We start from the raw sequence: 144,179 nt of genomic DNA on the forward strand, positions 1-144,179 counted from the left end.
CTGGAGGTGTTTAAGAGCAGGCTGGATGAGGCTCTGTCCAGCCTGATCTAGTGTGGGGTGTCCCTGCCCATGGCAGGGGGGTTGGAACTAGATGATCCTTGTGGTCCCTTCCAACCCTGAATGAAACTATGAAACTATGACCACCTGTATTTAAGGGTAAAGGAAATATTTAACCTCCTGGTTCCAAAAAAATGGGTGCTGCATTAGTGGAAAGAGAATGAAGCAAGCATGGATATTTGTAATCCTGGGTGTACTGACAATCCACTCCAGGCTGTGTACCTGCAAAACTCAAATGATTTCTAGTTGACTTACCTCCCAAGGTTTGAGTGAGCAAAGATATAGGCTCAGCTGTGGCTAGAGCCAGCAAGTCTTTGCCTGAGGAAAAGGGAGCTTCAGGACTTGGCTCTGAACACAAAGCATTCTGAAAGCACATTTACATCAACTGCAGGCTTTTCAATTCATCCTAAACACCACAATTGTACTTGAGTTTCCTGACAGCCCTGCTCCAATATAGCTGCATTAACGACCATTCAGTTTTCAAGAGCTCTAAAGAGCCCCCTCAGAACTCTGGTCCTTCACATGTGTGATTCTCCTGGCCTTCCTTAGAGGTGCAGCAGTAAGTCAGAGCAGCACTTCAGAACAGCAGGTTTAAATACTAGTGCATAAGTGAGTACATCTTCTTTGTGCTCTATTGAGTACATGAGACAAATAGGTTCTACACCCAGACTTTCAAGATCCCTCTTTTCACAAAAGCCTACATCTACTTATGAGGGTCACCACCCACCCACATAGGCTGGTCTCAAGCAGGGCACAGCAAGCATTAAGGAGCCAGGAAGAGGGTATGAAAGAACTTAGGGCAGAAAGAGAGACCTCATGCCAAAAGGAAACAGCCAAGACTGACAAAAAGCAGAATATTTAACATAAAAAAAAGCAGAATGTTTAGCCTAATGAACACACCAGGAGCTTTGCTTTTGAATTCAGATGAGCACTCAAAGGGGAATTTAGCCAGGTTGGTGACCTGACACCAGAAGCATGCAATAAGTGAAGTTTTAGATTGCTGGCACATGTGAAAATAGGGCTGGGGTTTCATTTGGTAACAAACCAAAAGGGTTAGTGTTCAAAAGCAGTTAAAAACGAAAAAGGCCATCCTAAAGAAGGTAATTTTAAAGAGAGCTGAATTGTTTTCATACTGACATGGACTGTGGTTTTAATTCATTCTTCCTCCTCACTGCCCTCCACTAAAGAAATGACTTTATTACATGTTCAGTTATTTCTTGTTCAGAAATGTTCTCCTAGTTCTAATTGAATTAACCAGCAAATAACTGCTCTCCCAGAACTGGACAAGTCTTGGCTTCCACAAACACAACAGCCCTTTCCCAATACCTTGCTGGGGACAGGATGAACCCTGGTGCAGGTCTAGTGTCTACCAGCAGTGCTATGAGAAGGAGAATCAACTCAATAAATCAGAAACCTAAATGGCTTCCTGTGGTAAGGCAATTTTACAGATGCCCAGTGGAGAGTTTCATCAATACCTGTTCATTTTTAACAGCCTTTGCTTAGCAGGAAAGGATGCACAGACTTCAGCTAGCTCAGCCTAGCTTCCCCAGTGCCTTGCCTGCAGGCCAGGAGCCAACCATTAGCAGAGATCCTTCAGACACTGTACAAAAGGCAAGAAACACTATTCCCCAAAGAAGGGGTGGGGCACACCCCATGTGTGGGACCTCAGTGGTGTCTGAGCAATGTTCCTTGAAGGTCAGGTCTGAAGAGGAGTACAGAAAAGGTATCACAGTACATTATAGGTTGGAAAGGACCTTCAGAGATCATCCAGTCCAACCCCCTGCCAGAGCAGGATCACCCAAGATAGTCTGCACAGGAATGTATTCAGATGGGTTTTGAATGTGTCCAGAGAGGGAGGCTCCACAACCTCTCTGGGCAGCCTGTTCCAGTGTTCTATCATCCTCACTGTAAAGAAGTTTCTCCTCATGTTGAGGTGAAATCTTCTGTAGAAAGAACAGAACAGAACAGAACAGAACAGAACAGAGCAGAATAGAATAGAATAGAATAGAATAGAATAGAATAGAATAGAATAGAATAGAATAGAATAGAATAGAATAGAATAGAATAGAATAGACCAGACTAGGTTGGAAGAGACCTTTGAGATCATCAAGTCCAACCTATCATCCCTATGTTCAAGCTTGTACCTGTTGTTTCTTGTCTTATCATTGGGCACCACTGAAAAGAGATCAGCCCCCGCCACTTGACACCCACCCCTCAGATATATATAGACGTGTGCCCAGGAAAGATCAGGCTTGGTTTTACTTTCTTACCCCAGGTGCCAACATGCCAAAGCACAGAGAAGACCACAGAAGACTCATTTCTTTCTCAGTTTCCTTGTGTCCTCTTTGGAAAGAGCCCTGGCAGTAGAACAAGAGGACACAGTCTCAAGCTGCACCAGGGGAGGTTTAGGCTGGATGTTAGGAGGAAGTTCTTCCCAGAAAGAGAGATTGGCCATTGGAATGTGCTGCCCAGGGAGGTGGTGGAGTCACCATCATTGGAGGTGTTTAGGAAGAGACTGGATGTGGTGCTGGGTGCCATGGTTTAGTTGATTAGATGGTGTTGGGTGATAGGTTGGACTTGATAAGCTCAAAGGTCTTTTCCAACCTGGCTTTATTCTATTCTATTCTATTCTATTCTATTCTATTCTATTCTATTCTATTCTATTCTATTCTATTCTATTCTATTCTATTCTATTCTATTCTATTCCATTCCATTCCATTCCATTCCATTCCACTCTATTCTAGTCCAGTCCAGCCTGTTCTAGTCTATTCTACTCTACCTCCGCAACCACAACCTACTGAATATTTCCTAGACAAGCATAAAACATATTTTAACTGCTGTACTTTTCACTGCTGTACCATAACTCTCTTCTTTTAATTAGAAAGTGGGCTAAATACTTGTGTCCTTGGGGATTCTGTCTGAACTAGTCAGGTTTCTGATCATGGAAGTTTCGCGTTAATGAGACTTTTAGTTTGACTTACAAAAGCTCTTACATTTACCCAGCAAGGCTTTTAACTTCAAAGTCCTTGAGAATTGTTGCTGTGCATCTGCCTTGTCTGGGGCCTTAATTCACAGCTCTGGTCTCTGTTTATTATATAGGGAATGTTTTGTTTAGTGTTTATAGATATATATTTACAGCATTTAGGGATATTAGAGCTCATACTAAGCTCCATTACTATAAACACTGATCAAAGGGAGAGTTAAGTGAAGCTGAAGCACTGGAGGAAAATATCTCTGCAGTCAGGATGGGAAGGAGCAACTGGGAGAAGAGAGGAAGCTGCCTGCCTGCTTATACCACTTCCAAACCCTCCAGCTCCTCTCTCTGCATTCCTACCTGCAAACCACTAACCCCAGATGCATTTTGACAGAGCAGGGAAAGCACCTCAGCTCCTGCAAAGATTAGCTACTGTGCAATTGCTTGGTGCTATCTGTACTCAGGCACATTCAGTGGTGGTCAAGCTCCAGAAAGCCTGCAAATGCCAGGCAAGAGGCAGGGCTGAAGTTTCTGGGTTTATTATGTTTCCTGTTTCCATTTTTTTTCCTGTGGGAGACAGAAGAGGGAATTGTTTTGGTGACCATTTAAGTCAGTGCAGACCCATAAATACTTTTCCGCTGTGTTTATTTTTCTTATGTGGCTATGAATGTTTTTCTGGAGTCACACTAATGCCCTTGCAAGTCATATGTCACATCCATCTCCTCATCAATTTTCTTTTTAAACCCTGTCACTTCAGGGAAAATCAGAGAAGTCAACTGCAGCCTGAGCATTATCTGCTTTTGGGCAGTTCACTTTCCAGTTTTCTCAGGGATTTGGAGTGCAGATGCTCAGTTACTGTGGTGCTGAAGTACTGCAGCTCTACGTCACCTGCATACCATTGCACACCTCCTGTCACCCTTGCTCTGTGGATTTCCAGGTGCTCACTGTATCTCTGCTGTGCTGAGGTCCCAGTTCAAGCAGCTCCCCCAACACACACTAATTAATATTAGATACCAAGCTCTGAGCGTGGATATGACCTGTATTGAATGGCTCCAGACAAAACCCAGGAATGTTGATGATTTAGCACTCTAAACTGACTCTGAAGAAGCTAACCTCAGATGTGAGTTGTGATCACTTGACAATCCATCCCTGAGGCCTTGTAGGAGAACATCAGGCTCAGATGGTAGCCACAGGGATCAGCAAGGAAGCAATACTTCCCTAGGTGTTTGCCGTGCACCCTGGAGCTCCCCAAAATGGGGACAAACAGGTACAAAGGTGAGAGAAGATGAAGAGTCATGAACACACTGAGGAAACTGGAATGGACTGCTCAGGGAGGTGGTGAAGTTGTCAGCACTGGAAGTCTTTAAGAAAAGTTTGGATGTGGCACCTGGTGGCATGGTTTAGCTGATGTGGTGGTGGTAGGTTGTAGGCTGGACTTGATGATCTCAGAGAGATCTTTTCCAGCTTCAATGATTCTGTGAAAGGCCCCAAGGAAAGCTGGGGTGATGTATGGGAGCACAAACCCACCCCTCACTTTCACTGACTTGCAGAAAAGCACAATCCTGCTGCTAGCAAAGCAGTCACTGGGGGTTGGCAGGCCTTCCCAGTCTTTCCCCAAGCATGAACTGCAGAAAGCAACATGTTCACCTGGAAGCAGGAGCCCTGCAGTGAGGAGGAATAAGCAGTGCTTGGTGCATTCATAATATAGATATTATTTGGCAGACTAGTTAAACAAATTGTTTCCTTTCAGGATCCTAGTGATGTGTGTGGTTGGCAAGTCTTCCTCCCTGCTGCTCAGCCACCTGCTCTCCCTACTGCTAAGTTAGCTCCAGCCCCAGCTGCCTGCTGCTCTGGCTGCAGCCCTGCAAGAGGCTGCCTTCACTCCAACCAGTGGCACTGTACATCCATGGGGCAAAGGTGTATTTCTGGCATGTCATGGGCATCTTTCAAATAATCCATTACAGACTGGGCAATGTTTGCTGCCTCTCTCTCTGAAATCCTTGTTTGTATGGATAGGCTGGTGTAGGCACCACACCAGAATGGTCAATGCTGGTGAGATCAGTAGAGATGAACCAGCCACTGAACTGCTTCACCAACATCTTGACTATGCTGAGGGTTAAGGGCAGCCACAGCTCACACTGAGCTGGAAGTGGGGAGGCTCAGACAGAGCATCTGACACAGAAAAGCTCCAAGGGCAGAGTGAACATCTCCTGCTGGTAAAAACCTTCCTCTCAAACCATTTCCCACCCTCTGTTGTATCTGTTGGACCATCATTCTTCCTTGTTTCCTGAAATGACAATGTTATCTGAAGACCTTTGCAAACAAGACAGCACAGACCCTATACTGAGATATGCTGTGTGCATAGCAAGACTGGAACACAGGGGTCTGAAAAACAGGGACTCTGATCTGCTGCCAGAAGAAGTTCCACTGCCTTGTAGTTGGAGGTTAAATTAAATCTCTTACCAGATAAAACTTCCTCACCAAGTGCATCTTTGTCCCCCTCCTGTGGCTGGATCTGATCACACAAGTGTTGGGTGTGGTGGCCAGAGTTGGGTGGACCCTTGGCAATGAAGACAGTAAATACTTGTCCTTGAAACTAACAGCATTTGAGGGATGCTTCTGACCTGCCTGTCTTCTTCTCCAGGGAGCACAGACCTGAAGAACTGGAGTGGGTGATTTCTGTTGTGAAAAAAATGTTGCTCTTCCCTAAATACTAACTTCAGTCTCTTTGGCTCTCTCAGCCCTTTGCTTCCCTTCAGGAGCAACCAAAAAGAGTCCAGTTCAGCCCTGCTGTGCTGGCTTCTGCACTGGACTTGCAGTAAATGCAGTCAGCCTGCTGCCCACATATGCTGCTCTAAAATAATCCTTCTGCCACCTCCCCAGAGGAGGTCATCCTTGAAAATCAAGTTAGAGCTGGCTGCCTGGAGAAATGATTACAGCCACATTAGGAAATTCTTCTACAGTGGCTCTGGAGTTTGGGGAAATAAATAAATAACTGGCCTGCCAGGATGCATCTGCTCAGGGCTCCCACCATTCCCTTGCTGCAGCCACTGTGTGAACTCTTCTCTAACAGGACAGGAACAGAGACATCCCAGGAGGATTTACCCTGACCCTGCCGCTGCCCTCCCTGCCCCACCTTTGCCCTGAGAAGAGAGTGTGGCAGGCAGTGCTTGAAAAACAGCCTTTTATGTTCTTACTTCCCCCCTCTTTTATTAATTTGCAGTCATAACCATGGCTATTTGATCCATGCAGCCAAAACTGTCCAGCTTTGTTATAGTCAGTCTGTTTGCAGCTGAAACAGAGCAGGAGGCCAAGCCTAGACACACACACAAGCTCTGCAGACCACTAGGCAAGACACAATGCTTGAAGTTTAACCACCATGTGCCTTAGGATGTTTTGTACCTTTTGCAAGTGTTTTTTTGGGGTCTTTTTTGTTTGCTTGGTGTTTTTTTGAGTCTCTGTGTCATTTTGCTGAACTTCACTTCCTGAAGGTTTTTATTATGCCAGGTTTTCATAGAATCAATAAGGTTGGAAAAGACCTCAAAGATCATCAAGTCCAACCTGTCACCCAACACCTCATGACTACTAAACCATGGCACCAAGTACCATGTCCAATTCTTGAGCACCTCCAGGGATGGTGACTCTACCACCTCCCTGGGCAGCACATTCCAATGGCTAACAACTCTCTCTGGGAAGAACTTTCTCCTCACCTCCATCCTAAACTTCCCCTGGCACAGCTTGAGACTGTGTCCTCTTGTTCTGGTGCTGATTGCCTGGGAGAAGAGACCAACCCCTTCCTGGCTACAACCTCCCTTCAGGTCATTGTAGAGAGCAACAATATCTCCCTGAGCCTCCTCTTTTCCAGGCTAAACAACCCCAACTCCCTCAGCCTCTCCTCAGCCTCATTGCCCTTCAGTGGACACATTCAAGTGTCTCAATGTCCTTCTTAAATTGAGGAGCCCAGAACTGGACACAGGACTCAAGATGTGGCCTAACCAGTGCTGAGTACAGGGGCAGAATGACTTCCCTGTCCCTGCTGGCCACACTGTTCCTGATTCAGGCCTGATGAAGCCAGTGTAAGGTTAGGGATTTAAGCCTGTCTCTCCCAAATCCAGATCGGTATCACCACCTTTGGCTCACATCCTTGCCTCATTTGTCTAGCAAAGAGCACTGTGCAAAGGTACATAAGAATGTATTATACCCCAAGGTCAGGAGCATCAGATGAAAAGGATGAATATATACAAGCCCATGTCCTAGAAATGTGCTCTGTACCCTCCATGGGTTTGCAAATAGCACTACTTAGCAGCAGAAATTAAATCCACAGCCTTTCAGCAAAGCAGGAGCAGCACGTTGCTACCGCTGCCGTTCTATCAACCTCAGAGGGTAACACATCCAACATCCCCGCCCGCGCTAGGAGGGATGTGTTAGCTCCCTGAATATCCCTGATTAACACAGCTTTATCCCAGCCTTTGGTGTCATCGACACACGCACTGCAACAAGGCTTGTGCAGGCTAATAATATCCTGTACCCACACGGCAGCAGCTTCAATAGTCACTAATTCCAGTGGCTCTGCTGCCAGGCAGCACGTGGAGACCCCCAGCAGCCCCTGCGCTTTGTGCCCCAGCCAAGCCAGGAAGGAGACCCTGCACCGCACCTTGCAGCCCCTCTTGGGGATCCGCCGGGACCCTGCAGACCCCAAGCAGGGTTTTGGACACTAGTTTTAATAGACCACAGTTCCTGTTGAGCACTTCTGTAACCCCCTGGCACAGAGAGGATTTTCTGAGGTTGAATGCAGGCTCCCCACCTAGCCTAAAAATAAAGGATGTGCTGCACAATCTTTCCTCTTTGAACAATGGCTGAAACTATAGGTATTACACAGGTTGCTCAGCAGTGCTGTGGGTACCACTTGCTTTTATTTGCCTACACACCTTCCTGGCTTAACCTCATCCTCCCAGGACACCAACCTCCTTCTTAAACAATCCATCCTTGCTCTACCATGCAGGCAATTCTTTGTACTGCAGACAAAGCCCATGCTCCCTGTCCATGCAGGAGTAAAGCCCCAGGTTGCTCACCTGAATCACCAACTCAGAGTTCAAAACTAATGGCCCAGCAGGATAACAGACCCAGCCCTGCAGCTTGCTGCTGGCTTGGCTGCTCCTCTCCTCCCTTGGCAGAGTCCAGCCCTGCAGGCAACCTTGCTGAGAAGCCTCCCTCCAGCTCTGCTGTAAGGGCTTGTTCCTCATCTCCATGCTACAGCTATAAATGGCATCAAACCCCTCTTCTTTCAGGAGTTTTAGATGTTTCTCGTTGAGTAGGCTCCATGAGCATTAATTAATCACTGCGTGGGAGGTTTGCTGGGTCCGCAGCAATGAGTCAGTGCAAGGAGTGCTCAGCCTGAAGAAAGAGCCAACAAACCATCCCAGGATGGAGGGCTTGAGCATCTTAATGCTCTGGATGGTATAGGGACAACTGAGATTTGTGGTTGCTCCTAACTTCTTCCCTTTGTGTTTGAACTCAGATCAGAAACCAGCTGTGCTGCCAAGGGGGTTATTCCAGCATGTGACACCTGGACGTTCATGACAGATGAGAACAAGGCATTTTACACTGAATAGGTGTGTGTAAGGTTGATGTCCCTGCACTGACTTTGCCAGCTCATGGCTCCACCGTTGCCTGAGCAGGGCAAGCAAGAGAAAGAAGAGCCGAGTGGAGAGCACAGAAGGTCAGGGGGTGAAAATGACTTGTGAGATGCCTACAGCCCATGGGCTCCTTCTGAAAAGTTGCAGCACAGACTATGGGGTTTGTTGAAAGACATGCCCCACCAGCACTGTTGTGCTTGTTCCCTGGTTTTTCACTCCTTGGGGAGGAAACCAGCATCTCATGTTTGCTTTTGACTTGGTAGTAGTGACCTGGGAGAAGGCTGAGTGGGGAGGATAGGATAGGATAGGATAGGATAGGATAGGATAGGATAGGATAGGATAGGATAGGATAGGATAGGATAGGATAGGATAGGATAGGATAGGATAGGATAGGATAGGATAGGATGGGATAGGATAGGATAGAATAGAATAGAATAGACCAGGTTGAAAAATGCCTTTGAGATCATCAAGTCCAACCTATAACCCAACACCATCTAATCAACTAAACCATGGTACCAAGTGCCTCATCCAGGCTCTTCCTAAACACCTCCAATGATGGTGACTCCATCACCTCCTGAGCAGCGCATTCCAATGGCCAATCTCTCTTTCTGGGAAGAACTTCTTCCTACTATCCAGCCTAAACCTCCCTTGGCACAGCTTGAGACTGTGTCCTCTTGTTCTGGCTGCCTGGGAGATGAGACCAACCCCCCCTACAACCTCCCTTCAGGTAGTTGTAGAGAGCAATAAGGTCTCCTCTGAGCCTCCTCTTCTCCAGGATAAACAATCCCAGCTCCCTCAGCCTCTCCTCATGGGGTTTGTGCTCCAAACCCCTCACCAGCTTTGTTGTCCTTTAGTAGTACAAAGAGAAACAGGAAGCAAATTAAAAACATTGACAAAGCAGAATTGAAGGAGTCTGAGAGAACTTATGGGGGGTTTCAAAAGGCCTCAGCATCAGATTCTCTCCCACCTGCAATCAAGGGGTGTTTTACCACTGACTCTGGCAGCAGCAGCAGTACAGAAAGCCTCTGAGCCATGCTGGTCCTAACCCACTTTGCACAGTCTCACATCTTCCATTTCCCCTCTTGCTGCTAGGAGTGAGGAGCACTTGCTGCAACGTGATCCCTTCCCCACACTGTACCATGCTCCATTATACTGGGAAGCTGCCTCAACATTGCTCTCCATAACTGAATCAAGCAATTCTCCTGCATGCAGAATGAGAGCTCAAACCCCTCCTTTGTGCCACTGCTACTCTTCCCACCCTACCTCCTCTGGAAAATCACTTCCATGCTGGGCACTGTGTGTTAGAGAAGATCTGCTTTTCTGCAAAATGTTATTAACCTCCTTTTTGTGAGCCTGATACTTCCAGAATCCTTCCTTTAGCATTAGCTGTTTGCTTCTCCCTGCAGCACTCCCTCTGCCTAGTGCTGGCATTTGGTGTCAGCAGGAATGAAGCAGGAAAAAACCCAAACTGAAACCATATTTGTGTTTCAAAGTGTGGCACAACATACGGCCCTGGGGAGGAGCATTTGGTTCACTTAGCTTGATCCTGAGGGTTGGGAATGTGAACATGGTTTAACATAAAGGCCATCAGATAAGAAGCATAGTCCCTCTCCACCTTCTTTTGCTCTAAAGTCTGCTATGCAGTGTGAAAGACATTGCACTCCTGGCACATGCTAACAAGCTGCTTCTTGCTGACACTCTTGCCCTGAGAAATAGCAATCTCCAAGCACAGGGCTGGGCAGAAACAAAGTGTGTGCCTCCTGGTTTACAGGAGATCCTCAGCCTGGAACTTAACTCTGCATAACGCTGGAACACAAGTCTGCAGAACACTGGTACACAACACTTGGCAAACAGCATGATTTCTGACAAGCTTCTTTAAAAAGTCTGGTTTGAGAAGTACAGGAACACCAAGCATCCTGAGACCTGCTAATGTATCCATGCTCTGTTTGAGAACAGTAGGGTTCTCTCTCCTCTTCCCAAGCTCATCTGACCCATGATGGTCTCATCACTGCAGTGCTGAGGTTTCTGAAGTTCCTGAACTCCTCCAGCTTTGGAAAAAGTTCAGGATATCCTATCCCATGTCATGGAAAGACTACCTACTGAATTCAGGATCAGAAGAAGGGCAGCAGTGTCCTCCCTAATCTAGTCATGAGGTCTGTGGTGACAGGTTGGACGCGATGATCTTTGAGGTCCCTTCCAACCTTAGGAATACTGAAGAAGAGAATCCTACTCAAGATTCAATGCCAGAATATAAAGTTCAATATAGCACTAAAAAAATAATTGTCCAACTGTGTTAATGTCTTTGTTTGGACTATGATATCACTGCTTCTGATAGACAAAGAAGGAGCTCAGCCCATTCAAGACAGATTTCATTCAACAGAGAGCACCTGAGTTGTCTGCCACTGGGAGCAGTTCAGCCTGGCTTGCCTTGGAGAACATCAAGGAGCTGCTATCAACATTGCTTTAAAAGAGACATCCCTCTCATTCAGAAAGCATCACTATCACTCAGAAAACCTGGGTTTCATTTAGCTTAGTTAAACCTGCTCTGTTATGTTGTACTGCAATCATTTAAAACAAAGGAGTTCATCAACACTTTAATTCTGCAGGTCTCTGCATCACAGTGCCTGGGAATGGGGATAAGCCAGGAGTGCTTTTTCTTTTTCTTTCTTTAAACACCAAAAGGGTGTCAGAAAAGATTAAGTGAATTTGTAGAGAGGAAGGTGCTCACGGATGCAAGTGTCAGCTGGGCTGATGCTGTTTGCCACTATAACAAATGAACAATGGCACCTATCCGTGCCCTCAACTTGCCACAGTCAAAACCCAACTGCTGCAGCAGGGACAGGGTGTTCTGATGTGCCTCCACAGAGCAGGCTAAGACAAGCAAGCAGAAAAGAGACAATTTGAGAGCAAAAAGAGAGCCAGTGCAGACAGAAGCATTACCCATGGTTTAGCAAATTCTCAGCCACAGCACAAGAGGTTCTCTGAGGTTGCAATTACCAAGAGGGTAGTAGCAAGCATGGCAACAAACCAAAAGCCTGGACCAGTCCACCACTGGACCAGGGAAACTTCTACAGCTCAGTCTGAGATTTCCACACTGGTGAAGTACCAAGTGGTTGCTTCCAGCACACAGCACATCAGCTGCAAAGATATACATGAGTTTCTTCGCTGAACAGACAAAAGCATCTCTTTCCTTCCACTACCATACAGTTCAGATACTGCCACTCACACTTGTCTTGACTGCCCTGTGCCACTACGATCTTCCTATCTCAAAGAAGGAGATTAATGGAAGCAGAAAGGACACTAAGAAAGGCTGCAAGGATGGTGAAAAGTGTAGGTCAACATTGCAAAAGAAGCACTATCAGGGACACAAATGCACAGATGCAGAAACAACCTCCAGTTCGCCTCCAGAAACGACCTCTAGGAACCTGCTCAACCTCCTTCCTGCAAGCCAAGAGGGTGAAGCTGGGAAAGGTTGCTCTGTACATGTGTTCTTTGTGCCCTTTTCCTTTGTGCAATGGACCACTGCCACAGATAGGTCCTGGTTGCCATGGAACCTAAACTAAATGGAATTACTCATATGGTGTTATGCCATGTGGAAGGGCAACAAGGCTGGTGAGGGGTCTGGAGCACAAGCCCTGTGAGGAGCAGCTGGGGTTGTTTAGCCTGGAGAAGGGGAGGCTAAGGGGAGACCTTATCGCTGTCTATAACTACCTGAAGGGAGGTTGTAACCAGGAGGGGGTTGGTCTCTTCTTGCAGGCAAGCAGCACCACAACAAGAGGACACAGTCTCAAGATGCACCAGAGAAGGTTTAGGAAGAAATTCTTCACAGAAAGAGTGATTGGCCATTGGAATGTGCTGCCCAGAGAGGTGGTGGAGTCACCATCCCTGGAGGTGTTTAAGAGGGGACTGGATGAGGCCCTTGGTGCCATGGTTTAGTTGATTAGATGGCATTGGGTGATAGGTTGGACTTGATGATCTCAAAGGTCTTTTCCAACCTTATTGATTCTATTCTAGTCTAGTCTAGTCTAGTCTAGTCTAATCTATCTTGTGCCATGCCAGATACAGTGCCTGTAAGTCTGCTTCTGATTTATTTCTCTGTTTTGGTTGGACTTGATAATCTCAACGGTGTTTTCCAACCTGGTTAATTCTGTATTCTTTCCCTTATAGGCACAACTCACTTTCCTGATCCTCATGCAAAGAGTGGCTGTATTTCAGCCCAGTCCTCAGGACCTAGGGATGAGAAGCTTAAAAACACCTAACTGAACTGAGATTCAAGCCCCCAAACACCTCTGAGTATTTGTGTCAAGTTGTTTTCATGTGCTGCTAAAAGCTCTATCACGTTCAGGGGAAATATGAAGGCTGCTGCAGCACAATCAGACTTGCGGTGCCACTTGGGCAGAGCTGAGGCATTCTTCAAAGCTTGTCATGTTATATTCCACTCAGAGAACAAACCAGGGCCCTTTCAGATTTTAATTTGTCACTTTCCACGTCAATTAAACGCTGTACATTTGCACCAGTGAATTCAGCCAGCGCTGAGAGCAAATCTGCTGCTTGGATTTCTAAACAGACATTCCCCACGCTGCCTGTGCTTCCCTGCCTGAGCTGTTTCATTTTAGCTTTCCGTGCTTGTCTCTTTGAGACTGCCCAAGAGAGTTTGTGGGGGAAAAGGAGGGCTGAGAAAAAGAAAAAAAAGCATGAGAAAAAAAAAGAATGAGAAATGATTGTTAGTCTTACTCAGCAGGATGGCTGGAAGACGTCTTCTGTGTGTCTCACAGGCGGAACTAGGGCAGCGCTTAAAGTGAAGTGCACACTTATGACAGAATACTCAAACCTATCTCCAAATCCCTCAACCTGGTCCAAAGCCCAGCCAGCTGAACATGAGCCAAAAGTGTGCCCAGGTGGCCAAGAAGGCCAATGGCATCCTGGCATGCATCAGGAACAGTGTGGCCAGCAGGAGCAGGGAAGACATTGTGGCCCTGTACTCCACAGTGGTTCGGCCATACCTTGAATACTGTGTCCAGTTCTGGGCCTCTCAGTTTAAGAAGGACATTGAGACGCTTGAACATGTCCAGAGAAGGGCAACAAGGCTGGGGAGAGGCCTCAAGTACAGCCCTGTGAGGAGAGGCTGAGGGAGCTGGGTTTAGCCTGGAGAAGAGGAGGCTCAGAGGAGATCTTCTTGCTGTCTACAACTACCTGCAGGGAGGTTGTAGCCAGGAGGGTGTTGGTCTCTTCTCCCAGGCAACCAGCACCAGAACAAGAGGACACATTCTCAAGCTGTGCCAAGGGAGGTTTAGACTGGAGATGAGGAGAAAGTTCTTCACTGAGAGAGTCATTGGCTATTGGAATGTGCTGCCCAGGGAGGTGGCAGAGTCACCATCCCTGGAGGTGTTCAAGAGGGGATTGGACATGACACTTGGTGCCATGGTTTAGTCATGAGGTCTGTGGTGACAGATTGGACTTGATGATCTTTGAGGTCTCTTCCAACCTTGATGATTCTGTGTGATGCTGTAAAAGAGCTGAAGTGCCCCAAACATCAGCTGAGATCCCTCTGTTAGAACCACAGCCGTCCTGCAGCCAGAGAGTGATTCCAGTTAGTCCCCTGGAAACCAGGAGATGAAAAGTTAAGTATGTTGACATTTCCTTTCAAGAGCAAAGGAACTGGGAAAATCAAGCAGCCATCAGGAAATGATGCATTTCAGGAACCTAGAAAGACAATATTCCTCTCTTGCCTCTCCTCTTTGTCCCAGGGTTCTGTTGTTATTACGCTGGGCTCTAAGCCACTTGGAAAGCTCAGCGGCTAAAGCTGCAGGAATTACAGCAGAAGGAGCCTGGCTGGGTTGTAACCTGTAATGTATTACTGATTTTTTATTCTAATTGCAAGCAGTCTCTGAAACATTATAGAGCATATAGTGCTAGTCACAGCAGAAGTAATTAAAGTGAGAGGGCCACATGCAGTCAGCAGTAAAACACCAAATGCAGGCAGCTTGGGAAAAATGTCATTGATTCAGCATCAGAGAGGCCGGGAGGAGAAGAGGCGGGATTGAGACTGTCAACAACAGATCAGACTCCAAATGCAGCAGCAAGTGCTACAGCCCTTCCCAGCAAAAGCAGCTGAGGGGTGGTATTGTTGTAGAGCTGCAAACGTCTCCAGCAGGGATGGTGACGTCAGCTCCTGAAGGTGGTTTCAAAGAAAGAAGCTCAGCCTGAACGAGCTGCTCTTCTCCCAGCTCTGCAAGCAAGAATCTGGGTCAAGATTTGTCCCACAGGAAAAATGAAATGCTTTCACACCATATTAAAAATAGTAATAATTAACTAAGGGAGGTAGAAAAAGAACCCCGTGGCTGTTCGTTCGAGCTGGATGGAAAGCAACACGAGTGCAGTTCAGCCCCAAACAAGGCCAGAGTGCTCGCTTGAGGTGAGCAAGGAGCTGGTGTTTTCTTCAGCTTGCTTTGCCCAATGCCTCTCCTAAGACAGAGGCAGTGTGGAAAATTATTTCAAAGCATCCCCATGTCCACATTCCCGCACACCCCAGCTGGGTGTCACCCTGACTCATGTTAAATGGCATTGACCGTTCTGAATGTAATTGGCTACAGCAAAGGTTAATGATCATTTCTACCTTTAAATAGTTTATGAAGATGTTTGATGCCTTCTAACAAGGCAGCTATTGGAACTTGCTGCGCTTTCCACTGGCTTGCATATCATTGATCTTTCTTCTTGAAATGATTATCCCCAGGCAACCTATAAATCTCACTTACTCTGGCTCAAAAATGTTGGACAATATAATGAACTGTTATGAGGGCAAAGAGAGTGGACAGGGTCACCTCTTATTAGCTGGCAGCATATGTGCTTAGGCTGTGTGCTTGGACCCGAGCAGCTTTACATACATCTCAGGGAAGCAAAGAAGCAATCAGAAACCTTAAGGCAGATTTGGTAATTAAAGAGCATGCATTAAATCCAAGTGTATCACCATATGACAGCTTTACATGCTGCTAAATATGATGCACTTGGTAGCAGTCTGGGGGATAACCTCACCCTGACGTATCTCATTCACAAATCCTTGAGCTCCAAACCTGAGGCAGGTTTGCCTTTGGAAGTTTGAACTGCAAAGTCCAAGATGGAAGCTACCCAAATGCTATTAGCACCAGATAAACAGCAGAACACAGGCTTAACCTTTTCCCTTAACTCCTTTGAAAAAGAAGAAAATGAGCAGGGAACAGGCAAAAAACCTGCCCTAACATCAGGTTGGTCTCATCTCCCAGGCAATCAGCACCAGAACAAGAGGACACAGTTTCAAGCTGTGCCAGGGGAACTTTAGGCTGAAGGTGAGGACAAAGTTCTTCACAGAGAGAGTTGTTAGCCATTGGAATGTGCTGCCCACGGAGGTGGTGGAGTCCCCATCTCTGGAGGTGTTCAAGAGGGGACTGGATGTGGCACTTGGTGCCATGGTTTAGTAGTCATGAGGTGTTGGGTGACAGGTTGGACTTGATGATCTCTGAGGTCTTTTCCAACCTCATTGATTCTATGATTCTGTGAAAGACAGAATGGAGGGAGGTGGAGGCAATGGGAAGCTCTGTGAATAAAGCTGTTTATTTCTGCTGCCCATGCTGACAGGAGTTAGATAAGCAGTTTGTTGTTCCCAGGGCTCCCCAGTTGTTGGGTAGATCATCACCGAGCCACAGGACAGTGGGGACAGCACTGCTGCAGAGCCACAATCAACAGCAAGTCCTGTGCAGGGCTCCTCCAACTGAACTGCATCCTCACCCCTGTGCTGAGGAGGGAGCAGAGCTGCTCAGTATCACAGTATCACAGTATCGCTTAGGTTGGAAAGGACCTCGAGGATCATCGAGTCCAACCTATCAACACAGACCCCATGACTAGACCGTGGCACCAAGTGCCACGTCTAATCCCCTCTTGAACGCCTCCAGGGTCGATGACTCAACCACCTCCCTGGGCAACCCGTTCCAATGCCGAATGACTCGCTCGGTGAAGAACTTCCTCCTCACCTCGAGTCTAAACCTCCCCTGGCACAGCTTGAGACTGTGTCCCCTTGTTCTGGTGCCTGGGAGAAGAGACCAACCCCTTCCTGGCTACAACCATCTTTCAGGTAGTTGTAGAGGGCAATGAGGTCACCCCTGAGCCTCCTCTTCTCCAGGCTAAACAATCCCAGCTCCCTCAGCCTCTTCTCATAGGGCTTGTGCTCAAGGCCTCTCACCAGCCTTGTTGCCCTTCTCTGCTTCACCTCCTCCTGCCAGGCTCCAGCAGAGTTCATAAGGAAAGACGAACTTTCAGATTTGTCCACTCTGTCACTTTTAATGGGTCCAAAAAGAACAAAGATGGGAAGTTCTTAAACCCTAGACAGTGAACACCAATATAAACCTTCCTAGGCAAACCAGGGTAGAGTCCTGATGCACTTTACAAGCTGTAAATGCTGCTTTTATTAGCCATTTATGGGGCACTTTTCCCAACGCAGCTTTAATATTAAACAATAAAGCTCACAGCACACTTAGAAAGAAAAACAGACTCTATTTACTCCTGAATTAAAAGTGTGGCATCTCCAAAGCACGTGAAACCTCCAGAAATTAGGGTGGTTTTTTATTCCCAATTTAGGCTGCATATCTTTCATGCTTGATGCCCCACACGGTGTACAGTGTGCAGGGAAAAAGTGGAAAAAGAAAACATTTATAAGCCACTGGAAAGAGCTGCAATGTGTCCAGTTCTGGGCCCTTCAAGTTAAGAAGGACACTGAGACTGAATGTGTCCAGAGAAGGGCGACGAGGCTGGGGAGAGGCCTCGAGCGCAGCCCTGTGAGGAGAGGCTGAGGGAGCTGGGGTTGTTTAGCCTGGAGAAGAGGAGGTTCAGGGGAGACCTTCTTGCTCTCTACAACTACCTGAAGGGAGGTTGTAGCCAGGTGGGGGTTGGTCTCTTCTTCCAGGCAACCAGCACCAGAACAAGAGGACACAGTCTCAAGCTGCACCAGGGGAGGTTTAGGCTGGATGTCAGGAAGAAGTTCTTCATAGAAAGAGAGATTAGCCATTGGAATGTGCTGCCCAGGGAGGTGGTGGAGTCACCATCCCTGGAGGTGTTGAAGAGGGGATTGGATGTGGCACTTGGTGCTATGGTTCAGTAGTCACGTGGTCTGTGGTGACAGGTTGGACTTGATGATCCTTGAGGTCTTTTCCAAGCTTATTGATTCTATGAACTTTTGGAAGGTGCTGAGGAGCCCTGCTACCCACATCTGTATGCACACAGACTTCAAGGAAACCTGTCCTTGTGGTTAGGGGTATTTATCATTTATAATCTGATACATCAGATGTCTCGTGTAAGATAAGGCCTGGCTTTAACAGGGACTGCATGCAAAATATGTGCACTTCATTTGCAAAATAACAGTGACTTCTTCTTTTTTATTTTTTTTCCCTCCATCTATTTTGAGTCAGAATAGGGAAAGGAAGTAGTGCTAATCCTACCTATAAATAGAAAACAGGCTCAGGGGTGAAGTGATTTGGCCAAGACTACACAGGAACCAGAGAGAGAGTGAACATCAGCATCTCATCCATTGAAAATCTGTGCAAAACACATTCTGTCCCTTGGTGGAGCTGATGTGAAGGTCACTTTGTGCCCCCAAAGGCTTCCAACACCTGGCCAGTGTGAGGAATAGAATAGAATAGAATAGAATAGAATAGAATAGAATAGAATAGAATAGAATAGAATAGAATAGAATAGAATAGAATAGACCAGATTGGAAGAGACCTTCAAGATCATCGTGTCCAACCTATCATCCAACACCACCTAATCAACTAACCCATGTAACCAAGCACCCTGTCAAGTCTCCTCCTGAACACCTCCAGTGATGGCGACTCCACCACCTCCCCGGGCAGAATAGTGGGTCTGGTTGTGTGACACCCAAATCATGCCTGCCCAGGCTTTCAGCTGCAAGCAAGAGGATTTGTAATCCAGTGTGTGCTGCTTTATCCCTTCACAGGCCCTGATCTGCTCAAGCTTGGCTTTAAGAAGGCCAAAGAATATCCAAGTGTTCCATTTCTCTTTTTCAGCTGGCAGCCAGGCAGACACACGTACATTTGGCCAGCCTTCCATCCAAACACTGCCAGGCTTGTAAAAAAAAAAGCTTATCTTAGGGTTTATAAAACAAATCTTAAACCAGATGAGCCAAGTCTCCCTGCATCCGGTACCTGCTAGAGATGGCTCAGTTAGCCAAAGCAGAAGGCCTGAGATTCCCTTGCTGAGCAGACAGCTGCTGAAGCAAAACCAAGCTCCCAAATGAGCTTACCCACCATGCTGCTGTGCACAGGCACAAGTTTTAGTGTTGACAGGGTCTGTTCCTCTGGCTGGAGGAGAACACAGAATTACCATGTTGAAGATTTGATCTATGGAGACAGCTGCACTATAGGGACACTCTATAGTGTCCTGCAAGTCTAGCACCCACGTCTCCAAATCCCAGCTCACCCAGCTTGTGCTTCAACTGCTCTCATCTCAGCCCTTCGGATCTCCACAAGGAGGGCTTCCTTGCCTCATTAAACAAGTCAGTTGCTCCTTAAGATGTTTGAAGAACATCTCTGTCTGGAGAACAGACTGACCAGTGGTTTCTAAATTAATTTGAGCTCCTTTAACACAAAATTACAACAGATGCAAATGTAATGACAGAAAACAAGCCTCAGAGTGCTGATCCAAGTCTTACCAAACACAGCAGCGATCATGATGCTGTCCATGGCCCACAGCCTGGGTCTGGTGAGCTCCATGAGCAGGTTAAGCAATGCCAAAGCTCAGGCAAGAGCAGAGTTTTTCCTAATTACCCATTTGGTTGGTTTGGTTTTATGGACCAAATGACAGCAACACTGATTGCTATGGAAAACTCTCATGACTGTATGGTGTGATACTGTGAATCTGTTCTGTGAGAAATCCTAAAGGTCAGGTTTGGAAGGGAGAACACAAACTGGGCAAAGCCCCAGTTTTCCTGTGTTGATACTCACACACTCAACAACTGCTCTTGTACCACCCTGCACAAACTGCAGAAGTAACAATCAAGTCAGATTCATTTACAGTGCACATTCCTGAAGCACTCTGCCATGAAGAAGTCCCTTTTGCCCAGGATGTCTCTAAAACACTTTTACTTTCCACTTAGCTGGCTGGGTCCAGATTGAGTTACCCACCTCTCACAGAACATTATCTCAGTGAATACTTGCTCCCAGCACTCTGCATATCTCTACCCAAGATCCAAAGCCAGAGAGGTGGTACAAGCCCCATCCATCTCTTAGCATCCCTTACTTTAACAAGAGCAGTGGGATCTGACAATATACCCTCAGTACTTAGAAGCATAGAATCAATAAGGTTGGAAAAGACCTCAAAGATCATCAAGTCCAACCTGTCACCCAACACCTCATGACTACTAAACCATGGCACCAAGTGCCACGTCCAATCCCTTCTTGAACACCTCCAGGGACAGTGACTCCACCACCTCCCTGGGCAGCACATCCCAATGGCCAATCACTCTTTCCATGAAGAACTTCTTCCTAACATCCAGCCTAAATCTCCCCTGGCACAGCTTGAGACTGTGTCCTCTTGTCCTGGTGCTGGTTGCCTGGGAGAAGAGACCAGCCCCCTCCTGGCTACAACCTCCCTTCAGGTAGCTGTAGAGAGCAAGAAGGTCTCCTCTGAGCCTCCTCTTCTCCAGGCTAAACAATCCCAGCTCTCTCAGACTCTCCTCACAGGGTATCCTCACAGCTGAGGGTACCCCTGCATGGCAGGCACAGCTATGTCCCTTTTGCATGGTGTCACCAAACAGTTCCTGTGCTGGGGCCATGCACCCAGGAGGTTTGTGCTACCTTTTATGACCAGAGAACAGAGACTGCTGTTTTCTTAATGGAGTGAGTGTGGAAAGCAGATTGTTTTACATGGATTAAGCAATTATTGACACTGTCACAGAAAAGAGAGTTTGGACTCCATCTGCTACAGGAACAATTGAGCGAAGGGATCATTTTATTTTCCCCCCTCTTGAGCTCTCAGAATTGTTAGTAAATGTTGGTTATTAAAAGGGTCTAGAAAACTGGGGGGGGGGGGGGGGGAGGGATCATGCAATTAAAGTGGTGTTGTTCCTAAATTTAGCCACAAATCAGTGATGAGGGAAAGAGGAAACTTGGCATCGACAGACAAATTGCTCCTCTTTAGTTAAGCCTAGGAGCTCAAAGCAGCAATAGAACAAGGAATATGACCCTTGAAAATATAAACACATTTTAATTACTGTTGGCATAGTTGAGGCTGATGCTGAGGATTGTCATCAGATGGAAAAACTCTTCTGCCCTTATGGACACAAATGCTCAGTGGAAATGACTCTACCCATACAGGCTCCAGCCTGCTTCGATACTGGCTTTGTGCTTGGAAAGAAAACCTTAAGCTGTGATATTTGGATAACAAGCCACTGCCAATTGAGCAAGACCTCTTCAAGACATAGCAGGGGATGGTAAACTTTAACAGCTATTAGTAGATAGGTCAAGCCTGACCATGCTGGGATGACAGACTCCCTTCAGCTCTGCTCCTCCACTCCATAACCCCAGCCCTGCCAGCAGCAACCTCTGCAGAATGGGGACTTTGCCCTCCAGAGCAGATGCTGCTGGGCACTGGATTTGCCACAGGCAGAGGGGCCAGGTCCCGAGATGGGAGGGGTTAGCTGGAGCAGTGCCACAGACAAGGAAGGGGACATTGTGGGGCAGCAACCTGTCTTTCCCATTCCTGCTCTATCAAAGCTGCAGGGTTACAAAGCCAGGACTTCCCCTTCCCAAGGGATACAAGGGGCTCTCACTCTGCTTTTCCATTTGTTTGACATTACTGAGGAGAAAGATGCAGCTGTAGGGGCTAAAACATCATACCTGCTTTCTAGGGGTTGTGCTTTCTGAGCACTCACATTCCATGGCAAACACTGACTTCTGTATCCAGTTTTGGGCTCCCCAGTTCCAGAAGGACAGGAAACTGCTTGTGAGGGAACAGTAAAGGGAAACAAAGATGATAAAGGAACTAGAACATGAAGAAGGGCTGAAGGACTTGGGACGTTTTAGCCAGGAGAAGAGAAGACTGAGGGGGGAACTTATGAATGCTTCTACCACCCAAGGGTGGGAGTCAGAAGGATGGGGCCAGTCTTTTTCAGTGGTGCTCAGTGACAGGAAAGAGGTGAGAGGCACAAAGTTGAATGTAAGAAGACAAATGCAAGCATTCATGGAGGAAGAGGCAACTACCAGACAGTGCACTTTGAAAACAGTCCCAAACTGAAGATTCCAGCTTCTGAAATAAGGATCCAGCTTCTGATTCTCTCATTCCCTGCTCTTTCCAGCTCCCTTCAAGCTTGGAAAGGGGATAATGCTGGGGGAAAATGGGTCTTATGTGATGTTTTACAAAAACAAAACTGGAATTTCTATGAGCTGACTTATAAAAACTGTTCATTGAGCCAGAGAATGTAAAACACCAACCAAATGTCTTCTTCAAATAGGAGGTGGATCTGGAAGACAAATTTCTTGTTTAAAGGTTGAAGGAACTGAAACAAAGCAGCAGCATCTCCCTTCATCTTAAAACCTGCACAAAAGAAGTAAAGGGCTTTGATATTGATAACAGTGTGAGAGAAGCATGTGCTGTCAGTGAGCTCATCCTCCTGACCCAGAAGACAGCTTGCCTGCTTTTAGGCTCTGTCTCTGGGCAGTGCACCTGAGATCTAACACAAAGTCACTGTCAGCTCATTGTGACTCTGACTGGATACCCCAGTGCTGAGGAGGGAAATCTGCTGGGCTTTGATGTAGAGATTTTGGCAGTGTGTATGCCTTCCCAACTTGGAACACACTCATTTGATGTATTGTTGAGTAAGGTGTTTGTTATCTTCTCCAAGAACATGCGTGTAGCCTGGTAAATCTATTCCCTGACTGCCTTCTAAGATGGATAGTACAAGGGTTTTTCTGAGGCATCAGTTTATCTGATACAGGGAACAAGGCTGGAGACAAATGTAGAGACCTCCAAAGTGTTGGTATTACTTTGTCAGACTGAGGTCCTCCTGCCTTCTCCCTGTGCTAGAAAGCAGGTTGCCTTCACCTATACTATACTGCAGTCCCACTGCTGCCAGCACACCAGGGGCTTTAGGACACAGTCTCTCCTGGGTCAGAAACACATACTGGAGGCAGAAGGAATGGCAGTCTGCCTCCAGGACCCACACACTGCCCATCACTCCAGACTGATACACTCCATACTGGGATGGTCTTCTAATTGCCCATGCCCCAGCATGCTCCAATCTAGTCATTACAGGCAGGTTATTCTTCCACCAGCATTCAATTGATAGGCATTTCTCAGCCTCTGCTGGGCTCCCCCTTTGTGATTTCCTTCTGTAACTGCTGGAAGCTGAGCCTCTCAATAGCTATTTTGGGGACACTGCCATGAGCCTCTTAAGCAGAATGAAGGCCACCTGGCTGAGCAGCATGCAGCACAGCAGTGTGGGCACATCAGTACCAGGGGGAAGTGGCAGGTCCTCTCCACACTGTGACTGCATTTCTGTACGTTTCTACACATGCCAGAGAGACATCAGTAGTTTTTGCAATAAGCTGTTATGACTCTGCACCACATGCCTTGGGGAAAACTAACCTTAGGGCATTTCTCTGTAAGAGGGAAGGGTACCAACACACCTGGCCTGGCCTAGGGTAACCAGCACAATCTTCACTGCTGGCCCCTTCTTTGCTGCTGGGGCTCTAACCTCATCCTTTTATGCAGGATTGCTGTGAGGTTGTAATTCCCTGGGTCATCCCTTTATCTCTTTTGAATTATCCTGGCAAGCCTCTAATCTTTTACTACTATTATTACTACTACTATTATTATTTTCTCAGGATTTGATTTACTGTTTCACCCCCCCAGAGTTCCCTTTTCATTGGTGCAAGGTTTTTCTGGGTGTTTCTTGTTGCTGTTCCACTGAAGTTTTAGAAACACCTTTCTCTCTTCTGAGGTGCTTTTGACATTTGTGTCACACAGGTATCTCTACCTCACCTCATCATGTAAGAATGCTGTATTAATGAGCAGCTAAGAATGAAACATGAGAAGCCCAAGCTATTTCATGAAGGTTGGCGAACAGTTTAACCACTCATATATGTTTATAATTACAGCCATTATACAAATGGAAACTGAGATCCTGAGAAACTGTGACACCTTCTTGCTGAAAGAGCAACTCACAGGCATCACATGTGACCAAAAATGTCCTTTCCCAGGAAATGATACAGTCACCAATATCCACAATGTGATCAACTCCTGCTTGCAACAGACCTGGGCTTGCAGCACGCCCAGAAACAACCAGCCTGGCCTTGCCAGGAGATAAGCAGCTCTTACCAAGGTACAAAGAATGGAATGGAATGGAATGGAATGGAATGGAATGGAATGGAATGGAATGGAATGGAATGGAATGGAATGGAATGGAATGGAATGGAATGGAATGGAAAATAGGAATAGGAATAGGAATAGGAATAGGAATAGGAATAGGAATAGAATAGAACAGAATTAACCAGGTTAGAAGAGACCTTTAAGATCGAGTCCAACCTATCATCCAACACCATCTAATCAACTCAACCATGGCACCAAGCACCCCATCCAGTCTCTTCCTAAACACCTCCAGCAATGGCAACTTCACCACCTCCCTGGGCAGCACATTCCAATGGCCAATCTCTCTTTCTATGAAGAACTTCCTAACCTCCAGCCTAAACCTCCCCTGGTGCAGCTTGAGAATGTGTCCTCTTGTTCTGGTGCTGGTTGCCTGGGAGAAGAGACCAACCCCCACCTGGCTACAACCTCCCTTCAGGTAGTTGTAGACAGCAAGAAGGTCTCCCCTGAGCCTCCTCTTCTCCAGGCTAAGCAACCCCAGCTCCCTCAAGAGAGCCAAGCATGATACTCTGTTTAACATCTTGCTGGATCAGCCTCACAGTGTGCTTAAAACAATGGAAGAAGCGAGCATGTGTTCCTTTCAGCACAATCTGCACCTTCTAATCGAGTCGAAATGTTCACAACCCGCTCGGATCCTAATGAGGAGAATGACTTAACTGGCAGAATGTTCTGCTCTTTCCACAGGTTTACAGAAAAGAAATTAAACATAGGGCTTTCTATTACAAAACAATAGGCAAATTGAAGACCAATTATGCAAACCCATCAGAGAACCTGGTGAACTGTGGAGAATTTTGCATTTCTGAGGCGGAACGACTTTTTAGATGGGAAAAAAAACAACCAACAACCAACCCCAAACCCTCTACTCCAAGAAATTGTGAACATCTGTGCCATCAAAGAAAGAATGCAGTGAATAATTGGACAATCATAGACAGGCAGCCATTTGAATATGAAGCTGTTAGTAATGTGGCGGTGGAAGGGAAATTGCAGAATGCCAGAGCTGCTTGGCTGTCAAACGCCTGAGCTTTTCCCTTTGTGCCTATTCTGGCATCTTGTGTGCTCACTTTACAAGAGTCTGCAGGGTCGGCAGCAGGGTCTCCAGGGTTATCTGCTTCCATTATTTTGCACATCAGGCACATAATGAAAAAGGAGCAGGCAGAGAGGTCCTTGAGCATTTGCTTCCTCCAGCGTCCAAGTTTAAGTACACCTTTAACCTCTCCCTGACAGACAGCTCAACCTGCAGCCATCCCCCAGACAGCTGACAGGCACTGCAGAGCAAATATCCTCTCTGTCAGCTGACAAACTTCTGTGACCCCATGCCTGGAGCTATGATATTATCCTTGTTTCCAGCAGGCAAATCCCACGAGGACATTCCTGAAGGGGGGGACTCGCTAAACCACCTTGCAGCCTGCAACCTCACAGACTGACAGCCCCTCTGCAGAAGTGACCTGCAGAAAATTCTTCATTGCACCATTAATGGCATCTAACCATAGGCTGAACTGCTCTGAAACACAGGCACAGGGGGCCAGGAGATGTGAGCAACACTTGAGTCCACAGTTTATCATGCAGCATCCAAAATAATCAGTTGTCTCTAGGAAGAAGAGACTAAACTGGGCATATATATAGAATCATAGTATTGTTTGGTTGCAAAAGATCTCAAAGATCACAGAGTCCAGCCATCAACCTAAGACCACCATGGCCATTAAACCATGTCCCAAAGTGCCATGTCCATGTTTCTTCAAGACCTACAGGGACAGGGACTCCACAACATCCCTGAGCGGCCTGTTCCAATGCCTGACCACTCTTTCAGTAATGAAATGTTCCCTAATATCCAATCTAAACCTTCCCTGGCACAATTTCAGGCCATTTCCTCTGTTTTCCAGGAACATTTACCTCTGCACCAGTTCCACACTGCTCCTCAGCACGCTTTGCAGCGACGCGAACCATAGCCTCGCAAGATGCGGCAGCACAACACGAGGGCAAACGTTTGAGGACGTCCTCCAGGCCAAAAAAAACCCCAAACCTGAGGAAAATAAAAAGTGATCAACTTGGCTGTGATTTCATGGCTAGCTGCACAGATATTCACATGTTACTTTGTGCAGTCAGTCTAATAACCAGCTTTCAGAAGGACAGACAGCGTAATGAATGGGTTGTAAAACACGCTCATAAAAACATTATAGCACGTCTCAGAGCATTTGTTAGCTGTTTGTGATTTACTGGGCCCCCCCTGTTCTGCATTTCCTTCTAATTTGCACATTTCCTATGGAAAATAAGAAAAAGCATTCCACATTCATGCAATTTCTTTTCCCTTCCCTCCCTCCTCACAAGATGCAACTTCTACAGCCTCGCGGGAGCGGCGACGCTGTCGTCACGAGGTTCGTTATGCAGTAATTAATACATGTTAAGTATCCTGTAAATATTATGTTATAATGGCTTTAAGTAAATACATACTGTACATTAGCAGCACCTATTAAGTCAGAGCCACTTAAAATGAAATGTGACTAATTAATCTGTTTAAAAAGTCTAATGTCAACTTGGATATCCTTTTAAAATTACAGCGCAGCGTTGCGAGCGCGAGAGGGGAGTCAGTCAGCATTTAATTATGGAACTTTGACATTAATGGTTACTTTCCTGGCTTCTTTAAATGGATTGGACACACAGGCCAGCACTAAAGGAATGAGAGGGGTAGAAGGAAGGTTTCATTGTTAGGAGAAGCTAAAAAGCCCAAATAATATATCCCGTTATTGTTACCGTGAATGGCTGCAAACTTGCACAGGGATTATTACCGCCGCGGCTCGCTGCAAAAGGCCCAGCCTGTCAGCACCTGATAACCTGCTCCACACAGACAATGCAGCCACAGTAATGCTGCCTTCAGGAGGAACTCTTGGACAAAAACACAGTGGAGTCCCATTTTAGGCATTATATCACTTTATTAAGGGATGGTGCCTGGTGCAGCCGTGTAGTAACAGAAGTGGAGGCTTTGTTCTCTTCTCAGCTAGAGGTTTAGACTCTGCCTTTGTCCAGCACAATGTTTTCCTTCTCTTCATGAAAGACAGCCCCTCACTAGACTGTCAGCCTTTTAGCAATTTCAGTCATTCTCCACTGTCCTAAATACACAAAAGAAAAGAAAATTCGCCCAATTCCTTCTTTTATTTATTTTTCCCCCCTTCTGCCACAAAGCACATGCAAGGGAAGGTGAAACATGCTGAATGAGTGGCCCAGGAAAGGTCAGCTTTTCTTTCACCTATGCACTCAGCAAGAATAGACAGCTGAAGGTAAAAATCTTTTCCCGTGCATCTCAAATGTATTCATTTTCCACAGAAACCTTCATCTTATGATGCAAGACCAAATGAATGCCTATCAGTTCAGACTTCCCCTTAACAGCTAGGTGTGTAGAGGTGGCTGTCTCCAGTTTTATAGAAGCCCAAACAAGCATTAAAAATGCAGCTCTGTTGATTGCAGCCTCAATCTTTACCAAATGCTGAGGTGCAGACCTTTCATAAACCCACACTGTCTGTTGCAGAGCAAGTGAGCAGATCCAGCTCTCCCAAGTCCCTCACTGACACCTCTAGCCCCAAACAGATTTTTGCTCTCCAAAGGTAACTCCACTGAAACACAGCTAACTTAATGGAGTTCCATCACAAATTAAAGCAGTTTAAGATGCTTGCTTTGCACTAATGGAAACTGGTAAAAAAAAATAACCCCTCTTCCAGATATTCAAACATATCCCCAGGACCACAGAGGCAAGAGATCTTAGACTCTTTCCCACTTTTCCATATTCATTTCCTTCAGGTTATGTCATCAAACAAAGCCTGGATTAGCTTTCCTTGGAAGCCAAATCTCTCCAAACACCTATGTAGTCTGTTGCTTGAGATAACAGTTTTAGTGACATGTTTTATGGGGTAATAACATCCCTGCACAGCGATGGCTGGAACTGGCTATCTCCCTGGGTGGTCAGGAAAGCAGCACCAAGACAGACCTCTGAATGCTGGAGCCATTTCCAGATGATGGGGATAAATGACAAGAGCTCAGAAAAAGTCAGAAATGTACATGTAAATGCAAAACTCTGGTCCAGAAGCTGTGGTCTGGCTAAGAAACACTGAACTAGACCAAAGACAAGAAAGTGAGGTTTGAATTATATTTTCTTTCCTTTCCTCCTGAGGCCAGCAGCCACTGTCTGGTCTGTAGCAAATCAAGGCAGTGTGAAACCATCCTAACTTATTTCCATCTGATACAGCCCAGAGTGCCATTTGGACAGCTGGGTATCATCTGGCTGTACTATCTTCTGGGCAAGCCCTTTCCCCAGGCAATTAACCATCAAAAGAGATTACTTCAGGTGTGAAGCAGAGCCTCCAGCTTTCTGGCTGCTCTGCAGTGAGAAAGTAGCTGGGACAGCTCGAAAACCTGGCTCCTTTCTGGTAGAGAAGCCCCTGAAGTTTTGCATCTTATTTAATGCTTCAGCATTGGCTTCAGGAATAGGGAGAATAGAGCATTCCATGGCATGCTGGCAAATACAAGTGCATGGATAAACAGCATACCAAAGAGGCCGATCTAGAGGCTGGAGGTGGGAGATTTACAACCCATGATGGGACCTCCTATAGCTTTCTTCAAAGGTAAATCACTTAACAACCCTGTGCCTCAGTCTCCCTACTGCTAAATCACTATAATGTTTGGCTACCTCCTAAGAGGCTGCTGGGTTTATCCAATCAATATTCACAAGGAGTCCAGGGATAAAGCAGTTTCACACATTTATTGTATGGCTTGTAATCTTTTGAGGTTGCCATGCAAAGGAGACATCACAAAGCATGGGAATACCCTGGTAAAGAGCTCTGAGTCTGCCTTTCACTTCCAAGAGCTCTGTTCTTGCAGTGACCCCTTCTTTTCGCAGCCCATTCACCTTGGCCTCTCACGAGTGGGAGCGACGCGCAGCACGCCTGCTACAAGCCTCCACAAGCCATGAAAACCTGCTGTTATGACCAGAGAGGAGTAGCCAGCACTATTATTTGTATCATTTGCTGAGGTTTGTAACCTAGAATTAATTTTCAAATGGAGTCCAAACGCTGCCTCTTTCACAAATATCTGGGTAGCAGACAAGAGCCCTTTCAGCAACAGAAGCAAACAGAGCTACAATCAAGCAGCTCAAGACACAACCCTCTAATAGTTCAGTAATCAGTAATAATCAGCCCTCCTCTTTATGTTCAGGGAGACCTAATAGAAGCCAGCTACTCTGCAGTGAATACATTTTCATTTATGAGACTAAATACAAACATACGTTATCTACTTAATTAAAATCTAAATTCTCTAACTAACCATTTGTTGTTTCTCCTGGGTGCACGCTACATGCATTACTGGTGTGCTCCTGAAACCCATTGCTAATGGATTAAAATAACTCAATGAAATGTTTCCTTTGCTGCAGGTGGTTATGAAAGCGCATAAAAATCCTCTGAGGCTGCCTGTGTAGGGAATTCCTCTCCACCGTTATCCCAGGACAGTAGCTCCCACTCCGCTCTGCTAGGAACCCCAACCCTTCCCCTGGGTTTCTCTTGGTTTTGAGGGCAGGGAAGTCATGACCCTCCCAAAAAAACAGTGCAGCTGCTCTGACTGGAAATTCAGCCTGTACACACTTGCTCAGAAAAGGTTTCAGGAAACTTAGAGTCATAGAATCACAGAATCACCAAGGGTGGAAGAGACCTCAAAGATCATCAAGTCCAACCTGTCACCACAGACCTCATGACTAAACCATGGCACCAAGTGCCAAGTCCAATCCCCTCTCGAGCATGAAAAGACCTCAGAGATCATCAAGTCCAACCTATTACCTAATACCTAACACCTCCTGACAACTAAACCATGGCTCCAAGTGCCACATCCAATCCTTTTCTGAACACCTCCAGGGACGGGGACTCCACCATCTCCCTGGGCAGCACATTCCAATGGCCAATGGCTCTTTCTGGGAGGAACTATCTCCTCTCCTTGAGTCTAAACTTCCTGTGGTGCAGCTTGAGATTGTGTCCTCTTGTTCTGTTGCTGGTTGCCTGGGAGAAGAGACCAACCCTCACCGGGCTACAACCTCCTTCCATGGTGCAGACCTGATGGGATCACAAAGTCACAAGAGCTAACTAAAGTGAGGAGAGAAATGATTAGCTATACAAGGAGAGAGACTGGAGATCCTAAATGTACAAATCTACTGTCAGGTTTGACAGGCATGACACAGACCCTGGAGGGAGCTTCACCATCCGAAGCAACAGCTGAGATTTAGGCAAGACCTGGCAGTGCATCTTTAATGGCATTAGATAGCCATCTTCAGTCTACAGAAGGGCTCCCAAGTGTTCAGTTGCCCTACAAGAGAGAGAGACTTTGAGTATGGGAGTCCTCTCTGAATCTGCCAGATCTGGGGAAGAAGACAGTGGAAATTAATTACCTGCCATCATTTACATAGAAAAGAGGATTCCTATCACTTGTCCTTAGTTGCTTCTCTTTCTGTGACTCAATGCCCTTCTTATGACCTTTTTGATCAGGGCTGTGTGGCCATGTTGAATCAGTTCAGTTTATGTGCTCATGGCACTGGTAATCTCTGGCCAGCACATTGATGTTGTGGCCCTCAGTACCTCTTTCTGCACTCTCACAGCCCAAAAAGGAATCCCTTGATATTTAAGGGCTAAATCTTCCCCAGAAAGCTCAAACCTCTCCTGTGAGGATTTGAATGTCATTGCATCAGTGCTGGTGTAACATTTGTTTCCATGCTCAGAAACTGGGACATTTTCCTGCCTGTTTTTTCACAGGTGAGCAGAGAACTCCTATCCACTCTCTGAGGGGGGACAGCTGCCTCCTTATCCAGTGAATGGCTGTGCTTTGTGTGCAGATTACAGCTGTCTTCAAAGGGTCACAATCCTGCCCACTGCTGTTAAACCTGGCTTGTTCTCTGGCTCTCAGAGGTTACATTTTCTTGTTCCTGCATCTCCTTTGCCTAAGCTTGTTTTGAGTGTCATGAAGAATCTCCTCCATAGGAAAGCAGGCTGGGGGGAGAAGAGTGGCACAGGTGAGGCAGTATTAAATTAAGACTGATGGCTACTGCTCCTGAGTGGAAGGAACCACCTGACAACCTCACATCATTACTGCAAATCACAATATTTATAGAGATGCCACCAGGAATTCTGCTTTGCTTCCAGCAGACACAAAGTAAAAGGGCACCTCCTTCAAGCCATTCATTCTCTTCTGCATTGTAATTAAAAACAATTTCTATCCTCAATAGGGTTTTGATTCAGGTAACTCATTACTTCCAGGAGCCATTTGTGAGACTAAATTGCAAATGCAAATTAATGCCAACTTTAATAACAATGCTTCTCTCTTTTTTTTCCTCCTCCTTTCTGCCTCTTTTGCTAACTTCCATTTGGGGAAATTTTCTTGCCTTTGATATCAAGCAGGTGTCCAGAGTAGATTTGCCAGCATACAAAGAGGGTTTTGTGCCTCTCTTCTTATGAGATGCTCTTTCATGCTGCAATGCTGGCGTGTCAGGCAATCCCACCACAGTGCTGTGGCTTCAGGCAGAGACACAGAGGGACCTTCCTCACCTCAGCTGCAGCTCTGTGTCAGGGCTCTGCTCTCTGACAGCTGAGACAGTGCAGTTACTTGCTGTGGGTACAGGCAGGGATTCCCCCAAAACTCTAATGATGGAGAATCTGCTCTGGCTCCACCTGTACATGGCATGGTTTCCTCTCCAACAGCCATCTTTTTATTTTCCCATGTGATTCTGGGCCCCTCAATTTAAGAAGGACATTGAGACTCTTGAATGTGTCCAGAGAAGGGCAGTGAGGCTGGGGAGGGGTCTGGAACACAGCCCTGTGAGGAGAGGCTGAGGGAGCTGGGGTTGCTTAGCCTGGAGAAGAGGAGGCTCAGGGGAGACCTTCTTGCTCTCTACAGCTACCTGAAGGGAGGTTGTAGCCAGGAGGGGGTTGGTCTCTTCTCCCAGGCACCCAGCACCAGAACAAGAGGACACAGACTCAAGCTGTGCCAGAGGAGGTTTAGGTTGGATGTTAAGAAGAAGTTCTTCATGGAAAGAGTGATTGGCCCAGGGAGATGGTGGAGTCACCGTTCCTGGAGGTGTTCAGAAAAGGATTGGATGTGGCACTTGGATCCATGGTTTAGTTGTCAGGAGGTGTTAGGTATTAGGTAGTAGGTTGGACTTGATGATCTCTGAGGTCTTTTCGTGCTCAAGAGGGGATTGGGTGTGGCACTTGGTGCCATGGTTTAGTCATGAGGTCTGTGGTGACAGGTTGGACTTGGTGATCTTTGAGGTCTTTTCCAACCTTATTGATTCTATGATTGTATTATAGTTGCTGTGCATGCCTTTCTCTATAGCCAGCCTGATGCTGCCTCAAACCAGGCTCAGCTGAAGGACACCCACTATCCTTCACAAAGAGCAGAGCAGTAAATCCAGGAACTGAAAAGCTTTGCTTCTGTCCCTTGCTCAGACAGTATGTGACCACTGTAGCAGCATGGAGTGGCCCAAGTTTTTGGATTTGTTTTAAAAGGGCAGGAGTGTGTGCACAGTGATGCTGCATTGATCAAACACAGCTTACCCACACGCTCACATCAAAAGGAGATTAGGAGTCCTCTGTGTTTCCCATCAAACACACAGGAAAGGCCAAGCAGGTAAACCTGACCAAATAATTATTGCTAAAATCTGGAAGGGAGCCAGAAATCCTGAGCCCAGGGGATGTCTGAAATGCAGAGCCACTTGCTGCTGCTGCTGGTCCCTGCTGGTGTCATAACAAAAAGCAAAGTTGTTATTTATTGCCCTTTATTACTGCAGCATTTGATGTCTTTAAAGCAGCCTACACACAGGAGTGTGATGAAGTGCTCTTACTTCCATTCCACATATGAGGAAAGAGAGACATAGCCTCATATTCTCAAAAGGCACTTGAGCACCTAATGCCCTTGGAAAGCAGTTGTAGTGGAGCTCTGAAATACCTCAGATAAACACACAAGCCTGAGGGTCTCATCCAGACTACCTGAGACTGAGTTGCATGCTGCCAGCTCATTGAGAGCCCTGAGAAGTAACAACTGAACATCCTGGCAGCTGTACCTGCCAAGAGGAAAGAGAAGCTCTCAAGGTGGTCTCTGCTATCATGGTATCCACAGGCACAGCTGGCTCTGCCCAGGGAGCCAGCAAGGATGCCTTACTGAAGAAAAGCTGCATCTCAAGCATGTAGAGCACCAGTGTGCTCACAATCACAGCACCAAGGCTCAGGGACTTCTTTCAGAGCATCCTTTCTCCATGGTGCAGGTTCATTGAACACAACAACCCCATGCAATGCTACAGGCTGGGGTCAGAGTGGCTGCAGAGAGGCCAGGCAGAAAGGGACCTGGGGGTACTGGTTGATAGTAGGCTGAACATGAGCCTGCAGTGTGCCCAGGGGACCAAGAAGACCAGTGGCATCCTGCTTTGCATCAGGAACAGTGTGGCCAGCAGGAGCAGGGAAGTCATTCTGCTCTGTGCTCACACCTTGAGTCCTGTGTCCAGCTCTGGGCTCCTCAGTTTAGGAAAGATGTTGAGATGCTGGAAGGTGTCCAGAGAAGGGCAACAAAACTGGGGAGGGGTTTGGAGCACAGCCCTGTGAGGAGAGACTGAGGGAGCTGGGATTGCTTAGTCTGGAGAAGAGGAGGCTCAGGGGAGACCTTCTTGCTGTCTACAACTACCTGAAGGGAGGTTGTAGCCAGGAGGGGGTTGGTCTCTTCTCCCAGGCAGCCAGCACCAGAACAAGAGGACACAGTCTTAAGCTGCACCAGGAAAGGTTTAGGCTGGATGTTAGGAAGAAGTTCTTCATAGGAAGAGAGATTAGCCATTAGAATGTGCTGCCCAGGGAGATGGTGGAGTCACCATCACTGGAGGTGTTTAAGAAGAGACTGGATGGGGTGCTTGGTGCCATGGTTTACTTGATTGGATGGTGTTGGATGATAGGTCTTTTCCAACCTGGTTAATTCTATTCTATTCTATTCAGCAGAGATCCCAGGCAATATTCCTGTTTTACAGCAAGTGAGGTCCCTCTGACTCCTGTGCAGGAATCCCAGCTCTTCTCCTGACTTTTCCATGGCCTTCAGCACATTATTCTTCATCTTTCTGTGTCCCCATCTGGAAAAGTCTGCTACTGGTGTTAGCCTCAGATTTGATGGATTAACTTGTTCCTAATTCCATCGTGTTTGACAAGAGCTGAGTATCTCTTACTAATCAGCAGAAACTTATTAATTCTCATTATGAGTGCTTCTCATGTCCTTTCTGATAAAGCTCACTGGGAGAGACAATAGTTCTCCAGAAGAGAGGCACAATCCCTTGGAAAATCAGCAGGAAAAAAACAATCAGTCTATTTCTTTGCAACAAAAGAAAAGCATAACTGCATCTCATTATGGGAATTTGCCCCATATTAGATTTCCAGAGGAATGTTCCACATGCTCAGCTTCTTAATATGAGAGCTTTTTCCCCACAGAGAAACTGCCTTTTTAACCCACATTTTCTGGGTAATTGGACTGGAAATGGGTTTTTCATGGCAGAGGATGGAGTTGGCTCCTGCACAGTTGCCAGCCCACACCCCGGAGGCTCTTCATTTTGTCCCCTGAACATGAAGCTGACACCAGTCTCCCCAGTGGGAAGCCACATGCAGATATTGATGCTCCTCATCACTCCATTCTCTCCAAGGACAAAGTTCCAGGAAGGATCCTACAAAGCAGAGCTCATTAGGAAGTTCTTGGTTGCAGGGCAACAGAGCTGCACAGCTGTTTGCCCTTGGGATGAAGGGAAGCATTGCCCACTTGTGAAGGTTACTCACCCCAGCTACAAAACACCCCAGCTACAAAATACCCCAGCTACAAAACACCCCATACACAAGGCTAGATGAACAAGGTGACCTCTCAATTGGCAAAGGCAAATGTCCAAGTCTTTATGAACCCAAATGTACTGTTGGAGACAGTCTCCTTGCAATGGCATTTGCAGGGTGCAGGCTGGGATGCAGATGGTGACATTAATCACATAAAGTGCTTCCACCACAAGTCAGGGCTGGTCTCTACCAAGTAGACCTGCAAGTACTGTCCTCTCATGAATGCAAGTTTCTGCTCCCTCTCTGTGCTGCCTTTGGCAAGAGCTGTGGCAGGGGGAAAGGGGGCTGGTGTTATTGTTAGTTTTAGACTCACAGAATCAACCAGGTTGGAAAAGACCTCAGAGATCATCAAGTCCAGTCTATTACCTAATGCCTCATACCTCATGACAACAAAACCATGGCTTCAAGGGTCATGTCCAATCCCTTTCTGAACACCTCCAGGGATGGGGACTCCACCACCTCCCTGGGCAGCACATTCTATTGGCGAATTACTCTTTCTGGGAAGAACTTTCTCCTCACCTCCAGCCTAAACTTCCCCTGGAGCAGCTTGAGACTGTGTCCTCTTGCTCTGGTGCTGGTTGCCTGGGAGAAGAGACCAATCCCCACCTGGTTACAACCTCCTTTCAGGTAGATGTAGACAGCAATAAGGTCTCCCCTTATTGTTGTTGGGATCTGTTGGATTTTGTTGTGCTGCTGTTTTTCACCTTTTCTCTTTCCCTCCCTGCTCCTCCCCACCCCCAAACCTGGCTGACATTCTGACATTGACTATGAAGTCATGGAACAGCTACATCTCTTGCTATGCATATTCATGATAACCATCAGCCTTGCTGACACAACAGTCACCTTTGGAGCTAAAATAATGAACCACAACAACTTCTGATAGCATCAGGCTCCCACCCCCTATCTGCTGAGGCACCAGAACAGGCAATTTCAAAGCCAAGAGGGCACTTTTCCCTAGGAGGGATTGAGTTTTCACAGTTTGACTCTCAAAAAACAAAAGGAGAAGCAAGAAAATGGCCTTACACATTTCTTGATCTTCTGGTGGAAGAACTAACTGCACTGTGCTTTTTTTGGTAAAGCAAAGAGGTCATCAGGAGGAGTACTGCAATTCTTTACCTCCTTGAACAGAAAACCACCCCACCATTAAGCCTTCAAAACCTATTTATAGGAAAAGCCTCTTTCTCTCAATTGGTCTCCTTGAAATTCCACATGCAAATTCAGCTATCAGATTCAAACATTCTGAGCCCCATCTGTAGGCAAAGCTCTCTTCCTTTTTGCATGCAACTGCAACTGGCAAAGCAGTAAACTCCATCTCAAAGAGCGAGAGAACAGCCAGAACTCCTCATGCCTTGAGAAGAAAATTTAGCAGCAAGTCTCCAGGCAATATCACGCATCAGGATGTGTCAGAGGTGGCTTCAAGTAGTTCAACCCTTGCAACCCTCTTTGTACCTGTATATACCTGTATAGTCTCTCCTGTATAATGCTATATATGTAGTTGTCCCTCTTATCCTTTCTTGACCCCTTACTCTGTGACCTCTAATTCTGTACTGGTCATCCTCCCAGTGTGTCCTTCTCCTTATCAAATTCCCTTCTCCAAATGAAAGGCTCCAGCAGATCATTAACAGGCAGATGCTCCCTCCTCAGACAGTACTCAACAAAATAATGAGAAAACACCCTCCAGATGTTTTCTTATCAAGTGAGTAAGCTGTGTGCACACCTGATACGAGCAGTGAATGCCGAGACTGAGAAGTGGAATGGCTTAGCAGGATAGAAGGAGATCTCAACATGAGAAGATCATAGAATCATAGCATGTATCAGGGTAGAAGACACCTTTAAAGGTCACCTGCTGTAAGCAGGGACATCCCCAACTAGAGGAGGTTGCTCAGAGCCCCAAGAAGCCTGACCTTGAATGTCTCCAGGGATGGGGCCTCCACTACATGCCTGAGCAACCTGTTCCACCACTCTCATAGTAAAGAACTTCTTTCTAGTTTGCAACCATCACCCCAGGTCCTATTGCTACCATACCCTTGTGAACTGTCCCTCCCCATTTTGTAGGCCTCCTTCAGGTACTGGAAAGCCACTATAAGGTCTCCCTGGAACCTTCTCTTCTCCAGGCTGAACAACCCCTTCCTCATAGGAGAGGTGCCCCACTCCTATGATCATTGTTGTGGCCCTCCTCTAGACCTGCTCCATCAGTTCCACACCCTTCTTTGGTGGAGGGCACAAGCTGATGACCGCTCTCACTGCCTCCAGGCTGTGCAGAGCGCTGCTGTTTCAGGAGCTGCCTGGAGGTGGAGTCTCCCCCAAAACACAAACCATTTCCAAATCACCTTCCCGTACCTGGGTGGGCTGTTTTCAGCTGCAGGCTCACTGCAGCAGCAGTATTTTGTTTGCAACCCAATACATAGAAATGTTAATAGGGTGCCTGAAGAGAGACATTTCAGTTGCGAGCTGTTGTCTTTCTTCGTCGAGAGCACACCAGTGCACCCATAAAAGTAATATAATCTCCGGAGCAGGAGCACTGCTAGAAGGATTGGTTAGAGCCTGGCTAATTCCTGCCATATTTTCTCAGGAAAAATCCCCAGGATGACTGTGCAAGAACTACTGAGCCAGCTGCAGGGATCAGTCTGGCTCTCACCGAGGCTCTCCTGGGTCCTCTCCGCTCTCGCAAGTGCTTCTCAGATTCTGCTCAGTGCTGCCTCAGAGCAGGGAGACTGCGTCCTGATCCACCACCTTAACCATATGTCCGTTCTGTTTAAAGCACTGCTTTGGGAATCCAAAGTCTGCATTCAGTTCTGGTCCTCAGGCAATCTTTCTGCACAGCCTTGGGCAGGAGATGAAATATGGGTGAACTCCATTTCCCCTTCTGCAAAAGGGGGAGCACACTGCTCTCTCTGTTCAGCCTGTCAGCTCAGTAACCCAGAGACTGGACAGGGATGGACATTAGACACTCTGAACAGACATTCACTGCCTGAGCAACAGTGTAACCTGTGAACTGTCACTGCCATAACACTTCAGGGGCATCAAATGGACATTATAGTCCGTCCAGCTACTGCTTAGCCTAACATTTTGTATGCTTACCTGCAGACTCATGATTTCCATGCTATCTTTTACAGTCTACATAAAAGCAAGCAGAAAGAACATCCTGCCTCACTAATACATCCAAGCAAAGCCATTGGGTTATCCCTAGCTGCAATCTAAAACCACAGGAACAGGCTGACAGCCCAGCGCTGCTGTTTTCTCTGATGTCTAGACCTCCTGTGCCACACTCTCCCTTGTGAGACCTATTGCAAGAACAAGAGTATTAGTTATGGTCACCTAGCAATATAACTAGGTCTTTGGGGAGTCTGCAGCCTGCCTATCATACGGAGCTCTAGCCTGGAGGATCTGCTAACCCACCCGTGCTGCTCAACGGAGTGTAAGAGAAGCTTGCGCATGGGGAATGGAAGGCGGTTTAGCCCCAGAGCTTGAGTCCTTTGACTCTGCCTGAATCATCTCACTCACTATTAAAGCAGCTGCATGCACAAACCCCTGATATTGGCCAGGGGAGGCTCAGAACTGTGGTGCAGGATGAATAAGGAGGATGGAAATGAAAGCATTTGTCCACAGCAAAAATGCCAAGCTTCATCAAGCAAGATCCAGATCCACGGGAGTGTTAAAGTCAGTCCTGCTTGTGCCATCCATCATCATGCTGCCATAGCCTCCAATGCCATTTCAGCTGGTAATGCCCATTTCAGACTAGAGAGATGTGACATAAGGACCCCTCAAAATGAGATGGGAAAGCTGCAGGACCTGTTCCTGGATGGACTCACAGCTGCAAGGACTTGCACATCTCCAGGGAATAAAATGGAGTTACTCCACGTCAGCTGAGAATGTAAATCAGACCCTGTTTTTCTTCTCTCAACTCTTAACATTTGGATGGGACCTTTCAACAGGAACCCAACCAGCTCAAGTCACAAAACCCATGCAATAAGCATCTCCTACTCCATGGTAGAGAAAGTATTTGGGGTAGCTCAGGAGCATTGGTGGGGAATCAAAGCCCCTAAGTCTAGACAAGGTGAATAAATCTACAGCTTGTCAAGCTGGTAAGGAAAAAAAGGCTTATTTGTTTTCTGAATGAGTAAAGTTCAGTTTAACCTTTGTTCCACAAGGCAGCAGTTCTGCAGCGTGGTGAATTCCTACCATGGGAGCAGAGAGTATCCAGCAGGCCCCAAAGCTGTACTTTTGCATGAATTAACAAAAACTCAGTGTTCTGTGTAAACCTCATCTGACTGTAAGCTGAGCCTTCTAACTGAGAAGCCACATTTTTTTTCCCCCCTGAATTAGAGAGCCTTTAGAATTCAGCTCTTGAGCCTTCACTCTGAAGGACAGTTTGCTCCATCATTTCCATCATAAATCTAGCCCAGGTGCCATGCTGTCTCTGATCTGCATTAAACCTATGGGCTGTAGTGATAAAGGGCTCCCAGGGAGAGAGACAGCCAGAGAAGGTTCAGGTTTCAGCATCACCAGTGCTCAAGGTTTGTCCCAGCTTGCTGCCCACAAGCAGCTCTAAATCTTCCTGATTCTTCTCTTTGACAAACCATGCACACCCAAGTCATGCAAATTCTATCCCCCACCTCCCCTTCCAGTTCTCCTCCATCCACTTACTGCATGCTGGAATCATGAATATTCATAGCCACTGAGATCACTTGAAGACACTTGTTTTGTCCCAGTTGTGCCTTGCTACTAAGAGGTAGAATGATGTCATATTGCTGAAAACAGCTCCTGGACTAAGCCACACATCCTTCAGAGGTGAAGTGGTGGCAACAAGAAATGATAACAAGGACAGAGACTTCAGTGCTCTGCAGGATCTAAATCCATTTTAGGTGCTCCTGGTGCTTCTGAGTTCAATCACACTTCTGAGTTTTGTGGGGAAATGGCTGATAAAGGAGACACAATGTCATCTGCAAGTTGAGCAAGCTGGACTTGTTCCTTCACGGTATCACAGTATCACAGTATCGCTAATGCTGGAAGAGACCTCAAGGCTCATCGAGTCCAACCTGTCACCACAGACCTCATGACTAGACCATGGCACCAAGTGCCACGTCCAATCTCCTCTTGAACACCTCCAGGGATCGGGACTCCACCACCTCCCTGGGCAGCACATTCCAATGACTAATGACTCTCTTGGTGAAGAACTTTCTCCTCACCTCCAGCCTAAACTTCCCCTGGTGCAGCTTGAGACTGTGTCCTCTTGTTCTGGTGCTGGTTGCCTGGGAGAAGAGACCAACCCCTTCCTGGCTACAACCACCTTTCAGCATTGCACTAGATAGGCAGCTGGGGGTGAAAAGAGGATTGCTGGATACTAGGAAGGAAGAGACATGCAAGATGAGGAGTTACTCCTCTCAAAGATGAAGGAAAGGTTCCTACTACACCTGAGTAAGGGCTATAGGGAAGGACTGGTCTCAGGCCACACATGAGATGAGATTACTGGAGGGAGAAGGTTATGAAAACAGAAAGGTTTGTGTGCTTAAAAAGTTGTGAAACTCATTACTTCTGTTAAAGTGCTCTCTGAGTGGCATTACTGCGAATTATGCTCTATAAAGAATCAGATGTGCTGCTTCTGTGCCTGACACTGGCTGTTAAGACACATATGCCAGGCTGCCAGTTCCTTCCATGAAGCTATTTTAGTTCTCTTCGGAAGAAACCAATGCCTTTTCAACAAACAAAAAGGAAAAGGACAAGGAGTTCTCTTTTCTGTCTGCTATTGTTGCTAGCAATGACTTTCAGCTACAAGGCTGCATGAAGCTGGATCCTCAGGCACCGTACACAGCATCAGGTTATTGCCTTCAAAGCCCAACTAGCTTATGCCAGCTTGGGATTTGGCCCTCTACATTCAAACCCTCCTCAGTTCTCTTCACATTCTCACTTGCTATTAACTCTGCTGAGCTGTAGCCCACAACACTGTTTGTTCTGATTTTTCTTGATGCTTCATCTCTCTGACCTTCTTTGGAAGAGATGATAACAGCTTGCCTCCTTGAAAGTCAATAGTTTCCTTCACATCAAAGTAAGAAGCAAGGTCAAGATCCAGCTGCTACTGACTGATAGTTTTAAAACAATAGCTTCTGGTGGAGACCAAACTAATCTGCTCTGAACTCTCCTTTGAGGACAGGTGGGAGGAGTGGGCTGAGAAGGGATCTTTAGACCTTCTACTGGAAGCAGGCAAGGCTGCTTTGGTGACAGGGTGCTGATGAAAAAGTTTGGAGGGGGGGGCTGATCACAGAGCACACAGGAAACCTACTGTTTCCCACAGGAACTTATCCAATGCAAACATTTCTTCAGAGGCCAAACACTTCACTTTTGCAAGAAAAAAAGATAAATCCTTAAAAATCTACACATGGCACAACCATTGTCATAATGCTACAGTTTGTTACTTTAATTAGACTGCAAAAGGCTACAGCCTGAGAACCTTGGGAAAGGCTGGGAGACCATGAGGTGGTCTGCACAGAGTCCTACAAGGTGCTGGTTTCCAACATGATCAAGACAGAAGTGACCAGTGTGGATTAAATCATATACAAGTATAGGCTGTGACCAAGGCATGCTCTCAGAGATTTCACCAGTTCACTGTGCTTTAAAGTAAGGGCAAAGAAAACAAACCAGGAGCCATATCTGAACCAGGACAAGAGCAGCAGGGCAATGAATAGACCCCAGAAACCATCACTGCTGCTGAGGGGCAGCCAAGCTTGCTTTTTCAAACCAGCTTATCCAGTAGGCAGTGTGGCATGGTGTGACTGGTTCCTTAGAGAGCACTCTCATAACCTTCATAAAGCGCAAACCTAGGGAGTTGCTAGAAGGCACAAAATATATTGGGCTGCTTGTTATCACATTGTTGCTTCCCATTAAATATGGTCCTCTGACATTGTCTTAGTATCACAGTACATTAGAGATTGGAAGGGACCTCAAGAGATCGTTGACTCCAACCTCCCCACCAGAGCAGGATCAGCTAGGGTAGTCCACACAGGAATGCACCCAAGTGGGTTTTGAAACCCACCTGGATGCATTCCTGTGCAGAATGGTAGTTGCAGCTCATGTGGGTTGAGGCATCCTCCCTCATCCCTCCCAGCACCAGAACAAGAGGACATAGTGTCAAGCTGCACCAGAGGAGGTTTAGGCTGGATGTTAGGAAGAAGTTCTTCACAGAAAGAAAGATTGGCCATTGGAATGTGCTGCCCAGGGAGGTGGTGGAATCACCATCACTGGAGGTGTTTAGGAAGAGAATGGATGGGGTGCTTGGTGCTGTGGTTGAGTTGATTAGATGGTGTTGGGTGATAGGTTGGACTCGATGATCTCGAAGGTCTTTTCCAACCTGGTTAATTCTACTCTACTCTACTCTATTCTATTCTATTCTACTCTACTCTATTCTATTCTACTCTATTCTAATCTATTCTATTGTATTCTACTCCATTCCATTCCATTCCATTCCATTCCATTCCATTCCATTCCATTCCATTCCATTCCATTCCATTCCACTCCATTCCATTCCACTCCATTCCATTCCATTCCTTTCCATTCCATTCTCCACCAGTGCTTCCTGATACCTACTCAGGTGCAGAGCTGGCTCCCATTCCCTCCAGCCTTGGAAAGGAGCCTGAAGACTTCAGCAGGGCATCTGTGAAGCATAAAGCAAAAGGGGATTTGGCTCTCAGCACCGAGAGGTGACCAGCATGTCGCTCATCAAGTTCCTGTCTGAGAGAGTTGTTGGGTTTTTTTTTTCCAACTGGTGCATAGCCTCAACTTGAAACATTGCCTCCTGAGCTGCTGTTGAAAGCCAGCTGTCTAGCATTTATATTGTTAATTCATTAAAACCAGTTCTTTATCCTCTCAGGAAATCACGGCAGCCCTGCTTACTGGCAGACAATAACATTCGAGGGCTTGCTGCTGCAATCGTTGACAATATCAATTATTTAGTTTTCTGCCAATTCCTATTAGACTTTTCCAGGCTAGAGAATTTACACTGTGTTATTGAATTAAAAGGAAGGGAAGGGAAAAAAAAAAAAGAAAGAAAGAGGGGAAAAAAAAAGCAGCTAAAAGCTTTAGGGAATCCAAACTAATTAGCCAGCATTTGTAAACCCCTTTGTTCATGGTAATTTGTTTACAAGAGTAGCTCAACCTTTTAATTATGGGCACACTCCTAGGCCATATACTGCGCCATGACAGGCAGGAGGTTTTTTTGTTTGATGCAAGAAGGGCAAATATGGGGAAGCTAATTTTGCTTTAATGAGGCGTGATGACCCCCACTTGGCACGGGGTGACCTTAAAATATAAGCGTGCCTATAATTATAACTGAGGGAAAAACACAACCCCAGACACTCCAGATACTTGGAGTGGGCCAGAAATCATCAGCATCCCATTTCATCAGCAATGCAAATCCACAGCCCTGACTCTCACTCACTCTTCACCCTCTTTAAAAGATCTCATCTCCAGGCAGTTCTTCATTCTCTTGTCTATTCCCATCTATCTGTTTGCCCCTGCTGCTCTAGACTTGAAAGATGAATGGATTAGTTATTATAGAACAGGAGACATCCACACTTGTGCTGACAACCCTCTCTTGCCAGTTTGCATTTATCTCTTTACAGCAGGTTGGCCTCTCTATCTGAGCTGTAATGTGTTGTCACAATCACAGAATCACAGAAAGATAGGGACTGGAAAGTTCCTCTAGAGATCATCCAATCCAAGCCCCCTGCCCAAGCAGAGTCACCTAGGGCAGGCCACACAGGAACACATCCAGGTGTGTTTTGAAAGCCTCCTGAGAAGAAGACTCCACAATCTCTCTGGGCAGCCTCTTCCAGGGTTCCAGCACCCTCACAGCAAAGAAGTTTTTCCCAATGTTGAGATGGAATTTCCTATGTTCCAGTTTGTGTCCATTGCCCCTCATCCTGTTACAGGACAGAGCTCGGCCCCATCCTCTTGACACTCACCCTTAAGATACTTGTAAGCATTGATGAAATCCCCTCTCAGGCTACACAGCCCCAGGTCTTTCATACTCTCCTCCTAAGACAGATATTCTATTCCTTTAATCATCCCAGTAGGCCTCTTTTGGACTCTCTCTGGTAGTTCTCTGTCTCCCTTCAACTGGGAAGCCCAGAACTGAACACAATACTCCAGACAATGCCTCTCTAGGGCAGAGTAGAGGGGGAAGAGAACTCTTCTTAATGCACCCCAGGATACCCTTGGGCTCTTGGCCACAAGAACACATTGCTCTCTCATGACCCTGCTCAGCAGACCACTGCCAAAGTAGGAGTGCTCTAAATGTTTTACAGGTCCTTTCCCTTTAGCAGGAGAGTAAGTTTTTTGTTTTGGAAGGAAGGCTACAGTTCTGACTGAGAGAGGATTTTTAGTCCATTAAGAAAGAAAGAAGCTGCAGTGAACTGTTTGCTTTCTCCTTTGATCACTTTACCAGACTGAGCTGTTGGGCAGAACTGTTCCACAGGAATTGGGCAGAAGTGTTTGGGCTGAGATCCCAGGAGTAGGAGAGGTTTCCTGCCTGTAGTCTGTGACCATCTTTCCTTATGCAGCAATGCATGGACATGTAAATAAAGGAAGTAGCCAAAAATGTTTCCCATCTGTGTCTGTTTTTTTCAGTGAAAAACTGATGTGCAAGGCTCCTGAGCAGACCTCCTCAAGATCAACAGGGAAACTCCAGATGTTTGCCTGGAGCTTAGACAGAAATTCTGAATATGATCATTTCTAGGGCAAGGGGGTGGCAAAAATAAGGGAAGGAAACTGAAGTGAGATGTCTCTCAATAAAGGAACATGCAGCAGGTTACAAGGAAATTTGAAATGGGAAGACTTCAACCAAGTTCCTAATTCACAGAATCACAGAATCACCAAGGCTGTAAGAGACTTCAAAGATCATCAAGTCCAACCTGTCACCACAGACCTCATGACTAAACCACGGCACCAAGTGCCACGTCCAGTCCCCTCTTGAACACCTCCAGGGATGGAGACTCCACCACCTCCCTGGGGAGCACATTCCAATGCCTAACAACTCTCTCTGAGAACTTTCTCCTCACCCCAAGCCTAAACTTCCCCTGGTGCAGCTTGAGACTGTGTCCTCTTGTTCTGCTGCTGGTTGCCTGGGAGAAGAGACCAACCCCCACCTGGCTACAACCTCCCTTCAGGGAGTTGTAGAGAGCAATAAGGTCTCCCCTGAGCCTCCTCTTCTCCAGGCTAAACAATCCCAGCTCCCTCAGCCTCTCCTCATAGGTCTTGTGCTCAAGGCCTCTCCCCAGCCTCCCACCAGTTCATTTTGAAAATTTCCAAGAAACCTGTTCAGATGTCCGCATTTTAAAAAACCTATCAAACTTAATCTTAGAGGGAAAAAATGTTAAGAAAATATTTAAAGCTGCTCCATCACTGATACACACAGACTTTACTTGGCATCAGTTGGTCTGATCTAACATGCTGAACACAGACTGATAACACTTTAGCCTACAGGCTCAGGGTGAGTGCACAGCAATCATCCTTCTGAGTCCCAGTGATGGATATGGCCCCAAGCAGCCTTCACCCCTTCATCTGAGAAGGATATGAGATGAGTCAGACCACACAGTGTGATGCTATCCTATGCAGAGCATGGTCTAACCAGTGGACAGACCAGACAATTGTTTTCTCCCAGTCTCTGGCACTGGTTTGCTGGGCCATTGTTCTGTTTTCCAACCTGAACGTCTGCTCATCTTCTGTTGTATTGTCAGGCATTGGAATAGGCTGCCCAGGGAGGTAGTGGAGTCATCCTCCCTGGAGGTGTTCAAGAAATAGGGACATAGCAATTGGGGACATGAGTAAAGTAGAGTGGAGTGGAGTGGAGTGGAGTGGAATGGAATGGAATGGAATGGAATGGAATGGAATGGAATGGAATGGAATGGAATGGAATGGAATGGAATGGAATGGAATGGAATGGAATGGAATGGAATGGAAGGCCCAGAACTGGACACAGGACTCAAGGTGTGGCCTAACCAGTGCTGAGTGGGGTCCTTCAAGTGGCTCAGTTGGTAGTGCATCAGACCCTTAATGGGAAGGTTGTGAGTTCAAAGCCTGCAGTGGGCAGTAGTGTCCTCCCTACTCTAGTCATGAGGTGACAGGTTGGACTTGATGATCTTTGAGGTCCTTTCCAACCTTAGGAATACTGAATACTGAGTAGAGGGGCAGAATTAATTCCCTGCTCCTGCTGGCTGCACTCTTCCTGATACAGGCCAGGATGCCATGGTCATGGTTGATTTAGGTTGACTGTTGGACTTGATGACCTTAGAGGTCTTTTCCAACCAAAACAATTCCATGATTCTGTTCCCTTCAGGCACTCTGAGGTCTGCATGGACTAGAGAGCAACTGCTTGTTGCTGGCTAGGTCTTCATGCGTCACCCGACAGCATTACATTCAGCTCTGCTTTAAGAGCAGCTGAACATTAGATTGCAGCAGAGTGGCTGATTTAATCTTCAGGAATTTTGTTATGAGGATGAAACAGCATCCATAAAAATGGAGATGGGCACAACTGCCCCTCCAACATGCAGGTCTTGCAGGCCACATTTAGTTAAAACAGCATTAACTGTGCAGCATGTTTGACAAGAATGTATGACAGCAGTAGCCATATGGAAAGCATAAATATTAAGTGCTGTATATTGCAGCCATTTGCAAGAAACTGCATTAATCCCTTGAAGGTTAATGAGAATTATTCATGTGCATCTGAGGGAGAGAAGTACTTCACTTCAGAAATTGAACAGCTTGACGGGCCTGATTTTTCACTTACCAATAAATATGAAAATGGGGAGTGGATGGACACCTCAGCACTGTGCCTGAAGGAGAGGCTCCTCCAGCAGCTCACAGGTTTGGGTTTTTCAAATCAATATTTTACATCATTAATATTTTCAGTTGCAGGAATCAGCAAAACCATAAATCTTGCCTGATCTCAGGCAGCTTGCCACTGCGTAGATGCTCTTCCAAGAGGGGAAACAGATGTCAAGGAGTCAAGGGAGACTTGGTTTATTTAGTTAAGTCCTGAGAGTGAAAAAAAGCAGAAATCAATACCTGGGTAAAGACTGGCTTGAGACCACATGTAACAGAAAAGAGAAATGAGGCAGAATGATCCTTGATGGGCAAGACCTACAACTGACATCGTGGAGACTACTCCTGGAACATTTGTGTCCAGTACTGTGTCCAGCTCGGGGGCCCTCAGTTTAGGAAAGATGTTGAGTTGCTGGAACGTGTCCAGAGAAGGGCAACAAAGCTGGGGAGGGGTTTGGAGCACAGCCCTAGGAGGAGAGGCTGAGGGACCTGGGGTTGTTTAACCTGGAGAAGAGGAGGCTCAGAGGAGACTTTATTACTGTCTACAACTGCCTGAAGGGAGGTTGTAGCCAGGAGGGGGTTGGTCTCTTCTCCCAGGCAAGCAGCACCAGAACAAGAGCACACAGTCTCAAGCTGCACCAGGGGAGGTTTAGGCTGGAACTTAGGAAGAAATTCTTCATAGAAAGAGAGATTGGCCATTGGAATGTGCTGCCCAGGGAGGTGGTAGAGTCACCATCTCTGGAGGTGTTTAGGAAGAGACTGGATGGGGTGCTTGGTGCCATGGTTTAGTTGATCAAATGGTGCTGGGTGATAGGTTGGACTCGATGATCTCAGAGGTCTCTTCCAACCTGGTTAATTCTATTCTATCTCAGCAAAACACATATACAGATTTCTGAAAAGAGCAGAAGTGACTAATAAATGTGATTCCTTTCAGTAATCACTGTAAAAAAAAAAAAGTAGATTTCAAATGGTTTTGAAACAGCTTTGTTATGGTCTGGTTTGAAATGAACCACCTGCATCAGCAGAGCTATTAAAAGCATGAGATGATAGCATTTCTGTGTCTTCGATGAAAATCATTTGTTGTCAGTGGAATCCTCCTCTGCTTTGCAAGGAAGAGCTTACAGAGGTGGCTCAAAGGTGTGGATACTCTTCTGTTAATTAAGGGGTGGGTTTGGGGTGGTTTTGGTTGCTTCATTTTATAATGGTATTCTTCACAACAAAAAAAATACTTGAACTTCCTTTCCCTTCTGTCTTGTACTTTTTTCATAGCACAGTCACACAGAATACCTCTGTTATGAGGATAGCCTAAGAGAGCTGGGGTTGTTCATCTTGGAGAAGAGAAGGCTTCAGGAGTGCATTAGAGCTGCCTTCATGATAGGTGGGACACGATGATCTCAAAGGTCTCTTCCAACCTGGTTAATTCTGTTCTATTCAGTTCCTGAAGGGATCCTTCAGGAATGCTGAAGAGCTACTTGTCATAAGGGCATCCAGCAATAAAACAAAGGAGAATGGTTTGAACCTGAGGGAGAGCAGGTTTAGACTGGATCTTAGGAAGAAGTTCAAGAAGTAGGAGGAAGTACAAGAGTGGTGAGACTCTGGAACAGGCTTCCCAGGGAAGCTGTGGATGCCTCCTCCCTGGGGGTGTTCAAAGCCAGGTTGGATGAGGTCTTGAGCAGGGAAGTCTAGTTGAGAGGTGTCCCTGCCCATGGTGGGGAGGGTGGAATAAATGATCTCTAAGGTCTCTTCCAACCTGAGCCATTCTATGATTTGTGCACATTCCAGCCATTATTACTCCACAGTTCATGGTGTCTTTTCTTCTAAAGAACTCTACACACACACCAGAGCCTGCTGCTCCATATCTCTACAAGGCATGAGCACCATCCTACAGAAAAATGGAACATTCAGTTGCACACTCTCTGCATACAGGCCTGGGGAAGCAAAGCCTGTCCATCTGAGGAGTGAGCAGAAGCCACTGCAGCTACAGTTTGCATAAAATCAGCCTTTGTCTTACCACTGGCATTGTGATGATGGTTTGGACATGGCAGCTCTCACTGAGTGCTGTGTCAAAGGCAGCCTTGGGGCAGACAGAATATATGAAGTGAAGGCAAATAAGGCTGAAGCTGTCTTGCAGGGCTGATGGCCAGAGTGAACTGAGGACACCCTAGAAACAGGGTCAGAGAAGGAGAAGGGAGGCTGAGCTAACAGAGCAAGCACGTTGCTGTGTGTCTGCACAAAGAGAACTGGCAGAGGGGTCAGGGCATCAGATCATAAGGGTCCTTCTTTCTCAGGTGTCTTGATTTCCAGTCCTGGTGCTTCAGAAGTGGCTTGCATGAAACAAGCCCAGAGTGCCAGCAAGCAGACCTCTGCCTGCAGCACAGTGCAACTACTGGGAAGCTTCGGGGAGAAACTCTGTGCTAGTGGGAGCATCCTGCCCTACTTTCTGCACCAGAGCAGCCCTGTGCTGGTGTGCAGTGATGCATGAGGCCCAGCAGCAATTGCACACACAGCCAGCTACCGGTCCCAGGGAAACCTTACTGAACCTTGCATGGATCCACAGGCAGATTCGCTCTTGTGGTTATCATTAGCTGGACTTGTGAGGAATAAATGCACTTGATTCCTCTTGCCCAAGGTCAGCAAAGCAGCTGAGTGAGAGTGTTTTGTATTAGAGGTATGTTTATAAACAGCTTCTAAAGAGTTAGTGAAGGGCTGTTTGGATAAGCAGTTAATCAATTTGTACAGATGATTATGAGGCCAGCAGATGCACAGGTTGCTTATGAATGCCTTACAATATCAATTACTGATCTGCACATAACCATTTGATGTAATACACATTACCCACCTCTGGAACAGCTCTTACTAAGCGCTTGTAAAAACATCACTAATATGACACTCCTTCCCAAGTCAGTTAATCCATGAGACTGGGACTCACTGACCCCAAAACAGGATGCTTAAGAGAAGTCAGCAGGAGGTCTCACCCCTTCCAAAGGGCAGTTTCTCTTTCAATTGACCAGAAATTTGGCAACCTGTGAACTCCTGCAGAAGAGTTTTGCTCTGTTTTCATTATCAGACACAGCACACAATCCCTGTCAGACCATATGAAGGAAAACACAGCTGCTGATTCTGGACTATGCTATGTTTTTATTCTGAGTCATTTACCACCTCTTTTAAATAATCCCAGAAGCCTTCACAGGGATTTACTTTTATGGCATTGGATTGCTCAGGAGTGTGTCTGTCTCTGGTCTTTTCCTCCTGCTTTTCAGTTTCTATCCTGGCCTGCCTCCACCAGAAGAGAGGATGAGATCGAGGTCACTCAGGGGAACATTTTAAGGCTCTGAGGATGATCCACAACTGATAAAAAGCAGAGCAGATGCAGTCACACCAGTGGTGGGTCTTCAACTAGCAAGGTTATGCTGATATTGCTTCCCCAAAACCCACAAAGCACAGCTTTGTCTGGGCAAGAGATGTCCCATTTCCAAGTGATGGCATGGCTCAGTTTTTTTGGGGGGGCTCTAGCCACACGCAGCTAAAACAGCAATCAATGTTACCATACTATGTGTATGGCAGCACTGACTGAAAAAAACCTTTAATACAAGTCTTATGACTGTCCCTTTGTTCAAATCTCTACTGTAGCTAAGTGCTGTTGTGTCCCACAAGCAAAGGAAAAAGGCACACTAAATACTGAAGACGATTTTTTTTAGTTGGGTGTGAATCTATATACAGTCACTGAAATCACAGACTTGTTAGGGATGGAAGGGACTTCAAGGATCAGCCAGTTCCAACCACCTGCCATGGGCAGGAACACCTCACACTACAGCAGGTTGCTCAGAGCCACATCCAGCCTGGCCTGAAAAACCTCCAGGGATGAGGCTTCCACCACCTCCCTGGGCAAACTGTCCAAGTGTCTCACGACCCTCATGGGGAAGAATTTCTTCCTAACATCCAATCTGAATCTACCCATTTCTAGGTTTTTTCCATTCTCCCCAGTCCTATCACTCCCTGACACTCTAAAAAGTCCCTCCCCAGCTTTCTTGTACCCCCCTTTGGATACTGGAAGGCCACAATTAGGTCTCCTCAGAACCTTCTCTTCTCCAGACTGAAACAGCCCCAACTCCCTCAGTCTGTCCTCATAGGAGAGGTGCACCAGCCCTATAATCATCCTTGGGCCCCTTCTCTGGACATGCTCCAGTACATCCAGATCCTTCCTGTAATAGGAGGTGGTAAATTTTGTTATGGGTAGGGCACTGCATCTGCCAGCAGCATTGCCACGTGCTCCAGGCTCCCCATTTTATCCAGCTACATTCAACAGCCAGGTTCTCCCTGGAGTAGATTGAAAAATGCCAGTCAGGCAGAGGACCATTAGGTTATAATGTCAGAAGGGGGAACATTCCACTTCTTTCCTTTGTGCAGCTGTGGATGATGCAGGATATCGACATTGTCACCAACCAGACTTAAAGGACATTAGCACACAGGTTCTACTGCTCTGTGAAGGTATTTCCCTTGATACACACCAGATCTTACTGCACCCTGCTTTACTCTATCTGTCAGTGCTCCATAAAGCCTCAAGAAAAGACTGACTTTGCCTAAATTTCCTCTGAGAGCCCACAGATAGGGGAAAACCCAACAAGAAAAGACAGTTAAAGCAAATCCACCCCCCACCTCCACCCCTCCTCTGCTTTGCTGCACAGTATTTGCTTGACAGGTTCACAAGGTGAACCTACAGTGAGCTGCAAGATCAGAGCCAACTTTGGGAGGAGGTGAATTTTCCACAGCTGTTTAATATCTATGGTGAAAATAACCTGCCCAGGAAATGAGCTTCCTTGCCTCAGATCTGTTGTGTCCTCTTTGGCAGAAAGGGAGCAAATAGAAAGTCATCACCTCATTCACTCCCTCACTGGCTCTTGGATGGGCTGCTCGGCTGTGACTAACTACAAGGCTCTGCTAAAATGTGGATCCATCCTTTATAGGCTGAGGATTTTGTTGTCTCACAGTTGCTTGGCCTCAGAATTAACCATTAGAGTCAGAGATCAGTGTCAAGCTTTTTAAGGAGGTTCACCCTGTAAGTGATGAGAGAAATATCTGGAATGGAATGGAATGGAATGGAATGGAATGGAATGGAATGGAATGGAATAGAATAGAATAGAATAGAATAGAATAGAATAGAATAGAATAGAATAGAATAGAATAGAATAGAACCGAACCACACCACACCACACCAGGTTGGAAGAGACCTTCAAGTCATCGCGTCCAACCTGTCAACCAATCCAGCCCACCTAAACAACTAACCCATGGCACCAAGCACCCCATCAAGTCTCCTCCTGAACACCTCCAATGATGGTGACTCCACCACCTCCCTGGGCAGCCCATTCCAATGGGCAATCTCTCTCTCTTTTAGCTCATCTGAAGGCTGGAGCTTCTCTGGGAAGCTCACAGCATCTCCCCTCAGTTTATGTCTGTACTCCAGATGCCATCCTCTGATATCTCAGATGATCAGAGCTTTCACTTCACTTTGGGAAGAACAGAACCACAAACCCCCTGTTCAGCTACAATTCCAGAGAGCACAGCTTTTTTTTTTCCAGGAGACATTTTGTGTGCTGCCCACAATCAGCAATTGGTCTCTTTGCATAAGTAAAGCAATTCTTTATGACAAATCAGCTGTTTCCTAATGAAGATCAGCTATTTGCAGTAAGTCAGCAGTTTTGGTGGGGAGATTTAATAAACTTTCTTCCCCTTCCTCTCATTGTGATAAGCAAATTTAATCTTACTCACAATATTCATAATACTAAGCATCTCCTGAACGTGTGTGGTAGGCAAAGGGAATCAGTTTGGTCAGTATGAAAATCCCCTCTTCTGCTGTGGTATTTGGGTAAGTGGAAAACATTCAGCCTCTCATAAATGGGCCTTAGGATAGAGTGGAGATACACCCAGAAGGTGACAGTGACCTTCTGGAGAGGACTAGTAGCAGGCCCACTCATTTCTGAGAATATTGCTGACATTCCCTTTGCCTCCATAAAGGCAACCACTAAATAACGAAGGCTGCTCTCCTGAATTCACAAAGGTTGTTTACAAGCACTTCAGTGCTGCCTCTGTCTAAGGTAGGGAGAGGTCACCACAAAGCCCATGTGCCCACCCCTCCTGCAGCCTGGATCCAACAGGCTTCTTTCCCCAACAGAACATGGCAACACTAAACTTCACAGAATGATCCATTTGCTCTTAAGCTACAGTATTTTGTGCTTTTGCATGCTGCAAAGCATTCAGTAAGGCATGGGACTAAGACAGACAGGTGCAGAACATCATATACTGCTGGAAGGTGTCCAGAGAAGGGCAACAAAGCTGGGGAGTGGTATGGAGCACAGCCCTGTGAGGAGAGGCTGAGGGAGCTGGGGTTGTTTAGTTTGGAGAAGAGGAGGCTCAGGGGAGACCTCATTGCTCTCTACAGCTACCTGAAGGGAGGTTGTAGCCAGGTAAGGGTTGGTCTCTTCTCCCAGGCAACCAGCAGCAGAACAAGAGGATACAGTCTCAAGCTGCACCTGGGGAGGTTTAGGCTGGATGTTAGGAAGAAGCTCTTCACAGAAAGATAAATTGGCCACTGGAATGCGCTGCCCAGGGAGGTGGAGTCACCATGACTGGAAGTGTTTAAGAGGGGACTGGATGAGGCACTTGGTGCGATGGTTTAGATGATTAGATAGTGTTGGGTGATAGATTGGACTCAATGTTATCTCTGAGGTCTTTTCCAACCTGCTTAATTCAATTCTATTCTATTCTAACAATGAAATATACCCCTGCAGAAGCCCCCATCTCAATTGTTGCTGTGTCCAGATAACCCACAGATGATACCTGCTACCTACCCACAGTCTCCATCACATTGCTGTTTTTTTTCCCCTGGCAAGTGCTTTCTGGGCTATTGCACCTGTATATCATCAGGCAGTGCATTCCCCAGGCTCGCAGCCAAAACGAGACTGAACGTATGGTAATGAACAGCAGCATTCACCTTATGCAAAAGGTGGATCAGGGAGATAAATCCCAAAGCTTTCTGTGCTTTCACTGTAGGAAAGTGCTACAGAGTTTAACCAGGTCTACAGAGGACTTAAACAGATAGAGGGAACTACTCTAAAAAGCTCCTGTAGAGAAGGAGACCTTTCCTGTGGGCTCTTTTCACCCTGGCCCTATTGCCTCGCTATCTGGAAATCCTGAGAGGCTCTCACAAAGGAGCAATTTGAGCTCCAGCTCTACAATGCATTAGTATAATGGCTTGATCAGTGGAAAATCTCCTCACACAGAACAACAATATTTACAGAGCCTCCCTTCCTCGCTGACCTAACTCTATCCTGGAGCTTCAGAGATAATCAAAGGCTTTTCCCTCGTTTTGTATGTATGAAAAGTGGAGACTCTGAAGATATCTTTTCCTCCCTCTTCAGAGAGGCTTTTTTCAGCAGATCACCCTTCATTTCTTTTGGACACACTCTTTCCTCTAAACATTGCTGACACACAGACGTTGTTCTCCATACCTCACTGTTCCCAGTCATGCCTTACTGGCTCATTTGGTCCAAACATGATAAATCAATTTCCATCCAATTAGGCTACGCCTCCAGAATTAATTTGCTACACTTTAGGCTGTAGTATTTTGTGTGTTCCTAAACTCAATTAGAAAACTTTAATTTAATCTTACATGCCCAATGTGATCGGCTGCTACGTAAGACAATCCAGTTGCAGCTTGTACAGCATGCAATTGTGGTTGTAATTGATTAAAATTGGTTTTGCAAGTGTGTCCTGATGTCATGCATAACTTGATTTGCTTTGGGTCTTACTCCTGCAAGCTCATAAGTAAATCAGAAGCTTCCTCTATATCAGCAGTTCCTCAAAGCCTGAAGGATATATGAGCAGAAAGAGGCAGGTCCAGGGTTTGCTGGCCTGAAGCAGTGATGTTCCCAGGCAACTAGCACCAGAACAAGAGGACTTGAAGATCTTTGAGGTCTCTCCCAACCTTGGTGATTCTGTGACATAGTCTCAATCATAGACTCAATAAAGTTGAAAAAAACCTCAAAGATCATCAAGTCCAACCTATCACCCAACACCTCATGACTACTAAACCATGCCACCAAGTACCATGACCAATCCCCTCTTGAACACCTCCAGGGATGGTGACTCCACCACCTCCCTGGGCAGCACATTCCAACAGCTAACAACTCTCTCTGTGAAGAACTTTCTCCTCACTTCAAGCTGTACCAGGGGAGGTTTAGGCTGGATGTTAGGAAGAAGTTCTTCATAGAGAGAGTGATTGCTCATTGGAATGTGCTGCCCAGGGAGGTGGTGGAGTCACCATCACTGGAGGTGTTTAGGAAGAGACTGGATGGGGTGCTTGGTGCCATGGTTTAGTTGATTAGATGGTGTTGGGTGATAGGTTGGACTCGATGATCTCAAAGGTCTTTTCCAACCTGGTTAATTCTACTCTATTCTTCTCAGATGGTCTCTCTGTGATCAGAGATGGGTAGACTAGATAGATAGTAAAGATGCTAGGTAGATTTTCAAATCAATGAAGGTCCACAGGCTGCCATCCACAGAGCCAACAGCAAAAAGGGTTCACCCTGGGCTTTAAAGCCCAGTTGCCTTAGGACAGCCCTGTCCACAGCACCTTGTTTCAGGCTGCAATTTCCTTCATTGCTGGTAAGAGACATTAAGGGTGAATGGTCTTCAGAGCATAATCTGCATGTTTTATGAGGTCTAAGGGGATCCCATCAGTCCATACTCTTAGCCCCCACAGAGGCTAGAGGTGGCATGATATTTAGAATGCTGCAACTGATGGACAGAGCAGCCCAGGGAGGCTCTGGCAGAGGAGGTGACCCCAACTGTTGTTCTGGCTCCAAGCAGGGCTGCTGCTGGCTTTGGGAACACATCCAGACCCTTGCTACAACCCTTACCAGGGGTGGATGTGGTACTCAGAACACCTGCCACCTCAGCCTTGCAAATGTTGATGCCTAAAGTAGAAGTGTCACTCCTTCCCTTATCAATACACCTTGAGAAAACAGAATGTAATTTCACCAATGAATTGGCCATACAGTGTGTCCAGAACTGCACCTAGGCACTTCCAGCTTCTGTCCTAAATGCTTAACCAAATCTCGTCCCGGGTACCTAAGCACTATTATAGTCAGGCCTAAGAGTCATAAGAGTTCTGGGAGGATACTTCAGCCCTAGAAAATATTTGGGACGGGGTGTGTGAGGCAAACCACACCCAAACCATTACTTTGAAACATTTCTAGAGCAAGGCAGCTGCTTAGCTGAGCCAAAAATGCCTGGATCAAAACCCCGCTGCTGCTTCATTGCAGAAGTAGGCTACAGGTTGACTGTAACTGGACACGACAGAATCCTAATGCCTTCAATTTTACTTAGCCACTTCTGAGAAGTGTTTATATTTGAAATCATGGTGAGTTAACATGAGTTAAAGGCACACACTCTCACCTTTTGATATATAAGTAATGGATTGTTCCCTGGATAATACCAGGGCTTGTCAGAAATATGGAACAGAGACATCGTGATTTTTCACAGTATGCAGCTCTCACTATGTCAGAAGGTAAGAGAGTTCCAGAGAGGTGGGGAAAAAGCAGAAGATACAACATGGAACTATCAGTTTAGGAAAGATGTTGAGTTGTTGGAATGTGTCCAGAGAAGGGCAACAAAGGTGGGGAGGGGTTTGGAGCACAGCCCTGTGAGGAGAGGCTGAGGGAGCTGGGGTTGCTTAGCCTGGAGAAGAGGAGGCTCAGGGGAGACCTTCTTGCTCTCTCCAACTCCCTGAAGGGAGGTTGTAGCCAGGTGGGGGTTGGTCTCTTCTCCCAGGCAACCAGCACCAGAACAAGAGGACACAGTCTCAAGCTGTGCCAGAAGAGGTTTAGGTTGGATGTTAGGAAGAAGCTCTTCATGGAAAGGGTGACTGGGCATTGGAATGTGCTGCCCAGGGAGGTGGTAGAGTCACCATCACTGGAAGTGTTTAAGAGGGGACTGGATGAGACACTTAGCGCCATGGTTTAGTTGATGAGATGGTGTTGGGTGATAGGTTGGACTTGATGATCTCTGAGATCTTTTCCAACCTGGTTAATTCTATTCTATTCTATCTTGTGCCATGCCAGACCCAGTGCCTGTAAGTCTGCTTCTGATTTATTTCTCTGTTTTGTCAAGAACAGAAGCTAGAAGGGAATTTCCATTGCATATGCAGGATATACTTTAAAAGACAGGAGGCTTATAAAGCACTTGACAGCACAAGTCGACATAAAATGACTTAATGAATGCCTGGGCTTTGGAAGATAGGTTGTCACAGTTTGGGAAAGGGAATGAAAACAACACCCAAATCTCCAACTGACTTAGACTCGGGGCCCCATCTAATCTAGCTGTTGAGTTGGAAAACACACATGCCATGTTTCTATGAACCACTGCACCACATATTGATAAAGGAAAAAGTGGATGTTAAAATGGCAATGATTTTCTGTCCAAATCTTCACGTGTTCTTGCTTCAAATGAAAGCCAGCAAGCATTTTAACCCTCAGTCATTCCCTGCTGGGCAGACTGGCAGAGTGAATAGCCAAAAATGGGAGGTTCTGTCAAAGGCATTAGTAGTGACATTAAGCTGGCAACACTTGCACCCAGTCCCTAGTGAGGACTCTGCTGACACCTTTTGACATTTCTGATGATGCTGAAGGATAACCTACAGCCATGAACATGAAGGTTCCAGCAGGTCTTTTTTCCAGCATGTAGTTGCTGCTCCTACAGTATCCAAAAGCACTACATATATCTCTTTTTTCTCCCCGCTCCCAGCTTGGTGCTTATCTCTGTAGACACCTCCCTGATCCTGCAGTCACTCTCAACTTAACCCTCCAGCCACTTCTAGCAAACCGGTGCAAGGTGAGCAACCTTCAGCTGGCCAGAGTCCAAGCTGACTGCACCTAGGATGATTAACTTTAGCCTCGTTGCTGTCAGCATCATGGGCCTGTGGGTCCAGTCTCCTGTGACTGTAGGAAGCAACCCTGTCTGACAAACCCTTCCAGAAACAGAGAAGATTTGAGACAGGACTGGGTAAGTTCATATTCTGCACTCCTGCTGTAGAGGCTGCTTCAGAACATCCTTCCTGTGATAGCTTGAGGTTTCCAGTTTATTGATAGCCAGTCTGTGCCTATTTGTTCTCTCCAACAGCTCTTCGCCATCGCAGCATAAACTCCCTTCCTCCCTGTGGGCTTAGAAAGAGCAACCATATCTCTGCTCAGCCACACTACCAAAGCTTTCTGTTTGACAGAACCTCTTCATCTTCTTGATCACCCTTAACAGCCCGTCTTTGAAGCTGTTCCAGAGTGAGTTCATCCCTCTGCAGCCACCTAACCAAAAAGTACTACTGAAAGTCCATGTATCTACTACAGCTAGAGCCATGTCACATTTCTTTCTGTCTCTCCAGATCAGTTGGGTTTTTTTTTCCCCTTCAAAACATGCCTGAAGTTATTTTGCTTCCACATCAGCTTCAAACTGACAAGATGGTGCACATCATTGCTGTGAACCATTGTGGGCTGTCTGCATCCCATAGAACAGAGCTTTAGTCACTGCTGTCCCACTCATAAGGGGAAAACCAAATCCAGAGCAGCTTTGGGTATGTCCATCCACACTGCAACCAGATGCCCTGGGTGCAGAATGCCAGTGCTGGACAGGGGCTTCATAACAGCTCTTTATTTGTTGGCTCAGCAAAACTTGTTCACTACATTTCCTACCTCTGGGGAAATTCCACCAGTAAAGAAACACTGAAGTTTCTATTTAAACAGACATCATGAGATGACAAGAGACAAAGTTAGGCCAGCTCTCCCACATCCAGGGTAGTCAAACAGTGGGTGTGCCAGGAAGAACAAAGGCGGCCTACAGGAAGGCTGGGGAAGGACTTCTCAGGATCTCAGGTAGTGATAGGACTAGGGGGAATGGAGTGAAGCTGAAGGTGGGGAGATTCAGGCTGGATGTGAGGAGGAGGTTCTTCCCCATGAGAGTGGTGAAACCCTGGAATGGGTTGTCCAGGGAGGTGGTCGAGGCCCCGTCCCTGGGGGTGTTTAAGAGCAGGCTGGATGAGGCTCTGGCCAGCCTGATCTAGTGTGGGGTGTCCCTGCCCATGGCAGGGGGGTTGGAACTAGATGATCCTTATGGTCCCTTCCAACCCTGAATGAAACTATGAAACTATGAAAACCCAGGCATAATATCACAGCTATTTTTAAAGGTCCTCTCCAGCAAAGTGTGCAAGCACATGCTTAGCATCAAGCACCACACACAAGTAAGGGCACAGAAGCATCTTATTTGAATTTCCAAAGGTGAACGAACCCAGAGATCACAGTATCACAGTGTCACTAAGGTTGGAAGAGACCTCAAAGATCATTGAGTCCAACCTGTTACCACAGACCTCATGACTAGAACATGGCACCAAGTGCCACGTCCAATCCCCTCTTGAGCTCCTCCAGGGATGGGGACTCCACCACCTCCCTGGGGCAGCATATTCCAATGGCAAATTGGTGAAGAGATTTCTCCTCACCTTGAGCCTAAACTTCCCCTAGCACAGCTTGAGACTGTGTCCCCTTGTTCTGGTGCTGGTTGCTAGAGAGAAGAGACCAACCCCCACCTGGCTACAACCTCCCTTCAGGTAATTGTAGAGAGCAATGAGGTCACCCCTGAGCCTCCTCTTCTCCAGGCTAAACAGTCCCAGCCCCCTCAGCCTCTCCTCATGCTAGAATAGGCACCTGACCACTCTCCTGGTGCTAAAACATAATGCAATATTGACATGTTTTGCAGGACTGGGACCACCTCTTTTCTGCTCCTCTTTAATGGAGCAGATGTTAATGTATCAGGTGCTCCAAATTGTACCTCTAAAATATTCATTTTTTTCTGAATATTACATTTCTAGTCATATTATTTAAATGCATCAGGAAAGCTTCAACCAAATCTTTTAATCCCATTTGATCTACAAACAGAGCTGCAACATGACAGGTTGGATTAATGCAGTTGGCATTTGTGAAATTATAAACCTCACACAGCAAACAGACAGCAACCACTGCTGCTCTTTCCCTTCCTCTTTTGTAACACCAGGCTAAACTAAAATAAACCCTTTCCCTACATCTACATTTGATTGAAAGATAGACATGAGGGAAAGGGTGAAGGAGCCTAAGTGATGGGCTCAGTGGGATATTGAATTTATGTCTACGCTTTGATGCTTCTGGGTTTCCTTTTCTGCTCCTGAGTAGAATTAATTCTGTTCCCCACAGGAGTCGATTTGGTATTCTACATAAAATCCCCCATTTTATTGTTTTAAAGCCAACTTTCAGGGAAAGGCAAGAGGTCAAGGGGAGATGGAAGGAATGAGAGGTGGAGAGGAGACCTTTTACAACCCAAATTCCATTAAGACTGTTTCCAATATACTAAGCTCCATTTTGCCTGTCTTGGTTTCAAAAAGAGACAAAAGCTCTTTTAAAGGGGCCCCTGAAACCTCATTTCCAATTCCATGTCCTCCCTGACAACCTTTTACCTTGTGTTCTTGACAGTTAAACAACTGACAGCATTACTTTTCCCCTTGCGCTCCACAGCAAGAGCCAGAAAGGAGAGCGAGCCAGTTCCCCACAGGGCCTGATCCCTGAAGCCAGTGGAGGAAACCATCTTTGGTTCTGACCCCACACTCCTGCACCAGCTGTGGTGAAGAGGGTGAGCTCTCTTCCAAGAGCCCCAAATCAATAAAACACTGCCCAGGCTTCCAGAGTCACTCATCAGCATTCAGAGCAGCTGCTTCCATGGTGTGGAGGACACTTCAAAGGGCATAAAAGCAGAAGTATATATGGAGCAAAGCAATGAAAGGGAACAAAATAGGCAGTCACAGGTAGAGAGGAACAAAAGGACAATGTCATAAAGCAAAGGGCTTTGTCTGAAAGTTTGCTTCCTGACAGCAACATGATGTTGCTCCAGATTTTCAGCAGTCTGGATGCTTATGGTCAGCTACCTAATATAAATATCCAGGTTTCCAGGCACAGCAAAACCATTCTTCATCCAGCAATGACACAAAGCCTAAGTTCACCTCAGAGGATCATGCACATGATATGATGGGATGTTTCACACATCTCTCCATTTCCTTACCAACACACTGTTCCAGCAAACATGCCCCTGGACACCCTAAATCACTCAGGGCTCATGCCAGAAAGGTGCTGAACCCCTTGGCTCCAGCAGTGTCCTTGCCCAACTCCACATCAATGGATCTACTGCAAAGATCACAGAATCACCAAGGCTGGAAGAGACCTCAAAGATCATCAAGTCCAAACTGTCACCACTGACCTCATGACTAAACCAAGGCACCAAGTGCCACATCCAATCCACTCTTGAACACCTCCAGGGACAGTGATTCCACCACCTCCCTGGGCAGCCCATTTCACCCTTCAAAAGCCAGGCCGGATGGGACAAAAGAGCAATACCATGTCCAGGACCTCAAATCTGAGCCAAGTTCTCACCTCCTGAGAAGATCAGCTGTCAGCTGGAAAGTACAGATGAGAAATTTGTAAACACAAGACCCAAATATCACAGTATCACAGTATTACCAAGGTTGGAAGAGACCTCAAGGATCATCAAGTCCAACCTGTCACCACAGACCTCATGACCAGACCATGGCACCAAGTGCCACATCCAGTCCCCTCTTGAACACCTCCAGTGATGGGGACTCCACCACCTCCCTGGGCAGCACATTCCAATGGCTAACAACTCTCTCGGTGAAGAACTTTCTCCTCACCTCCAGCCTAAACTTCCCCTTGTGCAGCTTGAGAATGTGTCCCCTAAATAAATATAACCAATATTTAACTCTGGCTGAGTTTGCAGATAGTTGGACACAAACCCTTTGACCTGTTCCACATTCAGACTGTGCCTTTCCTTTGGAATCTGCCCTTCTGTTGAAATTTTATCATCAAAGCCTTCCTTTGGAGGAGAATAAATCCTCCTTCAGAAGCAGTGCAGAAACCCCGTGGAGAAGCAGCAGGTCTGTACAGGATCCAGCACCATGCAGGCATTGACTGACTGACACTTCCTACACCACCGGGGAGGTACCTCTGGCCAGGGCAGTCAGGGATGTTCATACTGGGGCCCAAATTGGTTTCATCCTGAGGCTTTGGGTAGCATTAATGCAGTCCTACTTATAGCCTGCAATGTGCAAATGACTCTCTGCTATTCTGGCACTAATAGTGTCAAATGGCATTAATGAAAACAAATGGCTTGTAAAACAGGCTGAATTCATCCACAATAAGTGAGGAGATAGTTTTGCCCTTTCCTTTTTATTTTCCTTATTCTTTCTTCTTTTTTCCCCCCCTCCTTTCTTTTTTTTTAAAGAATTTTAATGAATAAACAGCAATTCCTATTCATTATTTATCTACTTCTGAATTTTAATGACTAGTTCCCAGTGCTCATTAACAAATCTCTGTATTTATGGAAAACTGGCACTTCATAAATATCAAATTGTGCTATTTTATGTGCTGGTTTTATATAAATATAGAAATTCCGTAATTATCACTCGAACTGATCATTAAAATTCAAAAGCAGATAAATAAGCCAAAGCTTTCTGCCTTATTAGTCACATAAAATATCTTTCTTTTCTTCCCTAAATGGTTCCTGATTCCCCTACATGTCATGCCTTCTCCTCGGGGTGGCATGCAGCCACCTTGCAGGTAGTGCCTTGCTGCAGAGCTCTCTGGGGTTTCTGCTCTGTGCCAGCAGCAAAGGACTCTATTGTTGGCATGCACTGGCTTTCTCCTACCCTCCCCTCTCTGGGTCATGAGATTCCTGGTTGGCAGGTGCCAACCCATGTGGCCCATGCAGTGCCACAGGCTGGTGTCAGAGCGGCTGGAGAGCAGCCAGGCAGAAAGGGACCTGGGGGTACTGGTTGATAGTAGGCTGAACATGAGCCAGCAGTGTGCCCAGGTGGCCAAAGGCCCCAAAGCATCCGGCCAGTATCAGGAACAGTGTGGCCAGCAGGAGCAGGAAAGTCATTCTACCCTGTACTCAGCACTGGTTAGGCCACACCTTGAGTCCTGTGTCCAGCTCTGGGCTCCTCAGTTTAGGAAAGATGTTGAGATGCTGGAAGGTGTCCAGAGAAGGGCAACAAAGCTGGGGAGGGGTTTGGAGCACAGCCCTAGGAGGAGAGGCTGAGGGAGCTGGGGTTGATTAGCCTGGAGAAGAGGAGGCTCAGAGAAGACCTTCTTGCTGTCTACAACTACCTGAAGGGAGGTTGCAGCCAGGTGGGGGTTGGTCTCTTCTCCCAGGCAACCAGCACCAGGACAAGAGGACACAGTCTCAAGCTGCACCAGGGGAGGTTTAGGCTGGATGTCAGGAAGAAGTTCTTCACAGAAAGAGAGATTGGCCATTGGAATGTGCTGCCCAGGGAGGTGGTGTAGTCACCACCACTGGAGGAGTTTAGGAAGAGACTGGATGTGGCACTTGGTGCCATGGTTTAGTTGATTAGATGGTATTGGATGATAGGTTGGACTTGATGATCTCAAAGGTCTTTTCCAATCTAGTTAATTCCATTCTATTCTGTCATTCTTATTCTACCCTGATCTGTCCTCTTCCCCCTAACATTATTATTGACTTTTGCATTACCACAGCATAAACCATTGGCTACCTCATGCAAATCCATGTGGAATGAAATCCATGTCAAGTCCATCAAATGGAATTCCAGCTTGCTGTGCAATGTATAGAGCTGCCTTTGTTAGGAGCAGCAGGGAGGAAAACCCATCCAATCCCATCCAAACCAAAGTAAACCAATGCAGTCTGCCCTTCATCTGATCACACTCCTCTTTGGAACACAAAACAAGTTCTGTCCAGGTCTCAGCTGTGTAAGGGAAAGCTGAAGCATCACTGCTGCTATCCAGGAAGCTGTCCCAGGTTTCTATCACTTCATCTCAGACTAGAGCTTGCTCCAGCATGAATTATCCACGTGCAGAAAAGGAGTGCTAACACTAACCTGACACTTGAACACCACACTGGTAACCTGCATTTCAGCTGACTTCTCCACAGGCTGTTTATAGTCAAACCCATAGAATATGACAACACTTTTTAGATGCATGGTGGTACTCCTATCCCATAGGACAAGCAGCTGAGGTGATGAAGAAGGGTCACAGAGGGTTTCTGGCTCAGATGCAGTACCACAGTGCCTGCTCAAGGGCAAAAGCACACAAAAGACAGACAAAAGTGTGACTCTGAAAAAGCAAAATGTATATGGAGCTAAAACCCCAGGAGATGCTGCAGGCAGATATATTATCAGGGCACTGCAGCAGACATGTTGTGCTAAAGGTTATTCTCTTAAATATCAGACCAATGAAAGCTGTTGCATTTAAGGTCAGGGAAGTCTGGCCATTCCCTGGCTGCATCAAGACCAGGCTTCACCTCCCTCTTCCTCAGGTTTTTCAAGTTATGCAACATCCTTTTTACAGTGCTGGAGCTATTTGTGACAACTGTTATAAAGGTTAACCAAGATGTAGCTAGGAAGTGGAACAGCCATGCCTCCTTTTAATTTTAATTCTTGTTTCTTCTTTTGTTCCAAGGCTCCTGCTTTCCTCAGAGTTTTGCATCTGTAATGGAACAGGCTTTGGATCTCAAACACTATCTGAGCATCACATCATTTATCAGGTCTGCCACGGGAAAATTCCTTTTCAGTTTCCTCACTAGTCTTAAGTGGTTCATAACAGCTTAGGTCCAAAAGTTCCCTTGTGTGCTCACTGGTATTTGTTCATTCCCCAGAGCTAAATCAGACCAACACTGTTCCAAACTGCAGAGTCAACTGAGTCAGTGCTCCTGACATCACCTGTGAGGAAAAATGACATTTTCCTCCTTTTTAAATCCATTTTAGCTGTGGAACAGTGGAGTTTAGAGAAAGTGTTGAGTTTGATGTGTTTTAAGCTTTCCCATAGCTCTTGACATTAAGGAGGACAGGTGGTACACTAGCACTTCACCTCATTTATCCTTCCTGCTTGCCTCAGCTTTACATAAGCTTTGTCTCTTCTCTGACACTGACACCGTAGCCATCCTGCAGCAGGAGGAGAGTGTTTAGCCTCTGCTGGTATGGCACCTCACATGATGAGGCTCCACTTCATCACTGCTGGCCCAGAAATAAAGATAAGACAAAAAGTAAGATGGATTAGCTATGGCACTTCCCTGCAGTCATTAAAGGCAGGCTGCAGAACCAGCTGGCCAGTCCCTGGGAGAAATCACTAAAATCCCTCCATGCAAACCTAATTTCCCAGAGTGATGCCTTTCCTGACCAGGAATGCTGCAGTCAGTTGTTACCAAAGGGGAAAAACAAACAAACAAACAAACAAAATAACACAAGAGCTTCATCTCCCACACACATTTTCTTTCCCCCCTCCCTATCTCTTTTAATATGTTTTAACTCCAGCTCCACTTTTTCAGTCTGACATTTTTTCCATTGTGCTGAGCTTCTCCACAGCGCTGGCAGCTGCTATTCAGAGTCTGTGAGGCAGTGGAAGGCTGAAGGTTTCATTACAGCAAAGCCCTTCTAATGTTGTGCATTGTGCATGGTTCAGCAGTGCAGTCATTAATCCTCTGCCACCCCTGGGGGAGGTTCTCCTCCAGGACACACATCCCCTTGGCGCGTCGCGTCGAGAGCCAGAAGCTCCCGAAACGTTTCTGGATTTATCGGCTCAGTTGCAGCAACAGAAACATTTTGCTGCTCTGTGTAAATCAATACAGGGTTTGTTCTTCCCTTTGGTTTTTTGGTTTTTTTTTAAGGATATATACCTGCACAACTGCTCCACCATCAAGTTCTTCAAAAGCACGAGCAGCAGAGGAAGAGACATTGGATCGTGCTCATTGTAATCGCAGTTACACCTTTCAATCGCCCATCTTCCAGCGGGTCAGTCTGCTGCTTTTCCACCACATTCCCCCTCCATTCCAGGTTTGATGTTGACCTACTTTCCCATACCATAATTCACTAATATTCCCCTCAGCATCCAGATAATAAAGTGAGAGGAAAAAGTCCAAATCCGACTTGCACCAAGCAATTATTTTTTCACGTCCATCTGTATTTCCTATGTTAGTGCCAGGGTTTTGTTAATGCACAATAGAGAATAAAGGGATCACTTTTTCATTCTCCATCTTCTTCCAGCCAAAGCTCTGAAAGCACTGGGGGAAGACAAAAGCTGTCATGTTTTACCGGGGTAGTGCTTCAAACAGCAGCGTGCCTCGTCGTGATTACAGTCATGGGTTTCCAGGAAGATGCAAACAAATCAGGGGATAAATAAATAACTGAATGAAAGTCCTTATGTTAAGAGACAGATTCAACAGCACGTCAGGCAATTTGTTTCCCTTCACAAATGCTGATCCTTTAAACCAAGTCCTTGGGTAAACCCCAGACAAAACCAGAAGCAAAGGTGGGAAGATGAAGCAGGTTTGTTATGGAAGAGACAGGGAGTTTATTCTACAAAGAGTCTGAGCCGTAGATGGGGAAACACAGGACTGGAGAACATGACACTGCAGAAAATCTCTGCATCCAGACCATCCAGAAGGAAACATAGGTCCAAACCCTGACCCCCTGTTCCCTAATGCGTGAGCCACATAGCATGGTAGGGGGTGGAAGGGACCTCTGGAGATAGAATCATAGAATCACCAAGGTTGGAAGAGACCTCAAAGATCATCAAGTCCAACCTGTAACCCAACACCTCATGACTACTAAACCATGGCACCAAGTGCAACATCCAATCCCCTCTTGAACACCCCCAGGGATGGTGACTCCACCACCTCCCTGGGCAGACCATTCCAATGGCTAACAACTCTCTCTGGGAAGAGCTTTCTCCTCACTTCAAGCCTAAACTTCCCCTGGTGCAGTTTGAGACTGTGTCCTCTTGTTCTGGTGCTGGTTGCCTGGGAGAAGAGATCACCTAGGACAAGTTGCACAGGAGCAAGTCTAGACAGGAACTGAAATTCTGCAGAGAAGATATCTTCACTGAGGCTGGCTCACGCTCATGTTTACTGCCAAACAGGGGCTGTGGAAAGCTGTCTGTGCACCACTGCTAATGCGACTGCAAAGCCAGGCCTGGCCTCCCCTTTCCTCACTGAGAGCTGTGCCAAGGCACAGCCTGGCTCTCATGCCATGAGTGGACAGGAATTGATAGGCCTCAGGGCCAGAAGAGACTATGGTGATGATCCAGCCTGCCTCCACACACACCATATGCTGTAAACATTCCACAGATGTATCACAGACCGTGCAGGACTCCTGGAGACCTGAACCTAACAGCTCTGTGTATCCCAGGAGCCTGCTGCCTACGAGAGGGCATACAAATGTTTTTTACACACTGGAGCAAAATAATGAAGACCTCAGTACTAACCACTATCTGAAGTATGCCACACATGAAGAATGGAGTGTGCTAGCAGTTCTCCTCTTTTTCTGCCTTTCAGGGTTATTGCATTCCACAGCTAGCTGTCATTTGCTCTCCCTGGTGATACACGATGTAATGTCCTCACCATCTGCCACATGGAAATCTCTCTCCACTCTCTGTTCCAGGGGAAGACAGACATGAGTTTGTGCACACCTCTACGTGTGTGTGATTTGCCCTGTGCCTGCACCTCTGGCAGCCCATTCAAGGAAGCACATTTTGCTGTTGACAGAGGCAGCAGGGGAGTCCTGAGGTCTCATGACAACAGCCAGACTTCACAGGATAGCGCATCCAGAGTACAAATCCCAGGGGCAGGCAGGGAGGCACTGCTTTAGAAGGTTTCCTAAGCAACAAGAGAGTCAACAACACCATGCCTGGAGGTGTTCAAGAGGGGAATGGACGTGGCACTGGGTGCCATGGTCTAGCAGTCATGAGGTCTTGGACGACAGGTTGGACTTGATGATCTTTGAGGTCTTTTCCAACCTTGTTGATTCTATGCTTCTAAGAAGAAATGACAAAAAGCAACATTTTAGCCCAAAACTCAGGGTTGTTGTTTTTTTTACTTTAAAGCAGATGTTTCCAAATTGCCAGGTTAGTGTAAAAGCAGCACAGCCTGGGGTTTTTAGTAGCAGTCAGCAATTCACTGCTGATCTGATTATGATGTCTGCTGACATTTTTTTAATGCAAAAATATTAACTGGGGGTCAATCATAGGCCTTCAAATCCCCTTGTGGCTGTAGCCTCTATTAAGGTGCATGGTAGTTTCTGGTGTGTCTGCAAGCTGGGAGAATTTTCTTCTGGCCTCATAAATGCCTTCAAGAGCTTGAACTGACTGGACCAGTTGCTGGAGAACACTACATTACACACATGTAAAGGCTCTAGGAAAATGTTGCTTAAGTGCATAAGTAGTTGGTGGCTAACAGCAAGGCAAGAACAATGAGGACAGATGTGGCAGAGCATCCCAGGCAATCAGCACCAGAACAAGAGGACACAGTCTCAAGCTGCACCAGAGGAGGTTCAGACTGGATGTTAGGAAGAAATTCTACACAGAGAGAGTGATTGCCCATTGGAATGTGCTGCCTGTGGAGGTGGTGGAGTCACCATCATTGGAGATGTTTAGGAGGAGACTTGATGGGGTGCTTGGTGCCATGGGTTAGTTGATTAGATGGTGTTGGGTGATGGTTTGGACACGATGATCTTGAAGGTCTCTTCCAACCTGGTCTGGTCTGGTTTATGCTATACTATTCTATGCTATTCTATTCACCTGAGCATGATATGCACCTAGGAGCCTTTTAAACAGGATAAGTAGCCTTCTCCAGGTATATTTAAGGACAAGAGAACAAACTCAGCTGCCAGATTACTGCCCAAGATGACAGCAGAAGTTGTTCTTTCTTAGTTTTGCAGCTGGGTAGCCTTTCAGCCGCATCTAAATACAGTAAGATGTAACCTCCCAAATACTGGGAACTGGCTAGAGACCCATCCTCAGCTATGTCCACAATCACGGCTGGACTGAAGGCAGCCAAGGTATGTGGCTTTTACCAGCTCTGCTGTGTGATCATCTGAGCCGACTTTCTCCCCAGACTGGCAAATGCTTGGGCAGGAGAAGCTGTGCACAGGTGGCAGAAATGGTCTTGGCTTCTCTACAGCACTTCTAACACCACCCCTTGTTCATAATTTGAAAGCAATGCAGAGTGCAGACAAGCCTCCAGCTCAAATGCAGGATGGCAAGAAGTTCCCCTTGACTAGCTGGAATATTTCAAGAGAGGCATTAAAGCATGATCATAGGAGCCAGAACCCCGAATCTCATTAACTGTGTCCACACTGTGCTTGACCTACATGGCTCTGGGGTGGTGGCACTTGACTCCTGTGCCAGCCTGTGCTCAGCCCAATTTCAGTTGGACTTTTAACTGCCTGTAAATCCTTTTTGCCCCACAGCAGAGAGAGAGTCCTCTGGGAAAGTCATGTTTTTCTGTCTGACACAATTGCCATGAGGGAGATCAAGCAGCTGGAAACAGCACAAGTGATGGCCCATGCCAGTGCAACCTCTTTTCAGGGTACTGCAACCAGTGAATGCACCTTGGAAATGAAATTTCCCCTTGGGAGTGTAAACGGCAGCCTGCCAGACTAACAGGATATATATAGAAGCCAATAAATAATGAGACAAGTAGATATAAACTGGAGGCAGAGATGATCCACCAGTACAAGGTTGTCTCTCAGCAGCAGCACATTTACACATCCAAAGCTACCTGAGCTGTACTACAGATCAAAGCAACATGGTTGCAGGATGAGGCTCATCTCAGGGAAAGTGTGGGCATCACCCAGTGGCAGGCTAGACCCCCAAAAAGGTTTTGCACATCTATTTGGAAATAGAAACGCTTATGCAAAGAGCTCAGGTGCAGCCTGAGCCCTGTAAAAGCCACCCCAAGCAGGGGCAGGTCTTCACTAAATTTCTGAAGTACCCCCTAGGCTGGAAGTATCACAGTATCACAGTATCACTTAGGTTGGAAAGGACCTCGAGGATCATCGAGTCCAACCTATCAACACAGACTCCATGACTAGACCATGGCACCAAGTGCCACCTCCAATCTCCCCTTAAACACCTCCAGGGTTGATGACTCCACCACCTCCCTGGCAACCCGTTCCAATGACGAATGACTCGCTCGGTGAAGAACTTCCTCCTCACCTCGAGTCTAAACCTCCCCTGGCGCAGCTTGAGACTGTGTCCCCTTGTTCTGGTGCTGGTTGCCTGGGAGAAGAGGCCAACCCCTTCCTGGCTACAACCTCCCTTCAGGTAGTTGTAGACAGCAATAAGGTCTCCTCTGAGCCTCCTCTTCTCCAGGCTAAACAATCCCAGCTCCCTCAGCCTCTCCTCATAGGGCTTGTGTTCAAGGCCTCTCCCCAGCCTTGTTGCCCTTCTCTGGACACGCTCAAGTGTTTCGATGTCCTTCTTAAACTGAGGGGCCCAGAACTGGACACAGGACTCAAGGTGTGGCCTAACCAAAGCAGAGTACAGGGGCACTATGACTTCCCTGCTCCTGCTGGCCACACTATTCCTAATGCAGGCCAGGATGCCATTGGCCCTCTTGGCCACCTGGGCACACTGCTGGCTCATATTCAGGTGGCTGTCGATCAGCACACCCAGGTCCCTCTCTGCCTGGGAGCTCTCCAGCCACTCCAACCCCGGCCTATAGCTCTGCATAGGATTGCCGTAGCCAAAGTGCAGCACTCGGCACTTGGACTTGTTGAATGCCATCCCATTGGACTCTGCCCATCTGTCCAGTCGGTCGAGGTCCCTCTGCAGAGCCTTTCTACCCTCTAACTGACTAACATCTGCCCCTAACTTTGTGTCATCTGCAAACTTGCTGATGACTGACTCTACCCCTTCATCCAGACTCTACCCCTTCATCCAGAAGTGTTTTAAGCTTGATAATGCACAAACCTGCACAGGCTGACTGACATGGCAGGAGGTGGAACAAGGGACTCTCAGCTGCTGCTGCTCACTTAAGCAGGCAGCCCTCCTCTGATGTTTTGCATGTGGCTTTGTTGAGCTTGCTTGTTTTCTCACCTTCCTTCTCAGGAGCAACTGAACAGCTCAAGAATATTGCTAATCATGTGCAAAGGAAAATGCATCCAGCTTAATGTAAGATTTTTTGCAGACCCAGGATATTTCCCTATTTCTGTATATTTGCTGATTTTGCTGTCTGGTCACATTTTCCTCCCTATCAGACTGAGCTGTGTGATTTGTTGCCCTGGAAGAAAATCAGTATTATGTTAGCAGTACACAGCAGCAACAGTTCTAAGATCTGACACAGCAGTAGTAAGTTCCTGACCTGACATTTAGAAGAGACTCTTTCTGACTCCAGCTTGCTTTGGAGTAAGCCCTAAAGACCTTGCCCATGCTTTACACCAGTAGCATTACTTGTGATCAGCACTTGACTCTTCATCTGCTGTGGCTCCTGGGGTCTTTTTTATTCTTTCTGAACATTCAGCTTACAGTTGAATGTCAGCTCCTCAAAAATCAGTGGTTGGCTTGTGGTTAAGGAATGGGAAGAAGGTAGCTTGGTTAATTCCCAGCTCGACCACAGGCATCCCAAGTGAGATCAGCCACATTGCTGAGAGCCTGCTTTATTCCAGAAGCACTAAGCTTCCCTGAACTGAGATGCTACCTTGTGGAGCACTCATGTGCTTGACACACTTGTAAATCAGACCCTTAACATCTCTGCTAACATCATTTGCTGTAGGGTATGGACAACCCCAAGGCCTGTCTTCCACTTTTTGTGCTGGAAACTCATTACCAGGTACTTTTTGAGGGAGGTGATTCCCTCCCTCTACTCAGCTCTGGTGAGACCCCACCTGGAGTACTGCCTCCAGTTCTGGAGCTCCTATCTCAAGAGGGATATGAAGGTGCTGGAAGGTGTCCAGAAAAGGGCCACCAGGATGATCAGAGGGCTGGAGCACCTCTCCTATGAGGACAGACTGAAGGAGTTGGGGCTGTTCAGTCTGCAGAAGAGAAGGCTCCGAGGTGACCTAATTGTGACCTTCCAGTATCTGAAGGGGGCCTACAGGAGGGCTGGGGAGGGACTGCTCAGGATCTCAGGTAGTGATAGGACTAGGGGGAATGGAATGAGGCTGGAGGTGGGGAGATTCAGGCTGGAGGTGAGGAGGAAGTTCTTCCCCATGAGAGTGGTGAAGCCCTGGAATGTGTTGTGCAGGGAGGTGGTTGAGGCCCCGTCCCTGGGGGTGTTTAAGCCCAGGCTGGATGAGGCTCTGGCCAGCCTGATCTAGTGTGGGGTGTCCCTGCCCATGGCAGGGGGGTTGGAACTAGATGATCCTTGTGGTCCCTTCCAACCCTGACTGATTCTATGATACTTTTCTCTGAAGCAACTGTGCAGCACCAAGCACCTGGAGATCCAGTGGTTTAAGAGAGAAGACAAAAAGAGTCAAGGAGCAGGGAACCTCCCTAGGAGAGGATCATCAGAAGAGGGTTCTCCCACACCCCTGGAAGCTGCTCAGAGCACAGCAGAGGAGAAAACGATTCTCCTTCTCTCCAATGCACTTGGAAGATTACCCAAGCTGACTCGTGGGCACATTTAATGGGTTTCTGGTGGACCAGTTGTACCTCCTCGTTTAAACAGCTGGAAAGGAAGGCAGAATTTCAGTCACACAGAAATTCCATCAGAAGGAAAAGCCAGATGTTTTGTGAATCCCACCACTAATGAGCTACAAGTGCTGGGGTGGGGGGTTATTTTTTTTTCCCCCACCCCATTGTACAAGAAAATGATGAATTTTTAACCATATACAAAACAAATTGTTTGTGATTACATTAGACCTTCAAAAGAAAGCGGGGAACATAAACTCGGAGATGAATAACGCAACATTGGATGCTTGCCTCACTGCTTGACTTCAATAACTTATCTCAATAAATCCCCCAGCAGAAAGCATCTTATGTACTTCAAGCCTGCAGAAGATGAGACATGAATGCTGGAGGAATTACAAGGCAGAGGGGCCTGCTTGCAACAGCGAACAAGCTGAAAATTACAAGGTAATGGAAAGTCAGCGGGAGGCCCTCGCACCCTGCCATTAGCTAACTCCTGCCATGATTGCTGCAGAAATCACTTTGGTTATGTAAGCACCGAACACTGTTGCTGCACTTTGCATCTCTCTCTCTCCACCTAAGCACACAGACAATTTAATTAGGCAAGAGGAAATACCTGAGCAACGGGGACTTTGGCTTGCAGATGGAACAGAGCTGCCTCCCCAGCCCGAGAGCAGCCCCTTGTCCCAGCGCAGCCATCTGCCTGTTTCTTCTCTGTATCGCTTCGATGCTGCTGTACAGATTGGTTTATTAAAGTCTTTACTGTTTTCTAAGCCAACAGAGCCCTGACCTCCCCAAACCACACTACTGCAGTGATTGTGGAGCTCAGGAAAATGAAAAATTAACAGCAGGAGAGTATTAGACTTGAGTTGCTTAAAGGGCAATTAGTGTCTCTCCTTCATGCTTCTTACCACGGTCTCTTCCCATAGAAACACTTGTTTTTCCAGTCTTGGATAATAAGTCAGCTTCATATCAACATCCCTGTGCTGTGGCTCTTATTTTACCAACTGAGACATTAATGAGGGCAAGCCACTTTTCCAGTACTAAAATGGAAGAGGAAAGCCAACCCAGCAGGTGCAATACGGCAGAGCAGAGTGGAGTGCAATTACAAGAGGGCATAAGACAGTGGACACAGAGAAAATGTTTCCTCCAAGCAGAAGTGACACAGAGACAGAGGAAATCCTCTGCTGAGAGACTGAGAACACAAAGAAGATACAAGAAATCATGTTAAGCTTTCCCCAGGAGCTGAGGAAAGAGAGGGCACTAGTAATGCATGAGGCACTTGGTGCCATGGTTTAGTTGATTAGGTAGCGTTGGATGATAGGTTGGACCTGATGATCTCAAAGGTCTTTTCCAACCTGGTTAATTCAATTCTATTCTAATGGCTAAAGTAGCATTACTTCCCACTTAGAAGCTAACACTGGTGCTGCCAGTGGACTTAAAATGCTGGCACAAGGAGGCACAGTACCAGGACTGTGGAGCAAGACCTTGGTGGCAGGCTCTGCATGCTGCAAAAGAGTCCTCCAAGACAAGGGGCTACCAGCAGGACCTTGCTGTCCCCCAAATTTTACCTGCTAAGAACTGTTCTCTTCTACCCTCCTTTAAGCCATCACCAATCTGCCTGAGGGTTAAGAGTTGTTTGGTCTCAGAAAAGTCAAGAGAATGAGATGCCCATTTCAGTCAGGATTTCTTGTTTATCCCTCACTATAAAGTTTTAGCCCACAACACCCTGGACTCTGTGCCACTGGCAAGGTCTGGCCCTACTTCAGCTGAGTTTTAGAGGCAGAGAAGATAGCTTCTCCTCAAGGGACCACAGCAGCCACAAAGAGGAAACACCCATCATAGCAGAGAGGAAACACAAGTCACAAGAGATCAAACCTGCAGCCTGGTTTTTAATCTTAGCTGCTTAAAAGATAGGCATCTAAATCCACATTTAGTACTTGTCTCAGTGAAGTATTTTGGGGTTTGACAGAAGAAAGCTCAACTCTGAGGAACTTTAAGCTAGATATGACCTGACACTTTTGATAGCTGGGGTCTCGTTTACCCCTATGTGAGCCAGGCCCAACCTTGCTTGATGTCCATCACAGCATCCTCCAGAGAGAAGTCAGAATCAAGCCCAGAATGGTTTAAAGCATATCTTAATGGAAACTCTTGCACTGCATCTGTAATTCTTTTGGCTCTGTCCACAGCTTCCTCAGAGGTAGTGCCCTGCATGGAAACCCTTTCCATTCTATCAGCATGTGCTGTGAGCATCTGCGACAACTTTGATGTACACTGCTTACATTTAAACTCAACCCTTCTCCAGCATTTTCCAATCAACACCATGCTAAGATTGCTGAGATACCTTGGTATATTCCATAACTACAACAGAAAATGGGAGATGTATTGCCAATGCCACTGAAGGCACTGCAGCCCCTATGCTGGGCTTCAAATTCAGTGTGGCAGAGCACATTCTGAGCTGAAGGAAAGATAGATTTCTCTCTCTGTGTCTCAGTGATGTTTTCATGATAGGGACTGTTACATCCCTGGTAGGAAATATGCAACTATAAAATCCTGTCTCTCACTCTATTCTGAAATATTGATTGTGGAGAACAATTAAGATATTGGCTATTTACTCTAAAATATTGTTGCCTGTGTTCTGTAGCCAAAGGACAAGAGGTTCAGCAGCACTGGCACTCTGTGTGCGAAAATGAATCTCAGATCCCAGAATGTGCTTTGCTTTTTATGGGTTTCATTTCAGGAGCTGGTTGAATTTTTAGCTCAAGTCAATAAAATGCATGGGTGCATTTCTATACTCATCCAGCTTTCCTGGACATGTTAGATGATTACCAAGCTTGCCTGATTCTAATTAAAAACAGACCAGTGGGCAATCAATTTAACTTGTACCAACTTGTAATTACAAGGTTTGCTCCACAGCTCTACAAATAAGGGTGGCAAGGGACAGGAGGATCCTGTGGGATTTTTCTGGTACTGTCCTGAAGTTTGTGATAAGCAAACAAATTTGTGCTAAGTTTAAGTGTGAGAACTGCATTGTTTTAAAATCATCTCAGTTATGCTTTATTCAATGATAAAATGGAAGCTATGGGGAACTGACAGCTGTTCATATTCTCTATGAATCACCAATCCTGTTGCCTGACCAGGTTACTCCCATGATGAGCTGCCATCCCTGTTTTATGGTCTAAGTGCTTCTTGTGCTAGATGTTTCCATGAGCAGATCTCTCATTAATGCTGCTAGACCATTCCAAAGTGGAGTTTCATCCTCTTCTGCCTTTCCTTTTCCTCCATCACTATTCAGCATGTAATGAGGACCAGAAATACAATCCAATTCTTTCATTTCATAACCACCCTTCCCTTCTGAACTGACTTTTTTAATGGAAAGGATTCCTGAAGAGTTACCCTGCTGCTGTTGGACCAGTACCTCAGCTTGCATGGTCTGAGCCTGAATTAACCCAACAAGTAGACTCTTTTTCCCCCATCCTGGCAATTATTACTCGCAGCATCAGCATAACATGAGGGTAAGGCAACATCTCCTGTGCAACGAAGACCATATCACCATATTATGTTGAATTCCACACCCCATCCCCAGCAGTAGAAATCCCTTTACAATTTCTTCTAAGTCAAGATTTGGCAATTAAATGACAGCAAATAAATGACAAATTTAACGGCACTCCTAACTAAAATGATTCTGCCCCAATTTTTTGCTGTATTGCTCATTGCATCCCATCAAGTATCACACAAATGAGAAAAATACCCCCAGAAGAAAGAAAGAAAGGAAGGAAATACTGGATGAAGGAAGCAAACCATAGAACCAGCTAGGTTAGAAAAGACTTCAGCGATCATCAAGTCCAACCTATTATGTAATACCTAACACCTCCTGACAACTAAACCATGGCTCCAAGTGCCACATCCAATCCTTTTTTGAACACCTCCAGGGATGGGGACTCCACCACCTCCCTGGGCAGCACATTCCACTGACCAATTACTCTTTCTGGGAAGAATTTTCTCCTCACCTCAAGCCTAAACTGTGGACTGTGTCCTCTTCTTCTGTTGCTAGTGAAAGAAGAGACCAGAATCTGCTTTCTGTTGTTGGCTTTACATGGTTCTTCCCTATGACTGGGTACACTTCAATGCAGTTGCTGGTAAATGGTAAAAACTGCTAAATGCTTAAGAGTGAAGCTGTTTTCTCACAACAATTCACATTTCCATCTTTCATTTGGATTGCCAACACACTCAGCTGCTGCCAGACAGAGTCAGTGTTTAGTATTCAGGGAAAAAAAAAAATATATATATATAGTTGAAACTTGTGATTTAATAATTGGAAGCAGTGCATTGCCTCTGCTTCCTTGGAGATATCTGATGGATAGGAAAATCAAATTACTTACTGTTGACACTAACTTGTTTTGCTGAGGATTCTTATTTGTTCTGAATGCTCTTCAAGCGCTGGAGAGCGTTAAACGCACACCACCAACAGGAAATGTTTCTAATGATGCTTATTTGTCATATATTCTCTCACTCCTGGATGTCAGCAGGATGGATGTGGGACCAGGCAAGAATCTGAATCACTGAATAATTTAAGTTGGAAGGGACCTTTGAATGTCTTCAGGCCAACCTCCTGCTGAAAGCTGTCCCAACCAGATCAGAATGCTAAGGACCTTATCTTTTTTAAGTACCTCCCCTGGTAGAGACCCCATAACCTCTCTGGTCCTCTGCTCATGTCTGATCACTCTCATAATGAAATTGTTTTCTTTAGATCTGGAAAGGTATATCCAAAAGGGTCATATATCTGGAAATGTTCCCTTATGCCTTTTCGCCTACATCGCTGCAATTTCCTGCCCTCAACACTGCATTCATCACCTCTTCTCCACAGAGAGGTAAAGCTGGAATCAAGCTGTGTGGAAACCTTTGACAGAGTCAATGTTTTGCAATATTCTGGATCAAGCAGGTCCTGAGCTTCAGAGGCATGAGAACTCTTACCCAGATCTAAGGTCTAACTCTGAAGTTAAAGTTAATGAGAGCTTTCCCATTAGCAGTGCCTAACATCCTCTAAGGTCAGCAACAATTTGTGAATGTTGAAGAACGTTTTAGGTTTGTTAAATAAGGACTCAAGTGAGACCATTACTGCCTGGGATGTCGCTGGGCTATTGTATATGCTGCAGGAACTTCCACTGCCAACCAGATGAATATTTTCACAAGCAAACAGGGTGAAGAAGAATCAGTGCATTTACTTGAACACCTGAAGCATATCAGCACAAGAGACATGAAAGAACCTCTACCACCAGCTGGAGCACTGAGCCCAGTGGTCTGCAAGCAGTTCTGGCTGGTACTTTGCTTATCATTAAGTAGGAAGTCATTGAGCTTCTCTCCCAATATTTGCTGCCCTAGACCTCAAATATGATTCTTTCTGAACAAGAAAGCTCTCCACGGATGAAGCAGTTCCATTCACCACAAAGGCAAACTGGTCTGCTTCATAATTGATTTTTTCCACAGACAATTGATTTAAACTTTTCAAACCCCTCATGATCTGAGTCTTTACAGTGCTCTACAGTTTGCAGGGCGAGCTCTGAGCTGCCTTTCACTTTCCACAGTGCTCTGCTTAATTGGACGAAGGGGACAGGGTTCAAGGGCAAGCCAACAGAAGGTGTTTTATTTAAACAGAGCCCTAAAGTACCTGTAATGAGAAAGAGTGTCTCTCACTCCCATGTATAAATGACAGAAGCAGTGTTTCAATTCCATTTGCCTCTCCTGGCTCAGTGGTTAACACTGAAACCTGATGTATTTTATCCTATATAAATTAGTTCAGGGAAATGTGTTTATTATGAGTTCCATTATAATATACTTAGCACAGACCTTTCAAGTGATGACTGGAGGTTTATTTAGGAACTAATTCAGCACCAGCTACAGCTAAAAAGAAGCTTTCACGTGTAAGTGGAAACTGTATTGGATCTTTACTGGCTGTTATACTTAAAAATAAGCAGTAATAGAGCTAAGGGAAAGTGATTAAACAGTTTTACACACAGCTCATTGCCACAAACTCTGTCACCTCTCCCAGTGCATTCTTGTTTCCAATAAGTTTTCTTAACTAGGATAAGCGGGAAAAACCAAACCTCTGTGTATGCCACATGAATATGCTTCCTTCTGACAAAAGCTGAGCTTGGAACTCCAGAACTGGAAGCTCTCATCAGCCGCTAGAAACATTTTCACCCACAAGAAGCAGCAGTAATGAGCCCTCTGCCCTTGGGGCCATCCTTACTTTGTGAGGGCATAAAAGGACTGGAATTTACAGTCTTTCCACATCATTAAATGATTCTTAAATTTAAACCTATGTATGGGAAACCTCAATTTACAGACTAGTCTATTTTTAACACAGTCCAGTTGAGCACTCATCAACTGTGCAGTGGAAAGGAGGTACCACCCTCACCAGCCTGGCTGCTTCCACTGGTGGTATTGACTGCCTGCAGGAGAGGAAAGTAACAGTTCACAGATGTTTTAGATCTTTTAGATCAGTTACTACTCTCTGAGGTTCTTGGACTAAAAAAAAACCAAGGGAGGGGGGAAAAAAGAAAGAAAGAGAAACTGGGGATTTGGGGCCTGGCACAGCTGACAATGCTGGATAGCAACCACAGAGAGTATTACTAAGCTATGTTCTGAGTGCCATGCATGATGTAAAATGGATGCACTGGATGGAGTTTTCTGTGTTAGGAAAATTCTATTTTCTGCATACACTGACAACGTCTAAAAAGTTTTATTTTAAACTACCTGGGAAACCTTTCTATGACAGAAAGCGAGGCAGCCACATCTCTCAGGAAGATCTGCCCAAGCTACTGTACCAGGGGACCATCAAAGTGAGGAGAAAGTTCTTCCCAGAGGGAGTTGTTAGCCATTGGAACGGACTGCCCAGGGAGGTGATGGAGTCACCATCCTAGAAGATGTTCAAGAGGGGATTGGACATGGCACTTGGTGCCATGGTTTAGTAGTCATGAGGTATCACAGTATCACTAAGGTTGGAAGAGACCTTGAAGATCATCGAGTCCAACCTGTCACCACAGACTTCATGACTAGACCATGGCACCAAGTGCCACATCCAATCCCCTCTTGAACACCTCCAGGGATGGTGACTCCACCACCTCCCTGGGCAGCACATTCCAATGACCAATGACTCTCTCGGTGAAGAAATTTCTCCTCACCTCCAGCTTAAACTTCCCCTGGTGCAGCTTGAGACTGTGTCCTCTTGTTCTGGTGCTGGTTGCCTGGGAGAAGAGACCAACCCCTTCCTGGCTACAACCACCTTTCAGGTAGTTGTAGAGGGCAATGAGGTCACCCCTGAGCCTCCTCTTTTCCAGACTAAACAGTCCCAGCTCCCTCAGCCTCTCCTCATAGGGCTTGTGCTCAAGGCCTCTCACCAGCCTTGTTGCCCTTCTCTGGACGTGTTGGGTGACAGGTTGGACTTGATGATCTTTGAGGTCTTTTCCAACCTTATTGATTCTATGATCTCAGGACAAAGGCAAAGATAATTGCTGTTGCCTTCTATACTGTCATAACTGTGCTGGAAAGAAACAGGCTCCCACTGCCTCTCCTCGCCATAGAAAATTGGGCTGTTTGTTTTTTCTTCACAGTGACACTATTAAGTTACTCTGAATTAATAGATGAGTCAGTCAATAGAAAGGTTACTCCTTATGGCAGGCAGGCAGGACACTCAGCTGACAAGGTGTTCTTCACATTACAGCAGCAAGGTTTTTAATAGAGTGTAAATGTCTTTAATCACCCAGGCTAAACAGCACTGAGCACGAGTTCAAGGTGATTCCAACGGCTCCCATTCAAAATCTGCATTTTCATCTTCCTTAGATTAATTCATATTTTAATTGCTCATATCACTGATTGAAGTGCTAGCAAAGGGAGCACTTTCATTCCTTTGATCTCCTGCTTCCACTACACACAGGCAGGGTTGGACGTTAGGCAAGCCAACAAAATTGCTCTGCTTCAGGGGAGAGCACGTGGTGCAAGGGTGGAATGGCTGAAATCACACAGCATGAGTGACAGCAGAGCCTGCAGACAGGCTGCCTCGTGGCTCTCCTGCCATCTCATACATTTAATTGCTTACACCACTACCAAAATGACAGAGACTTCATCAATTTTGTCGAAATCTGGACCAGGAAGATGCCCAGAGAATCATTTATTGCAGTGAGCTTGGAAATTTCCACCCCAGGGTCAGAGCCCTGCGCGTGGTCTGTAACACAACCTGCCTCCCACCCCTTGCAAGGGGTGACCACAGCCCTGAGTCTCCCATTCTTCACATGGAGCAAAACCAGCTAACAAAATTCCTCTTCATATATAGAGATCAGTTGGTAAGCCACGGCTTCACAAAGGGGGCAAGCAAGAACAGCTGCAATCAATGTAGGCAACATCACAAGCAGCTTGGAGAAGGGACAATGAGACCTTTTGTTCTTGCCGTGGTGCACCAGAGCGGAGCTTTCAAAGAAGCTGAAAGGAGGAGAATTCAAAGCAAGCAAAAAGAAATATTTTACTACTGTGATTAGCCTACAGCACTCATTGCTGTGGGATGCTCCTGGAGGAAAAGCACAAAAGATGTGAAAAGACACTGAATGTACTTATGCCTATCATGGCTGTCAAAATGGGGGAAGGGTTCTTAGCATTTTCTTTCAGTGTGGGTTCCTGTGAGACGTTGTCTCCTCATCAGTCTGTCAGAATGTTCCACACTTACTCTCTGCCTCTGATGCCTGTCAGAGAGAAGACCCTGAGCCAGAGCTGCTGTTGGTGCACCCAGCCTGAATGGTCCTCTATTGCTGAGGAGTATTGGTGTCAGTAATAGTTCATGCCGCTTAGCACCAAGTACCAGCTGAGCCATCAACATATTAAACCAAACCCCCATTGCATTCTTCACTGGGAATAGCCAAATACAACTTTTATTTCTTCCTCTCCCCTTTATTTCCTGATACATATATGTGGCTCAGTTGGTAGTGCATAAGACCCTTAATGGGAAGGTCATGAGTTCAAGCCTGCAGTAGGCAGTAGTGTCCTCCCTACTGTAGTCATGAGGTCTGTGGTGACAGGTTGGACTTGATCTTTGAGGTCTCTTCCAACCTTAGTGAAACTGATACTGATATTGCCCAGGGAGTGTCCCTGGGGGTCTTCCACTGAGGACAGGAGCACAAACCCTTAGCAAGTGAAGCATGAGCATTTCTGAAAAACACTGTCCAAACCCCAATGTTTCTGTATCAAGAGAGGATGCTCTGCACAAAGCACCACGTGGACTAACTATCCCTGCATGTTTCAGATCCCTGTGAAGTTACACACACCAGCAAGAGGGTTTTCTCAGGCTCTAGACATAGGGACTGCACTGGGGGTAATTCTGTTGCTGAGGAGTTGCTAATGCCCCTGGAAATTATCTCTGCCAGCAGCCCCTGTCCTCCTTATAGCTGGGACAAAGGTCTTTTACACCAGCCTGTTGCCTTCCTTCCTGCCAGACCAGTTTGCCCAGCTTCAGATTTGCACTTCCTCCTTTAAGTTGATTAGTGACAGCTGCTATTATCTGAGGAAATCTAAACTGCCTCTTCCTGTGCTAATGAATCACTGTTCTATATGTGGGGGGATTAGAGAGCAAGGTGGATTTATTAATACACTTCAATTAAAGGGATAGTTCCACTGTTCCAGTGGCTTTCAGCATGGGGTTGCAGGAGGTTTAGGAGGTAGAGAGGAAAGCCACAGGTTGTCACTTCTAATTATAAGCCACACTTGTACCTATACATCTTCTCAGGCTGCAACTAGTGAGTGGAGATACTAATTTATGTGCATGGAGCAGGGCATCTGTGTCAGTGGGGCTGTCACGTTGAACTCTTTTGTCTGCAGAAACCAGTTCAGGTCCAGCACAGCGCTGCTGAGCTGCACCATTGGCTCCAGCAGCCAGAATGACTTTAAACCACCAACTGCCTGGAGGTGGGAGGATGTACCACAGAAAGGGTCATCCTAAATTGACTTCCCTCCCACACTCCTTTCTAAGCACCCTTTATTATCTGTCAGATCATAAATCACAGCTCTCTGTCTGATTAGATTTTGGATCTGACTGAGGCTAACCACTCTTACTGAAGATTTGTAAGTTGCAATTGCTCAGGCCTCCACCCTGAGAGACTTTAATGATTTGGTTTTCAAGGTAACTGGGCACTTAAAAAAACAAAAACCCACACCAGCCAGTTTGTAAAATGCTAGTGAAGGATTTTGTAAACTAAGCTTAATTACAGCAACACCAGACACATTTGGAAGAAGATGTGATCTGAATACTGATGCCCCAAAGAATTACTCTCATTTAGTCTGCCTGGGAGAGTGCAGATGCAGGGGGAAGGGAGGGAAGTATATACAAGCACGTTTTGGGTTTGGGTTTTATCTTACACCTAGGGCCAGGAACTCGAGGAGATGGCTTCCAGATGGCTTCCAGCCTCCTTTTACAACACAGGACATGTTGTACATGCACAGCAGGGGAATGGGACTGGTCAGGAATGACACTGCACGGTCTCCACAACTGCAGACCAAGCCAGCATGCTGGAACCCCACTGAGAGAAAGCATGGGGAAAACAAAAGCCCAAGTGTAGTTGTGTCTCACTCCCCAAAGCAGGTCATGCTTTTGGAGAAGAGAATGTCTAGCCTGCTGTGGCCAGTTCTCACATCATTAATTTTCTGTGGGGAATCTTAACTTCTCCATGGGATGAGCCAACAAGGAACTCTTTTAGGGGGGCTTAAGCAATATCTTTCTCCTTGGACTCACCTTTTACTTGAATTCTTTTGGCTCTGAGTTAGCTAAATATGGATGCAGCATCAGTAGGATTGAGACAGAACATGTTAGGAATAAAGCACACCCAGAAGATGAGGTGCTCAGCTAAGTTCAAGTGCAGCCTTAACTTTCAGCACAGCAATATTAACACTTAAGGCAATGCTCTTTGTGTGGTGAGGCCAAGGTGGCTGAGCAGTGTGACTTTATGTACTAGCAATCTTGACCCACTGAAGTCACCAGAAGGCTCTTTATGGACTTCATCTCTGACTTCCTATCAGATCCTGACTCTCAGATGTAAATCACTACATCTGCACCAGACCTCTGCCAGGTTAGGGCAGCTGAGGCTCATACCCACTCTCCCCACAGTAATTCAACATGCATAATTACCTGCAAAAGCATTCCACTGACAACAGTCTTCCCCTCTGAGATGAATTCTTTTCACATCATTCCCGGGTTCTGCATCTCCTCTAATGACGTTGTACTCTAGGTGAATTTATCCATCACCATAAAATCACTCATTCTTCCAGCTACAGTTAATTTTAATGAGGCTGGCAGGGACTAACAAGCCATTGATTCACATTTATGGATACAGTAAACAACTCTTGATCTCTTTCAATCTCTACACTCGAGCGTGCTAAATAGATTTAGCCACTGCTGCACGCTGGACACATGCCCACCTTATTACTGGGAGATATCCAAACATTTCCTACAAGGTTATCACTGCACTTTGCTGTAGGGGAAGAGCAACTACGAGCATATTGGTATGAACAGACCTGCAGGATAACTTGATTTCCTGTAGTAATTTCAAAGACATGAACAAGACTCAGGTTTCAGTTATGACTTTATAAAGCTGACTCATAGCTCCAGGAGAAGCCTAAAGAAGCAGAAATGCTTTTCATTGTGGATTCTCTCCTTCTCTGGAGGTTAAAAGATTAGGGGTACCCAGACTGATGTTATAAAGGAGGAAGAGGGTCTTCAGCTTGACCCCAGCTTCTTTTGTTATCGGGGAGTTCATTGCTGTGCTCAGTAGTAGCTCACATCGATGGTGGCAGGACCAGGTGGAGAATCCCAGCCCCATCCTTTTGAGATCATCAGGTCCAAACACTCACCTTGAACTCACAATCCCACCACTACTGCTAAGGCACTACCACTTAACCACATCCCTAAGCACCACATCCATGCATCTTTGAAACACCAAACCCATTCAGCTCCAAGGGAACAGTAATTACAACAAGGACTATTTCTTGCATTCAACTAAGAGCATACATCAGAAAGGCAAGCAGCTGTCACATGTGACACATGAGTTTGCCAAACATGACTTGAGGAGACACTTGGGAAGCATTTGAAAGGACACAAGCCCAGAGAATGAGTCTCTAGCTGTTCTTCCTTCCTTACTCCTTTATGCTGCAAGGCATGCAGAGAAGAGGAGAAAATGAGGATTCTTCTCAATAAGGAGTGGAGACACAAAATAAATATGGAGTGGGTACTCAGAGCTGTCACAATATCACAACACACCCATCACATCTACAAAGTTGCTGTGCCTGGCACAGTCTGGAGATGCCCTAAGAACAGCCCATGAGTACTTAGTGGGGTGCTGAGCCTGAGGCTCCCTTCTGTGGTTTTCACAAGAGTGACCTGCCAGAGCAACATCCTGCAGTGTTAAATAAGCTCCTTAATCAGCATAGAATTCTATTCTATTCTATTCTGTGAAGGAAAACATGATGAGAAATAGACTACTTCATAGTCTGCAGGATGTATCACTATCAGAGGGTAAGGAAAGGGGAAAAGAAGCTAAATCTTGGTATTATTAAATGCAAAGTGAGAAAAACCAACATTTAAAGTGACACCTCCATGAAGCAAGCTTTTAAATTATTCACAGTCAGTGCAATACAATCCACAGCTAATTACAGTCTATACATGCAAATGAAAGTAATGATAATCATAATTACTTTGCACTTATATACTGTAGCAATTTTCATCTGAAGACCTCAAAGTCTCTATAAACATTAATTAATCCTCCCATCACCCTGGTGTGCTAGGTAACTGTTACCATAATTCTCCCTTTAGAGACAGGTAAACTGGGGTTCAGAGAGGCTCACTGCCATGTGCTGGTGCTTCAGGTGGGATCTGAATGGTTGGTGATGCCCCCTCAGGGCAGCCATTACACATCACTGCCTTGCTACAGGCATGGGGCTAAGGGAGAAGAGGGGGGGATATTAAGATGGGGCAGGCAAAGGGCAGATTCTTGAGCTGAGGAACAAGAGTTGAACAAACCCACTTCACTGGTACTATGAAGACAGCACTGGATTTATAGCACAGCACACTGCGATAGTTCCACTGTTGAGATCCATACTTTGATCCTAAATGCTCTGATACTGATTCTAAAGTTGGATTTTGCCTGCAGTGGAGTTGTCTCATTTCATTCTTTTGTTTGGGGTCTTCAAATAAAATAATAGCATAAAACTTTACCTAGGAGACAGGGACAAGGACAATGACCAGAATCACTGCTGTTAGCAGCTTTGTCTTTACCCAATAAAGATCTTTTATTTGGACTTGTGGATTTTTTCCGCTTAACCATAAGGAAAAACATCTTTGCTTTGGGGATTCTGGAGCACTGGCTGCCCAGAGAGGTTGTGGAGTCTCCATCTCTGAACACTTTCAAATCCCACCTGGGCATTGCAATCCTAGGCAACCTGGCCCAGGAGAACCTGTGTTAGCAGGGGGGTTGGACTAGATAATCTCTAGAGGTCCTTTCCAACCCCTATGATTCTGTGGTTCTGTACCTTTACAATAGACTAAAATCGACCAGGTTGGAAAAGACCTTTGAGATCATCGAGTCCAACCTATCATCCAACACTATCTAATAAAGACACTACGTGAGAATATATGGGAAACAGGGCTGAATTTACAGAAGTTTTTGTTACATGGGCTATGATAAAGCAAATCAAGTCAGTCTTGTGTTTTCTGGATACTGTATACAGGCTCCAGACACTCAAGAAACCTTCCCCACCAGGTAATGCTAAGCACAGAAAAGAAGGCAATTTGGGCCAGATGAATCTAGCAAGCAGAGACACGTGGGCTTCACAAGTTAGGTATCTATTTCCCACTGACATCCCATTCAACTTTGAGACTCTGGAGGAGGAAGGAAGCAAGAATAGAATAGAATAGAATAGAATAGAATAGAATAGAATAGAATAGAATAGAATAGAATAGAATAGAATAGAATAGAATAGAATAGAATAGAATAGAATAGAATAGAATAGAATAGAATAGAATAGAATAGAATAGAATAGAATAGAATAGAATAGAATAGAATAGAATAGAATAGAATAGAATAGAATAGAATAGAATAGAATAGAATAGAATAGAATAGAATAGAATAGAATAGAATAGAATAGAATAGAATAGACCAGACCAGACCAGACCAGACCAGACCAGACCTTTGAGATCATCGAGTCCAACCTATCACCCAACACCATCTAATCAACTAAACCATGGCACCAAGCACCCCATCCAGTCTCTTCCTAAACACCTCCAGTGATGTGCTTCTGCAACACCTACCCTAGGACAGCAGTGAGGCAATCTGATAAGTGCTACCACAGCATAATTAATAGGTCCAATACAAGGACAAGTTGCTGGTTCCTTCTTAGGCTAACGATCTGCTTTGCAGGATGCAAAACCAAGCAATAAAAATATGAATGGACTTGAGAAATCCCCTTGGCAGAATACCTGCCAAGCCAGAAGACAACAGAATGTAGCTGCAATCTCCTCTCACCTGTAATTACTTCTCCGGATTTGCATCCTGTGCCTCGGAGAGCTTGCTCAGGTTTCTGTCCTTGCCCACATCTCTAATGGCTGCCGTGTGTTAATTGCTGCCTGGTGCCATAAAACGCAGCAGCCATCAATATCAAGCCTGCCAACTTAACAGACTCTTGTAATGGGTACATTTCTATAGACCCAACACAATGAGACTAATTGCATGGGCTTGCTGTAAAAGCCAGAGGTCGTTTGATGACTAGCTGTTTTGCACCATGAAAGTGCACATTAATTATTTAAAAGATGGACTAATAATTATTGTAAGCTCCAAGTAATTACCTATAATTTTGGCAAGTGTTAGAAAAACTGATAGTCTAGCAAATTCAGGTTTTAGTCATTAGCAAGCTCATAATTACATTTAAATTGCAAAAAGAGAATTATGCAATTTATCTCCCCAATAATGCATAAACATTACAGTGATTGTAGGTTTTAATGGACTATATTATTACTATAAAAAGCAGAGCAGTGATGGGCAGTAAGGGGCAATTTGAGTTCATTGCTGTTATTTTACATCATAATTGCTTATCAGTGACTGCACCATGATGGTTCTTCTCCTTGATTAACATGGGCGAAGTCCATGCCACCCATCAAACCCCACTGGAAGCTAACAAAACTAACTCAAGAGTCACTGAAAAGAAGTGATTAATCTTGTATCAATACAGGCCTAATTGCTGTAGGAAAACAACCTAGGCAGGACAGGAGGAAGTTTTACACAGAAAGAGTGATTGCCCATTGGAATGGACTGCCCGGGGAGGTGGTGGAATCGCCATCACTGGAGGTGTTCAGGAGGAGACTTGACAGGGTGCTTGGTTACATGGGTTAGTTGATTAGGTGGTGTTGGATGATAGGTTGGATGCGATCTTGAAGGTCTCTTCCAACCTGGTTTATCCTATTCTATTCTATTTATCCTTTCTCTATCCCTAAAGAAACACAGAATTCCCTAAGTCTTGATGGTTTGGGTAAGGTTGCTTTTTCATTCAGATTTTGCAGGATTTGTTTCCCTCTCTAGGCCTGGCTACTCCATGCTATTGCACCACCTAGAACAAGAATGAACAAAAAGCACCACCAAGTAACGTGGCACTTGGTGCCATGGTCTAGTCATGAGGTCTGTGGTGACAGGTTGGACTCGATGATCTTTGAGGTCTCTTCCAACCTTAGTGATACTGTAATACATACATAAGAGAATTGATCAAATGCTACTCTTCCAAAGAAGCCTGTGCCCATCTAACATCCCAGCATGGCAATGGCAGAACCCACTTCAACGTGACAAAAGCAGCAGAATGACTAAATAGAGCTTACCAGACAACAGAACTAGTCTGGCACAGTAAACTGTTCAGCATCATTCCAGAAAGAGAATCTTCCTGATAACAGTAGCACATAAAACCCACTGAATCTGATCAAGTAACTATGGATGTGTATGCTCTGATGCTTACTGGTCACACCTGCCCCCTCTTCAGCAGTAGGTGTCCACAAGAGTCAATCCCTGCTTAGCAAGATCTCCAGAGTCGTCTTAACAGTAGCAAGTAGAGAATAAGTAGGAGAAAAGCATTGAGACCCCCCTGAGGCCGGGACACAATCAACTGGAGCATGGGACAGCAGCTTCCAAAGCACACAGTGGCATCCCAACAGCACTCCCACTGAACCCAAAGGGAAATTCACCAGATGGAGTCTCAAAGGCAGCAAGCTTGTTGCAATTTAGCAATGCCATTGTTCCTTTGGCTTCAGATGACAGATCAAGTGATTTCTATGTGTAGACTAAGCACTTCATCTGTCAGACAAAGGTGTCAGTCACACCAAATCTAGCAGCAATACTGGAGAACAGATTAGGATATAAATGTAGGATATTTTATCCAGCTGAAAATGACTGAAATGAATCCAGAGCAGAAACTCAGTGAGGCAGGGGGGGGTTATATCCAAACCAGCATTTTCAGCCAACAGCACTTCTCTCTACAACCAAACAGGGATATTGGAGTTCAATACTTCCTAAGAAGAAAAGGCAACACCAACTGCTGCAAATCTCTCACACAATTTCCATATGGATTTTCACCTTCCCTGTTACCTGGGCTTTATAGAAAATTGACCAAAGAGGCTGGGTAGAGGTGAAGACCATGATGCTTAGCTTGAAATCAGGACCTGCCCATGCAGTCAATTGTTTCATGATTTCAGTGTGACTCTTTCCTACAACAGCCCCTCTTGGCCATGGAAAACGTGTGCCCTTATGATGCAGGAGGAGTGAAATGCTGGGACTTTACTTCCAGGCTTGCCTGCAGGGAGATGCTTTCACATTGCATGCACCTTAGCAGCTGGAGTCTTGCCAGTTCAACTGGCTCAGGTTTTGACACCAGGGAAATTTAAGAGCTGCTCTGTATTGTTATTTTACAAGCCCTTATACAGTGTTTGTTTTAAATGATGTGCTGTGTGATTTAGTGGTGTTTGCTGAAATGATGAAAGCCAGCACTCGATGCGCTGCACTGTGCGACTGCCTGGTGCGTATGTCTGTCATGGTGAGAACCAAAGTCTCTGCCCTAGGGGGCAGGCAGGAAAAGAGAAAGAAAAATACTGTTTGTCAAATGAGAGACTCTGGCTTCCTTTATAGCAATACAGGAGCATCCCTTGGAACTCAAAAGCTGATGAAACTCCTGCCCTGTATCTCTTCCAGGTTATAGGGTGAAAGAGTTGTAAATAACAGGACCCTGGGGATGTCCACACTGCTCAAGAAATCTAATCCAAAATCTTCCCTCTGCTAATGCCTGGTATCAGGTGCTTCAGTGAGGAGCCACTAGGCCTTACAGAAGCTAAACATGGGGTAATGTTACCCCACAACATCTACCCAGGGCTTCAACCTAATCCCCATTTAGTGAGTTTCAACTCTACACTTGAGCATGAGAATTTACGCCCCTTCCAAGCCTTTGTATTGAGTAGTTTGATTCTGCACTGAAACATTTGTTGCCTCTGTGCACCTCCCTAAATTCCAGCCCTCTATAGGAACTGCCCATTTATAGTACAGACACATTTCCTTCTCTAGCAAGCCCTTTTTGCTCTCGCCTTCAGTGGTGCATCTGGTCACAAGCCAGTCAATAACCAGAAGACCTCTTAAGAGAAACAATTTTTTGGCCAGTGTACATTTATTCTTGAATGGTGATAGTGATGGCTACATCAAGAATGTGGCTGGCAGAGAATGAATGGGTCACTGTGCACTGACAACAGAGGCCACTACACCACAATCTCCTTCATCCATGCTTCAAGCTACGTCTTTAAACACTGGTTTTGCTCCTGTTATGTGAGATGAATGCTGCTTTCTTCCAGAATCTTGTTGCCTTAATGGTTAAATGCTGTCTTATCTCCAGCCTAAATGAATGCATGGTTAATGTACATCTTTTACCCTTAGCCAGAGCATTCTCTTCTCCCTGCTCTTTGCTCCTATATGATATTTTTAGAGAGCAATCAGATTGTCTCTTGGTCTGTGATTTGCTAGACTAAACAAGCCAAACTCTTCACATCCGCTCTTACAGGGCATTCAGCTTTCCCCTAATCGCTGGGTTCAAGTTCACCTTTCCTGGATGTGACTCACTGGAGTGGAACTGCTTCAGACACAGACACCTCCTTTCCTTTCAAAGAAAACCTTCATCTGACAAAGCCCAACATCACTTTGCCATTTCCACAGTTGTGGCACATGGGTGCTCCCCACAATCAACTGCCTCAATGCTTATCAGTTGCAACAGGGCAGGGTGTCAAGAGAGTAGGGCCAGATTCTTCTCAGTGGTGCATAGCAACAGGACAAGAGGCAATGAACTCAAAGTAGAACACAGGAAATTTCACTTGAACTCAAGAAAAAGATCTTTGCCTTGAGGGTGGCAGAGCATTGCAGCAGGCTGCCCAGAGAGCTTGTGGAGTCTCCTTCTCTGGAGACTTTCAAAACTCTCCTGGACATGATCCTGGGCAACCTGCTCTGGGTGACCCTTCTTTAGCAGGGGGGGGTGGACCAGATGATCTCCAGAGGTGCCTTCCAGCCTCTGTCAGGTTGGGATTCTGTGAAAGAGAAATTTGCCTCATCTTTTTTCCTAACTGTTGTCTGGTGATTACTGTGAAAAATACTTGCTCTTAGTCCAAGCAAGCACAGGGCCTCTCACTTCATATTTCCAAATCATAGCACTTAATGTTGCAAGCTATTTCAGCCTGTATTATTCTGATAAAGCCACTTTTTCTACAGCAAAAAAATATGGGGGTGAAAAAATTTCTTTTGTTGCAGTTGCTGAGCCTGCTTGCTCAAGTTCTTCTTACAAGTTCAGCTTCCACAGCTGCAAGTCACCAGGACTCTGCTAACATCTTCACTGTTAGTCCTGAATGAACAAAATCATAGAATCACAATTCTCCTAAGGGAGACCTTATTGCTCCCTACAACTACCTGAAGGGAGGGTGTGGACAGGCAGAAGTTGGTCTCTTCTCCCAGGCAACCAGCACCAGAACAAGAGGACACAGTCTCAAGCTGCACCAGGGGAGGTTTAGGCTGGAGGTTAGGAAGAAATTCTACACAGAGAGAGAGATTGCCCATTGGAATGAGCTGCCCAGGGAGGTGGTGGAGTCACCATCACTGGAGGTGTTTAGGAGGAGGCTTGATAGGGTGCTTGGTGCCATGGTTTAGTTGATTAGGTGGTGTTGGAGAATAGGTTGGACTCAATGTTCTTGAAGGTCTCTTCCAACCTGGTTTATTCTCTTCTATTCACCCATGCACAAGCCACAAGTGACCTTACTCCCAGAGTGCATGGGAACAATTGTGAAATCCCCACAACCAGGTTTTCCAGCTGCCTCTCCAGCCTTGCTGGGTTGAAGGAAAGGCAAGGGAGTCTCATTTATGAGCCAGCTGAGCAGGACAGGTAGCCTCAGGTTACACTAATGAGCCAATTAAGAGGCCTCATAAAAGAAACTTGGCTGAGTAACAAGAGAGGAGAAAGCCTGGCAGCACTGGGTGGGGAGGCAGAGCAGGGCAGCTCAAGAGAGCTGCTGTAGCATTATTAAAGCCTTTTGCATTATGTCACTGGGGAAAGAGAAGCCTGAAAAGATTAAAGATGGCTGATGTGGGGCTGTGATATTGTTAATTTATCTCATCAGAGCCTGAAGTAAATCAAATAGCAGTAAATAATCATATTCTTGCCCCACCTGGCAGGACACCTTCAATATTTTGGAGACCTAACACACATGCACCCAGTATCTCAGGATCCCACTGACATCCCTGAGACCTTCTGAGACAGCTAGCTGTGAAGGTTGCTCAGCATTTTGCTGAGTGGTTCATTGTGGTGGTAGGCTTGGCCCTACCTATTGGGCAGGGAGGAGTGTTCATTTCAGGGTTGTTGCTGTGTTGCACAGTGGGCTCCAGAAGTGTTTTGGAAGAGTCCTCCCATCCTTTGCAACTCTGGCTTCTGATATAGGTGACTGACTTGCCTTGTGGTTTGCAAGTCATCATCGGGAATTGTGTCTGTGGTGGTGGTGAAGTCAGAATTCAGAAGTCAGGTGGTAAGATCAGAATAACTACCATAATAAATACAGTAATAAAGCATCTGTTATTTCCTGGCAGGGCAACCCCCTTCAGTCACCTCACTTTCTAAGGTGTTTGCTTTGCATTGCATTAAAAGCTGAAGTTCCAGCTGGTTTAGAGATATGAAGCTCACAGAATACCTGCCCTGTCCTTACAGGCCAGTGGCTCCCAGACAGAAGTCCCCTCAGACACCAGTTCCCAGTCACCAGAGACCTAATCCAAATCCAGCCAGTGTTTTATGGAAGACAAACTCCAACCCAAATCTGGCCAAGTTCTCCTCTGGGGCTGGGAATTAAAATCCTGACTCCAAACAACATTTTCAACTTAATCCAGTCATCAATCTGTCTAGACAGTAGATCATACACAACGATCTGGGGGGAGCAAAGGTTGCTAGGCTTCTTTGTTCAGGCCTGAAGTAACTTAATGACTATGAAAACTGATTTCTTTGTCAGCTCATTAGCAACTCTCACCTGAAACCATTTCTGATGTCTGTGAGGATCCATCACAAATCAGAACACTCAGATCAGTCCACTGAGATTTAACATGCTTGGGTTGGTGGATATCCTACAGGTTTACTCCATATCTGTGCAATGGATCATTGGGCAAGGCTTAGGGCATGTTTTATGTGTGTATTCCAACGTCCTGATTCATCCATTGTCCAATACTCCTAAGTAACTCCTCCTGCACAAGCACTGCTGGAGTCTAGTCAACAAAAGCAGCCCATAAAACTGCATGATCATTTCACAGCTGTGTGAGAGGAACACCAAGAGCTCTATTCTGAGTTAAAGTCCCCAGCACACTGCTAGCATTAGACAAATAACAACAACAATAGCTGTTTGCACCAAGGTGCCTCAACTGGAAAGAATCCCAGCTTAATCTGATGGAAGAAAGCTGCCGAGAGGAAGAACAAACACAAGCAGGTCCTGTGACACCTGACCAAGCATCAAAACACATATTCTATCCAGATGGCTATCTTCTGAGACCACAACTTGGAAGGGCAAACAGCAAAGCCTGAGCTGGTGTTCAGCTCGTGTGAGTGACTGCATGACAGAGCAAAATCAGATCCACATGGCTGCATAGGGCCAGAGACACAGAGCAGCTACACTTTTCAAGTGCAAGACATGAAAAACCTAAGCTCCCACTTTGTAGTTTCTTCAATAAACAATAGGGAAAGTCTTTTCTGATTTAAACAACTGGATCCTGCTCCTGCCTGGAAAGGACATGCACTGCCCCTCAGAGATGAATCAAAGTGGGATGGATGAAATGAGGCTGGCCAAGCACAAGTATCACAGGGCGAAGAAAACGAGCGGGAGTCCCGGTTCTAAAAGAGGATAAAGAGAGGAAGACTTGCTCTTATGGAACATTTCAAGAACAATTTGAAGGCTCCTCAATGCAGTCAGCAGCGTTTTTAGTACCTCCATCAGGACATGGTTTGGCTGTTCAGGAAAAAAATGCAATTCCAAATAACTCACTGAATACCCTCAGTTTAAGAGGGTCAGTGAACTTACTGTACCATAAAGGCTGGTTTTGACCAAATGAGACTGAACAACTTCCAAGTTTTACTAGCCTAAGGATTCTACAGAAGTGGAATATGGCTGGAGCTTACAAAGGTTTTGGGAAATACTCATGAATCTTCTACACTGCCCTTCACTTAACTCCTGCACATAAAAACTGTGTTCATTTGCCCTGCAGGTGTGCTGAAACTGTCAAGCTACCTCCAGAACCTGGCATCCTAACTGCACCAAAGTTAAAGCTGAGGTGTTCAGAAGCCCTGAGGTGACATTTGAAGGTTTTTTGGGGGGTTCTATGTTTGTTTTAATAAACAGCTCTTAAAATAATACCAAAAATAGAACTACCAGAAGAAAGCCTCATGGTAACAGTAAAGATTCAAGCATGGTTTAGTTGATTAGGTGGTGTTGGATGATGGGTTGGATGTGATGATCTCGAAGGTCTCTTCCAACCTGGTTTATTATGGTGGAGTCACCATCATTGGAGGTGTTCAGCAGGAGACTTGATGGGGTGCTTGGTGCCATGGGTTAGTTGATTAGGTGGTGTTGGATTGGTTGATAGGTTGGACGCAATGATCTTGAAGGTCTCTTCCAACCTGGTTTATTCTATTCTATCTCTGCATTCTATTCTATTTTAGATACAGCTGCTCTCTCCCATCCAAATTTCCTGAGTAAACATCAAGTGCACTGCAGCACAACTTTGTTTCTAATATAAAACAGGGAAAATAATTTTTCTCCTTCTGTTCTTAGTTAAAAATAAAAGAAAGGTAATGAGGGCTGGGACAGGGTCTTCTGATCCCAGCATGTAACATTTAACTCCATACCCCAAGGATGCTGTGTTAGGGTTTCCATATATAAATCACAGAGAATTATAACCCAAGACATCACAGGCTGCTTGGCATTATCTTCTGTTAGAAGAGTGCAGCAGATGATTAACTGAAAGGCACTGCTTCTAAATCCTGCCTCACTTACATCCCAAGATCATCACAGTGATAAGAGCCTTACTGCTGCTAAGAACTACCTTTGCTTGAAGCCCTCTTGATAGAATTACAAGTGGGATAAGAAACTTTTGACTGTGGCAAGAGTGAAACAAACAGAAACAGATTTTAATATGAGCTCTTCTATGCTCTTCAAGGAAAAACTTCTGAAGGCTTTTGAGACCTGCAATATTATTTCTTTGGTCTAATGTAAGTATCCAGGTTTCCCCTTTCACAGAGAGTTGTCAATGATTAAATGTCAGGGAGATCAAAAAGGACTTTGCATTGAACTGGAGAATTTTTTTTTCCCCTCCCTCCCCCCACATGGAAATGTTTTATGAATTTTCTTTTTAAACATGAATCTCTGAGAAGATGAACAAGGAAAAGAGGGTCATCAGCACAGGTTAAATAAACCAGAGACATAGAGAAGCTAATGAAACATTAAGTGGAAGTGTTCCTATCCTCGCCTGCTTAATTCCTCACATCTTGGTCTTGGGAAGCAAAAAGGAAAGATAACAGGAATAAAGCAACACCTTTGAGAAGCTGCCACTGAGGCAGCATTTCATGCAGATTGGTTCATCACTAGCTCCTGTTCAGCCAGGAAGATCTAATCTCAGCATCTTCTGACCCTTTCCCATAGTTCATTACTTTCTAATCACTTATGGCCCTTATCAAAGAATGCTCTGAGCTTCTTGGACTGGAACAAATCCATAAATCAAAGACAATAGCTCTCGTGCTTTCTTTAGCAGCCTCTCCTTTCTTTGTAATCTCATCCATCTGTTGACTCTGAAGTTCACGTGTTGTGTGTGTGTAAATATACTGCTAAAAAACACAGAAATGAGGGGAAAATATTTCTAGTGCAGAATAAATTGTCCATTGACTTTGTGAGCTAGCTTGAGGCACTAACCCTGGCACCAGTCCAGGCAACCAGGGGTACCTACTGCAATCTGTTATCTTGCTTTCCTTCAGCAGGGTTTCTCAGTGCTCCTTTACTGATACATAGCTTCTTACCCATGAGTAGACAAGAGGAAAAAGGCAGGCTTACAGAATAATGAACTGACTATTTTGATGGGTGCCTGTAGTTTGCATTGAACACTTTGCAATGCTAATGAGCAACACATGCTTATTAGCCATCAATCTTTGTGTCAACTTCTGAAGGGATATAACAATCAAATTTGATATTTATTTACCAAGAGGGCTTTTTCCTCCTAATACTCTGCAGTAAAATCATCCCTATTGGGCCACATTAGTGACTTACAGATAGAGTTCTGCTCTTTAAAGAAGATTACATGAGTGATATTTTTTCCTAGGAATTGTGTCTCCTAGATCAGTAGAGAGCAGTGCATTCAAACCCTTTAAAATGGAGTGTAATGGATTTAATAGGGACTGAAAGAAGAGGATGAGAGGGGCCAAAGCAAGCTAAAACAGGTAAGAGGGGCTTCCTCTTACCTGGATGAGATTCTAGAGACACATCAAGACAATATTCTTCCACTTTCAATAACACACTCACATGACTTGTCAAAAAAAACCAGCAGGAGCTAGAGCAGTGCAAAATGATGGGAAGATCTAACATGCAACCTGCTCACCTGGAGTTTGGAGGTATATGGAGAGGGGTCTTCTGTTTACATATCACTGCATGAGGGTGGTTTAGTTTTGATGGAAATAAAGCAGAACCTGTCTAGCAGAACACCTGACAGCTAGGGAGCCATTCTATAATTTCCCATGTGCAGGGCTGACTGCTAGGGAAGACAGTGGATGGGATAGGGAAGGAGAATATGAAGGGCAGAAACAGGAAAAACTGGATTAGGAAAACCCCAAAACCCACAAACCAACTATTGCCAAAAAAAGTAAGTCATAAAATGGGCTGAAAAGCTTGTCCTGGTCTACTTTTTTGGACATCCTTACCAAGCCTGGGCTGGTGAATGGCTATGACAGACAAGCATCCCAAAGCACACAGCAGCACAGGCTCAATGCAGCAGAAAATTCCACAGCATCTGCACACACACCCCTCCTACTTTCTAGGTAATAGCAACAGCTCTTGTGAGATCAGTAAATCATTCTGTAACACAAGCATATGAACACTTCCAAACTGACATTTTGCTTCACCCCTGCCTGGTTTTGAGCTGAGTGTATTACCCTAGATACACACCTGAAAAGGAACTCAGGCTCCAGTCCTGAGCGAGAAGGAGCTGATTTGCTATGTCAAAGACAAAACATCCATTCAAGGGTGGATTTACAGACTAAAAGCACTGAAAAGCAATAACAGGAGTCCACAAAAATAAAGATAATACACTTCTGGAATATAGATAAATGAGAGACATATACTGTAAATGGATTTAAATTTCCAAGGTAGCACATTTTATGCTATACCTCACCTCTGTGTTCCCTTCATCCAAACAACTTACTGGGATTTATTCCTAGCTGTCTAACATTTTGATGACATTCAGACATCATTTATCTCCCCATGCACAGCCAAAGTTGGCAGTGTTCTAGAGGAGCTGAACAACCAAGGGATAAAAGCCAAGTTGCTTCTTAATATCAGTCTCATTTGAAAGTATTTAAGTAATTAATAGATGAGTTTACTCTTCCTTTTAAGTTCTTTGTTGCAAGTAAATCTGACAATTAAAATTAAGCCTACTTGTAGTAATAGCACAATGACTGCAAATGCTTTTCCATACTCTTGGCACATTTCAGTTGCTGCCCCAATGTCTTGAGCCTTGGTGTAAGCCAGTTTGGCTGGACAGCTGCTCTGTGTCATCTCTGAGGAAGCTGTGTTTCTCCACTAGGCAAAACAGTGACACCGCTCTAAGTACTTTATAGATTTGAGACCTCTCTGGACAAACAACGCCATAAAAGATGTGCCACATCTTGTTCTCAGTAATTCATCTCACTGTCAACTGGTTACCATAAAATAAGACTACAGAGCAAGTGAAGAGTAAGGTAGAGAAAGCATCCTTAGTAGAGAGGATGATGTTAAAAGCATGGTTTGTCAAAGAATTGTTAGGGTTGGAAGGAACCTCAAGGGTCAGCCAGTTCCAACCACCTGCCATGGGCAGGGACACCTCACATTAGATCAGGTTGCTCAGAGCCACATCCAGCCTGGCCTTAAAAACCTCCAGGGATCATGCTTCTACCACTTCCCTGGGCAACCTGTGCCAGTGTCTCACCACCCTCATGGTGAAGAATGGGCAAATACTTCTTCCTAACATCCAATCTGAATCTGCCTATTTCTATTTTTTTTCCCATTCCCCCCAGTCCTATCACTCCCTGACACCCTGAAAAGTCCCTCCCCAGCTTCCTTGTAGGCCTCCTTCAGACACTGGAAGGCCAGCGTTAGATCTTCTTGGAGCCTTCTCTTCTGCAGACTGAACAGCCCCAACTCCCTCAGTCTGTCCTCACAGGAGAGGTGCTCCAGCCCTCTACCTCCACCACCGAACCTGGGTTATTTACAGAAGTTCTGTCCTCTCTAAGGAGCTGGAGGTAGAACAGATATATCCTGAAACACATCAAACTCCTATCTTTCATCATACCTTCTGACTATCTGTAGGACTCCATCATCTTTTCCATCTAATCTTTTGTTGTATATTTGATGGAAAGTCACCAAACAAGCTTTTCTTTCTTTGCTTATCAGCTACACTTCTGGAACAGTTGAAAAACAACAACAACCAAACCAACCACCTCTTAACTCACGTCAAGAAACCTATTTCATAGTCTGTATATGATGTTGTGTTCTATCTCAGGCACAAAAGACAAGACTGTCACATCTAACTTCCAAAGAATATATGAAAGCTCACTTCCTTTACACGTTTTGTCTGGCTCTGGTTTCCTTCTTTAGAGGTAGTTTTCAGGACTATTTGGGGAGGGGAGGGAAGGGGGCAACAAAAAACACCTCAACCAGACAAAAAAAACACCCTAAACTTTTCCCCAGATGGATGGAAAAAGCACAGACTATCCTGAACTGTCACTGTTGCCCAGATCTCACCATAACTGTCAACCTAAGCACATGACATGAGTGCACAGCCTGAATTAAGTGAGAGTCCCACGTCTGAGATGAGAATGTAAATGAGTTATACAAAACTAAGGAAGAGATCGCTTTTCAGACTGCTCCTAAACGGCTTCTCCCGAGCTGCTTCTCCACACAGGGACCAAGCAATAACTCAAGGGGGTGGCAGCAGCCTCATCCATCTGTTTTCTGTCCACCCCAGTGTCCAAAGCACCTCCTATTGTGTGATGCTGCCGAGTGTTTGGTGTGTGTCTGCGCACGAGGGAGAAAGAACAGTAAGATTATTAAGAAAGCCGTATGGCTAAGTGAGGGAGCTCATTATGTGTGCTATTTCTGTTCCTCAAATGCCTGCCTTCCTCTCTTTCCCTTGAGGTTTCTAGAGAAATCTGACAATCAGGGCTGAGGTTTACTGTCAGCTCCCATTAAGCAAATCAACCAGGCTGGGGATAGGCGAAGGACAAGGGGAAACTTGCCCTGAAATTAAGCCGATTCAGCACCAGTAATGTCATTGTGCAAGGCCCCACTACCAAAAATGAGTCCTTTCAGAGCCTGCTGTGGTCTCCCTGTTCCACGACATGAAGCACCATTTCCTGTCAGATCTGCAGAGCTGGCCACAGCCAACAGCAAAAGCTTTCAATGCTCTGACAAAGCAAATGACCTTCAGCGTGTTCACCTGTCACGGAGCTCATTCCGTGTTGTAATTGATGTGTAAAAGTGATCTTCATTACTTGAACTGAAGACATACAGGCTTGAGAAACAGAAGATTATCCTGAGAGTAAGAACAGACTCTCTGGACACGTCAGCATCAAACCTGACATTTTGAAATCTCAGCATTGGAAGTAAAGAACAAAACCAAAAGCATGTTCTTGATCTGCTCTTCGTTTCTCCTTTAGAATATAATGATTTCCCCTCCCCCTCCCTCCAGTAACGATTTCTTCAGCAGTGACTTTATAGACATTTCATCTGTTTATGTACAAAGGAAGACTGTAAATTGCTCTTCACAGAACAGAGGCCCAGTTTCAAGCAGGAAAGGTTTCTGCCTCTTACCTTTTTTTAGCCACCATGCTCATGTATCAGGCCATTTCAAGCAGAGGTCGGCCTCCAATGCCTTGCCATCCATTCTGGTTGCACCTTAGATGTCTTCCAGGATCAGTCACTCTACACCTGGATAGAATAGAAGCGAATAATTAGACTCATTTGCTATAGAAATACAGCTCTTTCCCTGGTTAGAAATAGTGGGGGGTTACTACAGCACACAGCTATTTGCAAGACTGCAGCCATCAAGGCAGGAAGGCAGTTTGTACATCATGGTTTCCACAGTAATATCACTAAGAAAAAGAAAACATTCCCTTTGTCCAGCTGAGAGATGTCTATGAGGCTTTTTAGTCTGGAGAGGAGACTGAGAGGGGATCTAATCAATGTCTATAAATAGCTGAGGGCTGGGTGTCAGGAAGGAAGGGACATCCTCTGCTCACTTATGCCCTGTGATGTAAACTACAGCACAGGAGGTTCCACTTCAACATGAGGAAGAACTTCTTTACTGTAAAGGTCACAGAGCCCTGGAACAGGCTGCCCAGAGAGGTTGTGGAGTCTCCTTCTATGGAGACTTTCAAGCCCTGTCTGGATGTGTTCCTGTGTGACCTGTGCTAGATTCTATGGTCCTGCTCTGGCAGGTGGGTTGGACTTGATGATCTCCAGAGGTCTTTTCCAACCCCTACCATCCTGTGATGTGCAGTAATCATTCATGCTGTCTTCATCATCAAGCAGTAGTGAGGCATCATCAAATCAAAGTAAGCAGGGGATTAAATGAAATGATGTCTCTCCTCACAATCACAGAGTCATTTAGATAAGCCTCTGACATGCAGAAAACATCACCAGTGGAACCACAAACACAATGAGATTGAGGAGTTTCCACAGTACCTGTGTGCTGCAAATGCCAATTGACTTGGCAGCATTGCACCTTCCTGAAGGGTATTACTGCTTCAGAGTAGCACTCCCCAGAAATGGAGAGACCTGCCTAAAGTTTGGAATTAATGGATGGGAATGGGATCTCAATTGCTTGTTGTCCTCCCATCCTTCCCTCTCCTCCACACGCTGCAAGAGACCCCAGCAGCAAACTTCTCTCTTACAAGCTGCTACTTGTTTTTGAAGGCGCCAGCCAGGCTTCAGATTCTCCCCTCCAGCATAATGAGGGTGACTGTTATCCATTTCCTTACCAGACCCCAAAGCACTGCTAACCACAGAGAGCTACTGGTGAGATGGCAGCACAAAGTGGGAGGTGAGCACTGTGGGGACCTGTCCTCAACACAGCAGTAATAAAGCCCCAGACAATTTTTCAGCTCCCAGACAAGCTCCTGGGCAGGATGCCAAAGGGGAAGAAACTCCTTACAAGATTTCCACTTTCTCCTCAGGCAGACACACTTAAACTCCAGAGCCTCAGAGCCCATCTCCATTCCTGTCTTCATGACCTCCTCAGTCTCTCTTACCTCCAGGTCCTCAAGTCACTGATGTCACCCCCTCTCTGAAGCCACAGCTTGTGCAGTGGTAACAGCTGGCTGAAAAGCCCGAGCCAAGCCACTTAAGAGTCCACCACTAAAAATTAACAGATGCTGCTTCCAATTCCAAAAGACCACTTGAGGCTAAGCAGGAGGGACTCTGTAATTGTCTGAAGCTGGATCTGTACTGAAGGAAGCCAAACTTTGGAAGATAAACACTGTGTTTTGCCTCTCGACATGTTCCTTCCTGCGAAGCCCATCATATACACAAGACAAGTGATGTGCTTATGTTTAATCAACTAAAAGAAAGGAAAAGCCATGGCCAAAATTTGCTAGGATGTTTTGTGATGATCCTCTTCCACTCAAGGATTTCTAAATGAATATTTTAAAGCTCAGGGAAAAAAATAAAAGCTTTCCAATATACCTAAGTGCTTGGAGCTCTTAAGTCCCCAAACTAAGCATTTCAGTGGGAAATGTGTACTTTGAAAAGGGTTCTTCCCATTAAGGAGTCCAAAATTTCAGTCTCCTGGGCCTGGATCTTTGTTTCTTAGTCAGGAAAAACACTGCTTCGTTTCATGGCTCTGGAAACTGCTGCACAAAACATCACAGAAATGAAGCCTTCAATATTTGGTTCACTTTATCACAGCAACGAAAAGCTAACCTTGCCTAAATCTTCATCTCTTTCTGACAGGGTTCCCATATCCTGTAAGTTCATTGCACAGAGCACTCACACCTACCCAAGTGAACAGGTCAGACAAGGGAGGAGAGAGCTTGCACTGGGGCAGGTCCCAACCTAAGCTGCCCTAGCCGGGACTCACCCTGGCCCCATGGGGCAGAGCTGACCTGCCAGGGGTGTGAGGAACACCAGGAAAAGCATTTCTGAGATGGTCCCACGCCACAGAAAACTAATCCTCCCATGTGAGAGGACCCTCCTGCTGCTCACTCCTGTTAGGAGTCCGTTTCAGAGCTGAAGCTTACAGGATAAACCATTCAACCTACAAGGAATTGTCAAAGAACACAGCTAAATAGCAAACACATGTAAGTCCCAGGCATTTCCCTGAGCCCCACTTGTGCTTTTTTTAGCCTCAGGAGAGAAACACATTCTTCTGCATAATTTATTTCTTCAACAGAATTATGCAGAAAACTGTAACTAAATTGCTTTTCCTGATTAAAAGCAGAGGATTTTATATTCTCCCCTCCCCCTCACTTCTGGATTATTTGCTTTTTATCCTACAGCCTCTTCTCCCTAGATGCAGCTCCTTAATTCTGCCTGGAAAGCAAATAAAGCCGCTTCTGCTCCTACCTTCCACAGCACATCTCCAAGCAGGGAGTGAGAAACCTCCCTCCAGCTCCCCCAGTTCTTCCTCTCCAAATGGGGATCTGATTCTGCTGTGGGTCATTGTGGTCTGGGTTGGGCTTGCTCAGGTGGAGGATGTTTACTGATGAAAGGAGGCAGGCGCTTTACCTCTGTGAAACAGCTTTGTAAAAGGGCTTATGCTCGTGGAGTGGTGTTAGAAGGTCTATGGGTAGGTGTTTACAGGGCTGCAAAACCCAGTTTTGTGCTGGGAGCTGCACAGCGCAGTGCTGGCACAGGCACTTGTGCCACAGCAGAGCCAGGTTCAGCTGCTAACAAATCACAAGGTCCAAAATCAGTGTAAGAATGACCTGCCTTTGGATCAAGTTACTTGCTGGTGTTCAGGTTTTCTGCCTGTGAGTGGGAGAGACCCAGAGTTTCAGCACACACCTGGAAAAGGGATTGAGGAGCAAAGGTTTGTGGGAGAGCAGTTTCACCTCCCTGTGACCTCCTTTCCTTCTGCAGTAGTGATGGAGTGCTTCTAATTCCATTTCGCTCTGGATGAACACATTGGCTCAGCTCTTCCTTTAGAGACCAGTTCCAGTCCAGAGGCTGGTTCTAAGCCTGCTGCCTTGCTCTTAGCAGAGATAAAAAATGGATAGATTTTCACTTTCGTTTAGCATCTTTGCCTGGTGTGAGGAATCTGATGTGCTGAGCCATGCTTTTTGGTGTCTGCCTGCATCTAAGAAGCTGGGGCTATGGCAGCTAAACACAGGCACACTCAGGATTGTTTCACAGCCTTTGTTCTGGAGTGATGGGGCTGTGGGTTTTTTGGTTGTCTGTGCTACTTCCACTACTTAGCAGTGGAAATGAAAATGCAACTGGTGCAGTTCTAAGGGGATCTCTGAGTTGTGGTTATGTAGTATGGCCATCTCTCTCCTCTTTCTCTTCATTACCATGAGCATAGTAAATGGAAATAGGCTCTTGCTCACATTCCCAGATGAAGGAGGTCACAAGATGTGGAATGAGGGGCAGGTGGGAGCTGTTTCTTGACCATTAAATCCTTGTCTGCTGATGTAGGTTGTCTGGGTTTGGTTTTTTAATCAGTGGGAAAAGATGGCACTGCCAGTGTCCTCTGCATCTTTCTCCAAGCTCATCCTTTCCCATAAACCAGGGAAAACAGCCTGTGTAGCTGCAGTGTTTGGGTATCCCTTGCATTGGGGTTATGGACACAGCAAACTGTCTAAGAAGAACTCTTAAGAGCCCTGTGAGTCTCTTTCCTATAAGGTGACCAACTGCTGGTTAATGGAAAGGCAGAATGAGTTCAAACCTTAAACAATCCTCATTTAAATACAGAAATATGTGTTGCAGCCATTCAGCACTCAGTGCAACTTCTCCCAACCACTCTAAGAGAAAAGACAGGTTTTTGAAGCATGTATTGAACCTAGTTGTGCTAAAGGGAAAAGATCCCACTGCCAGGAACCCACCCTTGGAAAGCACACATGCAGGAGTCACTTACTCATGTGCAAGCTCAAATGGCATTGCAGGGACAGAGCTGACCTCTCTTGTGCATCTCTGCTCCACAAATGGGTTAATAAACTCTATCCTGGCTTGAGCTTATGGGTTCAGTCATAGAATCATAGAATCAGTAAGGTTGGAAAAGACCTCAAAGATCACCAACTCCAACCTGTCACCCAACACCTCATGACTATTAAACCATAGCTCCAAGTGCCACGTCCAATCCACTCTTGAACACCTCCAGGGATGGTGACTCCACCACCTCCCTGGGCATCACATTCCAATGCCTAACAACTCTCTCTGGGAAGAACTTTCTCCTCACCTCCAGCCTAAACTTCCCCTGGTGCAGCTTGAGACTGTGTCCTCTTGTTCTGGTGCTGGTTGCCTGGGAGAAGAGACCAACCCACTCCTGGCTACAACCTCCCTTCAGGTAGTTGTAGACAGCAAGAAGGTCTCCCCTGAGCCTCCTCTTCTCCAGGCTAAACAATTCCAGCTCCCTCAGCCTCTCCTCCTCTGCCTTGCACTGACAGAGAGCAAACCTATCCCTGGATAAATGTGCCAGGGGCCAGAATCCCTGTGGAATAGCTGAGCCTAACCATTGGAACTGTGCCTGTTGCCAGCTGCATACTGCAAGTCAGAACTACGCAGACTTCCATCCATTCAGGGTGTGTGCTAATTCTATCAGTGCTGGTTGAACTGTGCATTTGATATCATTCTGTTTATCATTCATGTCTCTGCTAACAGGATACATCAGCCATTATAAACCCATCAGTGCAGAAGCTATTGACACATGCAGCGTGGCAGAAGCATACCCCTCTTGCTGTAACAGATCGGTATTGCGCTGATGACGTCTGTCTTGTTGGATCCATTCATCATTGACCTTCAGCTTAAAACTTCAAATGAACTGCTTTCTCTAATTTGGCTTATTGTTTTTTTTTGCTCACTATTAACTTTGCTCCTGATTGCATTACGTGGTCTTCTAGGCTTGGCAGAAGATCCTAGTAGGAACAGAGCTCACACAATCACAGAATCAAGCAGGTTGGAAAAGACCTCAGAGATCATCAAGTCCAACCTGTTACCTAATACCCAACACCTCCTGACAACTAAACCATGGCTCCAAGTGCCACATCTAAGCCTTTTTGGAACACCTCCAGGGACAGGGACTCCACCACCTCCCTGGGCAGCACATTCCAATGGTCAATTATTCTTTCTGTGAAGAACTTTCTCCTCACCCTGAGTCTAAACCTCCCCTGGCACAGCTTGAGACTGTGTCCTCCTGTTTTGGTGCTGGTTGCCTGGGAGAAGAGACCAACCCCCACACGGCTACAGCCTCCTTTCAGGTAGTTATAGAGAGCAATAAGGTCTCGTCTGAGCCTCCTCTCCTCCAGGCTAAACAACCCGAGCACCCTCAGCCTCTCCTCATAGGGCTTGTGCTCCTTTAACAGGAGAAGAGCTGGGGGAGGGGGGGGACCACGTATTAATGGGGCAATTTTTTGACTGATATTTGGAGTGAATTAGAAATGGGAGGGAGAATGCACAAATTTCCACAAATCAGTGACCTTTTTTTGTTAGGTCCTGAGCTAATGGCTATGATGGCTCCCTGACAGTAAAACAGTAACGACAGATAAACAGTATTTAGTGCTTTTACTTGCAAATCAGTCTGCCCTGTCAGGCCAGCTTTATTTCTGCTGACACCTCTGCAAGGTGTTCTCTGAAAGAGCAGGGAACCAAAATCATCCAGGAAGTTCCTGCACTGCTCCCTTGGGGAACGGTGTTTTTGTTTCCCGCTTTAGGCTTGGCATTGCGTTATTGCAGGTAATAGCCTTTCCAGAGCAGTCATTAAATGCACAGGTTGAACAAGGCTGTACATATTGTGCTTTACCTTCCAGCTGATTACATTAAATATTCCAGATTCAGAGGGTCCTCTCAGAATAAGCAATGCTCCACTGAGCAGCCCAGCATCAATATTTAAATGTTCTTCCATATCAAGCTGCTAAGAGCCCTATTTGATACGCAGCGATGGAAACGATCTATCGGGCTGCAAGAGGTTTCATCCTTTCATCAACACTTTCCTATAACCACAATCCCATCTTCTCTTCCTGAGCCCACCTTGCTGAGGAATCTGATCTTGCAGTCCACACCTACTCAATTCTAATTCCAGAGGCCTGCTAAGAGAAGGCAAATGACTCTTTGACGTGGTGTCAAGAAAGTGCACATCCATTTGGACCATTGCCTTAGGGCTTCTCTGCTTCAATCACAGCACACTCCAGAGCTTCTCCTGGGCTAAGTGCTTCCTGAAGGCTTTCTTCCTGCTGGAGGAGATGTGAAGCTTTGGGTCTTATGTCTCCTAAGCTGTACACTGACTAGTTATGAATAGGCACCCTGGACCCAGCTTTTCCAGAGTCTTTCAAAAGGAGGGGCTGCACAGCCTGTGCTGTGTTCAGCTGGAGCCCACATGAAGTCACTTCTGCTCTCTTAGTGAAGATGAGGGGAAAGGGGAAGGGGAAGGGGAAGGGGAAGGGGAAGGGGAAGGGGAAGGGGAAGGGGAAGGGGAAGGGGAAGGGGAAGGGGAAGGGGAAGGGGAAGGGGAAGGGGAAGGGGAAAGGAAAGGGAAAGGGAAAGGGGAAGGGGAAGGGAAAGGGAAAGGGGAAGGGGAAGGGGAAGGGAAAGAAGGGAAAGGGAAAGGGGAAGGGAAAGGGAAAGAAGGGAAAGGGAAAGGGGAAGGGAAAGGGAAAGAAGGGAAAGGGAAAGGGGAAGGGGAAGGGGAAGGGGAAGGGGAAGGGGAAGGGGAAGGGGAAGGGGAAGGGGAAGGGGAAGGGGAAGGGGAAGGGGAAGGGAAAGGGAAAGGGGAAGGGAAAGAAGGGAAAGGGGAAGGGGAAGGGGGAGGGGAAGGGAAAGGGAAAGGGAAAGGGAAAGGGAAAGGGAAAGGGAAAGGGAAAGGGAAAGGGAAAGGGAAAGGGAAAGGGAAAGGGAAAGGGAAAGGGAAAGGGAAAGGGAAAGGGAAAGGGAAAGGGAAAGGGAAAGGGGAAGGGGAAGGGGAAGGGGAAGGGGAAGGGGAAGGGACCTCTCCACAGCTACTACTAATGAACTGCAACAATAAAATATAATATGCTCTGTTAGATCTTTCATCTGAAATAAAATCCTGTGACACAGCAATGCCATTACCATTTCTGTCTTGTGAGAAGTAAATATCACATCTGTGGGTAAATATAATAGATCAAAATGGATGCTTCTTAGCAAAGGAATCTCTATAAATACAAGCAGTGGAGATTAACGGGCTAACAACAATGATCTTTGCTGCTGAGGCTCCAGCAGCACCCTGTGTGCATCTTTAACAATACATTTACAAGGAGATTTTAAAACCAAATCTGATATTACTGCTTCTCCCCTGTCAATAAGCCAGTAGCCCTAGGCACACATGCCAATGGAAAAGCAGGCTGGAGTTCAAAGATGTGGCACACAAGAAAGTAGCAGGGATAATTTTCACCTGATATCACATCATCAGAAACTGCTACACAAAATTATTGTGAATTATGGGGGCCTGCTGTGCATTTGATTTCCCACAGCTGCTACCACAGCAGTCACTTTCCTGAAAATTAAGTGCATGTTTCATCTGCTCACAGGAAGGGAAGAGGGGAAAAAGGTAAAGACAGACAAATTTATGATGGAAAACCCACTGAAACCTCCTGTGCCATACCCGTGAAGGCACAGCCTGTTCCATGGCTATGCGCTGGGACTAGCAGTGGGGGACATGTGGTGCAGTGGCACTGAGCAAGATGGGCTGTGTCAATCAGAATCAGAGCCAGGGCAGACCTTCCAGAGCTGTGTCCAGCAGCTGCAATATGTTCATTCAATTTACATTCCCTGCAACTCACTTCTGTCTCTTATCTCCAGCAAGGGACACCACACAAAGCAGATTATTCCAGTTTCTCTCCTCCAAAGCAGGCAGCAGCATTAAAAGCCCTCACAATTGCCAGGAGCTGTGCAACAGTGCAATTAGAGCCTCCAAGCCTGTCGGAAATGAGGGGCCATGGGGAGGGGTGGGGGGAGTGAGGGGAGGGTGTTTCTTTGGTCCCTACATGTGAAACTGCAGCACAAAGCTTCTTCCTAAGCACTGGCTGTGTGATCACCGTGCCTGAGCTGAATGCCCCCGCCTGTCGGGCTGGTGTTGCTCCCCCGGTGTGAAGCTGACAGGCCATAGCACTAGACTGACAGCCCCGAGCCTGGGCAGAAAAGGAATAGCACAAATGCGTTTCCCTCCTCCACCCATTATCATTCTGCTCCAACAAATGGTGACCGGAAAAGCCATGTGGCTATTTCGTTTTCTGGCAGATTTTACTAGCAGCAGAAACAAAGACACTTCAATTGTACTTTTGTGTCCCAAGATTGCCAAGTGCTTCTTTGAGTGCTAATTAAATTTCACAACCTCCTTAAACAGTAGGTCGATCCAGTCTGACGTTGCTGGAGCTTAGTTTCCTATGGAAATGACACAGAGGTGGCCACGCTGGCGGCCTGGGTGAGCGTCTGCATGCTGTCCCCAGAACATGAGCTGCAACCACTGCCCTATGGAAAGAAGATTTGACAGAGAGGTAGAAGAAAAAGTGGATTGCCTAGGCTTGCTTTATTTTTGTGGTCCTGACCACCATCACTTCAAGGTGGAGAAGGGAGAGTCCGTTGTGTGAGTTCGCTACCTGAAGGGAGGTTGTAGCCAAGTGGGGGTTGGTCTCTTCTCCCAGGCAACCAGGACCAGAATAAGAGGACACAGTCTCAAGCTGCACCAGGGGGAGTTTAGGCTCAAGGTGAGGAGAAAGTTCTTCACGGAGAGAGTTGTTAGCCATTGGAATGCGCTGCCCAGGAAGGTGGTAGAGTCACCATCACTGGAGATGTTTAGGAAGAGACTGGATGGGGCACTTGGTGCCATGGTTTAATTGATTAGATAGTGTTGGATTATAGGTTGGACTTGATGATCTCAAAGGTCTTTTCCAACCTGGTCGGGTCTATTCCATCCCATCCCATCCCATCCCATCCCATCCCATCCCATCCCATCCCATCCCATCCCATCCCATCCCATCCCATCCCATCCCATTCTATTCATGGGGCAATGCAGGTAGAAAATGCCTCAGCCATTAAGAAGCTTAGCCAAAGCTTCTACCTCCTTGGACAGTGAATGAAAGAGAGCTATCTGGAAAAAACACTACTTGGGACATTCTGAGTCACAAAACAAATTGCTTCTGGACATGAAAGCTAGCAAAACGCATTGCGCTGGCTCATGCAAACCAAGCCCAGGTCCAGCATCTCAGTTCAGAAGCCTTGACATTTCCTTGAGTAGAATGAAGTGCAAAGGCAGGGCAGTGCCTCTTCACTATGTTGTGAAAGAGCAAAGGCAGGGTAGTGCTTCTTCACTACGTTATGAAAGTGCAAAGGCAGGGTAGTGCTTCCTCACTACATTATGAAAGTGCAAAGGCAGGGTAGTGCTTCTTCACTACGTTGTGAAAGTGCAAAGGCAGGGTAGTGCCTCTTCACTACACTGTGAAAGTGCAAAGGCAGGGCAGTGCCTCTTCACTACACTGTGAAAGTGCAAAGGCAGGGCAGTGCTTCTTCACTACACTGTGAAAGTGCAAAGGCAGGGTAGTGCCTCTTCACTACACTGTGAAAGCGCAAAGGCAGGGTAGTGCTTCTTCACTACACTGTGAAAGTGCAAAGGCAGGGTAGTGCCTCTTCACTACACTGTGAAAGTGCAAAGGCAGGGGAGTGCCTCTTCACTACACTGTGAAAGTGCAAAGGCAGGGTAGTGCCTCTTCACTACACTGTGAAAGCGCAAAGGCAGGGGAGTGCCTCTTCACTACATTAGGAAGTCAAGTGTGACATTTTTTGCCTGTCTGGAAAAAAAAAACCACACTAGTTTGAGAATCAGTGCAGTGCATTGCTGTAATCTGGAGTGCAACCAGTGAGGAGAGATGGAGTGGGATCAAAAAAGGAGAGGTGTGAGGGTTGCTTTAATTCAAAGCACCTTGAGCTGCTGAAAATTTGGCCCTCTCCAGATAAGGATAATGGATGAAACCCCTCGGTGATAAGCATCTCTTTTCTTCAGAAATGCCCACTCCAAACAGCCATTCTCACCCACTAATATGCCTGACCCTCGATCACATAAAAATAAACACCTCTCCACAGGTTTTGCCACTTGCTTTGTTCCCTGTAACCTGCTGGTTAACTTCCTGTCCCCAGAAACGGGCTGTCATTGCTCATTTGCGCACAGATGGAGGTCTCTGGGCAAGACACGGCCCTCCACCAGCTGTAACCGTTCAGTGGGAACAGCCATATTAGCCCCAGCGTTACTGGGAACGCAGCAGAAGCAAACACAGAAATAACACCGAGCAGAAAAGCACAGGATCATTAAGGGAGGACAAGGGGGGGGGGGTGGTGGGGAGGGAGGGCTGCATTTCTCTGGCTTCTAAGACGGCACAGCCAACAATAGAGGAAAAGGGATTATCTTTTTTTCTCCCAAGGTTGGGAGTCCTGTTTCAGGTTTCATATAATAAGAACGGTACAGCGCAGACAGCAATAATAACCTGCTCTGAAAGCTGCTGGCTGCACAATGGCAAATTGCTCATGGGCAGTGATGGCAAAATTTAATCCCTGCTCTGCTTAGAATGCAACCCGCATAGCCACTCAAGACAACATAATAGCACTTTTGTAGCTCTCTGCTACAAACATCACTTTGAAAAGGATACAGCTGTGGAGGGGGGTCTCCACATGCGTCATTTTTGGCTGGCTACCAAGCTAGCAAAGCCTCAGACACACTCTGCTCCCTCGCACAGCTCTGCCAGCTACTGCACAGTCACGCTTGGGGAAGGGAGAGGAAATGGATGGAGCTGTGTGAGCAGTTAATTCCAGATGGAGTTAAGTTGCATGGCCAGGTGAACAGGTTAGGAATTCATTTGCTGAAGAACTGGGGTGAGAGAAAACTGGGAGACAGCTCCAGACTGGGATTTCATTTACAATCTGTATGGACTCACCCAAGTCTCTAAGGCTGCAGATGTGTTCCATCATCAGCTGTTCCATCAGCAAATGCAGACCCTATGATATGGCCATGCACAGAGGTTCCCACACAAAACTGGAGACAACCTCACAGAGAGAGTGATTGCCCATTGGAGGGCTGCCCAGGGAGGTGATGGAGTCACCATCATTGGAGGTGTTCAGGAGGAGACTTGATGGGGTGCTTGGTGCCATGGTTTAGTTGATTGGGTGGGCTGCATTAGTTGATGGGTTGGACACGATGATCTTGAAGGTCTCTTCCAGCCTGGTCTATTCTATTCTATTCTATTCTATTCTATTCTATTCTATTCTATTCTATTCTATTCTATTCTATTCTATTCTATTCTATTCTATTCTATTCTATCCTATTCTATCCTATTCTACACTATCCTATTCTATCCTATTCTATTTTCTGAGCTATCAATCACACAGTTTCCATCTGCCAAATAAATCACCTCAGTGACCAACAGGGGCCAAAGCACACCCAGTTTCCTCTCACCTGTGCACTGTTTCAGCACAGCCACTGAAGTGCCACCATGTCAGGATAGATAGACTGAGAGAGTTGAGGCTATTCAGTCTGGAGAAGGGAAGGCTCCAAGGAGACCTTATTGTGGCCTTTCAGTATCTGAAGGGGGCTACAAGAAAGCTGGAGAGGGACTTTTTATGGTGTCAGGTAATGATAGAACTTGGAGGAATGGAGCAAAACTACAGGAGAGGAGATTGAGACTGGACGTGAGGAAGAAGTTCTTCGCCATGAGAGTGGTGAAGCCCTGGAATGGGTTGTCCAGGGAAGCGGTTGCAGCCCCATCCCTGGAGGTGTTTAAGCCCAGGCTGGATGAGGCTCTGGCCAGCCTGATCTAGTGTGGGGTGTCCCTGCCCTTGGCAGGGGGTTGGAACTAAATGATCCTTGTGGTCCCTTCCAACCCTGACTGATTCTATGATTCTATTCTCCCTTGCTGACACAAATAAAGAGACAGGATTTTGAGTGCACTGCTTAGTAATTCTTCTGTGAACTGAGCTGCTTCCTCCTTCCTCCCCACCTCACTGTATTAGTGATGGGAACAAGGGAATTGTTACAAATCAAGGCAAGCTGCATTGTTATCTGGGCCACTGAAACCCATTTCAGATCGGAGGATAAAATGTGATTATATTTACACTTCCTTGCCACAACTCAGGCAGCAAGAGAAGAGCCTCCTGGAGACGTTTTTCTTCTTCATATTTAGATTTGTCAGTACTGTGGAGCTGTGTGAGAAGGGAGGGAATTATTAGAGCAGCTGGGATTCAGCTCTACATTTTAGCTGCCTGCAAATTAAGATGTTTGGTTTATTGTGTTGTCTTCCCGTCTTTTTCATCTCCAAGTTCCTTGAACACTGCCCAGAACATCCTCCAGACTGATGAGATTGCATTTCAATCAATACAGCTCTATGTAAATCTATTTTTGCTTTTGACACAGCCCATAAATTATTTCTACTTATAACCTTAATTGGTCTGTATTCATCACAGGAGATAGAATTTCTAACTCATGCAGCTGTTTATAAATTAAATTTGCAATTAATGAAGAAAGTATGAGATTAAGCACTTCATACTTCCCCAATCAGAAGCTGAAAAGGATATAATCATGTTTTATGTGGTCAGGCTGTGCGTGGGCATTTTTCTGTTAAAGGGGCAAGCTCCAAAATATCCCAGAAATGCAGAAAATGCCTTGGCCAGTGGGGTCTTAACTTAAGGTTGGACTTGACCTTCTGCCGGAAAAAACCCTCTTCCTCCTAACAGAAGTCTCATTTTCAGTAGCCAACCATATAGAATCAGAGAATTGTCAGGGTTGGAAGGGACCTCAAGGATCAGCCAGTTCCAACCCCCCTGCCATGGCCAGGGACACCTCACACTACAGCAGGTTGCTCACAGCCACATCCAGCCTGGCCTTAAAAACCTCCAGGGATGAGGCTTCCGCCACTTCCCTGGGAAATCTGTTCCAGTGTCTCACCACCCTCATGGGGAAGAATTTCTTCCTAACATCCAATCTGAATCTACCCATTTCTAGTTTTGTTCCATTCCCCCCAGTCTGTCTACCTGACATCCTAAAAAGTCCCTCCCCAGCTTTCTTGTTTAGGTTTACTTCTCCTTCCAGCAATGATTTTGAGGCCATCCCTCCTACCCAGAAGATCAAGGGCAACTCCCTCCTGATGCCATATTAGTGCCTGCCTCAGAGTGTCCTGGGAAAATCCCCAAAGCTTTGGACAGGAGGGAAATACAACCCGCTCTTAGATGTTAAGAATAGAATAGAATAGAATAGAATAGAATAGAATAGAATAGAATAGAATAGAATAGAATAGAATAGAATAGAATAGAATAGACCAGACCAGGTTGGAAGAGACCTTCAAGATCATCACGTCCAACCAATCCAACCCACCTAAACAGCTAACCCATGGCACCAAGCACCCCATCAAGTCTCCTGAAAACCTCCAGTGATGGTGACTCCACCACCTCCCCAGGCAGCCCATTCCAATGGGCAATCACTCTCTGTATAGAACTTCTTCCTAACATCCAGCCTAAACCTCCCTTGGTGCAGCTTGAGACTGTGTCCTCTTGTTCTGGTACTGGCTGCCTGGGAGGAGAGACCATCGTCTGCCTGTCTACAACCTGCCTTCAGGTAGCTGTAGAGAGTAATAAGGTCACCCCTGAGTCTCCTTTTCTCCAGGCTAAGCAATCCCAGCTCCCTCAGTATCACATCTTCATTTGCCTTTTAGGAACTGTATTACATCTTCTCACATGTTTCCTGTGTCCCTACAAAGTATTTCAGGGAAGGGTCATTTTCCATCCTTGCTTCAGATTCCTAGAGGCAGTTTCTAAATCAGTAGCCAAGCTGAGAACTCCTCAATATTCTCCTCACAGCCATCAACTAGTGGATAGCAGGAGAGCTGTGAAAAGGTGAGTTAACCAAAAGCATCAATAGCAATTTTTAGGGAACAATCATGTAGAATTACTGCTCAAACTTGATAATATACCATAATACACAGAGTTTGTCTGCAGGATAGCACCCTGAAACTGGGGAAGAATGAAAGCTCTTCCCTCTCTTTTTCAACCAGAATTGAAGACCTTTTCAGTGGCCACTTTTCTAATACCTGCAATTTTTATTTTCTCTTATTCAGGGCTTCCTTCATCCCCATCTTCAGCAGACTGCCTCAGGCAAAGCTGTGCTCCTCTCCATTTCAGTCTTTCTCTCTTTTACCTTCACCTCTTAAACACTGAATTTGAGGCTGCAGAGGGCAATTAGAAGCATGTCCTTGCCCTGACATCTCATATAGGCACAGAAACCTCAGGGCCAAATGTAAATACATTTAAAAATCAGTGGCCAAATTCCAGTAGAGTTACTGCTCATGGACGCAAGGTGACCAAAGCCCTTCCCTAAAGGCTTTTGTTCAAGTAAGAATCAGGATGTTGACTCTGTGGTACATTAGCTGCTAATGGAAGTTTATAATAGCAGTTCTGAGAAATGCACTAAGTCTCTGCAAGCATCCATTCAGTGAAAAATGAGATACAGGGCTTCAATCTTCCTCAAGTAACTCAGCTGATACAATTCAAGCATGTCTATGTCTGTTATCTTGTGTTTAAAAAGGGCTCCATGGCAAATAACAGACTGGAAATGAGTTAGACATGAGTCCTGGGAGTCACACCAACACCTCTAGAAACCTGTCCTTTTACAATACCAAAAACCTGCTCAGCTGAGCAGCTGCTCTTTGCTTTTGGAAGGGAGTGGTGCAGGAAAAAGAAAGGTTTCATAAAGAGCAGTGATTCCTGAAAGGAATACTGAGGACAGGAAGCTAGGAGCCACTAAACAAGCAGATGGTTAAAGAGGAAGGTTAAGTGGAGGTTAAATAAAACATTAGAATGGAGGTGAAATGGAGGCTGAATCCTGCAGGAAGCAGAAGTGTCAAGCAGTAACAAGGTGTGTATGCATGTACACATCTCGAGGGCAGTCTTTTCACTGTGTTCTTTCTCCATTTTCAGGTTTATATACACAGAAAGGTGCAGTTCTCTTCCTGGTGCTGTACACAACCATGGCATCCATGGAAGAAATGCTGCAGGCTTTGGTAACTGCACAGGGCAGAGAATGTTAGAGTAGGCTCATGAGAGAGGGGAAAAGCAGCTGAAAAAATATTTAGAGGCTCCTTGTCTTGCAAAGGTGACCTAAAAGGTTGGCTGCATTACAGGCACTTTCTTGCCCAAGCCAAGGAATATTCCTGCTGGCTTCTGGAAGGGAAACAAAGCTTCTTCAGCTTATCCACTCCAATCAACCTTCCCCCCTGGACCAGCAACACCTGTGAGCTTGCACACAGGAAAGTGTTATAAGGACCACTGGGATAAAATCAATGTTCTCTTTCTCACCTTGATTTGCTCACAACCCATGCCAGGCCCTCACAGAACACCCCCCTGAGCAGGCTGGCTGGGGCTGCCCACTACCTCCCCTCACTACCTCTTTCCCATCAGGGAATCTCCAGTTATCACCTCCTTTCCAATCTCAGCTATTGACCTGTTTTCTAACTTTATCAAGCCATCTACGAGAGAAATTGCTTTCTCCCCGAGGTCAGTCTTGGAGGTGAGTGTGTTTTGGAAGAGCAGTAACTTTGATATTGAAGTTCTCTGCATGCCAGAGCATGCTGACTCCACACTTTACCACCATATGGTTAAATGTTCCCCTCCATCAGATTTAATAAATGGTGTTTACAAATTCTTAGGCATGCCTCCCTAGTAAAATCCACTAAACCCACAACAAATATACTTATCATGGCATTAATTTGGTTAGAGATTTTCTCAGAGTATTGACAGCCACATCTAATTTCCAAGGATTTATTTTTATTTCAAAATATATTGGATGTATTTTTTTTTTCTCTCCCCCCACCCCCCCCCCCCCCCTTCTTTACACACTACAAGTCCTCTATAATCATGTTTCCTCTGAAGGCAGGGGGCAGCTGCTCTACAACCATCCACTGTTAGGCTACAGCCCCATAAAAAAAAACACCCTTCAGTAATTAATATTTTATATTTATTCACAGGTAAGAATTTAAACTTCCCAGCACAGACCTGCAAAGCCCTGGGTTCATTCTTCCTACAACTGAACGCTGACATTTCATGGTTGAAACACCACTCCCTGCTGGGAGATTATCTGGTACCACGGTCTAGATATTAATATCTGCAGCCTGGGAAGGAGGCTTTAATAATCTGAAATATAAATTTTAATATAAATTCTCTCACTCATGCTTGTTCCTTCTTAAAAATGAAACCAAGGAGACACCTGAAAAGCAGGGACTTGAATTTATATTCAGGAGCGGTCCTCGATGCGTTCCCTCCCTCAGTCAATCAACTGGCCTCTGTTGACAACAGAATATCTGGACCAGGGGTGAATTAAGCCTCCTGCTGATACATTCAGATGCCTACAATACCCCTGAAATATAAATATTGCCTACCACATGTGTGAGACTTTCTTCACCCAAGCAGCTTTAGCATGCTGGTGCAGCCATGTCACAGCAAAGGAATGCTAACGTGGCATGGATTTAACCCACTGCAATAATCAGCATCTCTCCACGTTCTCTCCTTACTCGAGCCTTGGATTCATCCTCGGCTCTTTTTGTATGGTGAAATACTGCAGTAAAAGACTGCAGAACACTGGAACAGGCTGCCCAGGAGGGTTGTAGAGTCTCCCTCTCTGGAGATACTCAAGACCCGCCTGGATGTGTTCCTGTGTGATCCACTATAGGTGATCCTGCTCAGGCATGGGGGTTGGACTGGATGGTGTCTCGAGGTCCCTTCCAGCCCCTGATATTCTGATCCTGTGATCTGTGAGCAAATGCTCAATTCCATGATACAAACACCCACATCAGCAACAAGTAAAAGATTCCCATTGCATTTACACTGTTAGAGAGCTCTGAGAGTCCAGGGAAGTGTGAAGTGTTTAAGGTGTTGAGTGAACGCGGCACAGAGTCCCCTTCTGTTGGTATGTCTCTTGATGAGCCTTATTTCCTCAGCTATGGCAAACCCCAGGATGTGTGAATTGTTGCAACTGAGTTGATGTGTGTGCAGCACCAAGTGAGAGAGAAATAGCTAACCCAGAAAGCAAGCACCCTCTGACATCTGGTCTTACCCGAGGTGCTCTCAGGTTGCATCGTGCTTCCTGCCTCAGACTCCATTCTCATCCCACAAAACCATAAATAAACTTCAGAGTGGAGAGAGACTCTAATTCCCTGATTGCATTGGCAGACTCTATCAGATAACGCAAACCAGCACCTGAATCCGTGCTCACATGCCCTTCACCCTCCCCTAACATCATGACAGCAGACTGAGACCAATACATCTTGCCCTAATAAATCTAACCACTTCAGGAAAATTCCTACCACGGAGGAGGAGGACAGAGGTTTTTATCTGAGCAAATGAATAGTTCCTGGTCATCTGCTCAGTCCATTAGCAGCCAGACTGTGCTGCATTAGTTAGCTGACCTGGGTGCATGCCTGGAATATTATCACAAATTGATCTCTATCCAAAGATGACACCGAATATTTCTGAGTATGGGGAGGAGTCCTGGCAGAAGAGTGTGAATAAAGGGTTGCTAATTTTCCACAGGCTCCTCATGAGGAAAACTTTTCTTTACTTCTGACACTCAGTCATCAAGTTTCTAAGGTCAAAGATTCAGGGCCAACATTCACATGGAAGTTCACTGCTCTGGTGGTTTGGGTCACTTGAAAATGATGGCCTGAGGCTTGAGCTTTCCAGTTATTCTGGTTAAGGGTTTCCTGTGGAATCAGTACTTCCCAGTGACAAGAAATGTTTCTGATGTAGCTAAAAAGCTTGTCCCTCCCACTATATTGTTAACCAAACCACAGTGCAAACTGCCAGCTCAAAACTACTGGCAGAACCTTTTTCTCTGTGGCTGCCCCACACCTAGCACTGCAGAAGCCTCTTCCTTTCCACAGCCCATGGGGTATTCCTGAAGTAATAACTAGTAACTGCAGCTCTACAAACAAGCAGCAGCAATGTACCAAGAGTGGCACTCTGATTCTGGTGACAGCATTCCTCTGAACATACCCAAAACACAGCACAGCTACCTCAGGCTCTGCTCTGTAACCTGCACTGCTTTGGTCTGGCCACTGATGGAGGGAGGTCAGTGGAACTGACTCTTGCTCTGTATTTGGCTAATGCAATAATCAGTAAAAGTGACACATCCTTGGCTAATGTGCTCAGTGTTATTCTTGATAGGCAGTGAAATGTTGTTTGCTGCTGTATGTGTGAAGCAGATTAAGGGGTCAGGGGACAGAGCAGAACCTGCAGAGTGAGTCCTGCTCCCAGTTCTACTTGATCTGTACCTATGATAGCACTGACCCTGCCTCAGACCAGGAGACAGGAAGGTTCTGACCCCTACCAACATCTCCTCTGTGAACATCAACATCTCACCCTGGTTTCAGCCAGAGGAGAAGTACACAAACTGCCAGAGCAGCTGATTTGTCCTGCTTTTAAACACCTACTTTAGAAGAAGAATTGTGCCTTAAAAGTGCCCATTGCCCTCTGTGGGCTTAAAGGCACTCTGAACAGTTAGTTCATAGGAAGATGACAACGTCCTAGGAATTCTGGATCATCTTTTCACAGTATTTTCCATTACTGCTTTTGTGTCTGTAGAAATTATGTGGATCTGGTTTGTATTTGCTATATATCTGCATCTGGGCTTCTGGGCTTCCTGCTCCCATCCAGCCCAGAATCTCCAAAACTGGTGCTGACTGGAGAACTGAGCAGAAAGGCTCCTGGACAGTTCAGCTCTTTTTGAAGCTGTCTAAACCATGGATACCCATTGACAGCTTAAAGAAATTTGTATTTCTTCTCTTTTTTTTCCCCTCCCTCCATACTTCAATATACCACATACAAAATGGGAATAAAGATACTGAATCTGGTGTCTGATTTAAAGATCATGCACCCTGCAAGACCCAGGGGCTGTTACTATTAGTAATGGGCACAAGTAACAGAGTGAGATTTAAAAATCAGGGATTTCAGCTGAGTGATCAGAAGTTGTTGTTCACACAGCAGATGAGAAAGAATGAGAGCTTCTAACATGAAAGCTCAGACCTCAGGACCTTTGAGGACAAAGATATTGCCTGAAAGGAAGCAGTGTGAAAAATAACCCTGTAAATAGCACTGTCATAATCAAAAAGATGCTTGGGAAAAGACACAGGACAAAAGGGCTGCATTCAAGGGGTATAGGCCACATTTGGTGACAGGAGTATTTGCTTCTCTAACCCTAAGTCAAGTCAAGGTCAGGAAATCAAGTTCACAGTCTAAGCACACTCTGGTTGTATCACACTTTGAGTACACACAGGGGAAATTGGTGCAGAAAGGAAGCACAGTTTTAGTTTATGCTATGATAACAGTAACCAGAGCATCTCATAATTTCCCCTGTGCTCCAGCAATGGAGCTGGCTCCTCCAGGAGAACAGCAGGGCAGCAATCATTTTTAGTGGCTAAACCAAATTTAATCTGATGCTTTCTTCATGATGTCTTCCTACATACCTCACAGTCAGCCTCCATCAGGGCTACAGCTTCTACTTCCCCGGAACACCTTCAGCATAAGGCGGTTTCATACTGACAGAAAGACACTCACCAGCAAGGCCCTTAAATTACTACTTAATGTTACCATCAGTCTGACAAAAAGCAAGGAGACAGATAGCTCCAGCTCAGCAAAAAAAAATGATGCTACTTCATACCCACACCAGAACACTCCTACAATAGCAATAACATATGTACGTTATGGATTACCAATCCTAGAACAGCAGAACTGGTATCTCTCTTAATCAGCTGCTGAATTATTCTTAGCTAGTCCCTAAATTAAACATTTAAATAGACAACCCTATAGAGAATGCCTTAGGAGTGGGTTTATGAGGTCTTAAGAGCCTGATGTGCAGCACTCCAGAGAACCAAGGGTATCTACTTGGCTCGGGCTAAGACTGGGTAGCTCAGCACTGCTGAGTCTGAGTAGGTACCTGAAAGGGTGCAGCTTCTCCCATGCTCCCCTGTACAAGGCAGATGCTCCTCACTTCACAGTATCACAGTATCACAGTATCACTTAGGTTGGAAAGGACCTCGAGGATCATCCAGTCCAACCTATCAACACAGACCCCATGACTAGACCATGGCACCAAGTGCCACGTCCAATCTCCCCTTGAACACCTCCAGGGATGATGACTCCACCACCTCCCTGGGCAACCCGTTCCAATGACGAATGACTCGCTCGGTGAAGAACTTCCTCCTCACCTCGAGTCTAAACCTCCCCTGGTGCAACTTGAGACTGTGTCCCCTTGTTCTGGTGCTGGGTGCCTGGGAGAAGAGGCCAACCCCTTCCTGGCTACAACCACCTTTCAGGTAGTTGTAGAGGGCAATGAGGTCACCCCTGAGCCTCCTCTTCTCCAGGAGAAAGCAGGAGGGAAGGAAAGTAAATGCTGACCTGCTGGATGCCACCAGCAAAATGTGACCCTTTTTGGCCATATGTGTTTAAGGCTGGGAACCAATAAGGATGCTGGTCTGAAGATGTTCACTTAGTCACTTAACTCCATGACCTTGTGCAAATTGCCTGACTAAGCACCGTCTAGAGCTATAAAAGGGGATGCAAAACACAGCCTGCATGATGTATTTGAAAGCATTATGCATGATGGGTGCCTGAAAGCTGCTCAGAAGCTATTTCAATAAGGAAACCATACTGTAGAGCAGCCTGCTAGTGACAGCCAGAGTAATTCTCTGCACCTAGAAGTTTCCAAAGGCACCCCATATTGACCTACAACACACAGGCCTTCTAAAGAATGTCAAATAGGAATCCAAATGCAGGGATGCTGAAGCATGTACATCTTCTCTGGAGGGTGCAGGAAGGTGACCTTTTACTGAACCACCTGTGGATTGGCTTTGTTGTATCACCCAGATGTCTCAAATGAATCTCCTCTTCTGGAAGATCACTGCATATAAACCAAATAAAAGTGGAGATATTTAGCTGCTGGAATATTGTTTTACCTGTCCCAAAATTATTCTGGGCTCAAGTACATGTACCAGACTGCACTGAAAAGATGTGTATTGATCTCACCTTATCCCTTTTTTGTTGCTTGCAGGGTGTTTGAAATCACTTGCCTGGTATTATTAGTCTTTGCATTTTCTCTTGTAAGCCCTGTTCAAAGTCAAGTCTTCCTTGTGCTCCATGGGTGTGAGTGGGACAGTTCTCTCCTCAGCCTCCCCTCAGCTTATCCTCACCATGTGCATGTCACACCCACAGATCACAGTCACTGCCTTCTCTGGTGAGCAAGTCCCACTCTCATTCAGGCTTGTAGATCTGCCTCTGCAGTCATTGATTTGGCTTTCAGGCTACATTTGCCTCTCTGCTCCCACTTCTGCTGTTGTTCTACACTTAGGTCTCTTCTTTTCTCCTTCTTTAGCTGGCAAGATTTGCAAAGTGCACCTCAGGAGAGTATGCACTGTGTTGAAGAATTCATTGTCCAGTTGGTCACTCCAGGCAATGCCTGAAAGGAAGGGATATTTCAACCTCTTTATAAACTGGGGCACAAGAGACAGGCTTGCACTGGGTCAAACAAGAGGATGGAAAGTGAACTCAGGTTTTAGTTCCACCTGAAACATCACAGTCACAGAAATATCCTTCTGCCTTGCTGCACCTCTTTGAATCTGAATGTCATCATCTTTGCCCTTTTTTCCCCCCTCTTTCCTTGTAGATAACAGCTGCCATTAGTTTACAGTATTAAGTATACTTTGAAACAATAATTAAGTAGCTAGTTATTAATGTATTGCCTGCAACTCTCCCTCTGGTGCCCAGGGATCTCCTAGTTTCCAAGTGATCACAAAAATGCTGCATGTAGTGTCACAGACAATATGCAGTATTAGAGGGAAACACTTCAGAAGCAAAATGTGACTTCATAAAATCTTTATGGTATTGATACAGGGAAAGTTTTCCTTTAAAGAAAGAGTGACTCAATCCCCCCAGTGCTCATACACCTGTGGAGTAGAAAGTTTTCTGGGTTGCTCCTGAGTGCCAGGGATGTTTTTACACACTTGCATGTTGGGGCCTTTCATCTCAACTTCTTTCTGAAGCTGATCATCCCTGTGGTGCCTAAATGAGAGACGACAGTGAACCCATGGGGAAAATAAGGCTGATGAAATGCAAAGTAGAGTTATTTATGCTGAGTCTGTTTGCAAAGTGCATTTCAAACTTCCCTGATTTTCCAGTAATAACCAATGGTGGGGGGATGGGGCAAGCCAATATTTGCATTTGATATTTCTGAATATCTCACATCCATCTTTCTCCCCTGGCTCAGTGAAGCACAATTACTGTTTCTTTTTCCATTTGACTTGAAGATCTGAGTGATAACTAAAGCTCTGCAGGAAGCTGCAGATGGGAGAGGAAAAACCTTGGGAAAGGGTGGGTTTGGGCAACCCATCCTCTCAGCCTACAGGAGATAAATGTCAGCTGCTCAGATTTTGAGGCATATTGCTGTGGTTGCTGTGGGAGCTTCACATTGATTCTGTCAGCATCATACTCCTGTTCCCCATTGAAATTAATTACTTGACTTTGAAGTATTACCATGGCTGCTCCTCTTTACACAAATATCCTGTCTTCCCGAACAAAAGACATCAGCTGTAAAGTGCTGCTCCAGGACTGGCCACCTCCAGGCAAGGCTGGGGAACAGCCAGCAAACCCCTCTGCCATACACTGAGTGCAGCATGTGTTTGGCCAGGATTTTAACAGCAAAGAGCCAAATACTGATTTATGCAGAGACCACACCACGCCTTGGACTTCACTGGCCCAAATCAGCACTATGTAAAAGAACTTATCCAAAAGAGACAGGGTCGATAAAATCCAGAGAAAAGTCACTTAACATTTCACATTGGAAGCATGGCTGGAGGACTCACCTGCAAGCACAGGCAGATCAAACTCTCACAGATATAAATCTATGACCTCAGTGCAATACATTGAGACAGTCAGGAAAGCACAAGGAGCTCCTGTGCTGTTGATAATCTGACATTCTGCCTCGACTCCACACATTGCATAAATCAGGAGGGGCAGACTTCCTCCTGCTGTTTGCACGGAGGGAGTCTTGCTAATTTTTCACATCTAGCATTACCAGCACAGCAGTAAAAGGGTGAGACAGCCACCAGGCGCACACAAGAACAGCTTTGCAGCTCTCAGGCTCAAGGCTTCCCCACAGCGGTGGCTCTGTGCTTATGAACGCTTGAAGTGCATCCCTAATGATTCTACCCAGCACTAGCAGTCAGCGGTTTGCCTCTGGTTATCAGGTACCATGGAGGACTGGCTGCCCTGCTGTGCCACCAAGAATTGCCCAAAACTTGTGAATGGAGCCTCTGTTTGGGATCCTCACTGTCTCCACTGTGATTATTATACCTTTGTAATAAGCAGAAAGAAATCCTCTGACAGCTCTACATCTTCTTTGGTCACAGGAGCAGAAAAGAATGAAAGCAGCGTGTCTAGAGTGCTTCCATGGCACTGCATCTGCTCCCACTCCAGCTCTAGTCTCTGTTTAAGATCCTGCAGATAGCAGGGTCCCCAGCCAGGCAGAACTGGCAAAATGAAATAGGCAGCTCCAAATTTAGAAGGCAGCTCTGTCTCCCTGGAGCAGTTTTGTCTGGTTCCTAGATGCACAGCAAAGGCATTTCTTTTTCCTCCCCAGTCTAGGCTAAGAAGCTAGTCCTGACTGAGATCTGTTTATTCTGCTTTTGTCACAGCCAGGCACTATAAGGATGTCTATATGAGCATGGTAGCTCCAGGCTCCCTGTTGTCTAAATATCCCTGGAGCCAGGCAAGCTGTATCAGCTGGCAGGGAAACTGGAGCCCAGCAGTGGGAACAGACCTGAATTCGAGCCCAGTGCTACAGGAATTATTGACGTAACACCCCAGGCTGTGTAGTGCAGACAACTGCACCAGAAAGTAGTGCAGCCAAGAAAAGTAGTAGAGCCTAATTGTCATATTTGCATGAAGCTGGGAAAGTATGCTCCAGTCATATCCTGGTGCACTTGGCTGGTCTAAAGCTCATCCCAAGTCAGGGCCCCATTTTGCTTCAAACCACACAGGCAATTATTTGCTTGCAACTCCAACTAAGCAGATTCAGCTTTAGCTTTCGCAGTTAACAACTCATTGATCATCAACCAGGCATGAGAAACATCAGCTCCAACTATAAATGCTCTTGAAATTTATGGTCAAAGAAAAGAAAACAAAGAAAACCAGCAGGCAGCCTTCCCGTGAGGGTTGATGTAACTTAGCCTGACGCCGGCAGCGCAGCTCAGACCTCTCTGCTCCTCAGCTGAAAGGCAGCAACTCTGCTCATGGGCCAGTTTCCCCCACTGGACCATGCACCAGAGGGGAGCACCACACACTTCCTCAGTTTGTTGCAGCAACTTCTAAATCCATCATTGGAGAAAACAAACTGTGGCCCTGCGATTTTGTGTGCATGAATGTGAACCACTACTCCAGGCATGCAAAGAGCAAACCCGCTTCGGAGATTTATCGTTGTCAAGCTGGGCAATTACAGCATGGAGGGCAGGTTTGTGTTTTAATAAATGAAGCACCAAAGCTTTGCCCAAAGAAAGAGGGGAGGAAAAAAACAATTAAAAAAGAGAATTAAGTCAGACTTAATCTGATCCAGATGGGCTGCTGCACCAGGTTTTACCCAGCATGGCACTGGGGTGACAAGAGAGCTGGGGCTTCTTCCCCAACCCAGGAAAAGGTGCCCCCCTTGCCTGAGGATATGACACACTTTGGAATCCAACTGCAAGGAGGTGCAAGGGATTTTTAAATGACACAAATTAGAAATTAATTAGCTCTTTGGGTTTTTTGTTGTTGTTGGGTGATTGGTTTTGTGCTCAGACAATTAACTGCCAGCAGGGTGACGACCAGCAGAAATAAGCTCTGCTGCAGCCCCACAAAAATGGCAGGGATGGGTAACAATATGGAAACAGCTGGTGGTGAGAAGCTCCAGTACAGCTTAAAGAAAGGTGAGAGTATCCTCTCTGACTTGCCTAATTCTTAAAAGAAAACCAGGGAGACCTTCTGCCAAAGTGACTGTGACTGTGACAGAGAGACACTATGTTCTGTTCGCTTTTTCCCCTCCAAACGCATGCAAGAGAAATATAGAAGCAGCCTCATCAGTCAGACACTGCCCACTGAGGAGCACAGCCTAGCTTGCTTTAGTTGACTGCTTCTCTTGCAGGGACACACACAGTCCTGTCCTGGCCAAAGGCTCTGCTAAATCCTGCTTTGGTCCTTTGCCCACTCCCACAGATTTGATGTCTGCCTACAACTGTGCTCTGAGTCAGCCTTCCCCCAGGGATCAGGCAGATTGCTGCTATCCAACTGCTCGTGTACCAAACAGCTTGAGTCCAGGTCAGAGGTCCAACATCTGGGTTATTCTGGTCCTGCTTGTGTTTTGTCTTTTGTGGTAACAGGATGGTGTGGACTGAACCTGCCAGAAACACAGGTATGGTCCAGCTCTGTCCCAGATTAAGTCACTCTCCTGCACCTCAGTGTCTAATTGAGCAGTTCTTCCTTTCTCCTATCTGCCCTTCTTTCTGAGATGTTTCTCTTCTGATCTCTTTTCTCATTTCACACCCTGATCTCACTACCATAACACTGCTAGGAAGACCAACATGGGAGCTGGGACCCTCACACATTAAGAAGGCAGCTCAGCTGGGTTGCACTTTGTGCTGGGCCAGAGGATAGGGACAAATGGTTCCAAACCCTGGCCAATTCATTTTCCATTATCACCAATGAAAAATCTGTTTTCTATGACTCTAACAGGTAAATGATGTCCCTGACTTGGCAACTTCTGAGTTCTGTCATTGCCTTCATCTATTTTTCTTGCCCCATATCTGGCCATCATTTTCTTGGCTTGCTACTAGTCTCAAGTGCTCAGGGTCGCAAGTAAATGAGACACATCTGCTTTCAATTTCAACCAGGGAGGAAATATTTATGCTGCAGGAGAACCTGTGGTATTGCTTGCAGCATCAGAGGAGGCCATTCAAGGTTCAGCAGGAGGCTCCAGGGCACCTGCAGACAGTGAGCTGGGCTAGATCAACTTCTTTGGATTTAAGTGGCTGGCAGCAAGCCACTAATTGTGTTTGAGTTTTTGCCTTCAGAAGGTGGTTTCACTCCGCTGGAGCCCAGCGTCTGGGGGGTAGATGGAAGTAAACCAGCAAGGCATCTCCACTGTGTGCCCAGTGTTCTGACATGCTAGTTAAGTTCTAAATTATGTTTTTAATTACTTGGCATGATTTATTGAGACAGTCTCTCAAGGTCATAAAGCACCTCAAAGTGACACAACTTGCCTGCCAGCTTGAATCTCTGCCACTGAAGAGCTCATCTTCTGCTCTTCTCTTGAGTCACGCTCCTTGTGCCTCTTCCCACACTCTCCAGCATCTCTGCTTGGATGGGCTCAGCCCTAACACTTAAGGTCCCTTTGAGAGCTAATTTGGTGTAGGTATCAGCCCAGACTTGAAGGTCAAGGTCTGGGGATAGTAAAGGTGAAGCATGGGGTTCCTAGGCATGTGTAAAACAGATCTGCCAAAGGAGCAATTACAAAGCCTGTCCCATTGATGACCCTGTGATAAAGAAATGAGAAAACTAGGAAGTGATCAGGTAGGAGTAGAAAGGGGCAAAAAAATGTGCTGCTGTAATGTCTCCTGTGAAACCAGTTCATGCAGCATGACACAGCCTGTCTGGAACAGACCTGCAACTCCACTGAACTTGTCCTGCAGCAGCCTCAAATAACCCAAAGGATGGTCAAGGCCCTGCCCAGTGCTATTTGGCCAGAAGAGCTGTAAAAGAAGACTGATTTTAAGCGTCCAGCAGGAACTCCCCTGCTCTGCACCCAGTGCATAGTGATGTGTGACTGCTCTGCCAACTAAAGCTGCTAACACTCCTCGTGCTTTTGGGAAGGAATTTGTGCCCTTCCTCTGGCAAAACCATGAAATGTGGCAAGGAAGAGACTCTGGAATCCAACCCTGATGCATTTTAAGGTTTCTATAAATAATTAAGGGAGCTCATTAATTAATAAAAAGAAAGTGAAATTGAAAAAGCAGGAGAAGAGGGGCAGTGAATACCCACTGGGGGATAATAACTATGTCCTGCACTGCAGCTTACACAGACTGAAGTCTTTTAGGGAGAGTTAAAGTGGCTTTGTGGTTTGAGCTAGAGAAACAAATCTTAGCTGGAAGAAGAAAAAAAAAAGCATCTTCTGGGAATAACATAGCTGCTTCCTAAATCCAAGTTACACTTGGGAAGTTTTCCCCCCCCCCCCCCAGATTTACACACTCAAGTGAAAACAGCATGGGCTAGACACAGCTGTATCTGTGCATTTCCTAGGTACATGAGACAAAAAAGAGCAAAGAAAAGAACAAAAAAGGGGGGGCACTAGCTGGTGCCTGAGGTTGGCTTGCACCAACAAGTCATTGGGGAAGAGATAAAATACAGCAATGCAGAGAAAACATCTTTCATTAATTAGATCATTATTAGCCTCCTCTGGCTCAAACGTGGGCAGCTTTGAAACCCTAGCTGCTATCAAAGGCAAGATTTACAGAAGTTCCACAAAGACAGAAAGAAACAATAAAGTCTGGTAATATCCCAGCGGGCTAAGAATTGGTAGAGTACACTGACTGCAAGTTGCTAATTACAGCAGCTTTGAAACCAGAAGCTGAAATCTGCGCTAAACAGCAGCACGGTGCTTTGGGCCACGCTTTCAAACACAGAGCAGGAACGTGCCAAAGCCAGACACCCAGGCACAGACAAGTCATTCCAAAAGGCAGCAAGGAAATTGCAGGTGCAGCTGAAGGTTTGGGAGTGCACAATTACCCGGTGGGTGTTTGCCGCTGCATATTTCATCCGCGCAATTACCTCCTTGCACCCCTGCCTGCATATTTTCCGTGTGCCATTTAAATGCCTATCTTTAAGAATATGACCTTGGGGTCTGAAAACAACCAAGCTGGCCCCAAGTGCTGCTCTGAATGTCTAGCAGGCAGCAGGGTTTTAAACAGGTGAAAGGGATGTTTTATCTCATATTACTTGACACGCTGCCTGACATGAAATTGGTACTTTGCTGCTGATGACTTCTCATCTCCTGAATATTTCCTTTGGAAGTTTTGGCATGCAGCTGGTGAGCTGTGCAGCACAAGTGAAGGGAGTGATGTCTGCCTGCTCTCCAGGAAGGAAATGCAGAGAAAAGGTATTACATGAGGTTGAAGCCTGCGATCTTGCCAAATCAAGAAAATGGAAGGTAATACAGGTAGCTGTCCTAAAGGGCTATGTTTTGCTGTCAAGCTGCCTGACATTTGCTCTGGTTTCAAATACTTATGCTGTGAAATAGCATTTGGATTTTACTGTCAGTATCTCTGCAGAGTTGCAGGATCTGTGAATGGATGGGTAGAAGGAGGATGAATGAGAACATCCATCCTCTGCCGCCTGCCCCACAGAGCCTGTGTGGCAGCAGGGCCCAGCATGCAGCCTCCACGGGAAAGAATCATGCTAAACTCTGCTAGAAAAGCCTCCACCACAAAACAAACACAATGCATTTTTGATGTATAATGTACTCAAGCAGAGGCAAAAGAAGGCAATAAGAAGACAGTATCCTAAATAAAACTTCTGCTTCACTGTGTCCAGTTCTGGGCCCCTCAATTTAAGAAGGACATTGAGATTCTTGAAGGTGTCCAGAGAAGGGCAATGAGGCTGGGGAGAGGCCTCCAGCACAAGCCCTATGAGGAGAGGCTGAGGGAGCTGGGGTTGCTTAGCCTGGAGAAGAGGAGGCTCAGGGGAGACCTCATTGCAGTCTACAACTACCTGAAGGGAGGTTATAGCCAGGAGGAGGTTGGTCTCTTCTCCCAGGCAACCAGCACCAGAACAAGAGGACACAGTCTCAAGCTGCACCAGGGGAAGTTTGGGCTTGAGGTGAGGAGAAAGTCCTTCACTTAGAGAGTTATTAACCATTGGAATGTGCTGCCCAGGGAGGTGGTGGAGTCACCATCCCTGGAGGTGTTCAAGAGGGCACTGGACGTGGCACTTGGTGCCATGGTTTAGTCATGAGGTCTGTGGTTGGACAGGTTGGACTTGATGATCTTTGAGGTCTCTTCCAAACTTGATGATTCTGTGATATTTAGGAGGCTATGTGGCTCTACACCACGACAGATGTGTAACACACTCAGTAAGCTACACACAAACAGGAGTCCCTCCCAGGGTCAGAAAAACCTCTTATTTCTAGATTTTCCTTCCTCAGTGTAGAATGAGAGAATCATTGTGGTTGGAAAACATCACAACCATCAAGACTCAAATGTAGGGTAACTTTCAAATATGCTGCACCACCAGGGTTTAGTGCTCCAGCTCCACTGTTCTGACATCCCAAACTCACAGAAAATGATACTAACCCTGAAGTATTGTGTATGGTGCAACCTCTGTAACTAAAATGTTGGGGAAAGGGATAGGGGCTTACTTGTGCTACCCCACTTGCACTGCCAGCAGTCTGCTGTGCCTTCCAAGACACTGCAAAAGAAGGGAAGAGAACTTGAAGAAATCATGCAAATAGATCTTAGTAGCAGAAGAGTTCCATAGTTATTCATTATCACTCCACAGCAGTTTGAAAAGACTGCTAAAACGTGAGAGTTGGTAGGGAAAGGAAAAACCTACACCTCTGTCCAAGGCTGCAATGATTTGTTAATATAAGTGATCAATAGCAATAGGTCTGTATCAGTTTTACATCTAATTTAAACTTTCAGGTCTCAATGTACTCATTAAATAATATAATGGATTTACATATTTTAATTATATTTCATGGATTCTGAACATAATGTAATTAAAAGGGTTTTTTTTTTCAGCAGAGATGATTAATGAACAGGGCAGCAGACATGCTGTACAGCCATTGTGAGCAAAGGACTTCCACGAGGGATGAGCTCACTCCTGATGAGTAGCAGGAGATTCACCTACAGGTACAAGCATGTGCATGCCTCCCTATGAGGAGAGGCTGAGGGAGCTGGGCTTGCTTAGCCTGGAGAAGAGGAGGCTCAGGGGAGACCTTCTTGCTCTCTACAACTACCTGAAGGGAGGTTGTAGACAGGCAGAGGTTGGTCTCTTCTCCCAAGCAACCAGCACCAGAACAAGAGGACACAGTCTCAAGCTGCACCAGGGAAGGTTTAGGCTGGAGGTTAGGAAGAAATTCTACACAGAGAGAATGATTGCCCATTGGAATGTGCTGCCCAGGGAGGTGGTGGAGTCACCATCATTGGAGATGTTTAGGAGGAGACTTGATGGGGTGCTTGGTTGCATGGTTAATTGATTAGGTGGTGTTGGAGGATAGGTTGGATGTGATGATCTCGGAGGTCTCTTCCAACCTGGTTTATTCTATTCTATTGAACAACTGCATGTACTGAAATAGGGCACTGAGCTGAGGCAAGCAGAGGTCAGAGTGAAGGTGCAAACCCCTCTGGCTTTTAGCTCCTCCCTTAGCAATTAGTTACACCAGGAACGCAGCACTTGAAGCTGTGGCTTAGTTAGTCATGAGGTGTTGGGTGGCAGGTTGGACTTGATGATCTCTGAGGTCTTTTCCAACCTTATAGATTTTATGGTTCTAAGATATGGGCTGAGAATAGCACAGCCCAAGGAGCTGCATATTCACTGAGCAGGATTGAGTGACACACAGAAGATATTTGAGGTCTTGTGCCAAGGACCTCTCAAGGTGATATTCCTTAGACCAAGAACTGCTCCGGCACATGTTCAGCTGTGTTATGTGCTTTACAAGTGAGAAACTGGAGAAACTTCCTGGAAGATGGAGAATGAATTTGACCAAGGTCCCAGAGCATGAAGGGGCAGAGCCAGGACAAGGCTCCCTATGTCCATCTTCTCCAGCCATTAGGCTGAAAGTACGATTCAGCAAAAGGCTGGTGTGGCCAAAACTGCTTTTCCAACCATATCAGATCAGCTAATAAAATGTACTCAGTCTTTCTGCACACCTTGCATCTCTCAGATCCTTAAATAGTCACAACTACAACAGCAGCACTCCTGCTTCTATGTTCAAGTATTACCTATAAGTAAAACGCAGCTCCCTTGAACCAAGGTCAAGCTCTACTGAACTACATCCCCAAGGGCCTCAGCAACCAAAGTGACTACTGAAGACAGGAAGCAAAGAAGATCTGAAATTAACAAAAATGAACTGAAAACACAGAGGAAAGGAGGTCAGCATTGCCAAGTCTCTTGACTCCCCTAAAGGTCTTTGATACTTCATGTTTCCTCTTCAGCTATTTGGTTTTGTGAGCAAAAAAAAATATATATTTGGACCTCATGACTGTGGAGGAAAAGTTGAAAATGCCTAGAAAGCAGACAGAAAGACCCCAAAATTCATACTTAATGCAGCCCAAGGAGATGCTAGTCTTAGTTAAAACCTCCTGGTACTACTAAGGTACAAAACACTACTATAATGCATAACAACTAAAGAGCAAGCAGTCACTTGTCTGGTGATTTGTTGGCCACCAGCATTTCAGAGCCTGTGTGTTGCTATAGTAGTCAATCCTCAATTACTCTCCAGCCTTCTTTTCTCCTTGTATTAACCCATTCTCTAGCATCTATATCAGTAATATGTCAATACAGCTCTGTAACAGCCACCAAGTCCATGATGTGGGATGTCTTGCAGTTTTGAGACCCCCTTCACTGAGTCAGGGAAATAATTAATTGGTCTCTTTTCCCTTCTACTTCATTTAAACCAACTGTGCCCTCTGTGCCCTTCGCTGCTGGGAGCTGCACCACTTCCCCACTCTCTTCCCTTCAGAGTGGCTCAGGCAGCAGCTGGCTTGAGCCACTGCAAGACCTGGGGGAGGCAAAGGCTGCAAGATTTGGGGAGGGTAAAATCTGAGTAGCAGGTAGAGTTTGACTTTTATGTTCTAGGGGAGAAGGTCCAGGTTGCCAAAGCATTTACCTGACTGTCAGCAGTGCCTGGGAGACCTGGTGAGGAGGAGGCAACACCCCCTCAGCCCTCCTGCCAGCCTGATCTCCAGTTACAGATTCTGGGACTGTTTAGTACACTTAAGTGTTTCTAGCAAGACACACTTGAGAGATTCCCCTGCTCAGGATGAAAGCTGGATTTCCTGATTTGCCATCATTTTCAGGAGCTTCCATGTGTTTTAGGGTTTTTTTTTTCCCCCATTGTATTTTTTCCTTACTGTGAATTTTTGAGACTTCTGACATGCAGGTAAGGGAAAATTTTGGCTTGGCACAGGGACAGACAGCAGCAGTAAAAACACCCCTGGCGTTGCTGTTTTCATCTGAGCCTTCAGTGTGTGGAATTTGATTCAGTTTTCTGGTGCAGGCAGGTCCAGGGAGACTCTCAAGGTATGTTCCATCTCAACAACCCAAGCTGAGGCTCAGTTTAAACAAATCTGAACTGGGCTTCAGTCAACCCAACCGGGAAAACTGGGCAAACTGTAAACTATGAATAGCATCTGTTGAGTGCTTTGGGCTGCTTCACAGCAAGCATTTACATACAGTGAGGTTTTTCTTACTATTACTCAAGCTGAACTAGACCTCATTCTGCAGAAAACGCCACTGCAATGTGCTGTACAACCTGAAATTGGCCAATTTTGTAAACAGTTCCTTTGATTTTCACATATTCTCAGCTCACCATAGAGTAGGCTGGCCTTTTGGTCATGGAATGATGTTCTGGGAGTAGCAAGCAGTGATTCAATTCATCTCTGTTATCTTCTACCCTTGTGAACCCTTTCTCTATTGTATAACACGTTTGGATTCATCTTTAAATAATTCCTTGTTACTGGTCCTGATACCACTTGCCCTGGATAGGCACAGAAATGACAACTCAGTTTCACTGCTTTTCCTGAAAAGAATTTAGGTGTGGAGTATAACCAAACCCAAACAAGTGAAGGAATTCAACCTCACCCCCCAAAAACTCAACCTGTGGTGGCTGAAACAGATACCCACTGCAAGATCACAGTATCACAGTATAACTTAGGTTGGAAAGGACCTCGAGGATCATCCAGTCCAACCCATCAACACAGACCCCATGACTAGACCATGGCACCAAGTGCCACATCCAATCTCCTCCCAAACGCCTCCAGGGTCGATGACTCAACCACCTCCCTGGGCAACCCGTTTCAATGACGAATGACTCGCTCAGTGAAGAACTTCCTCCTCACCTCGAGTCTAAACCTCCCCTGGCACAGCTTGAGACTGTGTCCCCTTGTTCTGGTGCTTGTTGCCTGGGAGAAGAGGCCAACCCCTTCCTGGCTACAACCACCTTTCAGGTAGTTGTAGAGGGCAATGAGGTCACCCCTCAGCCTCCTCTTCTCCAGGCTAAATGTCCTGCAAGATCTCCTGCAAGGGGGCACTTCCTAAGGGAACAGCACAGACTCTGTACAGTGCCCGTGTTCCACCTCTCTACTTGAGCACCCTCAATTTGCACAAGTGAAAACATGAATTCCTTCTAACACAGACTCCAGCTAATCAAGGTCAGTTCCAGGGTTGCAACTGTATCCACCAGCAGAGCGGTACTGCTTAAGGAGCCTACTAGTGGAGGCTGTGTCAGCCTTGACCTCTAGACAAGGTCTTTCCTCTTTTTGCTCAGCTCTGCTTTCAGATCATAAAGGAACTTTCATTATCCTCTCTGAAGAACCTGAATGGATCACTTTGCCATTACTGCCCATGCTGCTACCAGCAGAAGTGTGTCCCCAGGGTCTCATCTCTCAGATGGCATCCCTGTTCCCTTCAGCCTTGGCTCCACATCCAGCTCTCAGGGACGCTTCTGCATTTGCTCAGTAAACACACCATGTTCTGTATAATGTAAAACATGAGCATCTCATACACTGATAAAATTACTTCTGTGCTTACACAGCTACTTAATTCCATTTTGCCATTGATTTGTCATTTTAAAGTTAAATAATAAACATGGATTGTAGCCAGAATACTGAGTACTGCTTTCTTCCCCCACCCCCCCCTCCCCCACCTAGCTTTTGATTTGTGTGTTTGTTTATTTACTGATAGATTGAAGTACTCCCTATTGCATTTCACACATAATCTGGCAAATCCCAAGGATTTACTTTCACAATTGATTAGAAAAGTCAATGCTTTACAGACAGGATTAAACAAAAAGGAGAATATCTAGGAGGCCTGATGGAATCTGCTTATGACAACTGCTATCTCCAACAGGTTCTCCAGGCCTTTAAAATCTGTGCTCTGCGCTTGCCATGCACTGTGGGGATACAACCATTTCCTGCTAGAGGTATTATGTCAATTAAAGAAATATACTTGCTCATTTGTCCACTGTTGGAGTGCCTCCTAGGCTTTTCATTTTAATCAGCACATGGGAAAAGATCATTGTTTTCCATTTGCTGGTAGTTTTCTTCTCTTCCAAATTCAATCAGACAGGCCAGTAGGCAGTGCTGAGGCTGGCAGAGTGTTTTCAATGCTCTCACTTCAGTCATCTAAATTTAAAAACCCTCTAACTGTCAACCTGTGACATTTCTGTTTTTTCTCCCCTCTTTTCCTTTAGCTCCAAACCATGCATTACTGCTTCAGCTCTGTTTATTTTTAAATGGGTGTTTAGAACTATTTTAATGCCTTATGACAGGGCACGCTGCTTTGTAGCTTTCTGATTCTCTGGCAAACAGCGAACCTGGCTCGCTTTTGATCCACTCTCACCACCAAACCCAAATCAGTTATTCACACACTGCTTGCTCCACAGTGGAATTATTTTCCAGATCATGACATTTCAGTGCTGAGTGATAAAAAGCTTACACTGGTGTCAGGGAGCAGATTACAGGGCAGCCTGGAGAAAATAATTAGATCTACTCCTAATCCCATTCTCCTGTGGCTCGGGTCCTCTCGCTGGCCTTCAGTAGTGCTGCTAGATGGTGAAAGTCAATTCTGTCTCACAGAATTACCACTGCTGCCACCAGTGGGTTGAATTCATAAGAGAGGCTTTGTTTTGCTGTTCTGGGTGAATGTAATGACAAAATGAGAGGGGGAAAGGAAGGAGCTCATGGGCTGGGGCTGAGAAATTCCTAAAGAGAGCAAAAAATCTCTATGATATTAGCTGACCATTGAAATTTGTGGAACAGTCAATATTGATTGACCTTGCCTGTTACAGAAAGTGAGCAGACAGGAGGAGGTGATGGAGAAGCACTGTTTTGTGTCTCAGTGCCAAAAAGTTGTATAAAGCTAGAGATAGATAATACACAGACACCCACACAAGTCTAAGGCAGTGGAAAACACCCCAATTAAGTGAAAATTACCATCCCCATTAAGTGGCAGCCATCATTGCTTAATTGCTACTCAGGGAGGTATCCTGATTAAGAGCAGATGAAGTTTAGCAGATTTTAGGCAGTGGGTTATTGCTCAGATACAGAGGAAAGGGAAGGGAAGGAAAGGAAAACCAGAAAATCAAGATCAGGGCATTTCAGTCTGTAGCTAAAGGGGTTCATTTTTCCCAGATGAAAGCAGAGCAGGGCTGGGGATCCACTGAATTGGGGTGTCTTTCTCTCCTCATCCTTAGGCTCTGGGTCTTGCAGGGACTGGGGCTGACTGGCCATTTGCTTACTCCCAAGAGGGGAAGGAGCAGGAGCTGAGTCCACTCGCTCTAGCCAGGCACTTTATGCAGCCTGGGCAGGACTGCCAGCCCCCAGAGCCATGCTCTGGTGCTGCTTCCTTTACAGAGCTACAAGCAGCTCAAACCCACCTTTTCTCCAGCTAGAATCAAGCCCACTGTTCTCACTCCAACTCCCCTCTGCGAAGACTATGGCTTTGTCAAGATAATGTGACCATTTTTTTGCATATATATATATTTATTTATGTCTAATCCAGCAGGTCCTCTTTCTTGGGAAGAGCTTTGACCTGTAAATGAAGGTGATGCCCAGAAAAACCCAGAGCAGGTAATCAAGACAATCTGTGGCACAGGCTGTGTGGTAACGTCCTCCCGAGGTGATGAATCAGATCTATCAGTGCCTAGATACTAAAGCCTTTTTATCCTTGCAAACTCAGGGCTTTCCAAATCTTTAAGCCTGATCAGAGATAGAGCACTACAAGAGCTTACTTAAATCTCAGCAAGCAGAAAAGGCAGCGAGGGGGAGAGAGCTCACATAAAATAAAGAACAGTACCTTTAAAAGATAAAACAGAACTCTAGGTACAATAAAAGCCTTTAGAGAACAGAGGAGATCTTTGTCAGGAATGTATCTCATTTAGCCCCATTGTTTCACTGCATGCTTTTCAGAAAGCCAGACATTTATCTTGCTTCCCCCCCGCCCCCCTCCTCCCCCCTTCTCCCAGGTTTGGCTTTTGGTGTGTGGTGTGTTTTTTTCTCCGCTCCTGATGCCAGTTTCCATTTCATTAGGAACTGAATCACTGATGAGGTGCTAGTCCTGCCTCCATGTAAGCAGATCTCAAAAAGAGGGTAGTCAGGAAAAAGCAAATCTAGAGCCTTACGACCTGAAACCTGAATGCTTTTGCAAGTACAGTTTTATTTATGTTGTGCTGTGGTATGGATAGCTGCTGTTTAGTGTTCATGGCATGCAGGCTGACAATTCCATACCTATGGTTAGATACCTTCAACACGTGTTGAGGCCCCAAAGGATGAATTTAGAAAGGGAAAAGCAAAGGGAAGAAGAGTTCCTAAATTTCCACATGATTTCCACTGTGGGTTCTGTGTGCCTGGTTCACAGCACATTGCTGGAATGCTGTAGCCTGAAAGCCTCAGAGGGATCTCTCATTTTCACAGTTGTTGTACTGTGCACACATTTGTTGGTGGAGTTATAAGCCCAGACGAGGAGACAATCACATTTCTGTGGCTTGAGTACCCCTGTGATGAAGCATAATGCTGTCCTGGCTTTTGCACTGGGAAGCAGGCTCCCAGAAAAGCCATGGCAGCTTGAGTTTCACCTTCCACAGTGATGCAGATCAGGCTATTTTTAATGAACCGTGGCTGCATCCTGAGCATGCACACATTGTCAGGTCCTGCACAGCCTGCATCCAAACAGCTTTAATCTGAGGATCCCCCCAAAAGCAAAGTCCTGACCCACACAGAGTTTCATTCAGGCTGCTCTAGGCACTCCATGTTAAGAGAGGAATAGCTGGGACGTTGCTTTATTATCCTCTGCACAAACTCATCCGCCACTCAGGCACACAAAGTGAAATGGTGCCAGAAATGCCCATCTTGGAGCTTGAAAATTGTGTTTGTTTATCCTAGCAACATCAGTCTAATAAAATAAACTTGTCCCTACCATCCTAGTCTCTCTCATATCCTCTGACAATACTCCTACATGGCTGTCATGATGCTGTGTCAGACTTCACAGCTTCCAGCTACATTTTTTTTGCTACATTTCACTTGGGTAAGCACCAAAGAAAACAAAAGCATTTAGAAGCTGCAGAATCCTGTCCCTCAGCTTTATAAGGTTAAGATATATAATATACACATTCATTTTATGCAGCTTCCAAGGGACCAATCTAATGTGTCCTGCATTTAGAGAGCATGTAGCATCTTGCAGAAATGTACTGCAGTGCCCCACTCAGACAATGTGCACGAGTTGGACACACCACTTCTGCTCAGGCCATCAAAAAGCTTTGAGAATTGTTGTACTGAGACTTTGATCAAACTTCTGCACAGCTACAATTCCCACAAGGGCTTCTTATTTTGAAGATACAGATTTACTAACCAGCAGTCTCTGATTTTCAGGAGAGCCAAAAGTCCAGCAGCTTTCTGAGTCACTGAATCACAGAATTACTGAGGCTTGAAAAGACCTCTGAGATCATCAAGTCCAGCCTATGACCTAACACCATGACGTCAGCTAAACCATGCCACCAAGTGCCACATCTAATCTTTTATTAAAGGCCTCCAGTGATGGTGACTCCACCACCTCCCTGGACAGCCCATTCCAGTGCTTCATGAGCCTGTCTGTGAGGAAGTGCTTCCTAATATCCAACCTAAACCTCCCCTGGCACAGCTTCACACCAAGCCCTCTTGTCCTATCATAAGATGCCTGGGAGAATAGGATAGGATAGGATAGGATAGGATAGGATAGGATAGGATAGGATAGGATAGGATAGGATAGGATAGGATAGGATAGGATAGGATAGGATAGGATAGGATAGGATAGGATAGGATAGAGTAGGGTAGGGTAGGGTAGGGTAGGGTAGGGTAGGGTAGGGTAGGGTAGGGTAGGGTAGGGTAGGACAGGATAGAATAGAATAGAATAGAATAGAATAGAATAGAATAGAATAGAATAGAATAGAATAGAATAGAATAGAATAGAATAGAATAGACTAGAATAGAATAGAATAGAATAGAATAGAATAGAATAGAATAGAATAGAATAGAATAGAATAGAATAGAATAGAATAGAATAGAATAGAATAGAATCAACCAGGTTGGAAGAGACCTTCAAGATCATCCAGTCCAACCTATCACCCGACACCATCTAATCAACTAAACCATGGCACCAAGTGCCCCATCAAGTCTCCTTCTAAACACCTCCAGTGATGGACTTAAATGTAAAGTCTTTGGCCAAATGACTTCATTTCTCCCAGTGCTTCCTGTCAGATTTGGCTCTTGACCTGTAGGAAAAATCCTTCTTCACACGATGTAGGTAGAAAGCCTCAGGTCATGGTGCTGCCTGTAGCCTACCAGAGCACAAAAGTAAACCTACCAAGTCAACCTCAGAAGTAAGTAGTACCCACTTTCTGCTTCTCTTGGAAAGTGCCTCAGCTTTGCAAATTGCATTGCTCTCTTGCTTGTCCTACAGTGACTTGTTTTGTATCCCAAACCTACCTGTAACAAAGTGAACTATCACACTGATTTTAAACCTGCATTTTTTCTCTGCACTCCCTCTCTCTCTCTCTAGTCTCCTGATGGTCCTTGTTTTCCATTCTTATTCAGGCATTTCCAGGTCAGAGACCACCCTTTTTGTACTCATGGTTGAGTTGGGGTTTTATTTTGCCCCCTCTGCGTTTCTGCAGTTGTATAACTTAGAGTGCAGAGAGTTTTCAGTAATGCTTGCATGATTTTCCTGGTGGCCAGTTTTGTTTCCTCTGTTTCTGTTTTCCTCCTTTATGCCAGAGCAGGGCAGGAAACCTCAAATGAGCTGTGCATCAGTTCATTAAGTGGAGTATCTTTCCATGCAGTAATTACCACTGCCTGAGCTATACCCAAGCACAGCAAATCATTTTTATTTCTGTGTGCTCTGCAACTCAGGGAAAGCAGCCCTAGTCATAGATAGACAGCATATGAATTGCCAGAAAAATCCCAGGTTGTGTACAGATCATTTATAACCTAGCCAGCCCAGTGTTTGCAGAGGCTTTTGCCCACTAAACATCTCATAAATCATTGACTTCCTTTAAAAAGATAACAATAATTTCAAAGAGGTAAGTGGGATTGGCCTGGATCATTATGTTCTCCCTCTAGGGCAGGGAGTTGAAAGTTTTAATTTTCTTTCATCAATCTAAGTCACCACCCAAGGCTGGAGTGTGATGTTTGGCTTCTGCTACTAGAAACCTTAGATAAGATGAGATCTGAACACCCTCCACAGAGGTCTCAAGTGATACTGCTGCACTTTTTCAGAAGCTTGTATCGTTAGATGATTGCCTGTGAGCAGACTACTACAACCCTGAGCCAAGGCTACTGTGGGACTAAAGCCTACTGTGTTTCTTCTTGGCATGGGCTACAAGCAAAGGGGGCAGAGAGATGTCATGTTTGTGGTCAACACTTCCCAGCTTGTGGGTATTGGCATAACACAGCACAGTGTGTAATAATTCATTGTAACCCTATGAAGAACAGAGGATCTTTCTGATAGGAGCTGTGGAGACAGTGAGGTATTATATGTCCTCTACAGTCCATAATCTCATACCAAAAATACAACAAAAGACTTAAACAAGCAGAAGGCAGCAAACAGGGAAGTTCATAAGGCCTAGTTGGGAAAAGAAAGCATAACAGAGCCACCAAAGACCACTGCTTGATGATGGCTTACCTGGAGTTCCTGAGTGGTTTAGATGAAGCCTGGCAGGAAGAAGCTCAGCACAGTCACGTATGTGGGATGCTTCAAGCCTGGAGTGTGCTTGCTTTGAGCTCTCAGTGCTATGTTTCACATCCTCAATCTGGAAAAGAAGATGCCATATTAATATATCAAAGGACAAAGCCTATTTACAAACAATTTGATATTCTGCCAACAGCTCCTTGATGGCACATTGTACCAGCTATGTGAAGAACTGCTGCTGCAGGCACAAGGAAAATCAGGGCCCCAGGTTCATTGCTTTCTTAATCCATCTACTGACATTGCCAACAAAGACAGTCCTGCTTTTAGTACCAGATTTAGTGAGGTTTTCCAAACAGCTTATTTCCTGTGTGCCACAGAAGGCAACTGGAGTGACAGACTGCAGACAACTGCAAGCAAAAAGCAAATCAGTCAGCTCCAAAGCACCTTCCCCAGCCTCAAAACAAGACCCACCTCTATTTTTTTCTTTTCTTCTCTCTTTTTGCAGTTAGTGGGCTCACTGGCAACTGTGCCTGAGAATGCAAACACAGACGTGGCAAATGGAGACTTCTGTGCTGCAGAATCACAACCAGGCTTGAGCTACCACAGGGCTGCAGGCTGTGGAGGAGGGACTGAACTGCAACAGGGACTCAACTTCCCCAGCTACAGCTTAATTACAATTTTTCCAGCACCCTATTCAGGATACAGAACTGAGTAGAACTGAATAGGAATGTTGCAGGCTATTTAAAGAGAAGGTAGTTCAACAAAAGGAAATTCACACTAAAGAAGAGATTTTAAAAAGGTACAGAGGCATTTCTCAGAACTGCTGGTTCTGCCCTTCCAGGCTGATGACAAGTGCTCATGATGGGTGCTCTCTAAAATCTAATACCACCCCATAATGGTTTAAAAGGGGGATTTTATTTTTAGCTGCTTGCCTACATTACCTTGTAAATTAAACTGAAGCCTTCGTCAATATTTTGCTTCCTTTTGTTCTTTCCTCTCTAATTACACCATGGCACTAATTATCTTACGGGCAGGAGCAGTCTATAGATTGCCACAGCTTCACCAACTCAGCCACTGTCCCTGGTACTAATTATCTTATGGGCAGGAACAGCCTAGAGATTGCCACAGCTCCACCAACTCAACTGCTGTCCCTGGTACTAATTATCTTATGGGCAGGAACAGCCTAGAGATTGCCACAGCTCCACCAACTCAACTGCTGTCCCTGGTACTAATTATCTTATGGGCAGAAACAATCAAGAGATTGCCACAGCTTCACCAACTCAACTGCTGTCCCTGGTACTAATTATCTTATGGGCAGGGACAGCCTAGAGATTGCCACAGCTTCACCAACTCAAACACTGTCCCTGGTACTAATCATCTTATGGGCAGAAACAGCCTAGAGATTGCCACAGCTTCACCAACTCGGCCACTGTCCCTGGTACTAATTATCTTATGGGCAGGGACAGCCTAGAGATTGCCACAGCTTCACCAACTCGGCCACTGTCCCTGGTACTAATTACCTTATGGGCAGGAACACTCTGGAAATTGCCACAGCTTCACCAATTCAAACACTGCTCCTAGTACTTTCATACCTCATGAACATTTTCATTCAGTAAAATAAAAACACCCAATAAGAAAACAAGACTTTGCTCCAAGCTTTCTCCTTCTCTAGAAGTTCCCTCCCTAGTTCTCACCTGATTGCTATCATTACAGATTCCCCAAGTGTGATCCCCATTTACCCTTGATCTACAGCGCTTCTCCAGACCATAAATGGCACCTGTGCTCTAAAAGCTAACCACTAAATCTGTTCAGGCCTTCTCCTGTAGCCTTTATGTAGATGAGGAGTCTACCTGTAGTGTAATCCCATCTGGAGCAATTTAACAGCAGCTGCCAACAGTGGAACCACGAATTTTTTTCATCTGAGAAAATGACTGTAAAATTGGATCATCACCAAGCACATTCCAGTGAAAACACCCCAGCTTTTTTTATTACTATTATTTTTTTTGGTGCAGTCTTACTTATTGGTATTTTTTTTCAGCCCAAGCTCACTGAGGGCTGCTCCTGATGTTAAAGCACGTGACGCCAACGTACTGCTCACGGCGCAGACGTATGCTCGCTCCGCAAAATCTACCCCATTAAGGCCCTCTAAAGAGAGACAAAGAGGGATCTTAACAAATATTCCCACTCATCAACTCACCATGGAGTCAACTTAAAGCATTGATTAATGGGACCCTTGCCATCCTGGCTGAACCCATAAGTAGCTTAATAAGACATAAAATATTCCGCTCAGGGTTTTTAGTTTAATACATTTTTTATTGATTCTCTCTCTCTCTTTTTTTTTTTTCTCTCTTTCAGAAGGCACTACAATAACATTGTGCATATAAAGCAGCCTGCACAAGGCCCTGGCTCTGCACAGGCACATCAAAAGCAGCACTTACTCATTTTGCATGTGTCACCCATCCGCGTGACCTTTAAACTGTTATTCGGCAAGAAAATTAAATATCTAGCGAAAAGAAAACCTCTTTGGAAGGAAGAGTCATTAGAGAGGACCTGGTGTGTGTTACACACCACATCCAGTCACACACACATCTAATGGGAACCTGCTGACATCTTTTAGTGCCAGCAGTGGGGATGGCAGCCTCTTCTGTGGCAAGGCAGGCACCAGGGTATCTTGCTCTACGTAGAATCATTGTTAGGGTTGGAAGGGACCTCAAGGATCATCTAGCTCCACCCCCCCTGCAGGGGATGCAGCTAGGATCTGCTCCTGCCCATAAGATAATAATTAGTGCCATGGTAGAGAGGAAAGAACAAAAAGAAGAAGGCTATTGCTGAAGGCTTCAGTTTAATTTACAAGGTAATGCAGGTTGGGTGTTTGTTGGGAGGATTTTTTTAATGAATGAAAATGTTCTTACGGTGTTAGAGTGCCAGGAGCAGTGTTTGAGTTGGTGAAGCTGTGGCAACCTGCATGAGCCTCATGGGGAAAAGAGTTCAAGAGACTTCACCAAGGTCATCCACCTGCACAGCATTCACAGAATCATAGGAAGGGACCTCTAAAGGTCCTCTGGCCCAACCTCCCTGCAGTAAGCAGGGACATCCCTAACTACTTTCACAGACTGCATCAGATTGGATGGAATCCTCATAAGTCATCTTGCATTCAGCAGGGACACCTTCAGCTGGATCAGGCTGCACAGGGCTACATCAAGCCTAATCTTGACTATTTCCAGGGGCTGGGTCTCCACTACCTCCATGGGCAACCTGTTCCAGTCTTCCACCACCCTCATACTGAAGAACGTCTTCCTAATGTCCAATCTAATCTAGCTTTCTCTAGCTTAAAACCATTGCCCCTTGTCCTGTTGCTACAGGCTCTTGTAAGCTGTTCCCCCCAGCCTTTCTGTTGGTCCCCTTCAGATACTGGAAAGTTGCTATAAGCTCTCCAGGGAGCCTTGTCTTGCCCGGGCTCAACAATGCCAACTCTCTAAACTGTCTTCGTAGGAGAGGTGCTCCAGCCTTCTAATGATCTTTGTGGCCCTCTTCTAGACCTTCTCCATCAGGTCCATGTCCTTCTTTTGTTGAGGACCCCAGAGCTGGACACAGTACTCCAGGTGAGGTCTCACCAGAGCTGTGGCACCTCTGTGCTGACATCATTCCTGGTTGCTGTACAGCCCTGCATTACACAGAAGAGCTATCATAGTTGCTACTCTCCCCAGGCCTCCTCACTTGTCACCCACTTGACTCACTGCATCATCTTCTCACCAGAAGCCCTTTCTTCACACCAAGGCCCTACTTACAACTTGTTCTGTAACAAGTCTGTTTTTCTGCCCTGCAGAGACCAGCCTCCTTGGAGCTCATTCTCCAGAACAGGCACAGCAAGGTGATCGCTGTGTGGCTTCCCCAGCTTGAATCAAAGGGTTCAAGTACTTCTGTCTG

Source organism: Melanerpes formicivorus, unplaced genomic scaffold (genome assembly GCF_026170545.1).
Source record: "Melanerpes formicivorus ecotype bairdi unplaced genomic scaffold, bMelFor1.0.p_v2 SCAF_29, whole genome shotgun sequence".
Taxonomy (NCBI): Eukaryota; Metazoa; Chordata; class Aves; order Piciformes; family Picidae; genus Melanerpes; species Melanerpes formicivorus.